Below are 121,896 nucleotides of genomic sequence, written 5' to 3' on the forward strand. Positions count from 1 at the left end.
CAAAGTAAGAATGATTGGGAAAAGGGTAAAACTCTAATACTAAGAAGGGGAAAAGCATAAAATGTAAATACATATGAAGCAAAGGCATGAAGATTGAAAGAGGTGTCATGTTTTGCATAGTACCATACACTTTAGACCATTAATTTTCTAATTGTTAATGGTGTTTGGATCTTTTTCATATATCTTGGCCAGAAATTGAAAAAATAACTGAGGTAATCATTTAAATCACTACAGCTTTAGCAGTATGTATATTCTGTTGTAGAAATAGAAAGTACTGTGTTCTTTCTAGTGTCTATAGGCAGACATTTATCTGATTCAAATCATAATGAAATGCATTAATAATTCATATATTTTTTCATTAGTGCCAGTGGTCATTCTGCATCAGCAAAGCTGAGATGAGACAGAGTGTTGAAGCACAAATAGGCACTGACTGTGTTTTATCAGCTATGTGGTTATATCAAATAATTTATACCCCCAAGCATCAACATTTATCCTACTCCTTAAGTACTGAAGTAATTTTTCAAATAAAAAATGCATATGCCACACCATGTTTCAGTGTATATATTATTTTCAGAACAGTGAAAACTAGAAAATCATTACCAGCTCTGTTCACTGAGTGTTCTTTTAATCTCACAAATTCAGCCTGCTGCTTGTAAAACTATCTCACCAAACACTGTAACTCTATCCTAAACAAAGGACTTCCGCCTTTTAGAACTGCATTGTAATTAGCTGCTTCAGCATGCAGGTCCCATAAATGATATTTTATTCATCACAACATAGATACGTACTTTCAGCTTATTGGACATGCTTATTTTTCATTTACTGGATCTGTGGAGTAAAGCATGTCTAAATTGGATCACTTTGGTACAGGAAACTCAGGAAACTACTAACTTTTGGGAACAACAGTGAGGAGAAGCTGAATGTTCTGAGGTAGTTTTAAATTCTACAGATGCTGCAGATGCTGTAATCCTGAGATTCTGAAAATGGAAACTCTTTTTACAACAGAAAGAGCAGCAGTCAGTAAAGAGCTGCCTGGCCCAAGACAAACAGCCAGTAAAGACACTCATTATTTATTCTCCGCCCAGTTTCCAAAAGGAACAAATAATACACGTTCCAGGAGGAGCTGAAGAATTAACAACAGCTGCATGCCACAGCTGATAAAATAATAACAATTACCAGAGTGTCTATATGTGGAGTTTGCACCCTTCTTTATGTTTGCAACTTGACTTATGGCAAGTTCCTGGTTCAAGGAAAGCCAAGTTCCGGTTTTCTGAAGAAATGCTCTTCTTAAAACTCTATGACTATATGATTCTACTGAGAACTCCCTAAGAAAAGCAGCCTCTTCCTGTAACTTAAATAAAGACAGTCCTCACAAATGCTAATATGTCATGTTTGTATGCAGCAGAGCAGGTCAATGAATTTTGACCGTGACTGTAGGTATTTTGTTATGACTATCACACTGAAATGAAGTGACTGTTCAAGCATCTGGGTTGAATGCAGGGCTACAAACAGAATTTTAAAACATGAAAGGAAAAAAAAAAGCCCAAACAGTGTTGTTTAGCTTCTGTTCAATAGTATAATGCATTGACCACTTAAATATATCTCACTTTAATGCCTAAGTATATTTATTTTCCTTCAAAGAACATTCAAAGATTCAGTTCTCCCATTCTGTAGCAGTAGCATAGAAGAGTTCACCCACACATGAGCCTGTTGTGCTAAGCAATGAAGAACCTCTCCTTCAATTATATTCTTCAACTCTAGGATTTTTAAACTCAATGTTAAAGTCAATGGCATTCATGCAGGAGTAACATTTTCATTATAATTGTGAATTTGTTAACCTTATGGCAACTATCACCACTGTGTAAAAAATTACTTTGTACATTCCAAGTAATGGAGCAAAAATCTTATCTTTTAAGAACAAACTAACTTACCCAAATTGGGGTGAATGCTATATTTTTGTTAGATCTAGCTAATGCAGTTTAGCTGTTGTGGCCAAGACTGACAGCTGAGAAATTCCACAGAAGATTCAAGATGAATACAGCAAGAGAAGAAAACTGGAAATCTAAGTCCATGTAAGAAGCTGTGGTAGAAATCTCCATAACAAAAATATAGCATATTTTCAAACTTCTGACATTTTATACAAAAAGAGGATTTGGCATTTGGGGTAGCAAATTTTTGGCAACAACAGATTTTCTTGACAAGCCATACACTGATTCTATCATTTTGTTTCACCACTTTCAAAAAAATCAAAACCGTTTGTGTCCATTTCAAATCATTCTTCAGTAGAACTTGGCTTAATATAGCATAATAAAGAATTCAAATCCTGAGTGTTTGCATGCAATATAATTAAATATCCATCAAAAAGGGCCAGAGTAAAATAAAATTTACTGTTCCACAATTATGGCTCTGTTGAAGTCCCACTCAGGTGGAACACGGTTGTTTTTAATCATCTGAAAATCTAATGGCAAACACAGAGATTTAATATGATTAAGAAATGCATTCAAAGTTATTTGCATAGAAAGTAAGTTTTCATAGTAACTCAGAAAGTTATTTCAGATTAGTTTTCATCAATCGCAATAATGATGGGTTCACAGGCACAATAATCAGAAGGCATTAGATATAATAAACAATGTAAGCCTTGTGGTCAGGGTTTCTCCCTTCCAAACTAACTAGGATCTCTCTTTCCTATCAGAGCTCCCTCAGGAGTTAACTTGCTGACTTTCTCAGTTATTTAGCCTCAGCAGGAATGGAAGGATTTACACCACCACATTCCGACAATTTTGGTGGTGAGGACACTCTCAGGTTTATGTGTAAACCTTCTTGAGCTGCAGCAGAAAATAGGAGTATTGGGTATGCAAGGATTTTATTTTCAGTGTCATTTCACAGAAGTACAGGGTATTGTCAGCTGACATATTGAAAACCTAAATCACAGAACATCACATATACGGTTTTTAGTATGTCTTTTGGCCTATTTTTAATTTGCCTAAGACCCAAGTACTCAAAAATGACATGGCAGAACAAAAGACTCTCCAAAACACAGAGAAATAAGGGGATTTGTAATTTAATAAAAGAGCAAATAAAATTAGGTTAAAGGAAGTAACCTAGGTTACAGAAAAGTCTGCCCTAGAATTCAGGGCATCCAAGTTCCTGTTAGTCCCTCCCTCTGTCACCTCCCAGTCCCCTTCCTCTCAAATCCCAGTTCCTTACTTTTCTGTTTGCTTTACCCCACTCCTTCATCCCCCCTAATTAACTATATATGCTTTAGCTTCCTGCTTCAACTCCAATGCATGTTCCTGTTATGGTTCTCCAACTTCAAAGACTATCCTGCAGGGCCTAGGGATAAAATGTTGGGAGACAGCTTTGTCCCTCAACTACATCCATGGAATCTCCTCTTCCTCTTTCCCTTCCTGCTATTACAAAACTGAGCATATGAAGAAGCAATGGAAATTCTGATGCAGTTTCAACCACGTGGGGCAGGGAGGATTAGCTTTCATTTTCTGCATTAATCATCTTTTCTTCTGCAGGAGGTTTGACAAACACTTTCTCTGCAGCATACACCTGCCTAAAGACCAGTCTGTTCATTAGAAGCATGTCAGATATGCTCTGCCATGTGCAGCCCTGACCAGGTGCTGCCCAGGAGAAAAGGAAGGAGGAAAGCTTTCAATTCAAACAACGTCATGCAACAGCTGCAATCTGAGATCTCTCAAGATCTGTCCACACTGTCACCAGCATAGGCCTAAACTAGGGAGGGTTCTTTGCAAATTCCTGCCATGTTTCCTTTCTCATCCTTCCTTGAACTTAAGAAATATTTACTACAACTTGGCCTTTAATTGCCAAAACCCTGGGAAGTCAGAATGATTTCTCTCTAGACACCAATGCTATTTACATTCACCACCTTATCATATGAGGAGATTTGTATGTTAATGAAAAGCTACAGCTTCCTCTAGTCCACAGCATTTGATATCTAACACTTAACCAATGTCTGGGCATCAGACATAGCATTTGTTTGCACAGAGAAGCCATTTATAATATTCCATTTCCAACGAAAACACACCATTTTTCATCCAGCAGTTGGTGAAGATGATCAACATCAGAAATACTGTTCTCCTTTTCCAAGTGAATGGTGTAGTATCACATACCCTTCAGAGCCCCTCTGTGGTTACTCATGAAAAAGCATTCCCATAGCTTTCAAAAGGCCTGGGCTTTTAACCATCAGCCTCCTGCAACATACATGAGGTGTGCAAAATTAAGCAAGGAAGGTCAAACCAGGAAATTTTCTCCATCTGTCTCCTCAGCATCAGCAGTTTTATGAAAATAGAAAGAAGAATATCCTTATTTTGTGTTCAGAAGACAAAAAGCAACAAAGCCAAATGGTGCTGTATTAAAGCAAAATATGTTTCAGATAAGGAGAAAAGGCTGTTTGATCAAATGTATCCTTTTCTTTTGAATACAGGTATTATACATTTTCCTTTTAATGTTTCTCAGCATCTGCTAGTCATCTGTGAACAGAATTTCTGCTGAAACAGTTCTCTGGTGCATTCACAGTTGGTGGAGGAGGTTTGAGGACTAGTTGGGGTTTTCTTTTTGTTTTGTTTTTGTTGGGGTTTTGTTTTTTTGGTTTTTTTTGTTTGGTTTTTTGTTGTTTTTTTTTTTTTACTTTTCCTACATTTCCAGGAGTCACTCTGAGTTAAAACTTAATATCTGGGGAAATAAGCAAAATGGAGTTATAAACTTATCCACTTAGTTAAAGTTATTTTACAAAGGGGCAGTGGCTTGAGAGGAACATTTTAAAAACTGAGTCTTGTGAACTAAAGTGAAGCCAGTCTTGAGAAGTTTCCCTCAAACTAAGAAGAGAAATATGAATTGCTATTCCAAGCTAAACTAAGAGAAGTCCTAGGTATCACCTGTCAGATATGGCAGATTACAAGTGTCAGAGAGACATTAGTGTTTTTTCTGTATCTTTCTAGACAATGGCCCAGAGTCAGGGTATGTAAGGAGTACACATTCCAAGAGCAAAGCAGAATGTGTCAACTGGCACTGAATCAGTATCTTGTTCTGGTATCCCCATCCTTGTGAAGCAGCAACATAGTCCCAACATGCCTAGAAAATATTTTAAGGCATTCATTCATGAACTAGGCATTAAAAGACAGATGAGCTGGGTCTGAGGTACCAGCTGTCTCTTCCTGTTGGCTCTATTTTTCAGACCTCTGACTGAGATTAGAGGACCTGAACATTTTTTTTATTGTGAAGGTGGCAATGAAAAGGACCTCCTCGTTTACAGCAAAGGCATAAATTTATTTCCTGTTTCATAGGAAAAAATTATTTCACCTATTAATTAAATTATAATGAGGATCACATCATTAATGTTTTATTAAACTCCTTTATTAAGACAAGGCCAATGGATACTTGAAAGGAAAACTTTCTATGTAGATGGTTTTCTGATTCAAACTTTCATAAATAACTCATGGACCCCACACAGAATTAATTGCCTCGGTGTGTTAAAGATATGGCCAAGATCAATGAATCAAGCACGGGGAGGAGGAAAGGATTTGTAACTCATCAAGGGGACGTATAGCTTCATGAAGAAAGCACCAGAAGCAGCCTGTTCTCGTCCTCTGCCAGCAGATGGCAACATTACTTCTTATTAGGGAGAGGGATCAAGGGAAAAGATCTGTGTCATCAACAAAAGCTGTGGTCACTGTGCAGATATTTTTGCTCTTTTATTTTCGCATAAAAATAGAATGCTTTGCCTAAGGTGCCATGTTTCTTTTCCAGTGGACAGCGGCGGATAAAAGTAACTCTCTGACCACACCAGGAGGCTGAGAGAGACAGAAAATATTGAAACTCACTGAAATAGCACACTACAGATCTGGAAGCTTATGCCTGGGAAAAAGGCATAGACAGAAGGTACAGAAAGAGATTTGCATCTAATTCAGACCCCATATAAACTGATAGATACTAAATAATTATTAATAATGCTTTTGCATAAAGAAACTACTTTGATTACTTTTTTCCTTTAAATTTCCCTGAACAGATGGACTCAGGCCCTGAATCACAATACTTGTAAACAATTCTCCTATTTCTGCAAATAGATGGCAAGTGATGCAAAAATTAATGAATAATCCTATTAGACATAACTACAACCCCTGATAGTACATAATGCTATGAAGCTGTGTCAAGGGAAATTCAGATTGGATGGACATTAGGTTCTTCACCCAGAGGGTATTGGGGAAATAGAACAGATTCCCCTTAATGACAGAGTAAGAAATATACTATTATCCTTGTAACCAGTGGTTGGGAAAAACAAATTATCTGTGAGTTAGCATCCATTGGAAAAAAAAATTAAGGCCCCTTTTCTTTTCTGCTCATATCTCCCCAGATTTTGCATCCAGATTTTAAAATCCAGTCTCTCAACTGCTTTACTTATTTCCAGCAACTCCCACATCTATAGACCATCAGCTGACATTTTTTCCTTAGATCCTTAGAGTTTCAGTGCTTTATCCTATATCTCAGTAATGACAACATAACTTTACCAAGCCAAACACTGGGAATAACTGATCTTGCTAGGGATGTAACCACACAATATTGCTGCAATACCCAGGAGCTGTTCCACAGCTTTGCTTAAATACCAAACATACATTTCTGCTTCCACTTCCAAACAGAACCCAGTGGAGATTAACACCCCTTTTTACTACCTTATGTTTAATTTTTCTCTATCACAGAGTGATGAGAGAAGTTACTGCAACCGAGCCTGCAAAAATACCCAAAGCCATCCTGAAATGACTGATTACCAACACTGTTCTTAATTTTTTCAAATGCTTGGTGAGGAGGCACTAAGGTCTCAGCCTTAAAAATTCTCTGAAAGACAGAATAAAAGCAAACTAGTAAGGCCACAAAAAGGATGTGGGAGAACTATGATTTTATGTTACACTCTTCAGAAAAGCATTTTATAATAATGCTTGTATCAGATCAAATTAGAACTGATACAAACTAACAGAGAGCACTGTTTTTCAGCACTGAAATAATTTTCCAACTGTACAATTCAGAAAAGTCACATTCATGCATTGCAGCTGAAGTACTGTGCTTCCACAGCTGGATGCGCACAGCTGCAATGAAGCTTTTTGTTTACTGTGTCTCAACATTGGGTGGGGCCAATAAATTAGGCTAATACCAGAGAAAATCATACTTCTTTTTAGATTAGCATCTTAATTATATATGTGTGCATATATATATACATATACATACATATTCCTGCAGAGGTGTTCAACAAAACCCATTTACATACTTTTATCCATATATCTGGAGTTTGTCCAATAGTACTACATCCACTGCTTTCACTTTGGCATAGCAGGTAATGATCAGGAATTATTCTTGCACTCTAAAGTTATTATTTACCCACCGCTGAAGCACAGTTAGACCTGGTGTGAAGTGTAGAAGATATTTAAGTAACAATACAAAACAGTTCTGGCAATAACATGAAAATGTACAGTCATATGCAGAAAATTAGCCTGACTGAAGAAGATAATGCCCCGGAAGATGGAACCCTATTAGGCTTTTTTGTTTTCTTCACTACACTGGGACACGAATTTACTACTTAGAGAAAAAACGTGTTATTTGTGATGTTTAAAGATCAACACAGGCCAAAGGCTTGAGCAATCAGCTTCATCTGTCTCCGCATACCAGAAGGGGTGAGACCTGCGGCTCCTCAGACTCCCGGCTGCAGAGACCCTCCCAGACTCCCAGCCTGAGCTCTCCTGCTGCCAACCCTGATTTCTCTCGGCAAACGGAGAGGACCCGCTGTGCAGGTGGGGACGGGAGCAGGGGCTTCCAGTTCTGCTAGATAGGAACTCGAAATCCCTCAGCGGCAGCGCTGAGTGCAGCGATCTCCAGGCGTAGCCCATACCCACGGTGATTCACCGGGACGGGCTGCGCTCAGCTCCCTGACTCACTGCGGCACCGGCTCTGCTGCAGCAGCCGCTTCCAACTCCCTCTGCGACAGGGACCGCTCCACACGCAGCTCTTCAGTCACGACTTCTCCATTGTGCTCTCTCACTTGTCCCCCCCACGCCATTGGCAAAGTACAGATGCTAGATGGCAGGATAAATTGAATTGGTGAAGATGTGGTAGCTGAATGATGGAAAGGGCAGATAAAACACAGTAATTTATACAGTATTGTAATTTATACAGTAAATCCTACAATTTATCTGTTATTTTATGCATATTTTATCCTTTATATTGCATTGCCTAGGAACATGATTTTCAAAGATCAGCTGATGTTGGCAAATGCCCTGATGCTAAAATTATAATCTTACTTCTAAACTGTAAAATTTAGAAGAAGGAAGTTGTCCTTCTCAGCTTGGTACCCAGTCTCCAAGAACACAGGTCAAGCAGCAGTGTCACCTAATGCACTTCAGGACTCAGTGCTGGCAGCTACCTAGTTTGCTTTGTACATTTCTGTCTCAATAGATATGAAGAAAGTGAGCACATGGAGCAAATGAAGATGGATAAACAGGTTGACTGGAAGAAGACAAATAGCAAAAGCATCACCACAGGCAGAAGTCACACAGCAGAGGACTGGCTATGTCAGCCATCTGGGGATGAAGCTGAGTCAGAAGAAGAGGAGCTTGAAAAGATTATCATAAGTGACTCTGACCGAATACCTCTATTTTTCTGAAGAAAAGGGAAATTCCTTTGCTAGGAACCATTTCTAAAGACAGTTTAGTACAGAGCTCTCTCTCTAGCAGTTATGCCAACAAACTTTGCAATCATGGATGACTCACTTCTCCATTTTCTGCTGCAGCAAAACTAACACCATTTACTGTCCCAGCCTTGTGAGAATTTGCAAGCAGCAGACGACCTTTATACTGTGTTCCAAAGATGAAACTATTTGAATAAACATCAAGCAGTAGTATTCTGTCAAAATTCACTGGAAATATATGGTGGGGCTGAAAAAATAAAGACATTGCACAGGAAATGGAAAATAGTACAAAGGACCTTTCCCTGGTAGGAATTCATTGACCAAAGAAAGGGGCAAAGGACACGAAGCCTGCAAACAGTAATACCAGTCCCTCTTCATTATCATGTTTTCTGCCTTTATTCATGGGCAAACCCAAAGAACACAGACCCAAACTTGTTCCCACAGGAGGGTGACAGTTGCCAGTCTCATGCCCTTTGTGACCTCTAATTAGATCCTCTGTCAGCCAACTGTGCTGTCCAAATTCCAGAATACAGGGAGGAAAAAGAAATGCAATAGACCAGTCTGTGACCTCTGAAAGTTTGCTATTTACTTTCCTGCAGTAATGTGCTCTTCTACATGAGCTGCTGGTTTCCCATTGGCTTTTGACTGCATATATTCTAACACACTACAAAGTGGGCACTCCAAACAAGACACTGAGAACCACTTCATTGTAAAGCATGCACCATGATCCAGGTCACTCACAATAACCCAACCTGAGGGCACTGTAACTTATTAACCAACTTTCTCTCCTGGCATTGTTCGCAGTCCTTACAGCCACAGACAGAACTGCTGGGAGCCTGTTGCAATCCCCAGCAACCAGCCTATCTCAGGAAGTTACTCATGGGTAAAAGGAAAGCTGATTTATGCAGAGTTCCTTGAAATTACTAATAACAGAAAGCGTTCAAATATGGCCTGTTACTGGTCCAAAATTAAGCTTTGCAGACACTTTCCCATATAATGATTTATCCTTCATATTCAGTGTCATGAGATACCTCATTGGTGTTCACTAAGAATTCATAATCTAATTTGTTTTCTTCTAACTTCAGTATTTATGTCAATCTAGTGCATCTTTGCCTTAGAACTATGGAAGTATAATGATGACTAGAAGACTTTAAATTTCTCCTTCTACCTGACATAGCAGGCAGAAATAGAGAATAACTGTTTCCCTGGAGAGGCAAATAAATCTCAGGGGAAAAAAAATAAATAGGAGCTATCAAACCTTAAAAGTTAAAAATCCCAGTTGTGAAAATCTTGTGATGCTACCATAGTGGGTAAAGGTGAGACTGACTTTGCTCCAAAACAGGAAAGAACTGCTACTCCCAGAGGGAAGCAAGCACAGTGTTTGCTCTCTGGAATCATGACAGCAACACAATGACAATTCCAAAAGGGCAGGAACTCTACTTCCAGCCAATGAAGTTATATTAATACCCATGGGAAAATTAAAAGCAATGTGAGCAACAAAACTGACTCAGAGAGTCACTGTAGAAGGCAGACACACAGCTGATCTTGAATGAAGATGGAACGAAAATAACACAAAGGCGATTTTCTACCACACTACCATGTGGTGCTTTCCCTCGTATGTAACAGGAGGAAGTCAGAGATACCAGGACTGTTTAAATGACACAGAACTAGATAATATATTACACACAACTAGCTGGAATCAGTTTTCCATTTCTTTTTGTCAGCCAGTAAAATCTGCCATGACACAGAACTCCACTGCTTTGATTACATGAGCCACTTCTTAAAATGTTACTGCACATTTCTGTTTTCTGAGGTTTGGATTTGGGGGAAAAAATGCACATAGAAGTAAACACTGCCTCCATTTAGATCAGTCATTGTAGGAAAAAAAATGTGTATAAACATATCTTTCAAGTGATTGGCTTCAGGATTTTAGCATTGAGATCTGTAAGCATTTAGCACTTCTGGTTTTGCAAAGATCTGTAATGAACACAGCATTACAGCCATGAACCTCTCTTGAATCCTGCTAATGAACCTCCCGAGCTTGGTGCTATGCTAAGTCCACTAGGACAGACAATATAATCCTTTTTAAACTGCACCCAAGTATGTGTGAAATTGTAATAATGCTGGTGACAGTGTAACACAGCTGATTCCAGAATTACTCCTGCGTTTAAACAACAGCACAACATAAAATTACTGAGCTGGAGTTTTTTTGCAGGGCCTAACAAAGATATATTTCAACCTCCCAGATGAATGCCCTATCCCAGAAACTAGAGGGCCATGATCCTTCTCATTTGCTTTATTTCCCCTCCACGAATCTTGCAGCACTGTGTCACAGCATCAATAAGACTGTAAAAAGGAGCATTTCTGCACAGACTAGGAGGCAGTTTAATGGTGATCAGTGCACCCTGGTGAACCATAAGAGACATGGGTTTTTACTCCCACAGACTGGGGAGGGAACAGAACTGTCTGATTAGCTTATTAGAGAAGACAGGAGTTCCTTGGATTTGTTTTCAGCCACAAATCATTTGGTAGGCAGAAAATATTCAAGAAGCATACTGAGAATTTATCTAATGCCAACATATGTACAGTCTGGCAATTGCGAATGACAAATGTTCCCATCAGTAAAAAAAAAAAACAGAGTTATTCTATGCCCCAGAACAGATTGCCTGGCATGGCTTGACACTATGAATAGTCATTCTTCTCATCTGTTGGGGTAGTTAAAGTGACTGAAGAAAATTATCTTTTCTGTCTGTTCCTGCACTCTTTTCATTTTTTCTAAATTTCCATCACATAGAAAATAAGATAAGATGTGGATTACTGACCCTATTAAGCAACAAACAGGAATAGCAGCATATTGTTACTTCTATTATTTGGAGTGAAAATCTTGTTCAACTGAGCTGGTTAGCATCAAAATGGTCTCCAGTCAACAGGCAATAGCAAATTCTTAGCTGACAGAAATCTACAGTCCACATTTTCCAGATGCTGTATGCTACCTTTTCAAAACATGCTAAAAATGCAGCATATCTTGCTTGATTCAAACTAAACATCCCCCATTTATTCCATGCACATGCAACAGACTGAGAAAAGTGTTCACACCCATCTGTGATCTGTCTTCTAGGTGCAGTAAGACTGCTCATTAACCTGAGTTTGGGAGTTCCTTGCTGTGAATGCCTTCCCCTGCATACCCAGTTCTGATAAATGAGCAGGTTATTTGTTGATATGTTGTACTGCTCAGGAGGGGAGAGCCCATTCCTTTTTTCCACAAAACTGTGCCACATAGAGTGTGCTCACTCCAACACCACACACAGAAAGAGTTTGTCCATAAGACTTTATCACTGTGAAAACAAATCCAGTTTTTTATTCTCCTTTTTATTTTTTTTTTTCTGTACATTAAATCAGACTTTGTGGGCTAGATGGCCTGGCTGGTGAGGGAAAATTAAAGAATCATATAGTGTTGGATTCCAAGATTACTGACTGCTTACTATCTGTTAAAGCAACAGAAATAAACACATGAGGAAGAGGTGAAAACCCTGTTTCAATATCAGCTCCACATACCTAGTGCTGTTCTAAAGCTCTTGAAATGTCAAAGAGAAATTACTTGCCCATGAGACTACTAGCATAGTTAAAACAAAAACCCCAAGCAGTATTTCTAGCTGACATGCTTCATGCATTCATGTAAAAAACCCCTTAATATATGAACAGGCAGGTCCTCAATAAATATACCACTATAATTTTTATGATAAAAATATATAAAGATATTTATTTTCAATCAGATGTTGGTAGTGAAATAGGCAACCCACTCCTGTGTATCTTTTGAACATTACTAGATACTGAAATACACAATTTATACTTATATTTTGAAGCATTTTCTTATTATTTATTGGCATTCTAGCCTCAGCATCTCGCATTTGTGGTGGCATATAATTTTGGATTGTTATTTACTGGGTTTTTCTACATGGTTGGAAGATTTTTCATTACTTTTTAAAGTTACTTGTCTCATTAATGACAGCATTTTAAAAATGTTTGCTAAACATTTCAAAAATAAAAATATCCAAGATGTGAACAGAGGAAAGAGTTTCTGAAGTAATGTCATTCTCTTACCAATACCTTTAGCAAATTTGGATCCTTTGTTTCTTATACTTGCTACTTCCTCATTCATGATAACCATTGTCTCATCTTTGCTGTAACCTTAGTTCTCCTTCTATAGCAGTGGGAAACCACACTGGATTATATTCATTTGGGAAGGTATTGGGTTTGTAAGAGAAAATTATGTGCATCAACATCTGGATTTTGTCCTGGTGGGTCCCTCCTCTGGTGCACTCCAACCATGTGACCTATCCCCCCATGCCTTCATGACCCCAGTGAGGTGACAGCTCTGTAACTACTCTAAGATTTTTAACTTGTGCTTGTTCCCCACACTGCATTTGTCAGTGTCCAGGCCTTCCAGAGCAACACCCAGGAATGCTGATTCCTCAGAAAAGGCAAGAACCTAAGGGATCAGAGTCATATTCAGAGCCTTCCTTCAGTGACAGAACCAAGCTGAACACCATCTCCATCCCCAAAGACTTCACCACTGCCCCACTGCCCTTCAGCCATGCCTGATACTCCTCAGATCACCCTTGCCCTGGCAGTACTGTGGGTGGGTCTCAGAAATTGCCATTTGATGGCTTCCTCATCCTTTCAGAGTCTTCACAGCTCTCGGACGTCCTCCCACAGCTCACTTAGAGGTACAGCTCACCAGTGATTTCACAGCTCTGGACAGCCCAGAAGACCAAGTGCCCCAGGCCAGGCACTCCAGGCTGCCTCAGACTTCAGAAGCTGCATCCTCCTTTGGCAATTGTATCTGGGTCCAAAAGTCCAGTAGGAAAGAGAGAGTGACTGCAAAACCAGGTCTTGATTCATTGCTTTTAAGCTTCCTTTTAAAAACACCACATAAAGAAACATGAGGATATTAAGAAGGCTTTCAGTAAAATCATAAAGATCACACTAAATATAAAAAAGATGCTACAAAAAAAGAAGATAAATAGAGCGTTTCACTGAAATTGTGTATTTGCTTTTCTTAAAAACAATTAAGGCAAAAAGAAAAAAGTATTTATTTGCTTACCCTTACAGCTATTTATTTTCTTTTCCACATGATTAACAATGGACACTTTTACATTAAATGAGGCAAACTAAATTATTTCATGTTGAGAAGTCTACAAATAACTTTCTTGCTCATGTATAAGCAGACATTCAGAAAAATCCAAGCACCTATCACTAGACACACCTGCTCCTGCCAATAGCACACACAAAACCTCTTGCTTACTACTTATCGGGACTGTACCAGTCACATTCGTGCAGTTCTTACATCAACAAATATAAATATCAATATGAATAGATGTATTTTTACAAATAGATAAATGTGGCACCTGTGTAAGTCCAGGGAAGGATTCCTATAGAGCAGTAGATTTTGCTTATGTATGTCAGGTCCAATTTTTTCCTGTTCTATGTAAAGCCAAAAGGGAAAACCTGTGAAGGTGTTTTTCTAAATAATTAATTTGTGTGCAGATCAAAGAAGAATTTTTCGGCTTTCAAAGTCAGAAATGCCCAAATCACTTTGCACAATTGCATATAAAATATGGGCAGTGCTGTTACTGTGCTGTCAAATCTGACAGCCATTCTGTACTCAGCAATATATCAAACACCATCCAAACGCAACCATACAAATGTCACCTCTTGCCAGTGGAACTTTATAAATGAGGCAATATTAATCAATTAAGAGACAGTGGAGTGCATGCAGAAGCAGCCAAGTCTCCCTGAGGATTACAATAGGCAGTTCTGGGTGGGCAATCAAGTTGAAACTGCAGAACTGCCAAGGCACACGGATTCTCTGTATGATATAGCGGATTTCCGGTCACACGCTGAGGGAAGCCCAGAGGCTTTTGCCCACGGACAGGCAAGAGTCAATTTTGCTGTTACACCACTTATCTATTATATGCTATTATACCATTTAGCAAATCTTTTTACTTCTCCTCAAATAGATTTCTGTGATTAGGTATTAGGGAGGTCATCCACACATTTCCACTTTGAATTTCTGAAGGTAGCATTTTCATATGAAATTTGATGACATGGAGTGACGTCCCCCTCATAGGCTGCTTGGGAAGGGAGAGTCCTGTCCAAGCCTCTCAAGCAGAAATGGAGACCCCCAGCCACACAACCTAAAGAGAATCTGAAGAGTCACTTGTACCATTTTAATTACCTATTATCTAGTAGCAAATAGACCAGAAGAATAAAAATATATCTTGCCCTTTTATGTTTCATGTACTTGCTATGCCTAATGTAAGGATTTTCTTTCTAAATTATCTCCATGTTCATCATATCATACTTCCTATACCTGCATTTTAAGAAGATTCCTTTCACAGAAAGGAAGCAAATGCATAGTATTACATTCTCCTCAGAGGAGAAGCTTTTCAGAGAGGGCAGTGTGCACCAAATCAGTTTCTTTCCACCCTTGCCTTCAAATACTGTAGGAGTTTATAAATTGTGTACTGCTCTAATAATGCCAACTTTTTGTTATAAATCAGCCCCAAAGAAACACAATAAACATTCCTAAATGTTGTTGTTCAGAATGGCTGCCATCCTCCTTATCTTCAAAGGGGCCAAAGCTCAACATAGTCAGCACTTCCTCAAAGTTGTTGCCACAGAGGAAGATGTAGCAATTACCCTCCAGGAGCACAGAGCTGTTCTCAGGAGAAATGGCTGAAGTTCTCTGGTACCTACTCGGCCTGCACAAAGGCCTACACAGCTGAGACTGCAAAGCCGAATGGAGTAGGTGACAGAAGCAGAGCACTCAGAGAAGATGTCCTCTTGGTCAAGTTTGTCCTTGCCATTGATAAAGCAGCCAGTCACTCAGACTGACAGATTCTGAAGGTGAATAAAACAACCATAAGCCCACATCTAATTTTCTGTTGCACAGGCTGGTACAAAAGGATGTGTCAGTTTGTGCTGGTGAATGGTTTTTAAGGGTACCCTAAGAGACACAGGTCCTGCTATAAACCCTTGTCAGCCCAACAATCAGTAAAGGCAGATCCAGTTCCAATGCTATCTCTATCTCTCACAGTATCCTCATCTTTGGATTGGCACAAATAATTTTCTTCCTGCCTGGCAGAAGAGTGTTTACCACACCCTGTTCAGGAAGTATAAAGGATCAGTACCAGTGGAAATAGGCGTTATTGGATGTGGGGAATAGTAGAGATTGAATGACAGCTCCCTACCCTAAAGCAGAAGTCACCTTGCTCTGCAACTCAGGAAAAGGCAGAGAAACCAGATCTTGCAAATTAGTGATTGCATTTTAGGCCTTGCAGGAATAGCTCACCTTAAAACAGAAACAGCCTCTGCATCCCAGTCATGGAATCCACATAGGGTCTGTAGGAAACCTTTAGGTCTGAACATTATACAGAATGCTGTTTACCATTTCAGAGTGCCTTCAAAGATTCTCTGCACGAGACATCTCTCCTCACCGCCCCCCTGTGATTCCAGTCTTTCTGCCTGGAGACTGCACAGCAGGCAGTAGCAGAGAGCATAGTCCAGAACTAAGGGAGGCCCTGGCACAGGAAAGCAATGAGGAGAAGAGACATCTGGGGGAGGATTGCTGGGATCATGCCAGAAGTCGTGTCTTCAGACAGCAGGAAGGAAAGATCACTAGAATACAAAGCAATTAGCTTTGGTTCTTTGAATAACTAATGCTTACTAAGTAAGAGTAATGATTCTATTTAAGGAACTGCTTTTGTTATACTTACTGGGGAATATGGAGATAATTGACAGGAGGCATGCAAACAATTCCGAGCAACTCCAAATAATTCCAGACATTTTTTTTAATTTTGGAGATGCTGGTATTTTAAGCAATACTTAACAAATCAAAATAGTCTGATAAGCCACAGAAAGAGATTTTTAAGATTTTCCAGTATTAAACTGACAGCAAGATTACTATGCAAGTAATTGGTTCAAATTAGATAGACATGGTGAGATCCTGGTATTTCCTCTAAGGGAAGGTCACAGGAAACTAGAGGCTGGTCAGCCTCTATACCTGAGAAAGTGATGAAGCACCCAATCCTGGAATACATTTTAAGGTACATGAAGAACAAGGAAGTTCAATCAGGAGTAGCCAGCACTGATTTACTAGTGGGTAAATCTTCAGTAACAGATCCAACTCAAGTCTGTTTTGCCTGTGACAGCAACTGGTAATTGAACTCTCCCCATCCTTATCTCAACCCATGAGCCTTTAGCTATATTTTCTCTACCCTGTCCAGTTGAGGACAGGAGTGATAGAGCACCTGACATCTAGCCAAGGTCAACCTTGGCTGTTGACAACAAGTTCTTATTTCAGATAGGCAACACTTTTTCTCTGAAAAACTCTCCAATAATTTTAGCATTTGCCACAAAGAAATACTGCCAAAAGATGTCATGCAACCATTTTCCCTACATATGCTTTTCTTCAGACAATACAATTTTGTCCTTCAAACAAAATATATAGAAATATCCTTTAGATATATAGGTACAAGATGAGATAAACTTGTCTGTTAGACCAAAAGTACAAAAAAAGCCCATATGGAACTTGCAGGGCTATCACAATCTGGTATCAACATTATCACAGACTGTAAATACTAAATAGTGACTCACGGACTGCTACCAATATGTAAACACATTCTATCTGTTGATTGCGTAGTTAAAGTCCTGGAAAATCAGCTAAGAGTAAACATTTTAATTTTTACTGGATTTCATGACATTAAAATTATTGTTCTGGAGATTATTGCCCTACTCAGAATCCTGTTTTCCAGAGATACCAAAGTCCCTGTTGACTCTCTTAGATTTGAAACAGTAATACTTATAGTTAAGAAAAATAAAAAAACCAAACAAGTATGTTTCCCCCCCCCCTTTTTTTTTTACTTTGTTAAAAAAAATCTCAGTTTAATTTCCTGCTTATGGCCTAGAACTCATGAACTGATCCTCTTAGCATGCTATATTTAAATTGCATCAAAAAGATTATGGTTTGGATACCTCAATGGATTTTAAAGCAGAGCATATATACTACATCCAAAAAGTTGAAGAACATGAAGATCAAAATTTCAATAATCAAAATAGACCAAATCAAAAAGTTCAGTTTAATACACTACATGTACATAAATGTCCTTTGTGTTTTATTAGTACTAAGACAGAAAATAGACCCAGGTTTAGAGACAAACTCCATTAGGTCTACACATGCCAGCATCATTGATAGACATCTATATTTTAGTATTAAAAAACCCCTGGCATTGCTCAATACCTGCCATTCCAACCTTGCTGCAGACACACGCTGGGTGTACCCGGTCCCAGCAGACATTCTTTGAACCACTTTCACCCTGAGAGTGATGGGTTCAGGGGGCTCTGACAGACTGAGCACAGGCATTGCGGATGGCAGGAGACCACTGACCTCAAAGAGATGTCTGGGGGATACACTGCCTGGCAAATCACATCAGCACACCTCCCTACTCATTTTTTTCAAAGTGCAAGACTCAGTGCGCAGTCTGTCGAATTGCCTGCAATTTAATCTGTATTTGACAGTATTTTGCCTCAAAAAAGAGTAGCTGAGTAGTAAAGGAGCTGCCTCCTTTTCACGAGCTGCCTCTTGCGTGGGGGCACTTCCATGCAAGCCGCTGGAAATCCGCAGGGAAGGGAAGGTTTTGGAAGTAGGTGGGAAGAGGGTTTTAGCTGAGCTCCATGGAGAGTGAGGGAGCTGTAGGATAATGAGGTCAGAGTCCTGAGAACCCACAGGGACCTGTGCTCAGGCTGGCTCAGACCACGGGGGCTTGCTGAGGGACAGATGCGCCCGAGTTAAAAGGCTGTGCTGTGAGAACATTGTGGCTTTGTGTTTACAGTCTTCTCCTATGCTTTCCCTTCTGTTTCTAAATCAAAACCATTCTGCTTCTTATCTTTAAAATGGTAATTTTTCTAGTCTGATTTTCAGGAAAATTCACTTTTATTGAGAAGGTCGCTTTAAGTCGTTCACGCAGCCGGGCCCCGCTTGCCCCAGCGCAGTGTTGAAGGCTGAGGTGCAGCTGCTTTTGGTTAAATCCTGAGGCCGGGAGGTGAGAGGCCTCCAATTGCCGAGCATACCCCGCTGCTGAGGAGCACATTCAGTGCAGGGAGCTCGGTGAGCAGCTGCAGTGAGGGCTGAGCTCTGTGTGCGGAGAGCCCCGGGCAAGGGCCCGAGAAGTGCCGAGTCTTTGCACAACAAAGGGCCCGGGACGTGTGGCCCAGGTGGGGACACTCAGAGACACAGCAGGTGCTGATGACGCTGCTGGAAGACCCCAGACTGTCGGAGTGCACAGACTGTCAGGGTAAAATTTCGGGAAAATCTTTTGGCGGGCACCAGCGGGCACCAGCTCCTGCTGGTAGTCGTGTTGCTGTGCCACGACTGAAGATGAAATTCTTACAAGATGAAATTCTTGTAAGGATCCCGACATCTGGGACTTTGCTGAGGGAAACGCAGGGATGAGCCGGTAAGGAAACCCTGTGTGGATGTACAGAGTGTGGGGTGCGCAGGGGGCTCCTGCTGTGAGGGGGCCCGGGTCCCAGCTCGGGCGGTGGCCGTGTGTCACCGCCGCAGCGGCTCCGGCGCGGTTGGACAGGAAAGCTGCGTCAACCATCCCAAGTCACACACCATTGCTGTAGGATGGGGAATGTTACAGCTGATGCTTGCAATGACACTAAATTCATAAGTCGCTACCAGGCTACCTTGACTATGCTACCAGGAAGCTAAGATGCTTTTTTTTTTTCTGCAAAAAGGAGCCTATGAATTATCTAGAATAGACTGAGTATGATGTTTGGATAACTTTCCAGAGAAAGGCTGAAAAATTATGTGAGTCACTGCACCTTGAGACCTGGTTCTGTGGTTTATCATTTGCTGTATTTTTGCAGTAGTTCTGAGTTGCTGGACACAATTTCTGGCTAACAGTTCTGTTTTATGTGGTAGCTAGGTCTGCTGCATTTCACACAGCTGAAGTGATCAGCTATTCTCTTTCAGGAGAGCCTGCCCTAAAGGCATTTCCTTCTCAATTAATGGGTTAAAATAGTATGAGCTCGCCAGATGGTTTCTTAATCAGGCATCCCCTTCATGCCTACATAAACCCATATTGCTGTTGGAGCTTTGAGAGTCATTCTCAAGACTTGAGTCTGTCTGAATATACCGGAACAGCACAGTCATAATAGATTTTCATGGGTAATGAATGATCAATGTTCATTATAATGTTCAATAGCATGGAAGGTTCCAAAAGGAAGAGTTAACTAGTCATTGGAGAGAGCGATGTTATTTAGCAGTGTATTTCACTCCATACCAACCACAAACAAGCTGCTACAGCTGTAATTACAGCTGGGTTTGGTATGGGGAGTTGAAGTGGGGTTGTATTTTGGTTTTATTTTTTTTACTCCACTGAGGAATTGTTCAGTGTATGCATATGCATATTTCTTTGAGTTAGAGACAATGCTATTGAGTATCAGGTTTTACTGCATCAGGCCCATCTAGGCAGGGATGTCACACATGAAAATATTGCAGATAGGACCACCAAAAGTCCTGGTTTGTCACATTAGAAAGAATAGAATGACATCACAGGATCTTACTATTTTTGGCTTCTTCTTCCTATTTATGGATGGGTATTCACAGAACTTCAGTGTCACAGAGGTAGGGGGAAAAAATCAGCTTTTTTTCAAAATCTGTTAAAAATTAAGGAATCAAAAAAAAGTATACAAGCCTAATGTTTGGATTTTGACTCTAGGGCACTGGGAGTTGAGTTTACGTGATCTGCCCTCAGATGAATGTCAAATAGCTCAAATCTTCTTAAAATTGCTCAAAAGTTTTTTTGTTAGATGATCCTAAAGTAAGATTATCAAGAAAGCATGGTGTCATATGTAAAATTACAGATGCTTCATATCTGCCTTCTTAATAGAGCTCCTTGTAATTTCCACAAATTCTTACGCTGTTGCTCTGTTTTTGTATTGCTACATTTGATACAGTGTGAACAGTACCATTTGTGTGGGGGATCAGACAAAAGTTCCTTGAATCAGAGAGATTTACACTCAGTAACAATCTTTAGCCATGAGTCTCGCAGTATCTTACTGGTCTTTATGTGGATTATCACTGCTGTCAGATCCAGAAAGAGTTACCTTGATGATCTTCTGTGTCTCCCAGGTCTGCAGAAGACAGCTGGGGAAACCATTATGTTTATTTTTAAATATATTTTCTTTTAAAATGGTAATATGGACATTAATAATATGGACATTTTAGATGCTGATATTAGCAGTACCTGCTTTGGTAATGATGAGAGTTTCTTATCCTTCCTTCCTTGCTAGTAGTCATGAATGGACATTTCCATTTGCAGAACCAATAGCATGATTTCTCTAAATCCAGATGTTTCAAAATGGGCCAAATACTTGAAAAGGCAATGTGAAAAGGACAGATGTTGCATCTTCAGTAAAAATAAGCAATCAAAAACCTAGAGTCAACTTCCACTTGTGTACTCTTATATTTGAGTCCACTAAAGAGCATTTGTTGTAAATATTTCATAACCTCAAATGCTCAAGGATATCCTGATGTGGTGAATCATGCTTATGTCATTGTTGAGAAATCTGTTGAGTTTGGTGCTTGCTGATGAGAATTTTAACCATGATCATTTAACTGCTTTCTGCTGATCCTTTAGGATTTAATTTAGCAAGTAGGCACTGTTAAAGTGAACACTTTAATCTTGAACAACACACAATATTGTGTTCACATCTAGTTAAAAAAAATATTGAGAATTATAGCCTTAGCGATACAATTCAGTGTAGCAGTATAGACAGTGTCTGAAGCATTTTGTGGCTTTTATTTGTGACTCTGGAAAAACCTTTCATGCAGTGACAGGTTTGTAACATTGTGTGCCTTCAGCAGTACAGTGGATCCCCTACTGGACTTATTGTTAGGATACCAATTGTGGAAGAATGATCATGTAAGTCAGTAGTGTCCTCAACCCAGATTGTCAGGAGAATGGTCACAATTGACATCACAATTTGATCCAAGACAAAGTTCTTTCCAAGATCCATTGTCAGGGTTTATCCCCACCTGCTAACAAGGTGCTACAAAGCTGCTCACTCACTTCCCCCTGCCTCTGCTCTGCCGTGGAAGGGGTAGGAGTCAGGGAAAGGAAAAAACCATGCAAACTCATGGGTTGAGATAACAGTAGTTTAATATATAAAAATATATATATAACACTTCAAATGATAAAAATAAATGCTGATGTTACATTACATTAATAACTAATAATAAAACTTGGGAAAAACCCAACCAAACAAGTGATGCGGAATATAATTGCTCGCTATCCAATGCCCACCCTGTCCTCAAACAGCGACTGTACCCATCCATATAACTCACTTCAGTTTGTATGCTGACTATGATGTTCTGTGGTGTGGAACATCCCCTTGGCCACTTCAGGTCAGGTGTCCCAGCCATGTTCCCTCCAGTTTCTTGTGCACCTCCTCACTGGCAGAGTGTGAGAAATTGAAAAGTCCTCGACCAAGGGTAAGCACTCCTTAGCAACATCCAAAACACCGGTTTGTTTCCAACATTGTTCTCATACTAACTCCAAAACACAGCACTGTACCAGCTACTAAGGAGGCAACTAGCTCCATCCCAGCCAAAACCAGGACAGCCATGATGCAGGTTGCCTTAGCTGAGTTTCTTGGTGCATCATGGAGTTGCCACGTGACACTGTAGAAAACAGTAGAAGGCCTCCATCTCCCAACAGCAGCCCCCCACTGCTCTCAGTTGTGAGGAGAAAGGTCGTTCAGGTTTAGCCATTATAAAAAAATGCTGGAAAACACCATTTTCTCTCTCTCACCTGCATTTATCATCCTTGCAAACAGAACAAAATAGAAGAAGAGACAATTAGCACTGATGAAACCAGCAGAAATATTTTCACAGTTATTAAGGTACTTCTGCTGAGTATAACACTTTGTAGCTTGCAGCCCTCTGCAGAAAACCTGCCTCTGTCAGTCTAGGCTGTAATAAATGGGTATTCTCAGACAGCAATTAGCGGCTACAAACAGTTCTTTCTGTTGTCTCCCATTGGATATAAGGCTGCTAAATACCTTTCCAACCAACAGCATGGTCTTTTGATTGCTTGACTGCAATAGAGGGTAATAAACTGAATACAAAATTTTCATTATTTGGGAAATGATAGCCAGTGGAAAATGCTGTACAGCACTTTCTCATTGGTCCATTACAAGTATATCACATATCCTTTGTTACCTGTGCTGCCTGCCCATACATACAGTTTCAAATCCAGAACCAGCCTTTCAGCAGACTCTCTTGTCTGAATTCACTGTTTAAAAAGCTCTGGCAAAAGGCTGTAATCCTCAGCAATGCTCCTCTACCAAATTGGCAGCCTTTTCGATAAGCTGACATTATACCTCAATGAGCTTACCTGAGAGCAAGTGAGGACTGCTCTAATGCTCAGTGCTTGTCACGCACCGTGTGCCAGCAGTGACCTCGGCTTTCCTAGTACATTTAATGGTGTTTATTAAACATCAGCTCTTTAAACAAGAGCCCCGCTGCTGCATCTTTCTCACCTTGGGGAAGAATGAGTGTTTGAACCAATATCTGGCAGACGTGTTGTCTTTTTTTGTAGCACATTACTGGAAGAAAGCACCATCATAAATTGATGCAGTAGCAGTTCGTAGGAATTCAATGTGGTGTTTGAAACTCAATTCTCAAAATAAAGATGTGTGGGAAGCCCACTTTTTTATAACAATCTTAGCAGAAGTCAATGAGAATTCTCTAAGAATAAAACTTCCTTGCAGCTGTATTTGCAGTTCTTCCAGGAGAAGAAGGGACAACACTAAGAAGGTTTTCCCATTCTTTTCTGACTGTATGAAACATCTCACATTGTGATGTCTGCTTCATACTGAAAAATACAGAGGCTGCCAAACCCCAGAGCAACCAGAAACATAGGCTTATCAGTGAGGGCAAAGAATACATGACATTTCCTGCACATTTATATAGGCACCACTCCACCACATGGTGATGGGTTGTAGTAATTGGTGAGAGCATATGTAAACATTGTAAGCTCTAACTTTTCAGGTGAGATCAATGAAACACAATTAAATGAAATTCTTTCTGGAAATGTGTGGAGCATAGATAAATATGATAAAAGAACTAATGTTCCACTTTATTTATTTATTTATTCATTTTCTTTGTAGCCTTTACATTCAGGTACTTCTCAGATATGAATATTCCACTGCTTTTGAGGCTTAGAAAATATTACCCTAAAAGCACATGAGAGTTTTATCATTCATGAGCCGGCATTCATGGATGTATTAGTTTATTTCATTGCAAACATATAAACAGAGGAGTATCTCAGCTCGCCAGATTCCCCACAGGCAATTTCGAGTTCTTGTATTCTTAACAAGCAAGTATTCTGCTGATACTTGGTTGAGAAATTGAGGAAACTACTCAATATAGAGCTCAGCAGCCACAGGCCTTGGAACTGCTGTAAGGCTAACTCAAATGGAATTACTGACATCATCCCACAATTACATCAGTGAAACAAAACCTGCCCCTGCCATTTTTTCCCATGCTTTGGCCCACGCTAAGTACTTTGATTAGTCAAAATTTTCAGTTCTGTTTACAGTTGTCAGCCTGACAGCCACCCAGATCTCTGGACTCACAAAATAACTAATCAAAAGAACAGGATTTATAGGTATATGCATGTAAAATGTATATGCACACCACATATATATATATTTATACACATAGTAAATATTAACAGGTGGGAACACTGGAGTTGTTACAGCATTTAAGTAATTAACTTATTTGAATAAGATCTTAGATGAATTTAACAATGTATATTTTGATTTTCTTAGTAATCAATACATTGCACCTTAGAAAACACAGCTGACAAATATCTTGCTTATATTGGATTGTAGATAGGTAACATATGTGCATGTTTTGTGATTTAGCCTCTCTGCTTGTTCTTAAATGGAACAATGAGAAACTAGAGAGTTCAAGGCAGTAATGGAGTGGAACATTTACCTGAAATGAAAGAGAGTCTAAATAAAAAAAAAAAAAAAAAAAAACAGCTGGAGAACAACTCACAGAGAGTATCTACTACTAATTGAAGTATTACTTTGAAGAAAAACACAAGGGAGTAGCCCTGCTCACAAGTTTAAGGATAAAGTTAAGTCTGGATCCAACTGAAGCTCTGTGAAATAGTCCTTTATATTTGTCCTGTACATTTGTGTATGAGACAACTACAAGGGAAGAAAATCCAAATTTGAGATAATAAAGATATAGCTGCATGGCACAGTGCAGCAATTCAGTGCTACATTGGGCTGGGTTTAAAAACTGGGCAGTGCATTTGTCAGACTGAAACTGCCACGTAAAGGCAATTTAATGTTTAGTTTTCATTTTCCAACTGATTCCTCATAGTTTATTATGTTTAATCTTCCTTAGGAACATCATAGTATTGAAAGTGCACATTAAATTAATTACACAGAACTTTCAAATAGTGGGGGATTTTATCATGAGCAAAACCTGTTCTTTCTGTACCAGTGTGACTGATAATAATATGGAGATTTGATTAGATTTACTCATGCACAGAAGCAAAGAGCTTTCAGGACAGAATTTGTAGCATTTATTTAGGTGAAAAATGAGGGCAAAAAATTTCAAATCTTCATGAGAAAATAAGAGTGCTGACATCTTTATTCTACATTATGATAAACATTAGCTGGCTGCCAGCAGCTAGCATGCGGTGAGGTCTTAATATATTAAATAGTCAGCTGACAGAGAGAGACATGACACAAACACAGCTGTCTGCCCTAGAGACCAAGAAGATGTAAAGAAAAGTTGCAGCTGCAATTCTGTAATGTTTGAATAATTGAATGTAAAGACATGCAAAAGTAATGCAAGTTGTTAATTTTTGTTCTTGTATGATTACTACCAGTGCGTTCTTGTTACGATTCTCCCTACTGACTGCTCTCTGCCCATGGGGAAAATAGTCATACTGTCCTTTGTTTCTGGAAGTGTGCATGGAAACCGCCTCCATCAATCCCTCCACACTTTCCACCCTTACCTTTGGTTCATTCTTCCAATAACTTTATTTCTTTAGAAATAAAAAGAGGTTTTCAAATTTGAGAATAAGATATAAGTCATGATTTTCAAATCTCTTCTACCACAATTTAGACATCTGTGAGATTCAGAACTTCAGAAAAGTGGCTGCAGTGGCTGTTTATGTTTGTTGATTTTTTTCATTATTTTAAATCCAAGTCAACCAAAATGCATAAAAGAAAAAGCATCAGAATATATCAAGTAAAGGGTAAACACACATTTATGCTAGACTTTATTATCTTAGCAGATATGTTATATTAGCATCAGTTGGAAACTTATCTGTTCTAAAATGCACACACATTAAAGAACAAGTTAAACATGGATTGCCACTGACGCCCTGTTCCCAGCTCTTAATATTTGTGTAAATACAGGTTCTGTTTTTCTTCCTTACCAGCAGAGGTGAAAGCTTGTACTTAATGAATTCCTGGTTCACACAATGTATTTGCTTTTCATGCTGTATCTGGTAACAAAATCTATCTGATTATTAAATTAACAGAGCTGTGATGTAAAAAGAAGCAAATAGTTTTATTTTTTTCCAAGTCTGATTTGAACATTATTTGCAACTACAAGTTTAGCTCAGTTGTGTGGCAATTATGAGTACAGCAATTAAGAAAACTTAGGATGTTTTAAATAACTTACTGAACTGAGTTGTAATAAGCTAAAAACATTTGAGCCACAGCTGCTTTCATAAGTAATGCTTTCCATTCTTTTTCTGGTTAGTATAGAGTCAAAGTGCATGCTGCCCAGAAGAAGAGCTGATGTATAATTCAGGAAACTCCCTGAATTTCCCTTAGAAAAGGAATACTGCTTAGTTGGTAAAGCCAAAAGGCCAAAAAAAAGAAAAAAACCCCTGACCCATGCTTTCACCAATTTTTGTCAATCGTATAAATGTTCTCCATGTTAATGTAACTCAGAAGAAAAATATAGGTTAGGAATTATAAAAGTAAAATCAAATTGGTTTCAACATTTTCTATTTGGGGAAATAAAAAGGAGCACTCCATGTCTGGATTTAGTTCAGCACAAAGTCTGATCTGTCTCTAGACTTTTTTTGAAGTCATCATTAATCTTTTTTCTCTCTATTAGAAGCAAATGAAAATGAGAGAATCAGTCTTCCTCTGCAGATTCCTTAATCACTAGGAGATAAGTTCAGCCTTAAGAGAATCTGCACAGAATTTTGTTCATGATCATGGTGTTTGAGAGAAATTTTAGTTAAAATTTCAAAGGGAGACAGGCATGAATAGAGGTGACAGTCCTTCTGTGGTTTCTTTCCACAATCCTGTTATTCTGTTCTCTCCTGTCAGCACTGTAGCTAAAATGAATTCAGTATTCTTACAGAACAAAGTGTGCAGCCCAGACCACTCCAGAGATCAGAATGCAAACCAGTTTGACTCTAGCATGAGCAACACAGGATTCAGAAGCAGGAGAAGAGTGTGGGAGCTGAGAGCAAGCAGAGTTTTTCTTCCCAGTGTTCCTCTGCAGGAAGGGGAATACAGTATCATAGTAGCAGGCCTTGCTTTGTTTTGTGTGGTTTATTTTTTTCCCTCAAAATGGTTTTACCTCAGAAACACTTGAAATATTTTGTCCCTGTCCTCAGGGCAGCAGATACGCTTCAGGGAACTGTGGGAGTGGCAGCTTTGTCAGCATCTGGTGTTGGCAGGACATAAAGAGTGAACTGCACTAACCCAGGTCCCCACAGCTTCAGTATCTGAGATATTTATCACAGGGAGTGCCAGAGGCATGAAGCCAACACAAGAAGGTCTCAGGCCTTTGTCCCCAACAAATTATAATTAAAAGTTAAGTACTAATCAATGTTTTAGAGGCATGATTTTAAATTATTTTCTAAATTTTTTTCCTAACAGATATATGGGAAAAACTTGACTCTACAGTCATTTAAGTTCAAAAGTACTTTTGGAACAGTATAAGAGTGCTACTTTTGGAACAGTGAAAGAGTGGCTTTAGTGATTTCTTAGTTTGTCTTCAGTTTCATCTATACACACTGTTTAAGCCAGAAATTAAATACTCCCTAGCACCTATGGTCACCATGTGTCTGCATATTGCAACCAAGCATAATTTACAATGTGACATGTAATTTTACACTTAAATATCTGTAGGCAGCTATACGAGGACAGCATTCCAACTGAATGGCAGCCCTGAAAATCTATTCAGTAGCAATTTTTTTCTGGTTATGTGTGAGGTATCTCATCTACTTCAAAGGTATGAAGAAAAGAAGTTTTCCTGATTGTGGTGACCAAAAAGAAAAGCAGATATTTTGGATTTCTACTAAAACCATAAGGTGGATTATTTAGTGTCTGGTAGCAGAATCATGCTGGGCTTCTTTTAGGTACTGTTTGGGGAAGGAGTTTAAGTGTATAACATGCATGAAGAAAAGCAGCTGGAAAGGCACCCAGCATTAAATACTAGGAAAAGCTGGGACATAGGCTGAGGATGAGCGATAAGCTGGTCATGATTTTTTTGTGAATACTTCTCAGCCGAAAATTTTTTATTTACCACAGTTGGAACATTCTCAGAATATGTATCTGGTTTACTGCCAGTTTCTTTGGAAAACATCTTGGCAACAGAGACAACCAGCTGGCCGTGTGGTGCCTGCCAGCTACTCACACAACTAGACAGGAGCCCCTGGTGGGCGCCATAAGCTTAGCCCAGGGAAGCTGCTCTCAATGTGATCCTCTGCTCTCTGGCTTCATTACCTGAAAGACAAGGGTGAGAAACAGGAAGAAAAAAGGGGAGCTTGTTTTCTTCTGTTTAGCACATTAATGCCAATTATGTTGTGCTTTTGGTTTATTTTTAAAAAGTGGAATGGTAAAGGAATTACCTTGTGTAAGGTAAGCAGCACTAACAGAAAATAAGTAGTGTTATCTTGAGACAATCTATACCAAAAAAACCTTCTGGATTGTCAGACTTTCCTGCTGAAATTTTACAGCTCATCACATTGTAGTTAGAAACCGAGATTGCCCGGGAAGTCATAGTGAATGTCTCAGTCATAAAGGATAAAATATAACCCAGTTGATTTCAAGAGCCTTATTTTTTGTAATTCTGATACAGCATTTATGAGACAATAAATGTTATATTCATTATATATAAACGATTCAATCATTAATATTTAAAAACAATTACTTGAAGGCTGGGTCTTCCAAAATAGTTTGGAAGTTAAAGTACAGATGATTTTAGTAGTGTCGTATTAAAACAATCTTAAAATTATTCAGTTTTAATTATTCAGTTTTAAATTCAAAATTTGAATGAGACAGGAAATAAAATTTCAGAGCTTAAAGACAAAACCCACCAGCTCAGCTGTTGTGTCAGATTGCTATATCTGTAAAGCCTGTACCTTTTCATTCCACTAAGAGCAATGGAATCTTACAGGCAAAAGCTTCCAAAGCTGGAAATTACTTATACACCCACAGGGACTAGGGGTAATAAATGCTATATTTTAGTCTGACTCTTTATAAAGATATGTAGCTATTTATCCAAGAAATATGAAGGTTACTAAAATAATATACAATGAATATATTACAGGAAGTGGAATGTTTTCTTAGCAATCTGCATAAAAGCATCAAAATATTCTGTAATTGATATACCTAAAAATTCCCAGAGTAATTAAACTGTAGACAAGATAGTCTATTACTTAGTTAAAGTGTTATGACTTTCTCAATTTGCATAATATCTGGCTTACATAAATTCCTTTGACATTTCAAAAATCTTCCAGAAGTGTACATGATGCTGGAAACTAAACTATAGTTCAATTCTGAGAAACTGTTACTGGATGCTAAATATGGCCACACCAATCTCTGCTCTCCTGTACAACAGCAGTTTCTGACAAATGATCTTGTTCTAAACCAATTATAATTATTAAGTGGAAAAAAACCCACATTAATTTGAGGCATCATTATTGCACTACAGCTGGGCATGCAGTTCTTCAGAAAGCTCTTCCACGTAAAATAATTATCTATGTACTGTGAACTCAGTTGCTTCTCATAGTCCTCAAGCAAATGCCTTTTTCTTGGTCTGGAGTCCATCTAGATGGATGCTTTTGATTAACTGTGTTCACATCATCATTGTATGTCTCCATAAAATAATAACTTGCTGAATCATAAGTATTTAGACTGAGTGACTGAAATTCCATCCAGGAAAGCTGAAGTTACTATCTTTAAAATGACTTCTCAGACAGAATGAGTTCACCTAAGAATGTTGCTACAAATACAGGGAACTGAAAACAACAATATTTTGAGTAAATATTAGTAATAACTTTTGTCAGTATGTGCATTTCTTGAGAATTTTGTGTTTCATATAGTAAAGATATAAAAGGTTGAAGTAAATATAAAGGCTACAGAGAAAAGCTTGAAGCTGTGGTAATGGAAGTGGAAAATTAACTGTTACCGGTGATCTTAATTCCATTATGTCTTTGTCTGCCACCTTTGATAGTAAAAGTGATGCTCTCAAGTGCCCAGCTCTTTAAATGAGGAAGTAATGAAATGGTCATTGATGTTAGCTGTTTTAATTTAGTACTACTTTACAGATTATGAACATATATTACAAAAAAAGAATCCTATTTGACAACAGTGATGATTTTTTTTTTTTGTCTCTTCCATCAGAGAAAGGTAAATTTCTGTCTGACACTATGAGTTATCAAGTTTGAGTTGCTAGGGAGCACTGCAGTCCCTTCATAAAGAAGGTGCTTCTTAGAAGTAGAAAAAATGAAATTCTGATTTGGATTTCATTAATAAGAACTTAGAGGTGATTTTCCAGAAATAATGTAATAGGTATAGTTGTGAAATCTTAATTACATATTTATCATGGTATCAGTCTGGTTAGAGGCGGTTTTGAGGACTTACTATTTTTTCACTTTGATCATGATTTTCAGAAGTGGCAAGTGATTTTGTTCATTTACTTTAGGGCTTTTATAAGGCAGATGCAGAAAATTTTCAGCAGAAATTTAAATTTAGGGTTGCAGTTCTATTATCAACAGCCATATACTTCACTCACCTTCTGTTCCTGGGGAGAGGATAGGGGAGTAGTGAGGGGGAAAAAAACAAATGTGAAAACTAAAAAGGCAGACCTTCATGTCAATTAAAATTGAATGTTCTCATTTTAATTGCAACCATGTTGAGTTGTGGCTGAAATTATGTCTTTCCTGGACTTCTTCCCACCACTCAGAAGAGGTAACTCTGAGAATTTCACTTCCCTTCGCTCTCCTGGCCTGACCTTCCCCCACCTTCCCTTCTCTGACCCTTAAAGCACTGCCCTTGGATGCTGGAAGCACAGAGAAGCACCAGGGCACACAGTGTTGGCAGCTGTGGGCATGGCTTTTGATCTGGTTGTTGTGATATTGGTGGGCATGACAGAGCAGGCACCTCTTGTGCAGGCAGATTGCCAAGGAAAAGGTCCGGTCTATTCCCACTTTCTTCAGAGGCTCACTTCAATATTGCATAGGTGAAAACAGGAAAGGCTGAAGAAATTCATATGGAGAGATAACCCATGAATTTTATATTTTATAGGGAATGCTTTCTTATATTGAGGCTATGTTTTCCACAAGTAATTATTTTGCTAATCAAAAATGACGGGATCAAGCAAGTCCTTGTTTTACTGTCAAATCAGTAAAACAGTGATGGCAGTGATGTTTTGAACATATCCAGTGCATTCAGCCTTTCACCGCTAATGTGCAGTGATTCAAGTGTAACAGAAGTAGAATTGATCTGTGGTGTTGGTGGGAAGGTGGAGATCATCTTGTGAAAGTTTCCAAAGAACCACAGTGCAATAGTCTGCCCCGTTTTGGAACAGAGCTTGCCCTCTGCCCTTGGCAGTGCTAAGGTGGTGGGCAAGGGCTTACTTAGCTCCCTTGCTTAGTCAGGAAATCAGCTGTGCCATGGACAGACCTCTTTACCCAGGCAAAATTTATTAGTTTGCTTAAAAAGTCACACACGGGAGAGATGAACACAATCACCCAGGAGAGTGAATGGAAGTTAATGAACAAAGAGTTAATACAAAAATCTGAGATCTGTATCTCCGTTCATTCATGTCTCACCATCTTTTATTCACACAGTCTTTTCAGCAGTTCCAAAACTCCTGCACTTCATTCTTCCACTTTGTGTGCTGGTCCAATATTATTCCTTTCCTTATCAGCTAGTGATCATAATTTGTGTATTATTTGTCTTATTGCTTTTGGGTATAGTACCAAATATGTTCAGTGAAGGCAGGTAAAAGTGTTTGAGCTGTTACAAATAGAAGCTATTATAAAAACCTTGTAAGAATGATAATGAACTGGAGGAGGTTTGCATTTTCTTTTTTCTTCTTTTTCTAAGTGGCTTTTAGGTGTGTTGAACTTGATAAAGAGGAGATCCTGTTTGGCGGGTGCTCTGCTGTAGCAATTTCTGCAAGCTGTGGGAATGAGGGAGGGCATTGCAATTCTATATATAAAGCATCCAAGCTTGAAGAGGGCAGCCTAGAAAGTGGCAGCATTAGTACTGCCTGCTTGGAACAGAGGGGAGCACTGAGAACACTGCCCAGGCAGGGCGCGCATCATGCTCCCAACACTGGTACTGCTCATCTTCTGCAGTTTCCTGCACTCTGCTGGTAAGTCCGGGGTGCCTGGGCTCCTCTTGGTACGTGGCTTGAAAGAAAATTGTAGTATGACATCACATGAGGTTCAGGTTTTGTTCTCCATTCCCACAAACTGCAGAATTCAGTTGACATATTTTCTTCTCTTTTGCTTCTCCTTAAAACACAACAGATTATTTAATAAATACACGGCTGAAATAAAATAATTCATTCTTCACTATTTCAGAAAGCTGGTCACTGATTTGTTGGATTCTTCTCTAAAACTCATTCCCTAGTTACAGGGAATATTTTTAATGGACTTTTGTTGTATTTCCAATTTGCCAAGTGCCTTCATCTTCCAGATATTCATGATCTAGTGTCCTTGCGATTGTCATTGCAGATTTATATTGTATATTTTCTGTGTAGAGTGATAATCAAAATAATTTTTCTTTGTTATGTGAACTGCAAAAAGCATTAAGTATGAGCTATGTGATGGCATTTCTTTTTTGAAGAATTACATGATAGAAACAATCCTATGCTGCAGAACATGCAAATGGTTCTAGTCTAAAAATTTTACATGACTCTTGATGTATTCCTCCATATATTATTCAGTACAATCCTTCAGTCTTTCTAAGAAGTCTTTCTTATTTTTGATCCAACCCACCTTTATACCAGATGAATGTGTAATTTCTGAAAGAAGATTTCACAGGTAAGTTCATTGGCTCTGTAGCTACTTGGCCACCTTACTCTTTATTCCTCCTGCCCTGTTACCAGTGGATTTTTTGAGAATAAGTCTTTTTTCCCATGATTTGGCATGGCTTAAGTTTATTTTTTTTTTTAAATCTCTTCTGTATATTCTCTTTAATTACCAGTTATTACAGTTAGAATTTCAAGAAAATATTTCAAGCTGCTAAAAAGCATACTTCACTTGCTTTAGGTGAAACAAAGCTAAATTTATTTCTTCTGTGTTGTGTTTACAACATTTAATGATTCATGTAGTTCAAATTGCATGGGGACATTTATTGCTCTTAAATCACTGACTTAAACTGTAGCATGAAAACAATTAAAATATGAGCAACTCAACCCTTTAGTAGACTCTCAGAGCCAATTTCTAACCTCAGCTGTATTGTTAGAAATCAGGTATAAATCCATTCACTGTATCAGCTCCATTGTAACCAATATTAAGTCAAGTACCTGAACATGGGTCCTAACCCCGAGTTTTGCTGCCTGCAAGAGCAAAATCTTCATCTACATGACTTCCTGTTTTAGATAATAGATGTATTGATATAAATACTTGCAATCAAATAGAAAATTGCTGTAGACACTTACACAGACACAAGCTTTATATGTAAATTTTGCAATCCCAAATCAGAATTTTTTATACAAAAGATTCAATTGAATTTAAAGATAAAAACCCTAGAATCAGGATCTAGAAAATTCTTACAGAGTAGTTTTCTCCTTTGGGATGTGTCAGTATTTCAGGTCCTTGGAATGCCTCACAAGATTTGAGACTGTGAAAATAAGCAGATTTCATTCTGTCAAGGAAAGATTTGAAGTTAGGCAATTTTTGGATGTTGATTTGTATGTTCTTAAATAGGAAAAGATGCAGGATGCTCATTGTTTTGAACTCTAGATCCAAGTGTTGTATCCTCAGAATGAGTCTGACCAAAGCCAGGACTTAATTCTCGTCTTCATGGATCTGCATCCAAATTCTATTCCTTGAGTCTGTCTCTAGGTAGAAATATAAATATTGATTGTAAGGACATATATTTGATTATTTGATGTGAAATCTGATGGAAAGTGTTAACAAGAAAACCAGTAAACATGCTTGAGTTAAAAAAAAATCTGCAGAAGCTTGAAACCTGATGAAAACTGTTAGTTCTAGTCTTTTCTTAATAAGAGGTGCTGATTCATTGATTAAATTGAGGCTTCACCCCTTTAGCTATTTCAATAATCAAAACTGCATGGATCCTTTTTAGAGGTTTGTGTACAGTCATAGTTTTTCTTATGAAGTATGTAACTAGGAAGTCACCTTGATTTATGCTCTTCACATATTTATGTTTGCAAGAGAAAAAGGGAGGTAAAAATTGTATACAGAAGAGAAATCATCATGAACATGTGCAACTGATAACTCAAATTACAGCTACAGCTTTACCAGTACCCTCAGTGTTAAGTTTAATTTTAGGCTTCTATCATTTGTTCTAAAGCTCTTATCCTTTCCAGAACATCTGACATTTCAACATTTCTGTTTGTCTCCAATTACAAGACAAAAATGGAACTCTTTACAAAACAGAGATTTGAAATTATTTCTGCAAGTTGGAAGTACAAAGATTTCATTTAAGTGTTTTTTCTTTTTTTTATCTGATGTGAAATACTTTGAAGCCAGTACAACATAAAATTGTATTTTCCCATAGGGATGTTTCATAGTAACCAGAGATTAGGAACAAAATTACTTATTTCTTCATAGTACGTCATGTTCCCTGGTTTGTACTGCTGCTGTGAACAAGGCAGGCTGACCACACAGAAACTGCACTTCAACAGATATCATTCTCAAGGAAGTTGGCCAGCTGGAGAAGAGTGGGAATTGAGAGTAAAACCTTCCTTTATCCAAGAGAAGTGAAACTCTGGGTTAAGTTCTACTGAGATAATTCAAAATAAGTATTTCTGTTGAGATAATTCAAAATGAGTACTTAATGTAATTTCTCAAAGGAAAACAGAATACTTGCAGTAATAGTAAAATGTCAGAAAGGAAGATTTTAGTGCTTAAGAAATCTCATTTAACACTAGGACAGCCTTTTAAATGAAAAAATCTTAAATTATTGCAAAATACAACTTCTGCATATCCATAGTACTTGCTACATCTCTACAGTCTGCCATTTTGTGTTCTTCTGTTTGATTGTGATGCCAGGAAGATTTAACTATTCAGAGTTAGGTGTGAAAAAAGAATGTACATGCTGAGAATAATAACTGTATTGTGATTAGTATAATAGTTTGATCTGACAGGATACTGATTGGCAGATAGTCAGCAAATGGTTCTGTATGTGTTTTATTAGGTAGTCTTTGGGCAAAAAGTTAAAGTGGATTTCCATAGTTATTTTCAATCTAACCCTTGTGCACCTCCATATAATCCAGGATTATTATTATGCTCAAATTTAATCTAAATACCAAAGCTGAAAAGCGTGTTAAATTTTGTTTGCCATGCTTAGGTGCTTGAGTATGAAACGATACCAAAAAAGCTTTGTAAACTGATTTGTCTGTTCTAATCTAAAATATTTGTCCATTAGACATTTTACTTTACATCAAGCTCTCTAGATAGATCTGACTTGAAGTAATGTTTTAGGCATTCAGTTCCTGCAAATCTAATATCCTTTAGAAGTTACACACTTCTAAATCCCATTCATGAGTATTTGAAGTTTAGGATTAAACTGTAATGATTGGAAAACTGTAAAGCCAATAATAATAGATTATTGAACAGATGCAGATATCAAAATCCAGGCATTCAAAAGAGGCAGCAGCAACTCTGGGCATGAAGGGTGTTAGCTTGAAAGCCACAAACTGACCGTTCCTTTTTGTGGTGTACTTACTGTGATGCACGGTTCACTAGGAACTTGGAAGGAGCATGCTGGATTTTGGAAATGCCTATTGAGTTGCAGGCCAACCGTGGAGGTTTTCTAAAACACTGGCAAGATCTCAAACAACTATTGGCCAGTGCTGACCAGTTCTAGAAAGCAAGGCAGCATGAGTAGGATTAGAATGATTTTGTGATGAGTGTGTCAGACAGTTTGGGAGTGGCTGAGATAAATGGCATTTTAAGCTATTAGAACAATTAACATGGGAGCACTTCTGTCACTAAATTTATATCCTTGATTTATTTCCCTTGTGCCTAAATATTCATTGTATGCAATTCTACCAGTATAGTATTTTAGCTCTTAAAAACTTAGTTTAGTTTCTCCAGATAACATCTTCATTCAGCAAGTACTGTTTTATGTAAGAATTGAGGTATAGAATGTTGGGAATGTTGGAGATGTCTGGATCTGAGATCCAAAGCAAAAGGATGTGCTGAAACACCCAGTTCCAAAATTCCCTCTTGTGCTTTAACCTAGCCTTACATAAAAGGCAGAGCCTCACCTGTTTTCCTCCAGCCCTTGAGGTAGCACATGGCAAATACTACCTCACCTTCAGCAGCACAGCAAGGAATTGGCTGAGAGTCTGCTACAGCTGGTGAGCTCCCTGGAGGCTTCCACTCACTGCAGTATCCAAGGAAGCAACAGCACCCTGCAGAGCTCTAGTGTATATATAGATATTTATGTGGATTTGGCCTGGTTTATTTGATGAAAGAAACCTTCTGCCACAACACTTTCTATGTTGCAAAAGATCCTAATCAGGTAATAAAGAATTGCCTGGGTTCTAGAATATACTTGCTCCTGCTATCTAAGAAATACCAGACATAAGAAAATTTAAATTTGAGTAGCACATTTCTGAAGCAACTCAGGTTTTTATTCCAGCCTCTTGTTTAGGTTTTTACCACCCTCAGTGAAGTGAGCTCTGAGAGCTCACTTCAGCAGTGCTGGAGGAAAATGCTGGGTGAAGGAGCTGTTGGGTCTGTGTGAGAACGTGGAGTAGTTGTGCTCATGCAGCAGGTCTGTGGTTGACATGGGAAAGGAACCACACTGCACTCAGCATTTTTTCAACATTCCTTTGCTTCTCCTGACCAAACCAGGCTTTGTGAAGAGATACGTGGAAGGGAGCAGGAGACAGTTTGCATCATTCTGCCTTAACATGAACAGCAAAGGCAACAACTACGCCCGGGGATTTCCTGCTCTTCAGCTCCAGATCCCACACCTCTTGTAAAGAGCACATGGGACAATACTTTCCCCATATTTTCACACTTTTGGCTATTCCTTCCACTACTTCTACCCAGATGGTGAAACAAGAACCTAAGAAAAGATTTATCCCACTTATTTTAACAGGAACATGGGATTTTAGTATGAAGTGTAGGAGCTCTCATATTGCGTAGAATTATGGGCAAATTTTGGAAACATTTGTCCGGTACAAAAGAATTTTCTATTACTTAATTATGTAATAGGAATTATGTGATTTTCCATGATAATTGTCATTCATATTTGTGTGACAGAGTACAATTCATATGTGCTGACCCTGCTTAGACTTGCAGCATGCTTAAAAATAAATAAATGTACAAATATTCAACTTCCTTTGCTCAGAGGATAACTTCATTGTGTTGTCCTTTTCTTTTCACAGCTTTTGAAGGAAATTATTGGTCCCCCATTCTTCTCCAAAAACAGAAAGAATCTCTGCAAATAAGTAAGTGTCTGACCTGCTTTTTAATGTTTGCATTCAAGTGTGAGTGACAACTCTATTCAGTACCAAGTCCATATTGCTGAAGGCACTGTACAAACCACATAATAAAAATAAGTCTTTGCCTCAAGGAGCATATGTTTTGAAGCATTAAATTTTAGAAATTCCGAAAGAAGACTTTGCATGTAAAAAGATTGTAAAATGCGTTGTCTCACTGTGGTAAGTTTAAACTAAATGGAAAGTGCTTTAGTGTGCCATGCTGAGGTTTTGATGCCTAAGGATAGAAACTGTGAGCAGTTTAACAGCCTTTTACATTTAGAAATGTGCCATTGGGGTAATTTGTGTGATATGTTTGATTTTCATTCCTACGTATTACTGCCTAATACTATCTAAAAATATAGGATATGGATTCTTTTGATATTGCAAAATCCAGGAAACTAAATAAAGAACATTCTCTGTATCGATTAGGTCTGTGAAAATGATTTTAAAGTTTTCAGGTTAAAACAAACTTATATGCAAATGGACAATCAGAGTGTGGAATACTTCTTCCTCACCTTTATAGCCAGCAGCCAGAGTGGGGTCAGAGCAGGACAGATCTCTGCTTCAATGTTCAACTGTGCCAGCTGCTGCCATACTTCTGGTAGTTTACCAGCAGTTTTCCCTTAACTCCAAAGAATGGCTTGTGTGCATCTGTCCAAATATGTATGCAAAATTAACTCCAGCCACCTACTTACTGTAAATTTGTGCTAGTTCTTCTGAATCTGAAAATACAAATAGTGAGGTACTACTATCTTGCCTGTGTAAAACAATGTGCAATGCCAATACAAAACAAAAAAAAAAAAGCATATTATAACTTTAAAATACTTAAAATAGTAGATATCAGAAGTATGGTTGGAAAGGCAGGTATCCTCAAAACATTAACCCATAATTAAAATGTAATGGTAAATTTTGACTGTAGTTATTGTGGAATTTTCTGCTACAAAGAAATTTTGGTTCTGTTCAAAATGATGGACAAGGACTTGGAAGCAAAAGCACAAGGGAGGGGTAAGCAGAAAAATATCAATAGCCTCACATAATTTCCTGAACTGAAAATAATTGGAGACAGAGAGAATATCTGTGGAAGTATAAATGCCTGATCTGATGGCGGTCTTCCCTTGGGCAGGCTGTTAATGGTCACTGCTGGAAATGAAATACAGAGCTACATTAACTCTTAGGCAGAACCAACACACTTTTTCACATGTCCTTTTTTGAAGATATGTGAGGCACTACTTCTAAATTTGAAGTTAGTTCAATAGTCATTTGGTTTTCCATGTACATGGCAAGAAGGAATGAATGTCGTCATGTTAACATGATATATTTTATGGGACATGATGTTCCTCTGCTATGGGATACAGAAGGCTACAGCCCTTCTGAAAACACAAAATTTTCACAAGATCCTTTCTAAAATAAGTAAGGATATAAGTCCTAATATTCTGATTTTTTTTCTATCATCGTCTATTTACAGACAATCTTCCTAGTAATTAATATTTTTAAGGTTTTACACTAAAATATCATGTTTTGCCTCTGCATACCATTAGAAATAATCTCTGTACTTCAGAGATTATTGTATTCCAGTTGCTGAATGAAATTCTTTTTCTGGTTTAGGGAAAATGTGGAGGTGTGGAACAAAAATAATTATATAAAATGAAAATTTATTATAATAAGCATTTATTTAGGCAGAAGAAACTGAGAGTGGCTTGAATTAGGAGAATTCTCATTCAGTATAAGCATAGAGAAGCTACATGCAGTTGATCCTTAAAGTAGAAATAGTTGAAAGACTTTTAGTCTGACAAAAATTCTCAAATATTCAGGAACTCACCTCTGTCTGCTGTGTCTTCTTACAGCAAGAGAAACAGTAGAGCATGGGTATAGACTAATTAAAAGAAAATCCCTAGATTTTATTTTGTAAAAGCTGAACTCAAAAGACAAACATATAACCTGGATTTAAACTTGCTTGAGTTATTGACATTACCATTTATTATTTTTCTTTGATAAGATTTAAATAAAAACAAATACAGTGACCGTGCTCCTGTATTTATTGAAAGGGGCACCTCTTGCACTGTGACCATTGTGCAGCTCTGGGTAATCATTCCTTGGCACACTCTGGGGTTTGGTGGTCAGTATCACTCAGGCACAGTATAATAAAATAGCTGGACATGGGCATGAAGGATCAATGATAACAATCAGCCAATTCCTATTTTCCAGTCAGACCTTCAGGACAGAACAGAAGTGTGGAAGAGGAGTACTTTTTGCCAACAGGTAACTGCTCATTGGGAAACAGTATTTTCTGCATGACCTGGATAAAACCAGTAGCATTCTGCAGTTATTTGATCTCTCCTCTACAGTTAAAAGAGATATTTTGGCTTTAAGGCAATAAATATAAATTGCATGCAGACTTTGATAAACTTATCTGATACTCTAAGATATATGCTAAGATACCTGAGCTTCATATGATACCATAAGCAGAAATAATTAAAAAATGAAAGTAGCAATCTAAAGTCTGGAAATGCAAAACTGAGGACATGATTTTAGGTACTTCAATAAAACTGTCTGCTTCAGAGGGAGTGTTCAAATGCTGAAAGTACGTGCAGAACTATCTAACAGCAGGTGATGGAGTTGTATCTCTTTTTTTTTGACTCATTTCCACATCTGAACATCTGTCTATTCAGATGAACATTCCAGAGTACTTCTTAAAAACTAAAACTGATTTAAAAAATCCATATATTTAAAAAATGGCTGGAACTTGTCACACAAAAACACAGTAGAGAGGAGAGAATGTGGAATTACAAGCTAGTATTTATATTTGAAATGCTAATCAGAATGAGCAAATATGCTAAATCCATCTTTCTTTCTCTTTTGTAGTTTTGAGCAAGGATTCCTGTTCTACCTGGGGAGGAGGGCATTTTTCAACCTTTGATAAATACCAGTATGACTTCACTGGGACTTGCAACTACATCTTTGCAACTGTATGTGATGAGACCAGTCCAGACTTCAACATTCAGTTCCGTCGTGGGCTGGACAAAAAAATTGCAAGGATCATTATTGAGCTTGGACCTTCTGTTGTCATTGTTGAGAAAGGCAGCATTTCTGTCAGGAGTGTTGGGTAAGATTCTGCCATGACTGGGGCATGAAATGTTTAGAGAAGGCAGGGAGTTATATAACAGGTGCAGGGAGTTATATAGCAAGTGCACTGATGACTGCTTTGTGTCAAAAATTACTAAAGTTAACACACCTAACTGGATTCTACTCCCATTGCTTCCCATCAAGCACTCATACTCTACAACATTCTCTTTGTGGTTTCTCTGATCTTGTCAGTTTTCAGTCATAATTCTTATATTAAAATGCCATAGGCTCTCCTCAGGATAATCAGCATTAGTTTCAGCACACCAGCCTCATGGTTCTTGAAACATATAACTGTGCTCTAATAAAGCCAAACCAAGTGAAGATGCCAAGTCCTGTGCAAACAGTGTCAGTAGTAGAATCACTTCAACCCATTTTTTGGTGATCCTACTATGAAATTGCTCATGTGGATTTTCAATCAACAGAAAATTTCATGCGTTTTGAAATGTCACAGTTAAAAAGGAAAAAATTCGTTTTCATGTTGCTGCAAGTACTCAGACTGGGTGTGTATCATATCCAAAATAAATAACTAATACCTGCATAACCTTGCTATGAGGTTGGTTTCTCTTCTCACCTTATTTCAGTGTCATTCAGTTGCCTTACACCAGCAATGGAATCCAAATAGCCCCTTATGGACGCAACATCCGCCTGGTAGCCAAGATGATGGAGATGGAATTGGTGGTCATGTGGAACAATGATGACTACCTCATGGTTAGTAAAATACAGAGAAGAAAAGTCTCACTAATTTACTGGAATGGCAAGAACTCTCTGAACTTCATGGGTGCTTTTGCATGTATTTACTATTTTGATATTTATTCTTTTCCTGCTTTATCCATTTCTCTTGAAATAATCAACTTTGCATATTACTTTCCCTTGCAGCATTGGCAGTTAGCTAAAGCACCAGTGCTGAGATTTGTGGATACTTTCACACATTTTAATCTTTCCTCAGGGTGTTCCAGCAGCTGAAATCTTTTTCTTAAGAGTTGTTGAAAGTTGCGTAGAACTTAAAACTGTATGCCATAGTTAAGTCTTTTTTATTGGGCTTCCCTGAGACATCTTTTGGTTTCAAATATTGAGTTCTTCTACCAGTTTCTTTTCCCTTTCCTTTTTCAGAATCTTCTCAGGTTTTCCCTTCAAAATCCCCAATACATTTCCTCAGTGTGACCTTGATATTATTGCCACAAAATACACTGAATTCTAAATTGATTATGTTTGCTAAAACAAGAAGAGGTAGTAAATTGTCTGGGAGATTTATCAGCATTATTTGCACATATATAAGGGGAAATGGTAGTGTTGGGTTAATCTGACTATATGGTTTTATGTCTCTGATCTAAGATTTTCATAATAATTCACTATTTGTAGCCAGTAGTAATACTACCATTTTAGTCTCCAGAACAACAGAGAACTGAATAACCTTCTGAAAATAGATTTTCTTCCTGTAACCTTATGTTTCTTAAGAGAAGAAACCTGAAATTTGTGCTCTGTCAACAAAGATATTAGCAAGGCTTCAACATTATTTTCTTTTTTTCCTAGATCCTTAGAATGTTATTCCCCCTCAATTCCCTGTGTCTTCAAATCTTATTATTTTTATCAAATACTAATTTTAAAAAATCACTATTTGCCTATTGGGAAAAGACTCCACTGCTTACAAAATTCTTCCTCCAAAAAGCCAGTGAAATTAATGAGTAGAATCACTTTTAATTGAGGGCTTGGACTGAATTTGTTTGAGAAAGTTATTGCTGTATAGATAATTTTACTTAGGGTGATCCTTTAAAATATGGTGTTGTATTTTATTTTAGGTTTTGGCTGAAAAAAAATACATGGGGAAAACATGTGGAATGTGTGGGAACTATGATGGTTATGAATTGAATGAATTTGTCCGTGAAGGTAAGAGACAAGGACATTTCAGCAAGGAGGAGAACGAGTTAAAGTGAGTCAAGGTGAAAACTGAATACTGTGATAGCATTGCTGTGTTTCAGAATTGAGTAAAGCAGTCCCATGGGGCACCAACATACCTCATATGATTATGCTACACACTGTTATCTGCTATAAGCATAATATAATGGGTTCCTCACACAAGTGATAAGGACTCTTATCTTTTAGAAACAGGTTGTAGGGATCACACTTTCCTGACTTCCACAAGAGGCAGTTGTTATCATTGGGAAAATTAACTAGTAGGGCATTTAAAATTCAAAGAGTAAACTCTGAGTTTTGCTACATCACAGCAACAAGTAAACAAATCAATGCAGTCTTTTTCCTGATAAATTATAACTCTTTAATTTCCAGGTAAATTGTTGGATACATATAAATTTGCTGCATTACAAAAAATGGATGATCCATCAGAGATTTGCCTGTCCGAGGAGATACCAATTTCTGCTGTTCCTCACAAAAAATATGTAAGAAAGATCTTGGCTCTTCTCTGAAGCATGATTCTTAGCAGGGGGCAAGATAGATAGAAATCAACTACAGGGAGGCAGTGGTTTCATAAAAATTACTTTGATGAAAAAAAACTGGTACAGTCAACATCTGTATAGCATGATAAGAGAAAGAAAATGAGTTCTTTGCATTAAAAACACATTTGAATAAAAGGCCACAGGCAATTTTGAGGCTAGATTTAAATCACTCATAAAAATCAACCAGCATTTAGCTCAGAACTTTCTGGAATTCCAGGCAGGTCATCACAGGAAATTCATGGAAACCAGTAAAGCTTTAAGAACTTTTTATCTAACACCTGGAGAACTGACACTATAAGCTGTACAGATTTGAAAATATTCACAATGCCTACAACATATTGCCAGATAACAGCGCTGATAACAGGGACAACCACCATCAACTGCTATCACTTACAGTTCTAAGTGAAAAGAAAATCTGTGTGCCTGAGAACCTTTGAGACCTTACACTGCAGCAGGCCCCATGGCAGGCAACACAAACATGCAGGCAACAGAAATGCATCAAGTGTGTGCTCAAAGAGGAATGAATTTTGTGATCTTCATATCTGGGATGTTTTTCATGAAACTTATTCTCTCATGTTTGCCATGAGACAACACATTTCCTGTGTGTAGGGGGGGCTGATGGCACAGAAAGGGACTTAATTTTCAACGCTATGAGAAGTGGAATTATTTCAATATATCAAGTTCTTTCTGTTGTACAGTGAATTTATATTTCTTTCTATCTGTGAATTTCTCATGCATTTTAAGTCAAATATCCATTATATAACTCCAGGGGGAAAAGCAAACAAATGAACAAGAAAATCATAACTAGCAGTGTTATTCCACTGGCATTTTCATATGAAGGAAACACCACCAGGAACAATATTCTTTCTCTTTTTATTCAGGCTGTGATCTGCTCTCAGCTACTTAATTTGGTGTCACCAACCTGCAGTGTGCCCAAGGATAGGTTTGTCATTCGTTGCCAGCTTGATATGCAGGACTGCAGTGAGCCAGGACAAAACCATTGCACTTGCTCTACACTGTCAGAGTATTCCAGGCAGTGTGCTATGTCCCACCAAATGGTGTTCAACTGGAGAACTGAAAACTTCTGCTGTAAGTTCAAATGGTTTATTCATGAGAGACTGTGCTTAACTTTTCTGTGTCTTAAATAGAGGGATAATGATAATAACTGGAATATTTTAAAAAGTCTCTACTCCATTTAATCAAACAAAATATTTTCTACAGAGAACAGTGTTCTTGGATAAAGCTGTAAGGAGAGTAGGGGAACCTCAAAAAAGAAGGAAGCTCAAAACATAGCTCCTATGTCTAGATCAGTGACAATAAAACAGATAAACATACACCAAGTGAAAACTGTTTAACTTCTCAAACTTCCTACAGTAGGCTGCTTGTTCAAAGAACAGTTTTCTTATTACTGTACTTGGAAAATTAGCCAGTGAAGTGAAATCACTTTTAAATAGCCCCTGAAGTCTTTGAACCTTTTTGCTAATAATTGCCATAGCTCCTTTTTTTCAAAGATGATTTTCAGTAGTCCTTTTTCAGATGTTCAACCTTCTTATTTACAGTGACCGATTGGAAGCAAAACCTTGAAGTACTGCAGAAAATCTGATTTTTGATACTTCATTAGGCTGCAGTATCACCTGTTTGCAATTCTCCAAGCTTCTGAAAAAATGCTTCCAGTTTTTTGGGCAAGAAAAATTAAAGAAAGCCAGAGGGAATATATGATGATATATGAACAAAGAATACTTAATGATGAAATGAACATTGAGACAGGATAAAAGAATGTTAGTGTCAGAAATCAGAAGGTCTTTTCCTTGCTAGGTAGCAGGTAAAATATTCTGTGTTTACACTTTAAAAATCTTAACACTCCAACTGTTTGTTGCAGCTGTGGGAAAATGTTCTGCGAACCAAATCTATGAGGAATGTGGTTCTCCGTGTATTAAAACCTGTTCCAACCCAGAGTACAGCTGTTCCAGTCACTGTACCTATGGCTGCTTTTGTCCGGAAGGTATCATTTCATCATATTCTTAATGGATCACACAAGTATTTTTTGCACATATCCAGTCAAGTGGAATGGACTGCTTAATAATGAACTAGCTGTGCATTTCAGGGCATTGTGCTGCTAGAACTGCTCTTTCTCAGGTAACATAATGTAACTGGAGTCTTGAGTAATTGTGGTCCTTCAAGATGGTTGGTCACTCTTCACATGAACAGAGCTATGAATATATTTTCCTTACAAGACCGTAGTTTGTGATGGGATAAAGGTATGCCATCTGCTTAAAGTTCTTTACTTAAATATACATTGATCAGGCACCAGGAAGAGGTAGCATGCCTCAGAGGATTTCTGCAGTCTTATGGGAATTTTGTAAATTCCCTTTAAAATAGTTCAAGATTAACTCATTACAGAAATAGTGATGATTACTCTCATTTGCATTTCAAAATGGGACAATTGACTATGCTTTCATATGACAAAGTAGTCAAAAGCTGTTTTCACTTGTGAATATTCAGTTTCATTTTAATTAGGAGAAAATTTCCTGCGTGTTACATCTCAGACTATGGACACTGGCTGTGCAAGAATAGTATTCTCAGGCTAATTTCAGAAAGCACTCAAGCCGTAGGAACTGTAGTGCTAAGTGAGGATGGGGAAAAATGTTTTGTTTATCTTCTTTGGCAGGAACTGTTCTTGATGATATCTCGAAGAATCGGACATGTGTTCACATTAGCCAGTGTCCATGTACACTGAATGGGCAAACATATGCTCCTGGTGAGACAATGAAAGCAGCTTGTAGGACCTGGTGAGTAGCAACAGAAACTTCCATGAGAGAATGAAAAGTACCTTTACCAGACAATTGAAAAATTTTGGCTAATCTTTCAAAGGGCTGCGCCATTCACGGTTTGGAAAAGTTTACTGACAATCCATACAATAGCTCAGCAATTTTGAATTAAAATGAGCAACTTCAACTGATATATGTAGATAAAGAAAATCAAAGCATAGAAAACATAAGGAGAAAAGTGATAAAAACAATGTATTTCATTGCTAGGAAGTAGCTTAGTTTTTAGAGCATGAAGAAAAGAATAACCTTGCACAGAATTTCTTGTTTTCTGCAGTAAATGTGTGATGGGTCAGTGGAATTGCAAAGACTTGCCCTGCCCTGGAAGGTGTTCACTGGAAGGAGGCTCCTTTGTTACAACGTTTGATTCGAGACCGTATCGATTCCATGGGGTTTGCACTTACATTCTTATGAAGGTAATTTCAACAGAATATCAAATGGATATATTTTAGACAGTCTCTGGTTTTCTATTGGAACACAAACTGAGGACTTCATAAGATACACATTTATTCTACAAATCATTGTTTTACTGGCATAGGCTTCTCTTTTTACTTCTCTTTTCCATTTCCCTCCAGAGTTCCAGCCTGCCACACAATGGAACCCTAATGGCTGTTTATGAAAAGACTGGTTATTCTCATTCTGAGACCTCACTTAGTGCTATAATTTACCAATCTGCAAAGGTAGGTATTCCCTCCACAGGTTCCATCCAGGATTTTATCACTAAATTAGCAAAATAAATGCTCAGAATCATTGCTGGTAGCTTGAACTTAAAAATTATGGAGGATAAATACTGAAGATATGTTTCTGTTCATGTATAGACAGTAAAGATCTCAGTTGCTACATCAACTCAGGAAGGTATTTTCAAAGTGAAAGCTTTGTTAGCAGTATGTTATAGTGTGAGAAAATGCTTGAATTATTTTTTGTCTTTTATGTAGATCATCAGCAGTACAGTTGCTTAACTTATAACATATAAATACCAGCTGTAAAGATAGTTACTTCTGGTTCCATGTCCTCTTCTTACAGGACAAAATTGTGATTTCTCAGAATGATCTCCTTACTGATGATGATGAACTTAAGCGGCTGCCTTACAGATCAGGTAAAAAAATAGGGGGAATATAAGATATCCAAATTAAATTAAATTCCTTTTTTATACAACCCAGCATCTTTCACAATCTTTCAGTTGCTAATACCAGGGGTTTTAGAGGAAGGTTAAAGTCTCTCCTGCTGCATCTGTTCATCTGTGGAGAGTTGTGTGTGGGAGAAGAGTTGTAGACAGAGTGCTAGAACATTTATATATGTGTTAAAATCATTACCTTGCAGTATCACCAACATCTCTATTTTTAAACGTGCTTGTTCCTTCAGGAGACATCACCGTTTTCAGACAGTCCTCCATGTACGTTCAGATGCATACAAACTTTGGGCTGGAACTTGCAGTTCAAACTTCACCTGTGTTCCAGGCCTATGTGAAAGTTGGATCACAATTCAAAGGCAGAACACTAGGTAAGTAAACAAGTCCCCTTGCAAAGGAGAAAATGTAGGGAGTATAATTTTGATAACTTAGTATTGATCTTTTAGGAAATCAATTTTCTTCTCCAGATTCAAAGAAAAAAAATGCTTTGGAAACTGAATTGATTTTTCACTAATAACTTAAAAATGAATCAAAGAAACTAGAGGTGTCACATTTTTCATACATAACACAATGCTGTTCTGTATTTTATATGTGCCTTTTTCAATAGTGCTATACTACACAATGAAGAAGCAACAAATAAGTCTGTGTGGTCTTTGCATCTTGGAGCGCAAAGTTCTTTGAATGTAGTGCATGACCACTGTAAACACAATGAGCCTAAGAATCAAAAAGCTTCTGAGCTGGTAATCACCAGATGGAGATGTTTATTGCACAGCAACATTAGCCACACAAGTGTATTTTGCATTCTGATTGTGGGAAATTAAAGAGGCTTTGGCTTTTACAAAAGCCTAAATGCATATTCTTTGTCATTATGCATTTAATATTCATAAGAAAACATGCAACTTCAAAAGTGTTGCACGGCCTTTATCTTTTGCATTACTTAAAACCACTTTTTTCTAAAAACAAGACAGAAACTTCTCTATGATTTTGTCATTGATTAAAAGCTGGCACTCTTAACTTGAGGAGGCCGAGGCTCAGTGACTGAATGTGTACATGATCAAGATTCTCTAGCTACTTGACCTGAGTAGTCACTGACACTCTATGTAGAGCTTTTGAATCAATTGTCTCACTGTTATAGAAGGAAACAGAGGCCTCTGTGCACACATTCTTTAATTTCCGCTGTCCCTTGCGTTTCTGATATTGTCAGGTTTGTGTGGCAATTACAATGGAGACACTACAGATGACTTCATGACTAGCATGGATATCACTGAAGGGACAGCCTCCCTGTTTGTAGATTCCTGGAGGGCAGGAAATTGCCATCCTGCCTTAGAGAGAGAGACTGACCCTTGCGCTTTGAGCCAGCTGAACAGTAAGTACATGATGCTGTGGTAACTGATCTCCCCAGCTGGCTTTGTCTGACATTTCCATAAGCCCAGACCAGGGAAATGAGAGAGCTGGACAGAAACAGACTGAGGATTGAACCTCACAAATTCTTTCACCAACAAGCCATTTCTGCTTTCTAGAATACATATTGAGTGAAAGCTCATCAGATCCCATTCTAGAGATCTAGGATTGAGATGATGAATGAGAGTGGTTTGAGTTGTCTAGTGAAACTGCAATGTCCACAAGTGTCTTGGGCTTGCTCAGCAGTACTGAGACTGAAATCCAGGTTTTGTCTTCCCAAATCTGTATTGCTATTGGTCTAAAAAAAAAAGAAAGGTGAAAAAGAAAAAAAAAAGCTCTATTGAGCTGTTTGCACAAGAATAGAGTCTGAAAGCTAACAAGCTAGGAATTGTCCTATTGTTCAGTGCATCATTACCAAAAGTTCACTAAAACAACAAATTTTTTGAAAATTTCCTTTTCCATTTTCCCTCCAACTTTCCCTTTTTAATGTTTATTGTTTACTTTCATTAGAAATATCTGCTGAGACTCATTGCTCCATTCTGACCAAGAAGAGTACAGTGTTTGAGAAATGCCATGCTGTGGTGAACCCTATTCCTTTCTACAAGGTATGAAGTTATTATGATGGATGTTGTACAGAGGGAGTCCAAATATAAACCAGATTGGACTCATATACAGTGTCCCACGCATTGAATCAGCAATGCAGAGAAGCTTAGGAACAGGTGTGTTTTGAAAATTATGTCTCCACCGCACTGAAAGTCAGTTTGGTCACAGGCACCAGTCCCATCCCTGTGAATCAGAAAATATTTTTGCTCGTGCTGCAGTTGTCCATGACAACAACTTTAACTGTGCAAAGTGTTGATTTTACCATGTGCATAATTGAGTTTAGTATACTTGCCAATCTACACAAAACATTTTGAATATTAAAAATGAGAAGCAGCAAATAAAGGTGTTTTTTAGGGTACTAAGTATAGCTTGTTTACATCAGCAATGCAATTACTCAGATATTTTCCATCAGTTTTAGTTATGCAGTAATATGTATCTTCTGTGACTTAGTTCTGTAGTTCAGCATAGAATCATATTGGTTGGGAAAGATTTTTGAGATCATTGAGTTCAACCATAAATACAATCCCAAGTCCACCACTACACCACATCCCTAAATGTCCCATCCACATCTTTCAAATACCTTCACGGTTTAGCACTTCCAAATGTCTGGTCCCCAGTAACAAGTTACTCTCTGTGTGTTGGGTTTCAGAGATGTGTCTACCAAGCCTGTAATTATGAAGAGACCTTTCCTTATATTTGTTCTGCTCTGGGATCATATGCACGAGCATGCAGCTCCATGGGTTTAATCCTTGAGAACTGGAGGAGCAGTATGGACAATTGCAGTGAGTACCTGTACCAACTCTTAGTGCTCTGCCATCAGATGAGTAATGAGGAAATAGTGATCAAAAAGAAGAGCTGCAGTTGGGTAACAAATATCCAACTCTTGGATACCCTTCTAGTGTCTGTCTCAACAGGGTTATTATTTCAAGACTATATGACAAAGATTATTCATATGCTTTAAGGAGCATGTGGATGCTTCCAAGACTTGATAATTAAGGTACAGAATAGCCAGAAAAATAAAGCTGTCCTGTAAAATGAGAAAGAACTAGGGAAAACTGACTACAGATTTTATTTTATTATTTTGCAACTCTGACATAGGCATGGGTTTCACTGTTACTCAAAAATACATTGATATTTCTGCTAAGCTTCCCTTTACATTGTTAAATTCCAAGATTCACAAAAAGGCTGTAAGGTATTTTACCTGCACAAAACTTCTGCACAGCTGCATAGTTTGCTATTGTTAAGTCTTGGTCTGCAATAAGTTTTGCTAGAGCTCCACATCCACAGGAAGAGAAGCAACAGGAAGCATTAAGCATTGAAACTGTTGACACAAAATAAGCAGCACATAATAAGCAAAAGGACATTATCTTTCACAAGGAAGACAATCAGTAAGTGAAATTTAACATACACTCTTGTCTTTCTTTATAGCCATTACTTGCACTGGCAATCAAACATTCAGCTACAACACTCAGGCATGTGACAGGACATGCTTATCACTCTCCAACCGAGCCCTGGAATGCCATCCAACTGATATTCCTATTGAAGGCTGCCAGTGTCCTAAAGGAACGTACCTGAACCACAAGAATGAGTGTGTTCGTAAATCTCATTGTCCTTGCTACTTAGAGGACAGAAAGTACATCCTGCCTGACCAGTCAACAATGACTGGTGGGATCACCTGGTAAGTGTGTCAAGTTTAAAGGTGAACAAACTGAAAATGAAGGTGAGGGGTCTTCATGTCTTTGTCAAGGGTCAACTGCAGTAAGCAGACAAGCACCACACAGCTACTTACTCATTCCAGCAAAATGTGGAGGAGAATCAGAAGGACAACAGCAAGAAACCTTCTGGGTAGAGATATAGACAGTTTACTCAATTTCTTTATTAATAATAAGCAAAAAGCTTATTTAATAAGCAAAGCACCGTTAACAATGAAAGCTAAGTAAGGAATTGATTCAGAACTTCCTGTCACCAGGCAGCCATTCAGACATTTCCAGGAAAATATGAATTTGCCATGCATAATGGTTTGTTGGGAAGATGAGTGCTGTAACTCAGAACATCCCTCCTTCTTCCTTCTTTACCTGTGCTTTTATTGCTGAGCTTGATGTGGTATAGTATGGAATCTTTCTTTGGTCAGTGGGTTCAGCTGTCCTGGCTGTGTTCCCTCCCCGCTTCCACTCTGAATGAAAATACTTTGCTTCTCAACCTCTTCCCTGGCAGGGCAGCTGGAGGAACAAGAATGCTGGGACACTGTTCAGCACCAGCTAAAACAACATTGTGTTATCAACAATGTTTTGGTCACAAATCCAAAACACAGCACCACTGAGCTGCTAAAAAGAAAATCAACTCCATTCCAGCACAAACCAATACAGTCTCCTTTATTTTTAATAGCATAAATTTATTTTTCAAGACATCTCTTTTTCCCTTTTCTAAACTACAGATATTCTAACTGAACAGCAAACATTTTACTTACCTTCAGCTTGGAAATGTTACAGAGAAAAATAAAAAATAATAGGTGGGATCTGATTATTATAGAATAGCACTTAGCTATATACAAACTTCTGGGATGACTTGATAGGCCTTCCTCATAGTGACAATTGCCTACTAGTGATAATAGGCATTCGCTTTCCAAACTGATGTTACTGTATCATACAAAAAGTGAAGAGACAAGTTGACTCATATTCCATTTCAAAAGATGGGAAGGAGGTAGTAATGTGAATGAAACATTTTTAATAAAACAATTTTGCAAAAAAATCATAATTTCTTTCTTAGAAGAGATTTTCATTCTTTTTTTTTTCTTCCTAGCTACTGTGTTAATGGGAGGCTAAGTTGCACAGGGAAACCTCAAAATCCTGCAGGTATGAGTCTAATATTGTTTACTTAGAAACATTTTCTGTTCTTCATGTTTTAAAATTACTACTTTGCTGTTCTCTTCTGTGTTAATTTCTCCTCGATGTTAATTTTCTTCCTTTTTCCTAGAAAACTGCAAAGCTCCTAAGAAATACATATCATGTTCTGACAATTTAGAAAACAAGTATGGAGCTGCATGTGCCCCAACCTGTCAGATGCTGGCTACTGGAATTGAATGTGTGAGTTTCAGAGCTCTGGGATATTTATCCTTTTGAGAGAGGTAGAATGTTCTAGTTGTTACTTAGAACTAGACTACATTGCTTGTAGTGAAGTTAAAGGAATTATTTTTTCTTGCATAATGCAGTTAAATATCAGGCTGTGGACACAAAAATTGCACATATATTTAAGAACTGAATAAAGAAATTCATTGCATTGATTAATGAATGAAATTCTATTAGAATAAAAATCCATTGAGGAATCTCAACTACATCGCTATAATCTCTGGCTCCATAAGCTGTGACTCCATGTCAATGGAAATATGGGGTTTATGCTTCCTGTTCTATTTTTTCTCAACTCTCAGCTGCTGTTGGTTACAGAATTCAGGAGACCTCAGCTAGGTGATCTGACAGCCAGATCTGGGCTGTCCTGATAGGGTTTTCTTATATTAAGGAAACAGACTAATTGGAAGAATAAGCTTCCTTGATATGCAGAATATTTTGTTTTTTACTTTTTCTGAAAGACTGGTAGTGATGGAAGATATATTTTTCAGAGTCTTTAGGTATGTTTAGTATCTCAGACCACAAGTATGTGTTACAGCTTCAGTGAAACTAGTTCAACTGACAGTATATTAATACAAGGAACAGCACAGAATTAAAATCAAGCCCAAACAGAATTTAGCACAGGTTCACTCTTGACATCATTCACATCCAGGATAAAATGCATCTCACATTATATTCTTTTTGCTTTGCAATCTGTTGGCCTTTCCCAGATACCCACAAAGTGTGAATCAGGCTGTGTCTGTGCTGATGGCCTCTATGAAAATCTCGATGGCAGGTGTGTGCCAGCTGAGGAGTGTCCATGTGAATATGGTGGCCTTGCTTATGGAAGAGGTGAACAAATCCACACAGAATGTGAGATCTGGTAAGAATTCACAGGGTTTTCCATTGCAGATCCTCTGTTTCACTGAAGTGTACAGTCACATAAAATAAGTGTTTAACTGACTGGAGAGTAGGAAATGGCAACAACTGAAAGGGAGAAATACCATGACACAGTACAGGGATTAACAAGAGAGAGAAGCTTAACATTTGAAAATATATGTATAGATAAGAGTCATTGTACCAGCTTCAGGGATAATTTCTGCCTGATGTATGTTCAGGAATAAAGGCATCAGTAGGGCCTGTGACTTTAAATGATATAAAGTCAAGTCTTATTAACAATCCACTTAAGTAAATTATGAGGGCAAAATTTTTCTTCTTTTCTGTACGTAAAAGCAATTTCCCCAAAAAAGATTCCCATCTCTTTAGCAGCATTCTCAAAGTACTTTATTCCCTTTCCAGTTACTAATTTATTATTTTAAAAAAACCCACAAACAAAAAACTCCCCAAACTACACAGAGCAGTGACTTCTGATCTCGTTAAGAGCAAAAATAAATGGGTTTCATATACTATTTCTTTCATGAAAAAAGTACAAAAATACAAAAAGTACAAAAGTACAAAAAGGTTTTTTCTTTATTATTAATTCATTTTCTTGGAAGTCCATAAATTTTAATTCTGTTTCTTATATTAACTGTAACTTGGCCTTAGTGTACATAAGTCAATTAATTGAATATGTTATCGAAAAAAGTGGATCTATATAAAAACAAGCAGGTGAAGATGGCATTTCTTTGAAATCTGAGTGTGGTTTCTGTTCTCACTCCCAGCACTTGCACAAAAGGCAAATGGAAATGTGTTCAGAAAACAAGGTGTTCCTCCACCTGTAATCTGTATGGAGAAGGCCACATCACCACCTTTGATGGACAGCGTTTTGTGTTTGATGGCAACTGTGAATACATATTAGCTATGGTAACCTGCTTCTTTCTGGTTATTGCAGTACCATCAAGAAATAGCTGGATTTAAGAGACTAATAAAAATGTGCTAGGATGCATCAATAAACGATACAGCACCTTGAATCTTTATAACCACTATATGTTTATTTCAATGCTGAGAATGAAAATATTTTACTTCTAAAAACCATAATTTTTATGCAATTATAACCAATTTTAGATTTCAAAAAAATATGTTTAAATAGTCATTGTATTCTGTACCAGATAGATATGTCTTAGGAATGTTATATCAGTTTGACCAGCAAAGCAGAGGTCATCACCTCCTAAAACAGAATTACTTATGACATTTTAAGCATCCTGTATTTTCTTATACTTTTATGTTTTAAGTTGGAAGACTTCAGGCACAGTCTATTGAGCCTTTGTGCTTCTTGTGGTTTGTTTTGGGTTTTTTTTTTTAGGATGGCTGCAGTGTTAACAGACCCATTTCCTCTTTCAAAATTGTTACTGAGAATGTCATCTGTGGGAAATCAGGAGTTACATGCTCCAGGTCCATCAGCATTTACCTTGGGGTAAGCTCTTTTTTCTGTCATTATCCAGCTGAATAGATTTTAAGACCATGTTTTCTTCATTTTTTGGAAGCTTCAACTGTATCTTAAGAGAAAGGTCTTGTAAGTGAAATTATGTGCTAAACATAGAGCCTTAGTTTTAGTAGGAAGTGCCATAGCTGTTTGTTTGGGTTTTTTTTAATTCTTATGTTGTGTTTCATTCTCCAAGAATCTTGTCTATGTAGAAGCCAGGAAATTTTGAAGTTTACTCTGCAGTGAATTGCTCAATCAAAAAATAATGTTTTCCTGCTGCAGTATCACCGCAGCTGAACTTCAGCAAGGGAAATACTGAAACTTGATAAGTTGTAACTTTCAGATAAATTTTCTTCCAGAATCTGACAATCATACTGAGAGATGAAACCTTCGCTATTTCTGGGGAAAATCCTGGTATAAGATATAAAGTGAAAAAGAATGCCCTTCACCTGATGTTTGATATCATTATCCCAGGAAAATACAACATGACCCTTATTTGGAATAAGCACATGAACTTCTTCATCAAGATCTCCAGAGAAACGCAGGTATTGCAGAATAATTTCCTTTAAGTGTCCCTCCATTCAAATTGAGCATTTGATCATGGTTGCCTTGAATTTCTGTGATGGCAAACATTTTCCAGAAATGCTGCCAGCAATTTCATTTTTATCATTATCTCCAGAAGAGCAGAAAACTTCACAAGAGGCTAAATTTAAGAGATTTCTATACTGCATTCAGGAAATTTTTGAGCTAAGTGTTTGTAATTTATGTAACTGCACATTTGAATGTGGTGACAGTTTGCAGTTTAGAGGAGAAACCCATGCACAAGTATGTTATGAGAGAGTATTTGTAGATGACATTCACTCCTAAAGCACAGGAAACAGTCAGTGACCAAAAGGAAAGGTGAGAATTGTAACTTGCTGAATTGATATTGGTGCTTTCATTGAATCTAGGAAACAATCTGTGGTTTGTGTGGTAACTATAATGGCAACATGAAGGACGACTTTGAAACTCGAAGCAAGTATGTGGCATCAAACGAGCTGGAATTTGTCAACTCTTGGAAAGAGAATCCTCTCTGTGGGGATGTGTACTTTGTAGTGGACCCCTGTAGCAAGAACCCTTATCGTAAAGCATGGGCAGAAAAGACATGTTCCATCATCAACAGCCATGTTTTTTCTGCCTGTCACAATAAGGTAAGAATTTATTTGCTCTTTTTTTTTTATTTATAGGCATAATCCATATTCTTCCAAATGCTCACGCTCCAACAGGTGATTTTTTGTTTGGCAAAATATTTCAATAAAATATATATAAAAATGTTTATGGCTCACATTTATGTTAATTTCTTTTTTTTCTTAATTTGCACTTCACCTGCCCTTTTGTGAACACAAATTCTAAGTATGCTATTAACTGATTAGTTGAAACTACAAGAGGGAAAAAAGAATGAAGACTTAAGAATCAGGAATTAATCAGTCTGTTGGTGATGCCTGATATTGATCAATGCAATTTCAGGTGGTGAAAACCAGTGAGAAATGTGGATAATGCTGCAGTGGCTACACATATACATAGAGTAATGAAAAATGAAAATGAATCCCTTCCTTTTGCCATGCAGGTGAATCGGATGCCCTACTACGAGGCCTGTGTCCGAGACTCCTGTGGGTGTGACATTGGAGGGGACTGTCAGTGCATGTGTGACGCCATCGCAGTTTATGCCATGGCATGCTTGGAAAAAGGCATCTGCATTGACTGGAGGACCCCAGAGTTCTGTCGTGAGTTTTCTTAAGCTCTCCTTAAAGAGGTTTAAGAGATTTTTACTGTCAATATATTCATTTGGCAACATAGGAAACTTATAATAACTACCTCAAAGTTTGCATTTTGTCTGTGGGCAAAGAGTTAACCTCAGTCACCTGGGTTTTGAAATTTGTACTTTACCAAAATATTTTAACTCTTTTTACCAAGGAATAATGAGAGCGAAAATAATATGCTCACAGAAAGCAGATTGTTTCTTCTGCAATCAGTGTATAGTGCACTGTGAGTTTGCCAGAAAAGAAAGCATGAAATTGTAAAAAAAATGTTTCATTTGAGCTATGATGAAATAAATTTCTGTGTGGATGTCAATAGAATGTAGACAGCTGTGTTGGCTGGAACACTGTAAAACAGGAAAATGACATCAAGGTGTTCCAAAACAGCAAATACAAAGGAAAAAGAGGATGAACATGCTATAAATCAGTGTTAGAGTTGTCATCTTTGATGTATTTCTTTCCACATTTAAAAAAATTTGTATGAAAAGTTGTGGAAGTGTCAGCATACTGTACTTGCAAAAGAGAAACTGACTTCCATGAATTAAAATATATATTTACATCAGAAGCTAATCACTGCCATGAAGGTTTTTTCTATTCCAACTGTTAATTAATTTTGTCTTCCTTCTAGTACTTTGGAAGTATCATGCCATTAATTTGAAAAAGAAAAATCTTCTCTCTTGCTTGTCCTTTCTTTAGCTGTCTATTGTGAGTATTACAATTCTCATAAAAGAAAAGGAATTGATGATGCTTTTTCCCATGGCTACAACGATGACAAATGCACCTGGCACTACAGGCCTTGTAACTGTCCAAATCAAAACTACAAATATGTCAATATTGAAGGTAATAACCTCTACTACTGTAAACCAGGATACAGTTACATAATTGTTTTCAGTGCTGTTTTTTTTTTTAATCAGTCATGCCACAGTTAAATAATGATAATCTAATTGATGTTATTTTTTGAAGAAGTTTTGCTGATATTTCCCTTACTAGTAGTGTTTTAAATACATAATCAATTCAGTAGATGTACTATATCCAGCTTTATATCAAGCTCAGCCTGTCTGGAAGAGAAATTCTGACTTGCACCAAATCAAAAAGAATGTACTGTACTTAAGGAAGAAAACATGGGGAGAGAAATTAATATTTTTATTAAACAAGTGGATATAGCTGGAGAAACTAAACAAATTCCTACATAGACAAAACCTCCTTCTGCTCGTTCTGAGGATAACATTGGAAATACTTAGCTGAATAGATGATGTTGAACTTGATACTATTCTTTAATAACAGAAATATTCAATTATAAATAGTGTAAATTAAATGCCTTTCTCTGAGAAATGTAAAACAAACTTCTCTTCCTCTTTCTTCAGGCTGTTACAACTGCTCTCATGATGAATACTTTGACCATGAAGAAGAAAGGTGCATGCCATGTGGTAAGCAGCATTTCTTTCTCCACAGTAACTTGAAAACCATACTACAACTTTTGCACAGACTCAGAGAAGATATTTTTATAGTATCTCTCCATAAATGAGTGTTCATCTAAACACAACTTCCTCTCAAAATAAACCCACTACTATACTGCTTGTAAAACATAGTACTGGTGTTCTAATCTGTGTGAGGCAGATGCCCAGCAGAGCTGTGAGTCTCAGAGGTATTCAACACATTTCACAAGAAAAAATGGGAAACGTGGCAGAAAAGCAGATTTAGTTATTGGACTCAATAAATATCTTTCTAGATTTTTTTTAATTAACTTGAGGTTTATTACCATATGCCTTATTTCCATGAAAACCTATATTAATAAATAAGGTTTTGGATAGACTCTAGCTGGACAGTTTGGATTTTCATGCAGATGTAAAAAAACCTTAAGAAGAAAATTCTCATTATAAAATTCTGCCTTGGGTAACCAGGATCTCAGCCAGTGATCTCCCTTACGTACAAAACCATGTTTCACCATCCCTGAAAACTGAGGTGCCCTTAGCCATAAAAGTCATAAGAAAGATAAGAAAAACTTACTAGTGTTCATTATAATAATGAGATGTATTGATTTCTTTGTAATTAAGTCCTTTGATGTGAATTTGACCACTGAAATATGTAAGATTAAATACTTTCAGGAATAGCTCAGTAATTAGCACAGTTCTTGGAATCCAATCCAGTGAGATTTACCTTATCTGTGATATTTTATTATGTTTTTATTCACAAATATAACCTGTTTTGCCTTTATGTAACAGGACAAGTAAACGTTACCACCACACCCAAACCATCTTCATCTTCACCAGGTTAGTTTACAGAGTTGACCAACTGTGTAACTTACACACTGATATTATGTCCTGATAAGTGTTTATGAAATCAATAATGTCCTTTTCTGTGTGATATAGTGGCATTATCAGTTTCATATGCATAAGGTGAAATTATGAAAAATACCCTGGTACCATAATATCCTGGGCTTCATCAAAAGCTGCATAGCCAGCAGGGCAAGAGAGGGCACTGTGCCCCTCTGCTCTGATGAGAGCCCACCTGGAATGCTGTGTCCAGCTCTGCAATCTTTAATTCAAGAAAGACAGAGGAAGGCCACAAAAATGACCAGAGGGCTGGAACACCTCTCCTGTGAGCAAAGGCTGAGATGTGGGGTTGTTCAGCATGGGGAGGAGAAAGATCTATGGAGAGCTCTTTGTGGCTTTTCAGTACTAGAATGGGGCTTATAAGAAAGATGGAGACAGACTTTTTTAAGTAGGGCCTATTCTGGTGGGACAAGGGGTAATGGTTTTAAATCAGAAGAGAGTCAATTCAGACTAGATATAAGGAAGAAATTGTTTGTGATGAGGCTGGTAAAACACTGGAAGATGTTGCCTGGAGAAATTGTTGAATCCCCTTACCTGGAAGCATTCAATTAAGGCTGGAGAGGCATTTGAGCAACATGATCTAGTTGAACACATCTCTGCTCGTTGCAGAGGGAGTGGCTTAGATTGTCCTTAATGGTCTAAGCAACCCCAAGTCATTCTATGATTCTATGATAAAAAGGATGTCACATAAGTTTATACCAAATCTTACCAGGGACTGGCCATATAACACTTCAACAATTGAAGAAAGGCTTGATGGAAATGTGTGACTGACTATACCAAATCCCTATAGCCTGATACAGGAAAAGAATCTACATATCTTGATCTTAAATTTGTTAGAAATTCCACTAATTTCTCTCAAGACAGATGATATTGGAAAACTTTATACTGTGGGTTGTGTGAAAAATAAAATCACGGATACTATTTGATATAGGATTGGAATATTGTTCCATCTCTGCTGATATGAACAAATGTTTAGGCCAAATTCACTTTAAAGTGAAGAAAAGGGTATAAAGCATCTCCAGGAATACCTATTTAATGTATTTACTGCACATAATAGCAAAGGAAGCAATGGATAACAGCTCTTCAAGGTTTAATCTGAAAGGTAATGGGTTTTAATAGTAGCTACTGCTAATAGCTATAAAAATCATTTGTTTTACTTTAGAAAAATTCCATTAATATAGATATGTTATCAGTCGATTATTGAGGACTATTTCTCATCTTTTAATTTTGATTTTTTTTCTCTTAGTAACAACAGTGCAGCCTAAAGTAACAAGAAGCTCTACCACAAGCACACTTCTAACAGTACCTACTACTTCTTCTCCAACAACTGTATCACCTCAGACTACAAATCCAACAATAACTGCAAAAATTACAGTTCCAAGAACTTCACCCTCACAGCCTCTTGTCACAATAAAGTCAACTACTGGTAGGTTTTTAGTGTTAAAATAAATTATTATAAACTTGTTCTAAACTGTACATCATTGAGATACCGTTCCTCGGAATGCATTTCAAATTCACACATCATACAAGCATTAGACTCCAAATAATGAAGCAGGCAAAGCAGGCTTCCAGAAAGGAGTTTGTAAACCAGAAATTTTCTGGTTGAAAAGTGCACAGATTGAAAGTGCATAAAAAGATATAGGATACAGGCATTAGGTTAAAAATGCAACCAAAAACTGAGTCATCTGAGAAAGACAATTAGAAGTTCTATAAGCAGCGAGCAAGCCCAGCTCCAGTTGGGTTTATTAGCTCAGCTTCAGCCTCTTTTCCACTGGTTCATTTATGGAGTTCAAGGAGCACCCAATCTATTGACTCTGAATAATGTAAGCATGCCCCAAAGCCGAGTCACACAGGTATCAGTGTAGCATCTTTATCTAGGCTTCTAAAGTCCTGTTCTCTGGAGGATGACTCTGCCAGCATAAATTACTTTCTGATTCTGTGGTTTGTTGGTATGTTGGTATGAGGCTAAATGTGGAGCCTCATTTAGCCTCATACCAACATGCACTTCAGCTAATAAACCATCTTGGACCGTGGCTGTCAGGGAAAGCAGAGGTAAAAATAGGTCCCAAAGGAGTCAAAACACACAAAAGCTGACATTTTGATAGATGATTTGTGCACTGAGGCAAGGACAGTCTATAGTATGATGTTATTCAGCTTTTCAATACAAATTGCATAAAGCTGCAAGTGTGGCTGATTTGGAACATAATAAAAGCCAGTGGACAAAGCCCATATGGACTTTAGCCAAGGTGACAACAAAGCTAATGTATTAAACAAATCTAAGACAGAAAAATACAGAAAATGAGAACACAGACAGACATGAGACAACAGAAAACAAATATAAGCTCAGAAATATTTGGTAAGCTTATGAAAACATGAATACAACAGTCATACTAAAAATATTTGAAAAATAAAAAATTATCTCTAAAATACGAATATCTCCTTTATAATTTATCTGGTTTTAATTTTTCTATGAATTGGTTACTCACATTGTATTTTTACCTTTACTCCAAAAGAACATACAACATCAATTTTTACCACACCAAACATGACTACAACCATCACTACCCCTTCCATAACTACCTCAGTGAAAAGAACCATGGCCACTACACCGAAGTCTGTTCCCTCATCGCCCTCTGCCTCATCAACCACTGCTTCAACTGAGACAGAACAAGTAGAGGTCACCTCACCACCCTTCAAGACCACCACCAGAAGGGAAACAGCAACCTCCTCAATACCTACTCAAACCACAACTCAGAGCACAACTTTCAGCCAGCCTAAACTAACAACAACAGGTAAATAGCACTTCCTTACATGTCAGGTGAAGCCATCACTCACAAGGCATATGTCAATGTACTCCTTATTAAAAAAGCCAAGCATTCTTACTAGTGCTCTTAACATTGCTAACAGAAAGGAAAGGACATGGACAAGAATTGTGATTAAAATGGAAATTTATCTTGCCAATGGAGCAAGCATCTGACCTCCAAATATGATGTTAAAGTTAACATTTCTCTTCCAACACTTCCTCCCCATTTAGCCAAATCTCTCTATGCCTCAAAGCAAGTTCTTGAAAACTCACAGACCACAAAATATATATTCCCCCTACCCCTATATTTCATTGTAAGAAATACTCTTCCCAAAAATATTAACCTTTTTGAATGTCTGACACTCAATATACAAACAAGGACGGTCTCCTCTGAGGCTGTTTGACAACATGAATTGCTGCATTAGCAACTTACAGGCTGGGCAATGTGTGGTGGGAAGCCTACTGTAGTGGGAGGGCAGCTGTACACTCTTTCCCAAATCCAGGTTTCTCCCACAAAGTACTGTTGGGGTGCTTTTATCTGGGTCTTCTTGTGCAAGCAATTACAGCTTCCTCTAGGAACCTTACCAGCTCCCAACCATTACTAATATTCATTCTTTCACAGCAGAGAGTGAGGGAACCGAAGCAACCACTCTGCACTACCCAGAAGGTGAGTAAAAGGGACTAGAGAGATGCCCTTGGCCTAAGACTCTGCTTCACTTACCTCAGCTTTTCCAAATGATGGTCTTGCCCTGTTTGGAATACTTTGGAAGGGAAACATGTGCATTTAACAAGGCTCTTATTTCCTCAGGAGCTTCAGAAAAAGGCAGGGAATGTCAAATTGTCAGAGGCACCCTTCAGACCCACCCTCTATGAACTTGTGCTTTTTTCTGTGCAGTTGTCACCCGCTTAAGAACAACATTGATACAGCCTGTGCAGCACCTCATGACACAGACACAGATTACCCCTGCCACATCCACCAGCAGCACCTCTGTCCCAAGAGAGACCAGCCCTGCCACCAGCCCAGAATTTCCACTGACAAGGACATTTCCAAGCTCCAGCTCTTTGCCTGTCACTTCAGCCTCATCTACTTCTTCCTTCTCCTCAACCCAGCTGGAAACATCAAATCCTGGTAAGGCTCCCTCCTGCCCTTCTTGCTGCTCTGCCTGTTTCTTCCAGCTCGCACCCCTCTCTTCTAAGCAGCACATCCCACAAAGGCTTCAGTTTTGGTACTCGTTCTCAATTCCCCCTGCTATTGCCATGGAACACCATCAGGTCCTGGGCCTGACCCACACATGACCCTGACTGTATCCCTCTCCCTGCAACTTCAGGGCTTTGGCTCTGGGGCACAGATCTCTACTGAGGATGCAGGCATCCATGAGTTCCTGCCCTATAGCTACCAGATACAAGCTAAAACACCTCTCTCTTCTTACAGTGCTGCCCTGAGAATGCACAGTGGGGCAGGGGTGAACAAAAGGCAGGGAAACTGGAAACACATCTCAAATTTACAGCTCAGGACAGTTTTGAGTGAGAGGCATAACCCAAGGCATCATCTCCAGCCAAAGGATGCCAAGGCCCTGGCACATTCATGAAAAATGCTATTCAGCAAATATATCCTCGTGGACCAATGCTGACCCTGAGTGCAAGAGTCACCACAGGAGGGTGGGCAAGAAAGTGAAAGAACTTTAGCCTGGAGTTGAGTGTACACTTAGACCCAGATGCCAGATTTGTCTTAGTGATGATCCTCCTTTGGGAAGATGCCACAACATGCTTTGTCTAGAATCCTTCCCAAGACTCAATCATTCTTTTCTCTCATCCCTTTCTTTGTAGCAAGGGAGCCAACCAGAGCTAAGACACCAACTACTAAAGTAGTAACAGGTGAGTGCTCTGGTCATGAAAGAGATAAGAGTCATCCCTGGCCAATGTATCCATATCCCTTCAGAAGCCATGGCCCTCCCATAGATCCCACCCAGAGAAGTCTGCAGCAAGCCAGTTTTAAACTACCAGTAAACAAGTGATACTTCTTCCCAACTCAACTGTTCCAGGAAGAAGGAGATGAGATAAATTACTACAGATCAACCTTCAAAATACTAAACAACAGGCACTTATGAAAGAGAAGCAGGAGAAGATGGAATATATTTAAGATAACAGACACCTTTATTACCTGGAAAAAAAAAAAAGCCAAAATCAACCAGATTTAGTGGGAACTAGGTCTCCCATCCATGCTCATAACTGAGCACAAAAACCTCCAAAAGAAAAAAGTCAACATCACCCAAATTCCAATAAGCCAGCAATATAAAATTGATCTGTGCTTCCCTCCTGGCAGCCATTACCCACAAACTGTCAACTGTGCCACACACTGGGCCACCTGTGACCACACACAAGACCACAGCCGCCACCTCCATCAGCACCACCTCCAAGACCTCTGTCTCCACAGAAGCCAGCTCACCAAGCAGCACAGAAGTGCCTCTGGAATCTCCACATCCCAGCTCTGCACCTGCCCCCAGCAGCCCACTCAGCACCCGGCTGCCATCCACTGCCACCACTTCCACAGCCTCCTCCACAGCAGCTCCCAGCACCAGCCCCAGGCCCACACCCACAACCCTGAGGCCCAAGGCTGCTTCCCCAACAACCAGTGCTGCAAAGGAGTCTCCTGTCACAGAGTCCTCTGCACCCACCACAGCCAAAACCAGCACACTGCCATCACCTGCTTCTTCTCCTTCCTCAACTGTGTCCTCAACAAGGCTCAGCTCCTCACAGCCTGGTAAGTGTCGGTCTTACCCATCCCGGTGCTTCCCTCTGCTCTCCCTTTTCCACTCGCCCTTTCCAGCCACACAGGTTTCTTGCAGACTTGTTTCAGATTTTGCTGCCCATTCCCCCTTCTGATTTGGAACAGTAGTATCATATTACTTGGATATGGCTCTTGGGCAGTTGTCTTTCCCATGGAGCATTCCTGTCTTAAATGATACTGAGTTATGCTCTCCTTGTTATTAAATGGAGACATGCATATCCGGACAGGGTGCTCTCCTAAGAACAGGTCCTGGGATCTTGACTGTTGGAAGCTACTATAACCATTTCCTCCCTTTTTAGGACAGAAGTCAAACAGTGGCTTGTGATGAAGAATCACAAACCCATTTTTCCCATAAATACTCAGTGCAGCATTGGCATTCCATTTTGAATTCTCTCCACAGTCTGAGTCCTCTGACCACTTCCATTTCCTACTCTTGTCTTCATCCTCAAATGACCTGTTTTCTTCCCGGCAGTCTTCACCCATGAACAGTCAACTGTGCCACACACTGGGCCACCTGTGACCACGCACAAGACCACGGCCGCATGTCCATCAGCACCACCTCCAAGACCTCTGTCTCCACAGAAGCCCCTCTGGAAACAGCCTCTCCACATCCCAGCTCTGCACCTGCCCCCAGCAGCCCGCTCAGCACCCGGCTGCAGTCCACTGCCACCACTCCCACAGCTTCCTCCAGCACCAGCCCCAGGCCCACACCCACAACCCTGAGGCCCAAGGCTGCTTCCCCAACAACCAGTGCTGCAAAGGAGTCTCCTGTCACAGAGTCCTCTGCACCCACCACAGCCAAAACCAGCACGCTGCCATCACCTGCTTCTTCTCCTTCCTCAACTGTGTCCTCAACATGGCTCAGCTCCTCACAGCCTGGTAAGGCGCCCTACTCGCCATCCTGGTGCTTCCTGCTGCACTCCCTTTTCCACTCACCCTTTCCAGCCACACAGTTTCCTTGCAGAGTTGTTTCAGGTTTTGCTCTACATCCCCTTCTTTCTGATTTGGAACAGTACTATGGTCTTACTTCGTTCTGGGGCACTGGTTTCTGCCATGTGTCCTGGCCTGCCAGTCTCAGAGGAGTCTCTCCTTAAGCTCTGCCAATTCCTTGAAGGGACAGACAAATGCATATTCACAGAGGGTCCTCTTCCAGGAAGAGGTAGTTGGATCTTGCCTGTTGGAAGGCACTGTATCCATTTCCTCCCTTTTTCTGAAAGCATCTAGACAGCAGCTTGTAGACAGGACCCACAGTAAAAGTGTTCCCTTTTTCCCAAGAATACTCAGGACAGCACAGCACTCCTGTTTTTGTTAACATTAGCAATCTAAGGCTTCTGAATATACAATTTCCTTTTCGTCTTGTCCTCATCCTCAAATGACCACTGCTTTCTTCCTGGCAGCCTTCACCCATAAAGTATTGACCTTGCCACATGCTGTGACACTTGTGACCACAGAGAAGACCACAGCCAGCACCACCACCAGCACCACCTCCAGGACCTCTGTCTCCACAAAAGTGCCTCTGGAAACAGCCTCTCCACATGCCAGCTCTGCACCTGCCCCCAGCAGCCCACTCAGCACCAGGCTGCCATCCACCACCACCACTTCCACAGCCTCCTCCACAGCAGCTCCCAGCACCAGCCCCAGGCCCACACCCACAACCCTGAGGCCCAAGGCTGCTTCCCCAACAACCAGTGCTGCAAAGGAGTCTCCTGTCACAGAGTCCTCTGCACCCACCACAGCCAAAACCAGCACGCTGCCATCACCTGCTTCTTCTCCTTCCTCAACTGTGTCCTCAACATGGCTCAGCTCCTCACAGCCTGGTAAGTGTCGGTCTTACCCATCCCGGTGCTTCCCTCTGCTCTCCCTTTTCCACTCGCCCTTTCCAGCCACACAGTTTCCTTGCAGAGTTGTTTCAGATTTTGCTGCCCATTCCCCCTTCTTTCTGATTTGGAACAGTAGTATCATATTACTTGGATATGGCTCTTGGGCAATTGTCTCTCCCATGGAGCGTTCCTGTCTTAAAAGATACTGAGTTATGCTCTCCTTGTTATTAAATGGAGACGTGCATATCTGGACAGGGTGCTGGATCCCATGTTCTGGGATCTTGACTGTTGGAAGTTACTATAACCATTTCCTCCCTTTTTAGGAGAGAAGTCAAACTGTGGCTTGTGATGAAGACTCACAATCCCAGTTTTCCATTTTTCCCATAAATAATCAGTGCAGCATTGGCATTCCATTTTGAATTCTCTCCAAGTCTGAGTCCTCTGACCACTTCCATTTCCTACTCTCGTCTTCATCCTCAAATGACCACTGCTTTCTTCCTGGCAGCCTTCACCCATGAACAGTCAACTGTGCCACACACTGGGCCACATGTGACCACACACAAGACCACAGCCAGCACCTCCATCAGCACCACCTCCAGGATCTCTGTCTCCACAGAAGTGCCTCTGGAAACAGCCTCTCCACATCCCAGCTCTGCACCTGCCCCCAGCAGCCCGCTCAGCACCAGGCTGCCATCCACCGCCACCACTTCCACAGCCTCCTCCACAGCAGCTCCCAGCACCAGCCCCAGGCCCACACCCACAACCCTGAGGCCCAAGGCTGCTTCCCCAACAACCAGTGCTGCAAAGGAGTCTCCTGTCACAGAGTCCTCTGCACCCACCACAGCCAAAACCAGCACGCTGCCATCACCTGCTTCTTCTCCTTCCTCAACTGTGTCCTCAACATGGCTCAGCTCCCCACAGCCAGGTGAGGCTCCATCCTTCCAATCCTGCTGCTTCCCTCTGCTCTCCCATTTCCCTTCATTTCCAGCCACAAGGCTGCCTGCAGAGTTGTTTTAGTTTTGCTCACCATTCCCCTTCTTTCTGTTTGCGAATGTGGTATGCCTTACTTAGGTAGGCCTCTGGGACACTTGTCTCTCCCATGCAGCCTGAACTGCCAGATTCAGAGGGGACTGTCTTTATGCTCTCCCTATTCCCTGAAGGGACACATGCATATGCAGACAGGGTCCTTTCCCAGGAAAAGGTAGTGGGATGTTGCCTGTTGGAAGGCATTGTATCCATTTCCTCCCTTTTTAAACTGGAAACCAGACAGCTTCAGACAGGACCCAGAGACTCAGTACCCCCTTTTTCACATGTAATACTCAGTGTAACACAGCCCTGCTGTTTTTGTTGATATTCTAAATGTGAGGCCTCTGACCACCTCCATTTCAACTTTCACTGCCCTCATCCTCAAAAGCTCTGTGCTTTACTTCCAGCAGCCTTCACCCATGAACTGTCAACTGTGCCACACACTGGGCCACCTGTGACCACACACAAGACCACAGCCAGCACCTCCATCAGCACCACCTCCAAGACCTCTGTCTCCACAGAAGTGCCTCTGGAAACAGCCTCTCCACATCCCAGCTCTGCACCTGCCCCCAGCAGCCCGCTCAGCACCCGGCTGCCATCCACCACCACCACTCCCACAGCCTGCTCCACAGCAGCTCCCAGCACCAGCCTCAGGCCCACACCCACAACCCTGAGGCCCAAGGCTGCTTCCCCAACAACCAGTGCTGCAAAGAGGTCTCCTGTCACAGAGTCCTCTGCACCCACCACAGCCAAAACCAGCACGCTGCCATCACCTGCTTCTTCTCCTTCCTCAACTGTGTCCTCAACATGGCTCAGCTCCTCACAGCCTGGTAAGCGCCTCTCTACCATCCTGGTGCTTCTCTGCTCTCCCTTTTCCACTCACCTTTCCAGCCACACAGTTTCCTTGCAGAGTTGTTTCTAGATTTTGCTCCCATTCCCCTTCTTTCTGATTTGGAACAGGTACTGCTTACTTGGTATGGCCTCTGGGCACTGGTCTCTCCCATGGCAGCCTGTTCCAGTCTTCAAGGGGACTGTCTTATGCTCTCCTTTCCTTGAAGGAGACGTGCATATCCAGACAGGGTCCTGCTCCCAGATAGGTATGGGATCTTGCCTGTTGGAAGGCACTGTATCCATTTCCTCCCTTTTTAGGAAGAAATCAGACAGGCTTAGACGGACCCAGAGACTCAGCATCCCCTTTTTCCCATGAATACTCAGTGCCAGCACTGCATTCCTTTTGTTCATCTCCAAGTCTGAGGCCTCTGACCACTTCCATTTCCTCTCTCTGCCCTCATCCTCAAATGACCTCTGCTTTCTTCCTGGCAGCCTTCACCCATGAACTGTCAACTGTGCCACACACTGGGCCACCTGTGACCACACACAAGACCACAGCCAGCACCTCCATCAGCACCACCTCCAGGACCTCTGTCTCCACAGAAGTCGCCTCTGGAAACAGCCTCTCCACATCCCAGCTCTGCACCTGCCCCCAGCAGCCCGCTCAGCACCAGGCTGCCATCCACCGCCACCACTTCCACAGCCTCCTCCACAGCAGCTCCCAGCACCAGCCCCAGGCCCACACCCACAACCCTGAGGCCCAAGGCTGCTTCCCCAACAACCAGTGCTGCAAAGAGGTCTCCTGTCACAGAGTCCTCTGCACCCACCACAGCCAAAACCAGCACGCTGCCATCACCTGCTTCTTCTCCTTCCTCAACTGTGTCCTCAACATGGCTCAGCTCCTCACAGCCTGGTAAGGCGCCCTACTAGCCATCCTGGTGCTTCCTGCTGCTCTCCCTTTTCCACTCACCCTTTCCAGCCACACAGTTTCCTTGCAGAGTTGTTTCAGATTTTGCTGCCCATTCCCCCTTCTTTCTGATTTGGAACAGTAGTATCATATTACTTGGATATGGCTCTTGGGCAATTGTCTCTCCCATGGAGTGTTCCTGTCTTAAAAGATACTGAGTTATGCTCTCCTTGTTATTAAATGGAGACGTGCATATCTGGACAGGGTGCTGGATCCCATGTTCTGGGATCTTGACTGTTGGAAGTTACTATAACCATTTCCTCCCTTTTTTGGAGAGAAGTCAAGCCGTGACTTGTGATGAAGACTCACAATCCCAGTTTTCCATTTTTCCCATAAATAATCAGTGCAGCATTGGCATTCCATTTTGAATTCTCTCCACAGTCTGAGTCCTCTGACCACTTCCATTTCCTACTCTTGTCTTCATCCTCAAATGACCTGTTTTCTTCCCGGCAGTCTTCACCCATGAACAGTCAACTGTGCCACACACTGGGCCACATGTGACCACACACAAGACCACAGCCGCCACCTCTATCAGCACCACCTCCAAGACCTCTGTCTCCACAGAAGTGCCTCTGGAAACAGCCTCTCCACATCCCAGCTCTGCACCTGCCCCCAGCAGCCCGCTCAGCACCAGGCTGCCATCCACCGCCACCACTTCCACAGCCTCCTCCACAGCAGCTCCCAGCACCAGCCCCAGGCCCACACCCACAACCCTGAGGCCCAAGGCTGCTTCCCCCACAACCAGTGCTGCAAAGGAGTCTCCTGTCCCAGAGTCCTCTGCACCCACCACAGCCAAAACCAGCACACTGCCATCACCTGCTTCTTCTCCTTCCTCAACTGTGTCCTCAACATGGCTCAGCTCCTCACAGCCAGGTGAGGCTCCATCCTTCCAATCCTGCTGCTTCCCTCTGCTCTCCCATTTCCCTTCTTAGTTTCCAGTTGCAAAGGCTGCTTGCAGAGTTGTTTTTGTTTCTTCTCACCATTCACCTTTCTGTCTGTATTCGAATGCTGGTATGGCCTTACTTAGGTAGGACTGTGGGACATTGATCTCCCCCATGGAGCCTGAATTGCCAGTTTCAGAGGGGACTGTCTTTATGCTCTGCCTGTTTCCTGAAGGGACACATGCATATCCAGACAGGGTCCTTTCCCAGGAAAAGGTAGTGGGATGTTGTCTGTAGGAAGGCATTGTATCCATTTCCTCCCTTTTTAAGACAGAAACCAGACAGCTTCAGACAAGACCCACAGACTCAGTGCCCCTTTTTCCCATGTAATACTCATTGTAGCACAGCCCTGCTGTTTTTGTTGATATTCTAAATGTGAGGCCTCTGACCACCTCCATTTCAACTTTCACTGCCCTCATCCTCAAAAGCTCTGTGCTTTACTTCCAGCAGCCTTTACCCACAAACTGTCAACTGTGACCACGCACAAGACCACGGCCGCCATGTCCATCAGCACCACCTCCAGGACCTCTGTCTCCACAGAAGCGCCTCTGGAAACAGCCTCTCCACATCCCAGCTCTGCACCTGCCCCCAGCAGCCCGCTCAGCACCCGGCTGCAGTCCACTGCCACCACTCCCACAGCTTCCTCCAGCACCAGCCCCAGGCCCACACCCACAACCCTGAGGCCCAAGGCTGCTTCCCCAACAACCAGTGCTGCAAAGGAGTCTCCTGTCACAGAGTCCTCTGCACCCACCACAGCCAAAACCAGCACGCTGCCATCACCTGCTTCTTCTCCTTCCTCAACTGTGTCCTCAACATGGCTCAGCTCCTCACAGCCTGGTAAGGCTCTCTCTTACCTATCCTTTTCCTTCTTGCTCTTTCCAGCTCTCCTTTTTTCTGTCACTTGACCCATTCTCCCTACCTCCTCTGTTTCTTTCAAAAACCACATCCCAGTTCTGCATTTGTGTGGCTGCTTACCTCTCCATTACATTGCAAGTGATCTACTTTGTTTCCCATTGTATTCCTGGGCTTGTGCACTGTCTCTGCATTGGACGGAGCTAATTATTATTCCCAGCAGATTTCCTGGTACTGTGTTTTAGATGTGACTACCAGCTGTTGATGGCACAAAAGTCCTTCAGTGATTGATCAGGAATGCCAGCTCTGCCCCTGGGCCTTCTCTGTTTTTCCTTCTGCCAGCCAGGGAGTGGGCATGGAGTGTTCACGAGTCCATCAGGGACACAGCCAAAGCCAGTGTCCAAGGAGACACTGCATACCACAGAATATCATGCTGAGCTGTACAGTGGGAGAGAAGGGCAGTTGCTTCCTGGTAGCCATTGCTTGGAGACAGCGTTGTGAGTGACTGCCTTTGCAGTTCATAGGTGGATCCTCATTTGGTTTTTAATTTCTTCACTTCTGAAACTGTCTCTCTCTGGATATGCGTGGGTGTTCCTGGTTTGGCTTTTCTGATTCTCTCCTCATGCCTCAGCAAGGGGAGAAAAGAAGTGTCTAGGTAGGCATCCTCAATTTTACTTGTGCCTTCCTCCTGGCAGCCTTCACCCATGAAAAGTCAACTGGGCCGCACATTGCACCACCTGTGATCACGCACCAGACCACAGCCACCACCTCCATCAGCAGCACCTCCAAGACCTCTGTCTCAACAGAAGTGCCTCTGGAAACCTCTCCAAATCCCAGTTCTCCACCTGCCCCCAGCAGCCCACTCAGCACCCGGCTGCCATACACTGTCACATCTCCATTCTCTTCTGCTTTGGCCTCAACCGTCAGCACAACATCTGTGCCTACATCCCTGACTACTTCCACATCTGCTGAGAGCACTACACATCCTTACTTCCAAAACACCACATCGACTCCACATGGCAAAACATCTTCATTAGCTGTCCCTACCAGTATCTCTGCCCAGTCTAGGCCAGTGTTGATTCCAACTGTTTCATCTGCAACCATTACCTTTGCTCCCCATGTTATCACGATGGCTTCTACAGAGTCAGTTGAACAGAGTTCCCTGCAAACAACAACACTGACCACTGCCCGCACGACATCATCTCCTCCTCCCACCTCTGGACTTTCAACATCCCTGTCCTCTGCTGTGCCAGCAACAGTGCCACACGGTAATGTATCTCCATATCATTTCCTCTATCATGGATTTGCTTTGAATGCCTTTTTTTTAATGAGTGTATGAATTTTCTTTATGTATCCTTTGGCTATGATCCTGTTTGTACCCATTGGCTCATCTTTTCTTTTTGTCCTTTATGCAGTTACTTTTCTAAAGCTGTTGTCCGATGTCTTAGATTTCATACAGCTTCCCTGCTATTCAATATTTTAAACTACTTTAAAATATTTTAAAATATTAGGAAGTGTGAATTAGAGTCTGACAGGATGCACTTCAGGAGAGCCACAGAACCTTCATTCTGTCATCTTAAAATGCAGTGTAAGAAACTTTTTATTGGAACAGGCTATCCCCTCATTACCCTGCAGCTTTCCTGTTAGCTCTCACATGCTTTGCACACTTGAGCATATAGATACAGCATCTTAGTCTACTGCCCAACTAGTAGTTGTCTTATTTTACAATTAAAAAAATTCCCAAAGTCATACTACAGCATTAACTGAGCCTCCCCTGCAATAATGTTCAATAACCTATAACCCTTCTCTCAGCAGAGGACCTGACTGTGCTTAAAAGAACATTGTGCAGGACCAGGTGTGAGCAGTGTATGAATTGCCTTCATAGTTTTCAACATCTTTGTCTCCTTAATATAAAATTCAAGCACTATCTTTGAACTCCTTGGAAAACTTGTGTTTTCAGTCAGCTTTCTGCTTCATAAAGTGCTTAGTGTGGTGCTTCAGGGCGGGGGAAAATATAACACTGACACATAGAATCGTTACCTAACATGAAGCATTACACATTCTCCCTAGCAAGGCAAGTTGTGAACTTCTGGCTACCTATAAATATATCCTTAAAATGAGGAAATTAAGCAATTTTCAAATAAGAAAGTCTATGGTAGAATTATTTCTAGTTCACAATGAGCCAACTGGTTGTTCTCTTTCCATCTTTGTGTTCTTAGCATAGGATTAGTTTTTCCATGCTGGACTGAATGTGTACTATATTCTTAACTGGACTTTTTTTCTCATTTGTAATTCCATCAACTTCTGTTTTCTTAAAAAATAAATTTATTCTTTTCTTTTGTTGTCCTCCAGGGTAAGCCTCTCCTGAAACTTTAGCGCCCAGTTTGAAACCTTTTCTTGCAGTGTAACTCACTTGTAACTTGTTAATTATCTCATGCAGTAAGAATGGTTTTCCAAGAAACCAAATATGGAGGCTTTGGGCATCTAACAAAGGTCACTCAAAAAGACCAAGATGAATTATAGCAGAAAGATTTTCTTTTTACATTTGACAGAGCGTTGTAGAGAAGTTGAATATGAAGAAGAAATAACTTACAAAGGCTGTTCCACAAATGTCACTTTGAGCCGTTGTGAAGGATCATGTCCCTCTTCAACAAAGTAAGGATAACTGAGGCTGTACAGTACTTAAGTTGTTTTCCTTATTTGGTCATCTGTAAGTAGGGAAATTTATGAACAGTTGTGCCTTTAAAATTCAGAGAGGAAAAAGTGGTTAGCATCCACCCAGCAATGTACAATGTTGCTGTATAAACTGGTTAATAGCAACAATAAGGTCATTAATTAAGGAGGGATTTACATCTAATCAAGGAAGGTCATCTCACTTCCTTAAGTTTTTATTGTTTTGCTTTTAAAAAAAGCCAGACATCAGTGCTCCAGGTTTGGAGGGCTTTTTTTTTTTGTTTTTGATGGTTGTGGGTTTGGTTTTGTTTGTTTCTTTTTTAAAGACTGAAAAAGTGGTTTAGACTATAAATACCTATTTCAAATAGCTAAGACAGTAAAATTAGAAATTTCATCCTAGGTAACTAATGCCACTTCAGTTGTCTCATAACATGCTCCTAATAGTGTGATTCAAGTATATTTTATAATTACAAAGGTACTATCTCAGCCTGCGCAATTCTTCTCCCCATTAGGAGAATTTGACAGGAAATCAAGGCTTCAATACAAGTAAACAGTGCAGCAGTATTAGAGTTCAGTTATTGTGGGGAAAAAAAAAAGTTACATACCCAACAATCCAAGCCAATACAATGTTCAAGGAAGGGTTCTGCTTTTGCACAACTAATTTACGAACTAGCTTAAATTAATCCTTATGCTAAAAATTGTCCCCTTCAAAGCACATTCAGGCATCCCCCAACATTTTGAAAACTGAGCGACTGACCTTGTATACTGAGTTGATAAAAGGGCTGGGAAACCTGGAGGAAGAATTTTAGAGTTAAGGTTTGTCTCAATTGCTAAGAAAGTTGTGGTTAAAACCCAGTTTTAACTGAAACCAAGAAAACTTTTCTCCACTTCAAAAGAGGGTTTTCCAAAAAATATTTTTTTCCTTAACTCTCTTTTTCCCATACCTGAGTTCTGGCCTGTTATCGATACAGTTTTGCACTGACAAAGAGAAAGGCAGAAACAAGGCCAGCAGGAGGTTGAACATGGTCAGGAATCAACAGCCTGAGAACTGCAATAATATAAGGACAGACTCAAATCCTTACCTGCCTATTCAAGCTCTCACTTCACCTACCTGTGTTATGAATTCAGCAATTATGTGCAAGACTTCTTGTGCACAGTGTGCAATTCTACCTTGTTAGCTGACCTCACACCCAGAACTGGCATCATACAGCCACCACCTCAGATTCCAGCTCTAACTGTGCAGAGGGAGAAAGGGGTTTTCCTTCCTCTGTCAACTGCAAAAGGAACACACACAATTCAGCATCTGTGTGAAAGAGACCTTTTATAAACTCTAAGAAGACCAGTGCACAGGTTTAACAAATTTAATCCCTACGCACTTTACAAATATTCAGAAAAAGAGACAAGGGGAATCAAATTCTATTCATTTTCCAGTGAGGTCTGAGGCCTAACAGATTATGAGATCATAGAATCACAGACTATCCTGAGCTGGAAAGGACCCACAGAGATCATCGAGTCCATCCTGTTCTAAAATGGAAGGCAGCAGCTGAGTACACCAGAGTTTCTGCCTTATGAGAATTTAAAATGGAATCATTTCCCACATTATTTGTAGTCCTGCAGTTGACAGAACCATTCAACTGAGGGATGTGCTCTTTCTTCTATACCTCTCACCACAGGAAAGAAAGAAGTTCATACACTTAAAAGGCTGTGAGCCTAAAATGCTGTGAACAAATGCCAACTGACTCTCCCTCCCTCCCTTCCACACAGGCTGGATGTTGAGAAGATGACGGTCACCACAGCATGTGGCTGCTGTAGGCCACTTGAACTTCTTAAGAAGCAACTCCAACTGCCATGCCAAGACCCAGATAACCCTGGAAGAAGGCTCACCACAGAAATAATTGTATTTAGTGGCTGTGTGTGTAACTCTGACAGTTGTACACACTAGCCAGACCTGATGGCTGCAGATACCATATTTTGGAATTAAACCCTGATCACAAGTTAATCCTTCCACAGCTCATTGCTGGCTTCTCTTGTACCAATTACACAGGACAGCCTTGCTGTCAGGCTGCCTGAGCAGCTGCCTGGACTACCAGTGGAGTTACCAGATAAATTATTCCTGATCAGAAGTACGGTGGGGTGCAGAGGAGGAAAGAACAGGCACAGAAATGAAGAACAGGCTCAGGGTGGGAATCAGGAGGGAAGACAAGAAACTGTTTGGCCTTGCTCAGGGTGATTTATTCAACCAGAATCTAAAACCTGCCCCATGCACTGGGCAGTAACAGAAATTCAATGTTCAAATAAAGCAGAAGGAACTGAATATGCTAACTTCTTTCTCCTTCTTTGGCCAAATATTTTCACTGAAAAATAGTCTATTAAGTTCACTACAGTCAACTTGAACCTCTGGAAGAGCCCACTACTTGAGCGGGAGAAGGGAAGTGACCTGTTCCCTGCCTTTAAGGTGGACACAGCATCCAGATGACAGGGTTGGAAAGCAAGGTGCTACACGACCCAAAGGTGAATGATGAGGTTTCCACAAGCACCCTTAGTGTGGTGGGACATTTCTAGAAACATAAATAACAAGACACATGGAGCAGCTTTGGGATAAAGCAGGAAGCTGAGGGCATTTCTCTGCAAGAAATCAAAGCCCACAGACATCTAACAGGATACAAGTGGTTCACTCACAAGCGATTTCTACTTGCTGCCACTCCAGGCCTTTACTGTGTTTTCAAGTCATTTAAGAAAAAGCTGTATGATTGCAGAAAAGCTCAGAGTACCCTTTTTTCCCCTTTTCCCTTTACCTGAAGCATACATTTAAAGCTTAAATGAGGTTATTTAGCAGTTTCGATTACTCTTCTTCTAAAGTGCCATCAACACTGCATCCAATACAGGTGTGTGCTGCTTAGCCTCAACCCTACCCCACTATTAGAGCAGTTTACTGCAGCAAGCACTGCTCATGTACTTACTGCTGGTAAACACTCTAGAGAGGAAGATTTTACAGCCGGGGCCTTTTAAAAATAGAGTATTTATAGCTTGTAATCAAACAAGAACAAAATCAAATTCACTCACTGGGGGAGCAGCAATCGATAGACCAGGTAAGACTCCACTGAACAAATCCACCAGTACTTCTCATAAAGAATCACAGCAACTGTGTTCCACAACAACCATTCCTTGAGAATATTTTTTACACCTTCATGCACCCAGACAAAAAAAGGACAGTTCCATCACTGTTCTAATCATTTATTTAATCTTAATATGTTCTTCTGATGAATATAGTCTAATATATAGTCTTCTATATGAAAATTCTCCACTTAATTTGACAGAACTTTGTTTTATACAAATAAGACAATCACCATAAATGTTACATACTGGAGTGTAGGTCAAGAATGAACATATGCTACCTGTTTTGCTATTCAGTTATTTTCACATGTCAATGCCTGAAAATACTGCACTTAAAAACAATAACACTGTTTACTGCAGAAATTACTTTGTCTGCTTGACAGGATACATCACTGGTAAGTTAACCATCATTCACAAAAAAGAATAAAATCAAGTATTTGTCTTTAATTTGTTCACTTTTCTGCTCATGGCTTCATTGAGCTGACATTTAATACAAAGAGTGAACAGTCATAAGCTTAACACAGTCACCACTGAAAAGACACTTTCCCTTACCCCCCCTCCTTCCCACATTTTAATGCACATTTTAGCACAGCTTGAACCAAAGCAAAGTGAAATAAAGTAGTGCAGTGTCTCAGGGTGTCCTTTAATGAGGGCACAGAACATTTTTCAGGGGGACAGATATACAACAGGATTTGGAAATACAAAAGAGAACCTCGTCCTCTGTCTTTGCTAAGACTCCCTTTAGTTCAGCACATCAGATTTTAACAGAGCAGCCAAGAGCATGGTTAACATAACAGGACTAATAATGAGACACAGAACATCGTGAAGCCAAAACAAAAGGTATTCCACCAGTGCTTGCCAACTGCCCAACCTGACCACAGGAACCACTCACCAAGATTTTCAATGACAATTTTTACGATTAAAGAGTCTTAAGTAAGAAGAATTTGAAAGGCCTTAAAGGAGCCAATTGTTCAAGAGAACTTTGCAGAAAGACCAGGCCTTTAGCCTAGTTTTCAGCCTTAATATCCATAGCAGCCATTTCTGGAAAAACAAAACACATCCCCCAAAATCCACACATCACAGCCAAACCTTTGTTCCTCATTTTTCACTTTTACTCAAGTACGATCAGGACCCTTCAGCCAAACCAACTGATCATCTCCCAGTTCCATCATTTAAACTCAAAGCTTTGAAGACAAAAAGCAAGGCACACTCAATCACAGAGAATCCTGTCCCCTGCTGAGCATGGGCAGCATGACAGCAGCTCCATTTAAATGTTTTTTCACTGTTACCACCATGACTCAACACCTTCATTTCCTGGGCACGTTTGTCTGTATGTGTTGTGACACAGCAGTCCCAGGCTTTCCTTCAGTGACCACGAGGAAATCTTGGCCTGAGGTTCCCTTCTTCTGTCAGCAGAAGCTGATTTTGTTCACCGTGATCTGTAGCTCTTGCTGACCCCAGCCCAGGGTTTCTAACTGGGCCACCTCACCTGCTTTGGTTCAGCAGCTTCTGTTGCACCTCAAGGCTTGAGGAGCGTGAGCCAAAGTTTCTGTCCACTGACTTCTGCAGAGAGGCTGCAAAGAGTTTGATGTGAAACAAGGTACAAAGACTGGCTATAAAAACCTCCAGAAAAGCTGAACACTTTTGGGTTTTCTACTTTCAGTTTCAACAGAAGTTTTCTATACCATATTGGACATTTTTGCCACTGACAGAAAGGAAACTGCTTAGGTTGAGTCTGAACATTAATGTACACTGGGGAGAAGATATTGATTAAAATTACATTTTCACCTAAGAGTGCATGCCTTACAGCACTTCAAGGGCCCATTCTTCCCACTTCTTTTATACAATACTACTTTCTGCAGTTAATTGTATCACATCATTAGGACTATTACTTATCGAGTCTGATGGCAAACAGAAAAAACACAGAATATTTAACTTCACTGAGAAATAATGAACAAGTATATACTCATTCACCCCCTACCAGAGAAGCTCACCTCATTAATGGAGATAAGCAGGAGGATTTAGAACAGCTTCTGTGTTCAATCCAAAGATCAGAAAACATTAGGATGTAAAATATTACAAGATTATTCCTTTAAGACTCTGGTCCTGTGGCATTTTTCAAATACAACGACTGGCGACTCAACATAAAAGTTCACTTTAATCAGATTCAAACACATCTTCAAATCTGCCCTTCCATCCAGTAGACAACTTGTGGCAATGTTCAACTTCACAAAGTTTTGACTCTACATTAGCATGGGAATTAACCTTCCTGAGCAGCAGTACATTGTATTCTTTCAGCTCATAGTAAAGGAAGTATCTCTTAAAGGTACTGAAGCAGAAGGTTTTTGAGCTATTTTCAGCTGAAATCCTTGATTGCCACAATGAAAACCATTTTCCTTCAACAAGTTTAAAAGCCTGACCTCTGCAAAAAAAGGAGCAAAAGACAGCCCTCCCACCCTTTATGTAACACACTAAAAGCCATTTTTAATGGAAAAAGTCACTTCCCTGTACTGTACATTTTATAGTCTTAATTTCAAACAAGGGTCAAGTCCTATTAAGGCAGGGAGCTGGTATTGGTTAACATTGCAGTACTCAGACAGTGATGTACAAGACATTTATTTGCAGTATGATGACAGTGATATAAGTGGAAAAACCAAAACTGACATGGTTAATATTAAAACTGTTCTGACAGCAATTCACATAATCTCTGAGATACAGCTTCTTTACTTGTTCGTAGTGTGAGCCTATACATCTGAAAAAGAACATAAAATACTATTTAAACAGTTTGACATTAAAGGAATGCACAGTCAACAGTGAAAACTAATAGTTACCTCTTACTTGCTTTGTAAGCTTTGTTAGGAAAAAGATCTGAAAATACTCAAGAGGCAGCAAGCCACTGAGCATCACAGCTCTTTCAAACCACTGGCTGAACCAACCCTATCTTCAAATCCTTGTTGAGAGTTACTGTTACTCAAGCATTTTTGAGCTTTACAGAAAGGTGTTGTCCAGAATATCTCTTAAAGAGGACCAAATGCTGTGGAAAAGTCTAAAGACCCTGTACAACCACTTCTTCAGGGAACAGAAAACACAACCACCCAAACCCTATTTTTAATCCTCAGTTAATTTTGGTAACACCTCTGTCAAAAGAGCTTTAAAAATACTGTTAACATTGTACTCGCTTGCTTATGCTTTCCTCTTTTAGCCATTACTCTTTTAATCATTTAAAGTAGCAAAAGGAAGCATGCTTAATCTGATCCAAAGTGCACAAGACAGTCTGGAACATTATAATGATTTCTTCCAAGAGGAAAAGAGAATTGCTCTGAAGAAGCAGCTAACCCAGTGGACCAGGACTAGCTGCTACAATTTAATTTCTTTTTGGAGTCTGCAGTCATAAGCAACTACTGCAATAGTGATTTTTAACTATCTTAAAGGAGTTTCAGATACACAAGTATTTAGTTCAAATGAGAACTTGTATCTAAGCTGGAGATAGTTACACAGATACCTGTGCCTGGAGGTTGGGTTCAAGGCGCAGCAAGCATCCGATCTGAGTGGTTTTTGTGTGTATGATACCAGCACCAACAAAGTTAGCAGGATTGGGATCTACCTCCTCAAGCAGGGCTGATCCAAATCCAATTATCTGTGAAAGAAACCAAGAAGATTTAGATGTGGGAAGAGGAGGACACAAATACCAAGTATACCCAAACAGTCACCATCAAACAGCAAAACAAGGAGGAAACTAATTTTGAAGTCTTCAAGAGTACTTCATTACTACAAATTTTTGAAGGCTGACCCTGATAAATAAGCTATTCTGTAAACAAGGCTCTTTTCAAAAGCAACTGAGAAGCAAGTTAAGATTTAACATCAGTCTCCCCCAGTTTTGATACAGCCATTCCTGTACACATACACTGTTCCTGTTACACATTCCTATCACACAGTCACTTCTGTTTTGCCTAACGCAGCCAAAAAGTCACTTCCTTTTCTAACCAGTATCTCAAGTATAAATTAAGGTTTGAACTATCTTCCAGTTCAGCTTTAAGCAGTGAATCTGTGCTTTCTTAAACAGTTTCAAGTCTCCAGCTCCTACTGAAGACTGCAGCTAATTCAAATCACAGCTAGAAGCTGTCCATTCAACTCAGCACTGCCATGACCTATCACATAGCATGGACTCACACTTTCACTGGATGGTCCAACTGCCATATAAACAAAAATGCAGAAGGTTTGCTTACACCACGTGCTAATTTGGGCTGGGATAGAGTTAATTTTCTTCTTGGCAGATGGTATGGGGCTGTGTTTTAGATTTCTGCTCCAAAGAGTTGATAACACAGGGATGTTTTAGTTATCACTGAGCAGGAGTTACACAGAGTCAAGGTCTTTTCTGCTCCTCACCCCATGAGTGAGGAAGCTGGGATGCACAAGGCACTGGACAGGACACAGCCAAGACAGCTGAACATGGGATATCCCATACTGTAAGATGTCCTGGCACAGCACATAAGGCTGGGAAAAGAAAGGATGATGTTCACAGCAGTGCTGTTTTGCCTTCCAAGTAACTGTTAAACCCGATGGAGACCTGCTGCCCTGGGGATGGCCAAACACCTCCCTGCAAATGGGAAGCACTGAATTAATTCTTTGCTTTGCTTGTCTGCATGGCTTTTCCTGTACCTATGAACTCTCTTTACCTCAACCCACATGTTTTCTCACTTTTACCCTTATTCTCTGTACCATTCCAATGGGGGAGAGTCAGCAAATGACTGTGTGGTGCTTAGGTGCCAGCTGAGGTAAAAACATGACCTGCCACTACCCTGTCCACTATGAATTAAAAATATCCTACCACCACCCACCTTTGCTTTTGTGATCTCTGCATCCATCGGGTGCTTTGCTTTAAAGATATTCTGTACTTCCTGTTTGGGACTGCAAGGCAAGGCAAGACAAATACATTATGAACAGCATTTTCAATAGCAATTAATTCTACTGAGAGAGCTCATGGCTTACAGGATTGAGTATGGGCTGAGGCACTGCACCAGCTACATTCACAAAATACCTTTCTCCTCCCTTGCCCACCACAACAGGCCCAAGTATAGAGTCTTACTTGCTCAGCTGCTTCCAACGCTGAAAAAAGTCTTGAGAGGACATCTCTGTTGGCTGGAAAAATTTATTCAGAGTGATAGGTAATTTTACTGAAAGATTTTGAAATGTTCCGCCGTACCTGCAGATGGAAGAGAAAAACCACAGTGCATGTGGCAGCCTCAGCAGTAATCAACCAAGCAACTGAGGAACTGTTTATGATCAAAATCCATCAACTGCACATGACATTTATAATATACAGTTTCAATCCACTGTTTATTACATTGATTTTCTCTCCTTAGATGGCAATAGATGAACTGGCAGAATTGCTTATAAGGTTCTCTCAGTTTTAGCATAGGTTTATCCTTCTAGATAGCACCCTAAGGGGTGAAAATACATCCCTGTGAAAACATACCAATGAAAACCAGTTTAGACTAGAAAAACAGCATGTAGCCCAGAACTCAGGATTTTATAAAGCTGAGCTGAAGTTGAGTGGACAGAACAAGATTCTATTTCTGGTTGCATACACTTCCAGGCCAAGTTATTTGCAGAAATGGTCTTGGTTTCCAGAAGGGAGAAGTTACTGCGTACATTCCTGTCAAGATTTCTTAAGCAAACAGGAAGACTGCTGTTTTATATAGATAGCAATAGACAGCAGAGACAGAAGTCATGGAGACATTTTATCAGTAGCTGCTTCTCTACTGTTTGGTTTGGCTGGAGTTTTAAACCATATTGTTCCAAGTGGATTCTCCCTAGCACCTTAAAGCTTAACTAGATCAAATTTTCAAGTTGTCTACCCAAGAGAGCTTTTTGTGTCCATATTTTGCATTTCAGTCACAGAGCCATGCCAAATTTAACATCTTTCATCTAATTAATTCACTAACATTTGAATCCTTTGTTTTACCTGAACTGAATGTTCAGGATTGGAGCTTCCATGAAGTCTGACACACATTCGATGTTCACAACCTGCTGAACCTGTGCACCTCCATCCACTGTGGGGTCAACAGGTTTTGTCTGAAGATTCAGGCGTAGAAAAGTAGTTAAGGAAACAGATCAATGAACTGATAACATTAAAATTACAAATCTTCCAAGAAACTCTATAAGAAATTAACATCATGTTTTCACTCATTCTCTGTGATCTACTGAACATTTAAAGTTCAGTTTTTTGGTTTTTTTTTTTTTTTTTGTTTGTTGGGGTTTTTCATATTGACACATATACAAGGAATAATTCTTAAAATTCTCAGTTAATTGGATATTCTTAAAGAAAGATGCCCTTAAAAAGGTGTGAAGGCACAGAGACTTCACAATAAAAGCCACAGGACTATTTTGAACATGACAGAGATGTCTTGAGTCAAACAAGCCAGATTACTTAATCTCCCAGAAATCCTAAATTTGCAATACCAAGCATTAGGGACCAGCCATGAATTAAGTACCATCATCTTGGCACACATGTATTCCATCTCCATGTCACATTTTAGGTTATCTGCTAATGCAGTACTCAAAGGACACATTTCTACCTCTGCAACTTCATGTCAGTGGCGAAAGCTACAGTTCCAGTACGGATTTATTCAGCTTAATTTCTTGTTATATCAAAAGTAAAATTTGTGTTTATAACCAGGGCTTTAAGGAAAGAATCTTTCATCCCTGCTCAAGACTTGATCTTCCTATGAGAACTTCAGAGAGCTATCAGCAAGTTTCTCATTTCTTCATGTTCAAGGACACCATGCCTTGATCCAAGAGATTTATTATATTGTGCAGCAATAAACCACAAAAATCTAATAAGAATAGAGAACTGCTGCTACATTTAAGGATATTTGACTGAAGGTCATCTGAGCAGATTACTGTTGGAGTAAAATTCAAGAACTGTGTTGATGTCTTATTACCATAGAATATGAACATACGACCTGGAAAGAGAAGAACGAGACATCAGAATTTTTAGGTCATGTAATTGCATTGAACTACTTGTGCTTCAATTCCCTAACACATTGTCCTTCTGCCTTTCTTTAAAACCACTTTTAAGAACAAAATACAGTTTACATGGTTTATCTCACCAAGACATTCACAGTTCAAAATGCAGCAATTTAACCAAGCCATTTGCTCTCTCCTACAGTAGCTGTCACACAGGCAGTTAAATCATCAGTGCAGTCTTTCAATTGCTGGAGAATTTTGTTAAGATGCTACTATGCCACCAAGAGTTTCCCAGAAAGGGAGAAGCAAGAAATTCTATTGCTAGCCTGTGTTCAAATTCCATCTCCTTCCTAGAGGGTTCCAGTATCTTGTACATTCAATCTGATCTGAAATGTATTGTGTTTCATATCATAACAATAAGCTATACTGCAAGATATAAATTTTGAGAAGAATGTTCCTTTATAAACCTGGCTGCACCAGCCATACAAACAGGTAGCATGACCTGGAATGCTGGAGCTTAACATCCCTATTTCATATCAGCTACCGAAACAAAAAAAAAAAAATTCAAGGAAGCAAAAGCCCACACAAAAGCCAGGGATGCACAACAGTGGGAGCTGTAAAACAGCTTAGATTTATAATGCTATTTCCCTCTTCAGTAGCTGCAAAGTGTGTCCTGTCTGGAATATCATGCTGGCATTGTGATTGATAATGCAGCCAGCCAGCCACGGCACTACAGATCTTACCCAGGTTCTGTCGAAATTCGGATTTCAAGCCAATTTGTAGCAACTGATTTTCAAATAAGACTCCATTATTTTTACACACAAACCTAGGGAAAGAGAGGGAAAACATGTTTTAAATTGAGCCACATTAAACAATATTTAGAACCACAAAATTCAGGGTTTACACAGAGGATGAAGATTGATGCATTCTAGGTTAACCGCAATCTGTGAGAGAGGCCTTTGCAGAAAACTGCAGTTAGAAAAGACAATTTTACATCCAAAACCACCACTTGTAGGACACTAAAAGAACTGACATTTTCATTTGATAGGCTGTCTGAGAAACTATGAAGGAAACCACAATATGCTATATGCACACACACTGTCTAATAAAGGACCAGGCAACAGGATTTTTCTTTTTAGTCTTGAGAACTTCTGAAACGCATTAGGTTTGTGTAGAATTGAAAAGTTTGAAGCTTTGACTGTTTAAACCTGAAAGAAAAAAACCTTCCTTGTTTATCACTTCTTTATCACTAAGCCAACTAGAGATGTACTTTTTCCATTTTAAGAGAGGAAACCCATTCTCCACTGATCTCAGTCCTTTCTATCACCCTTCACTTAGAAGTAAAAGAGGTGGTCAGCAAACATCTGCCTTTTGCATCCAAGGTACTTAAAACACACTCCCAAATATCAGTACTTTTGACAAGTACTCTATTTTTTATTTATTTCCAAATAGTTGTAAAAACTTAACATACAACTGGCATTGCCTCATTTTAGAGCAGTGTGTGACAGCACTGACTTGTAAAGGAGACTCTAACCTGTGTATTCATGAGCCTGTCACAAAATCCACAGCATCCACAGGGGTGTTCTAGTTACAAGTTTGACAGTACATGTTTCTCTAGTTTTGCTGGTATTAAGTTAATGAACAATATAGTTTTGCTTTATAACTATATTCTGGAAATTGCCCAGCCTTGCAAGGTTTTAGTATTGCTTACTTGTGAAAAAGCTCATCAGCATCATGCACAGTATCAGCTGGTTCCTCAGAAACTACCTCAGATGAAGCCAGGTCAGGGCTAGTTCAGGCAGCACAAAGGAAGAAAGGCAGTAGCGACAGAGACAGCAGGAGTTAGTAAAGACAGCTTAGAGCTTAGTTACTTCTTTTACCTCCTTCCTCAAAAATGGCACTGCTGAGCTTAATGCACAAGAAATTGATTAGCTGCCCTAGCTCAGTACCCTAGAAAGGTTTTAGGCATTAGGCAATGTTTTCCCCCACTTCTCTCCCCCATCCCACCCCGACTGTTAGAGAACAGCTGAAGGTGTTCAGTAAATGTAAACCTCTTACAGAACCAAGTCCTTTTAGGTGTTTAACTGTGACAGCAAAAGTGTTTAAGTTCAAAATCAAAAAGGTAGCTGCATATTAACTACTACAAAGGTGTGCTTAAAAGCAGAGGCCTCATCAACCTTAGACACCCTTCTAATTACAGGTGCACAATCAGTACCTAAAAACACACAAGTATTAAGCATAGGCAAGAGTACACAGGCACACAGAGAATGACTTACCCAAGCAACAGATTAGAAACAAAAGTGACAACAGCATTAAGAAAAGGCAGGAAACTGTAAAAAGCAACTTCTCCCTATGATCAGAGAAGCATTTAATAATCTACAGACAGATCAAGGACTGGGCATTGCTATACTTTCTTCTGCAGGGAGAGAAAACTCTTTTTATGTAACATTTGCTTATGAAACTACTAGCAGTGGTTCCTCTTTGTACCCTCTTAAAAAAAAAAAAAAAAGAACAAGCTTGTGTAACTTCCTAAAGCCCTGTTTTTTATTTGTATGATCAAGTATCACTTATGACCTTCCAGCAGAAACAAAGGATCAAGTATTAATCACTGCAAACCTACAACAATGCATTGCCTGATATAAAATTTTGATGAAAGTGCCAATGATCCAGGCAGATCAGTCCCCCTAATTATGTCTTTTATATTAAGATGCATTGAAAATTTGTTGTGCCAACATTCAAAATTTGGTCCTTGACAACAGTAACACTTTCTTGTCCAGTAAGACAACTGATTTTTGAGACATTCTGTGATTTTAGGCCATTCATTCCCAAAAATTTAGCCAAATAATATTTGAGAGTACCCACAGGGACTTTTAATAATAATGGGGTAAAGAACACATTATACCTACGCTACACTTGCTAATGTAATTGTAGTATCAAATCCCCTTTAAAAAAAAAAGAAAACCACTTGTTCTTTAACCCCCTTTTCACACCTCTTTGTCAGACAGTAGCAGAACAACTGAAGTTTAGCATTAAAATCTGGGAAGCAGTATCTCTGGATACAATCCATCTCACTGTTTCAGTAGCAGCTTGCCATAAGTGAAGAGACAAGAATACTTTATGAAAAGAAAATAAGAATAGATGTATTCATTTCAGGACAGATAACCCCCACTTCAAGATGTATGGAGAGGCACAAGCAGCTTAATTTAACAAAGAAGCAACACCAGCATGAAAACCAGACACTACTGTGTGGCAAATATCCTCAGGTCAAGTACTACAGACTCAGTTTTCCCATTAGAAGAGATATTCAACAAAGACAGCACATTCAGCAGAGTGCCCAAGAACACCTCTCTTGCTGCAAAACTACCACCCAGGAATGCACTTAAAATGCTGGAACAAAAACAAAAGTTATGTGTGTTTTTCCTTCAATCCTGTTTCAACAGACAAATTCTCCTTCAAATTCCTTTCACAGGGTGACTTCATTACCTCGCAAAGTTGTCATCAGAACCAGGAGCAAGAGGTGCAACTGCAGAAGCTGCGTCTGAAAATACATCCACGAGCAGGCTACCACTAGAGGAAGGTGGGGGAGCTGAATTGGTGACAGGGGCAGCACCCAGACCCAGCAGATCCTCCGATGGAGAAGGAGTAGACTAAGGAAGACAAGACACTTCGGTGTTACACTGCAACAAAACTACAACAAAGCTGTCTCGTTTGCATAGACAACTAAGCTAGGCAAAGTGCCTCTCCCCACCCCAAATCAAGGTTTGAATGGATGTAAAAGAGTTCACAGATGCAGCAGTTGCCATGCTCAATTTCAACTTAAGGTCATTTACAGGTGTGGTTTCCTTTTTCTCACTTGAAGAGAGTTATGTCCATCTAACCGTTAAATAAAAGCAAAACCAAAATTCAACTGTCTAAAATCTGATTCTGCAGAAGAAAAATGACAACGATGACAGTTCTTTCCCCCCTTCTCTTTTCCCATTATTTTCAAGGAAAAGTAAGTACTGTAGGGAATAAAATTCCCATGTTGCTTTTCTTTCATGAAGAATCCATCAAGAGAGCAAGTGGCTTTCAGACAAAGCTAAATCACAGCATCTTTAAAATTGACTATCAGTTTAATCCTGGGTTTCTGAAGCCTAGCAAACCTTAGAAAGAATGCAAACCCAACCAGCAAAAATAGCAGAGCCTGTAGCCAGTTCAAGCTGCAAACACTAGAGGAAGAGACAAGATGTTTAAAGTGTTTTTTCCTCAAAGAGAACAAATCAAGCAGCCAGGACACAGAATCATGCAACAGAGGCTGCATATATCTGCCCAAGCCACATGCAAGTACAAAGCATAGATTGTTAATCAAAATGGCCATTATTGGACATTAGCAGCTTCCACTATGCCAGATAGTCTGAGGATGAGTCACGAGATGCATTTGGATGAATCTGAAATCTTGTTTTTGTAAGCCAACTCCAAGTTATCATATACTCCATACAGTGTAATGAAAAATTCCTGGGCAAAAGACTTTAAGAAGCCAATCATTAGGACCAACTAAAAACAAAGTTTGGACCTCAAATTTCTACCATTTTTGGAATCCAAACCAGATAAAGCCACTAGTGAAGGTAACACTGTGCAGTTTGTTACATGGCATTGTGCCTTATGAGCTGCAAAGCTCATAAGGCACAATGCAATATTAACTGCCAGTCACCTCAATTTGGCATTCAAAGAAAATTCTGCAACTTTTCTGCTGGAAAGAGATTTCTGTCCAGTCAAAACTGTTGCACTTGGAGTAGCTACTCTTATACACTGCAGTGACTAAGTAGTAAATTATTATGCTTTAACAAACTGAGCAGGGAGCATGCTACAGTATTTCCTTCTCTAGGTAATCTACAGCATCTTAAATCTAATTACAAGTTATTCTAGGCATTAAAACCAGAAAGAAATATTACACTGTGGGAAAAATTGATCCTACCAGCTTTAACTGACAATAAAATGAGAAGTTCCAGCTCAGAAGAAAAAAATCATGTAGACTTGTCAAGCATAATTGAACTCAAATAGTACTGTCAAATAAAAAGTAACAACTTTATATTGATTTAAGGACATGCTGGTGAAGGTAAGTGTTGTCCACTTCTATTAAAAACAATAGCCCAAACCAAGATGCAGAACAACATGTTAGACAAAGCAGAAAAAACAGCTGATACTCTGAAATTCAAGTTAACTCCTTTTAAATATGTTAATTTTATAATCCCACCCTCAATGCAATTTCATCAACAAGGAAATTCACATCTCTAAAGTAACAGCAACATTTTTCAAATAACAATGTAAAAGAGATTTTTTTAGGCTGCAGACAGTTCATCCCCACTTACATAAGACTTCCAAAGGAAAACTGAATCAAACCATACAAGGAGGGGAAAGCAGCTGTACATCCCCTGCTTTAGAACAAACACCCTCAGCCTTAAGTTTCAGATGGGAGGTTTTAAATCCCCAAAAAGCCACTTTAGGAAACCAGTCTTTTCTCACTTGCACACCATCTAAATTAGTGAAATAACAGCTTTTAAACTCACAACAACACTGGCATTGACAGAGGCAGGTTCAGCACTTCCATTCATATCAGAGCTCCTCTCCTTTTTGATCTCTTCTAGGTCAGTAACTGTGCCTGGGCCTTTCTTCTTCTTCAGTTTAGCCAAAATGGAAGATTCCCTCTCTGGGAAGGGAGGCATTTCTTCCAACACTGTAGCCTTACCATAGAATAAAAAAGTATTAGTTAAACTTCAGAGAAAAAGCCAAACAAGCTTCTGAGTCTTTGAAGAGACACACCCTTACAGATTGCATAAAGCAAAAGCAGTAGTTACTCGCACAGAAAATTATTATGCAGTTTACTGTAGAGAGGGACTGATCGTTTTTTTGAAAGAAAAAATGCTTTAAAACTTTCTGAAGTCCTTCCAAAGCACGTGGTTAAGATAACAGGAGTGTATCACTTCTCTGAAACAGTGACATCACATTTTTAAAAAAGAATAATTTAAATAATTAGATCATAGCAGACCTAACGGTCCTTAAGTCAGGCAGACCTTGACTTAAACCACAGAGAATACTCAAGTTTCTACCCAGACCTAAGCATTTATTAGATGTCAAAACCTAATGTGCAATGCCCTGCTCAGACCTGAGAACACCAGGTTAAATCACTGAACTTCAAGAGACAAAAATTACACTTTTCCTGCCCACTATCAAATAAGTCCTCAAAAGAAAGCCCCAGCCTTTTGGTATCTAAATCCTCTAGGACCCTCTATTGTGCCAACTTTCCCTGGCTTCTCTGCTCCAGATTAACATGTCTTAATAATCATATGTCCCACTGCAGCAATAACAACTTGGAATTTAGCTCTAAATTAAAGATGACTACGACAGAATTAAGAAGACTAAAAGAACCAGCATCCATATTGTAATCCTGAGATTTCTGAGCAATCAGGTAAGATTTAGTTGAGTTTAACTTGCTGACAGAGTACTGCATAATAAAGAAAATAAACCTTTATACCTACCAATATATCAGTACTAGCAATAGTACTGAGCCTCAAATACTCAACAGCTCTCTGCTGCAGCTCAACATCAGCATTCTTTAGCTGACTGTCACTGCGCAGCACATCTTGAATTGTAGTTTTGATTTCTGGAAACAGGTTCACAAACTTGATGTAGGTAGACAGAAGCAGAGCTCGGGTAGGAACACTACACAGATGAAACTTGGAATGTAGCAAGTTGAACTGGATGAGGGGACTTAAAAGAAGCAAGAAAAAATTTGTTCAGTTTTTGTAGATATGATAATCCTTATTATTGCATTTATTAGAATGAGATGAATGATTTGTTAATTAGCCTTTAGGAATGCTAGGAATTAAATTCTTTACAAAAATCATTACTACTTCAGTTCAGTATTTTAGAAGGTGTTTTACCTTGATCTTGGATCACCTGCTATCAGATTTCCAAATTCTCCCAAGATGTAGCCACCTACTTTTACAAGATTCTCATGGCATGCTGGAGCTTGAAGGGCCTGTAACACATTAATAATCATTGATATGCAATGTACAAAAAGAACCATCTTTTCTGTCACTTCCATTCCCAGGTTTCTCCTTTACTTTCCTCCAAGAGCAGACTGTGGATCTAGGCACTACAGAGTACTTATGAGAAAAACATCAATGGTGGTATGATTTCACAGAAGACTCTAATGTGAGTATCACTTGATTAAGAGCATTCTTAGACCCATCTAGCAGTACTGTGGATTTTTGATAAGAGACAGAGCTCCTTAAGTTTCCCCTGTTATGTCACGAGCTGCTTGCTTAATTCTTAGCTCATTTTGAAAGGGAATTGAAAACAGTTCCTCTCACCTCAAAAACAGTCTTTGCTGCATATCCTTGCACATCATCCCTGTTGATGACAATCTGAATAACTCGGTACCACACTTCTTCACTGACATAGTCACCAGCAATGCGAATCAGATTCAGGATTGTATCCACATACCAGGTGTAATCCACTGCATACTTCTCAGCTAGAATTGCCACCTTCAGAACCTGAGCACACAAAAGAGAACACAGAAAGCTGACTAGCTCTTACTATGAGCTGTATACACCTGGTGAAGCCCCACACTGGCCCAGAAGCCACAGTTTCACAGATGCATGAGCTTGTTCACTTGTTCCCACAGCCAAGGTGAAAGGTGAACTCTGAAATGCTGTGCCAGAATACAGCAGGCACATACTGCTTTCCCCATAATGCATTCAAATATGTTGTGTCTTTGTGACTTTTGAATTGTGCACCTAAGTGATCAAGAGGAATTTATAGAACGTTTTTTTTGTTTGCTATAAAAACACCATCTAAATTACCACTGAGACAGGATCAAATAGGAAATTGGAAACCCCTCAAAAAAAGGCAAAAGCAAACTCAAGATAGCAGAGGCAAATAGAGTCACCAAAGCACAGCTGACTTTTTCAGGTCATACTCATATTTCTGCATCCTGAAGCAAACAATCAGCTTCAGGGGAGACCCCTCACAATTTATTATCAGCTGCATTTACTACTCTTAAAAGAACAGGTCAGTATAAGGGAATATAATGAAATTCTCACTATCTGCCAAGTCAGGGGACATTGCCAACAGCAACCAGACAGCACAGCAGGTAAATGAACAAACAGTGTATTCCACATTCACTTCTCAAACCAAGCGACTTCAGCACCTAACTAAGCTAAATAACTACTGTAAGTACAAGTTTTGTTTACCATCCTAAAAAAGGTGAAGTTGAGTATTTAAACTTTTTTTTTTTTTTCTGGTAGGAAGGGGATAAATATCAGGCCTCTTACAAGGCCCAATATTTTATGATTACAAGGTATTGGTTTTGGGAACCCTTAGACTGAACATTCTAAGAACATACAAAGTTCTACCTACAAATAAGAATTCACCACTAATTTTTGAAGCTACTGGACTAGAGTATGACCTAACCCTCAGATGGAGAGAATGTGTTGGTGGGCCACATATAAAATTCACTTCACTTTCTATATACGCTGTCCTGAGACCAAGATCAGCTTTTAAAATCCTTAAGTTTCCAAGGTTACCTCCTGCCCCCTGGATTAGCTGAACCTAAATTCTTTGCTATTAGACTACTAAGTTAGGATTTTTTTGTTTGTTGGTTTTAGTAGTTTTCTCTAGTTTTTTTTTTTTGTTTTAAGCCATCATGAAAAGCAATCTCTATCATAGACTATGCAGCAATCTAATCAATAAATGATACTTATGGTACCAAATCCAGCTACAAAACAAATATTTAAGAAAAACACCAATAGCTTACAATTTCTTCTCTAATGGAATAATCAGCAGTCTCCAAGTAATTGAGCATTTCAGCCACAATCTGCTGGGCATTGCTTCGGTCACACATTGCATACAGGAGATCTACAGCTCTTTGTCGTACACTCACATCTCTCTCAGTCTGCAAAAAGACACAGAGTCAAAAGTCAAGATGAGTTTATCTTTGTTTGGAAAGTACATGCAACTTAAGAGATGACACTTGGTATAATACACAGTGAAATTTTAAAAAAATGAATTTGCATAATTTTTCAGATGCAGAATGAACTCAGATATACCCTTTATATAAGCTGTGAGATTCTTACACCATTTCTCAGTTTCAGTCCCCTAGGAAGAGCTCAGTGGAGACTCAAAGTTTCCTGTTTTTATATACAACCATAAAAATTTAAATAATCAGGTTTTGTTTCTGTAGCATACTTATTCAAATCTGTGCAGGTGCTGAAAGAATGAAGGAGTTTGTACAAAACACTTCAGTGTTACACAGAGTAGGGTGGGTGAATTTGTGGCCCACTATGCACTAACTGGTACCAGTAGCCATAAATGCACCAATAACTGGCTTAAATTATTACCAGACCAATGAGCATTTAGCTACCTGCAGGTTTAGTGTCAGGTATGCCTTGTAACAACTGAAGTCCAGGTAGAACAAATACATATTTTGAACTTAGACAAATGTATTAATATGCTACAGCACAAACTTGGAAGAAAACAAAGCATTTAAACATCCAAGTATGCAGGTAAATTTAGATGCAAATCAGTCTTGCTCTTTTGACTTCTGCTTTGTCATAAAAACATGGCCTGGGATTGTGTCTTTCTCGTTTCTGGTCTATACAATTCTGTAGTGCAAGCTGATCTGCTCTACCACTCCCCATAAGCTATTACAGCAAAGGAACAGTGTCCAATACCAGCAAGACAGTAATAAAACTGTTTTCTAAGCATTCTCAATTTTGAAATTCCACATTTTTAAACAATTATTCATCTTCAGCCTACACCTGAGCAGATACCAGTGTTACAGGGGACACAGCTCCAGGTATCACATTTACCAGCAAGGTGCAAAAATTAACAAAAGCTGACCATTGTAATTGTCAGCACAGCAAGATTTTGCTGCATTGAGGTAAAAAACTAAGGTAGACTTCAAAGAATAACTCATTGATTCCTAAGTATTATTAACAGGACAGGGAGCTTGGGGCAGTGGGGGAGAAGGCACTGAGGCAGGGGAGAAGACAACACTCAAAACCAGACCACACACTTCAATATTTACCTTCAATGCATTGATAACTGTTTCTATGTGTGTTTTCACAGCCTCATGTGAGAATTCAGAGCTGGCAAGCGTGCACATGCTTTCCAGTGCTAGGTAACGCAAATTAGTTTCTCGGTGCTGCAAGAACTGACCTAGCTGGTTACAGGCACGGACTAGTAGGTTTGGCTCACTGCACAGAACAGGAGAGAAAGTGAAAGGGTTAAAAGCAACAGGTTTGAGAACACAATTCAGAATACTATTTCTGCAGTGGAGATTTCTTAAAATGCTTCAAAGTGTCTGCTAGAATGCTTTGCTAGTGAAATGCAAATTTAAATACTGTGAGCAAATAATCTCTGTTGGATTAGAGCAGTGGGGTCAATACAAAACATCAAATAAAGAAGCAGCAAAACCCAAAGCTACACAGCTCATTAACACTGTTCAGTTACATTGCTGTGGCTGTGTTCCAATCTAGCAAGCAACTTTGTGTTCTTTTCCCCTTCCCTCCCTCCCCCATTAAAATCTGATTAACAGTTCAAGACAAAACCCCATCTTTTCACTTTAAAAGCCCCTCTGATAACAGAAGCGTTGTCCCAGCTCACCTGTCATGATGTATAATTAAGCTTATTGCCTCAAACAGGACAGCATTCTTTGCATTTGAGTGTTGCACTTTCTTGGACTTTGGTGGCTCCTGTGCTTTGTTGAGGATGGTTTCCAGGCATTCTGTCAGACGGCCACGTACCGCAGGGTCTTCTGGAGAAGAATGAGCCGTTGGACAACTTCGTTTTGCTCCAAACCCTCATCCCTACCTTAGGTTTTCCCCTGGCTAAATCTAAATTAACTAAATTATTCTGAGACTTTAAAAACATTTACACTCCCCAAGATACACGTGGGAAAAGAATTCTAAGTCACAGTTCTATTTGGTTGAGAACAAAAGGCAAACAATCTGTACTACAACACACTTGGAGGCTTTAATATAGTTGATAGTATTAATGAACGTTTTAAATGGCAGCTGCCAATGATTTGTACAATGCACACTGGTTAGGCATTTTGTTAAAATTAAACACAACATAACTCAAAAGGCCAAGTAGCTTAGAGCTACTAGAAACACTCAGGAGTACAAACTTCAGTATCTTTGCCTTTAGACAATGTGCTGACACTCCAAGCTTCGGTAACACTGCAGTGCAGTAGCTCTTTGGAGCCAGTGTACTGCATAAGAGAGATGACCAGTGCTGTGATGTGTGCATTACCTGGAGGTGGATAGCACTGTAACAGCCTCAGAAGTTTCACAGATAGCCAGGGAGCAGGAACAAAGTAGTATGTGTAGTCCTGAAGGTCTGTTGATGCAGATGTTACAATCTGTAAAACAAAACGCCAGCACGTCAAACTGCTGAAGTTAATTGATTCACAAGTATGAAAAGGACCCAAAAAACACAGTAGATCACCTCTGACAGAACCTTTTAAAACTGTGTCACTAGCAAAGTCTAGTTCAGTAGATTAATTAGGTGCAAGCTGCAATACTGTGAGCACACCACAGTAAATGCCAGCAATGGAAATCCAGTTTTGTAGATACAGTAGCCTAGAAAGTCTCTTCTGAAAGCCTACCTCCTTTTTTAAAGAATGAACACAACCATCTTATAACATCAGAAAGTCAAACTTTGGTTAAACATTCTCTGTTCTAGCAATTCACAGATTCAGCCAACAGTCTGGTGGCTGCTGACAGGTGAGCCTGCAATTCAAGTACAAGATGACAGACTGACCTAAAGCAGAAGGATAAACTAACACCTTCAGTAACAAACATAAAGCAAAGCAAAAAAGAGATAGCATTCACAGAAGAGGTTTATATGCACAATGAAATGTGATAAGGATTAGATTAGATTGCCCCTCTTCATAGATTTATTTTCCCCCTTTTAGTCTAGGGTAACCATGAGTTTGGCAGTAGCTTTGCTCAAAATAATTCTACCTAATTATTACTGCTCCATTACAGAACAGCCTTTCACTTCCCTCAGCACTCCCTTGCTTTTAAGTATTAGAAAAAAAATCTTCATATCTGAAAAGAAAGTAAATAAGTAATTTGAGTATAAGACTGCATAAAACTGGGTGTAAAACACATTGTGAAATAGTAGCCTCCCTAGTCTTGCACACATTCCAAAAGGAGGGGGAAAACAAAATCAAACAGAACAGTGACATCAGTTTTCCAGCACAGAAATGTTAACTTACAGACATCTCTCCCCACTCCTTCCTGCCCCGCTTAACTCCCTACTTTATTTGCAGAATATCAGACGCTTATGATTATTAAGTTAGCAGCAGCTCAAAAGAAGGAATAGGAAGGCAATTAGGCTTGTAAGAAGTTTAGATAAAGGTAAAGCTACAGTGTGTATTTTTGAGGGGTTTGTGTGAAGTCTGTAGAATCAGTCTTTGATCCAACTATTCTTTGGTATTACAGCAGCAAAGCGAGGATTACTGCTTGGAGCACAGCAGGGATTAAACCAAAAAAGTCTGGGCAAGCCAATACAGCTTTCTGTCCTGGTAAGCAACAAGCATTTAAAGAGGTTACCTGAAGCACCCACATGAAGTGACACTGAATCATCTTCACATTTCATGGTACAGTAAACTAATCTGACCCTAGAAAGCTGAACAGGAAGCTAACCTGATCTAGAAAGCTGAGTAAATTAATCAACAGTGAAGTATTATCAGGGTCATCATTGGACTCACTCTGCTTAATCTAGACACTGCCAATGAGACTGAAGTCTTAAACTCTTCTGGGTTCTTCTGTGCCAAAGTGGTGATCAGACTTGTAGCTGCAGTAACCACACCCTAGGAAAAAAAAAAAAACAAAAGACAAAAAAACCCTTGGTCAATTTTGGATCAGTTTAGGACGCTGCCCATTAACACCTTTCAATTCAACTGTTTTTTAATATACAAAAAAATGTTTATCCCCATTACAAAGCCCTACATTAAAACAACTCTTATTTGGCTAGCAGCTAGACTAATTACACACCTGCAGAATCCAACAGAATTTTCAACAACATGATACTGCCATGCTTGTAGAGCATTTTATGCTATTTTTTTGTATTAGCTTTGTCTCATGTTTGGATAGTACATCTAAAATAAGAGAGCTGTATTAAAATTACGCCTGGAAACAAATTGTCTTATTATACAAGAGAAGCATGAGCAGAAGAAATTCAATGCAGCAGATCATCCAGGAAAGAATTCTTACAACCCAGCATGAGGAGAGGGCTTTGTGTAACACAAGCACTGGATATTACTACTGGAGACTAAAGCACTCATTACTGTTGAAGCACAGGTATTAATAGCCTTATTTTCATAAAGTTACTGGACTGGGGGAAAACAAACAGGGTCTCCTTTCTAAAGCATGAGGGTTTTTAAGCATCAAAGAAGAAATGACATGGACACCACAGGACAAGGAAGTCTAAACAATGACAAATCAAGTCTTGAATCTTTAGTGCAGATCTATTCTTAAAAGGCCTAGGGCAAATAGTATTACACCTATGCAATGTGACTTTAGTGTAACAAGGGCGTAAGATTAATTAATTTACACCAGAGGAAAAGAAGAACTTTTACATACTATTCTCATATCTACAGTGAAAAGGTAAACAAAGCTTTATTAAAAATTAATAAATACACCAAATTAAAAAGGGCAGCTCTTTCCGTTTTTTTCCCCAAGCCTGAAGACAACAGCAAGCCACTTGCTTGAAAGACTCAAGAAGAAATAAATTTTGTGTTTAATAGCAGAAGTCACATCATTCTCTTTACACACTAGGCTCAAGAAGCATAATGAGGCTGATTTACCAAGTGCTGGTCATTAAGGAGATGCACCACTCGAGATGTCCAGTCTCCCATGGGAACAAGGTCAGGAGAAGTTCTGTATAAACGCAGCAAGCACAAAGCAGCACTTTGCTTCACACTATCCATAGTGTCTCTGCAAGACATACATACTGATTTAAAATACAGTGGTTAAGGCAAAGCAATACCTGCAGGACAGCTTTATGCCAGATTTCACACTGACTCAGCATCCCTGGCCAGGCTGCATCTTTTCAACACAAGGTCACTGAAGTCTTCTTATGAAGTATTTGCTCTTAATTTTTCCAGTAAGTTTACTTAGTCAAGTTTTCAACTATTATAGAGGCTACAAGACATATGTAATGATTCTTTACAAACTGGAGTGACATTTCACATCTTTTATGAGAACTGAAAGTTCATCTCATCTGATCCCAAGAACAAGCTTCTTCCAGGCTGACTGAAATCAGACAGTTCAGATATACTACCTTATGAATGTGACCAAAGCTGGATCTATTGATAGGTCCTGCATGTCAGATAGAAGTCATGAACTACTCAACAGCTTCAGCACCTACAGCTAGAATGTAACATGGCTGTCAACAAGTACACAACCCACAAACCTATTCACCTTGCCATCCCTGCTGCTGACACAGAAATGGACTATTTTAAAAGTGGCAAGCAACTATTCTAGTTCAGTGAACTCCTTTTCACCAAGTTGTTGATTAAGCATTTTGCGTGATGCACAGACAACAGCTATAAAATGTACAGAGCACTACCAGTAAGAGTTTTAAGAGGCAGCTTATAAAGTGCAATCTTGGTTAAATGTTCAGAAACCTCTGTATCCCGAGCAGAAGTTCAGCCCAGCTATTCTTCATAAATTTATCAGTTTTCCATGAGATCAAGTTGTACCTCAGTTAAAAACCAGAAACTTATTCCTCCCCTGTCTAATTTATATTTAAGCCAAAAGAGCTACACTGAATTGGCAAATGTAACTGACAATGCTCATTCTGCCCAGGTCACATAGACAGGACAGGCACACAAACATGTTTCATATATATTATTTTAGAAATGCAGAAGGTATGAGACCCTGAAGAGTGATCTCAGAAAATATAAACACAGCTCCAAGTTTAAACACTGACCTGCAAGTGCTGTGCTCTGTTTGCAGTTAATGACCCCAAGTGAAATTTATGGAATTTTTTAAGGCTGTCTTATTAAAACCCCATGACTCATCACTGCACTACTGTCTCCACTATGCTACATGGAGAACAGCACCTGGCAATGGCAGTGGCCTGACATTTAAAATACAGTTCTTACACCACGTCACTTTTTATATTAATGTAAGACAGTTACTTGTTATAAAAAGATCCATATTCTAAAACATTTCATATCCCTACAGTTTAAATACACTGTTTGCACTTGGACATTTTAAGTTTCAAAATAAATCAGCCCTACAATCACAGGTCCAACTTTACATTGACTTAACTATAGTTTCAGACATTTGCCAGGTCTGTTTAAAAACTTTCAGCTATACCAAAATAAGAAAGTTGGTGGTGACTATTTGACATTTACATGAATTGCTCTTTACATAGTTAGTAGAGGAAGAAGGAAAACTCACAAATCAATATTATCATGTTCCTTATATAGTCAGTACATTTACATAAGAACTTCCGTTTATAACAAAATTTGTAGCATAAACATCTATTTAGGTTCATTTATTTATTTTTTCATCAGGAGAGGTAAGGAAAGTAGAACATATGCATTTCAGGGGTATTCAATACCACAGATTCATCAAAAAAAAAAATCAGATCACAACAAGGCTGTAAAAGCCTATTCAAGACACAAAAACTCTTAATCTTCACTCTATAGTCTTACACTCCTTACAAGCAACTCCACACGCAGGCAAGTGAAAGCACCTGCAAGTATTGGAACTGTCATTATGACTGCAAGCCTAGGGCTGTAGAGCCCAAGCACAGATTAAGGTGCTGCAATGGAACCAAGTTGCTGAAAAGTTTATTGGTGTTCTATTTGAAAGAGGCCTGTCACACCTACCCAGCCACAAGAATTTTGGGAATTTCTCCAGCAAATGCTTCGGCCATCTCCCGGCTGCCCACATTGGCAATGCAGTGCAGAGCAAGGCCCATGAAGGTGGGGTTCCGGCTGGCCAGGTCGTTCTTGATGGCATTGTTTATCAGGCGAATGAGCTCGCTGTTGGAGTTCACCAGCACGGAGATGAACAGATAGCCCTGTGAGTCACAACATGGAAAATCTAATTGAGCTGACTTCATTTATTGTGGCATTAACAGGAAATATGATTTCTTTGACACATACACTTCTCTCCAATACCATATGGGCAGAAATGGCCATTTAGAGCAAAGGCTAGAAAGATTAAGTGAATTAAACAAAACTAGTAAGTTCAAGTGTTACCCTAATTATCTGGTTTTAAGTGTTTTTTCTGTCTATTCTGGCATATACTCAAAAAATTGTTTTAGATGAATGGGGACCAATCAAGATTTTGGCTTATTATTCAAATACTAATAAGTTACATGCACCTGATAAAGACAGCTTTGCCTAGAGAGATGGAAAGCGACATTCAGAAAATTAAAAGGTTACTTACCTTTTAATGCAAGACTCAAGGCAGTTTCTTAACAAGAGTAATAATTTTAAGCAGAATGCACATTTTTTGCAACTAGTTCAAGACTCCCTGTGCACACAAGTCTTTAGATTTTAGAATCATTCCTAGAGCCAAAATAAGGCTTTAAGCCAGGGCAGGGGGAATGAAGCAAAATTCTTTACAGACTCTACAGCTGAGGCAGGATATTAGACAGACCAGTTTATCTTTTTTAGAGCTTTGGTTACTCACAATTTGTTTCTCTGTATATCTATTGGAACTGAGCAGGTTCACAGCCTCCATGTGACCAAAGTCAATGTCATGGCCCAGCAGAAAAATGAAGAGCAGTTTGCAGACATACTTTTTCTTACTGTAACCATCTAGAGCTTTGTCACCTGAAAAGCAATTAAACAAACAACAATTAGGTCTATGATGAGCTTTTACCTTGGTTACTTAGTGATAATTCCATCTACCATTATCTATGTCCTAAAGGATGGTCAGGAAATAATGCTGTCATCTAGTCCTTGAAGTATCCTGCAGTGTCCTTAGAGTATGTTCTTAGTAAGAGACAGCGACATCCATGTTCGCTTCATTTTGATTATCCTGTTTCAGTTAAGAACATTTCTGTCTTCCATGCACATTCTCCTCTTAAACCAATAATCAAACCTTTATCTCAGTAAAGGTGTTAACATACTTTTCCAAGTGCACCACTCTAGAGAACTCAGTAGCAACAAAAAAAAAAAAAAAAACCCAGCAAGTTGTTTTACAAAGATCAGGTGACAATGGTCTGTTCCAAGGACTCAAAGAAACACATGTAATGAGATTACCATGAGAATTTAAAATTTTTGTAAAATGAAAGTATTCACAAGTGTTCTAGTTTCAGAAGAAAAATACACTCTAAATAGGTTTGGCCATATGTTCAGTACTGCTGATTTTAGAAGCCTGAACAAGCAATATGGAGCAGTGCAGCTTCCAATTCATCAGGACACCTTTGCTTTTCCTGAAGGCAAGAGCTACATATCAACATAACACTTTCTGTGTTACATTCCCTCCCTACCTCAAATCAGGAAATAAAGGGGTATCCAGTAAATCAGACAACACTGACTGCTGGGTAGCAAAATTCTGATATATACTGCTGCCTAAAAGACTATCTAAGCTCCTTCACCTCAGCATTCTGGGCCTGGAATAACTGATCTGCCACATCAAGTGTGTATTCCTTAGTGACAGGCAAGCTCAGCAGAACAGCACTGCATACACTACAGCTTCAATAAGATATCCCTTACTCATTGCTCTTGCCAATAAAAGCTCTAAGCTGCCTTTTTCTTTTATATTTAGCTGTCTATTACATAAATCTGAAGTTAAAAAAGAATCTTAATAGTACAGAAGTTTCTCCTTCCTTCTCATGAACTGATACAGAGGCATATTAAATTTACCAGGCTAAATGAATCTACAGCTCCCCTGGATTTCACACTACATTCACAGACTGGATAAAAACCAAGGAAACCTTATGACTACTAAACTTACAGTTAGTGAAGGAATGAAGACTATCATCTGTGTGAGAAGACATGGAACAGTGAACCAACAGAAAGCATACTGGCCCACTGAAGTACACAATACTAAAAGGTTATGTTTACAGGCTGCAAATATGCATTTTGGGGGTTGCTTTCTATTTTGACTGTAAAAAATTCTTCTATTTAATCTTATTTCAAGTTACATCAATTTAAGCAAACCACTGCTATTTTAATGCAGACAATGATACCCTTCTAATTTGGGTTTTTAGGCACACGTTGATTTTAACTGGCACAGACACTGCTGGCAACAGTTGCCAACAAAAAACTTCACCTTAAAGCTATTTTCATGTTGCGCAAAGAGGAGTCGTCTTAAGGTCCATAGTAGAGAAGACAATATATGTCACATTTTACTTCAACACAGGAGGCAACGCTGAAGATACCCATGGCAGTGAAATTCTGCTGTACTGGGTCCTGTGAACATCCTCTGACAACAGCCAGCTCTGCAGAAAGCTGTCTAAAGACATGTTTTCCTCAAGCCACTTTTACAGTTTGCTGCCATAAGGTTCTTTTCCTGCTGAGTCAGCAAACAAATGTAGGGAATTTTGTTCTCCTAGACATCGGAATTACCAGAAGAACCAGAGTAAAACATCCAGTGAGAATATATTTTTTCCCCTTCTTTGGAAGCAATATGGCCAGAGGAAAGAGAAGATACTCAACCATGTCTGCTTATCTGCTGTGACCTCCAAACTATGATGTAAGCAACAATGGAATATTCTGCATAAATACTTCCTGTTATACTATTTTCCCAATGAAATGGCACTCAAGAGCATAAGCTTCTTCCTATCCCACCATGGCAGGGAGATGCAGATGAAAGATATCTTTCCTTAGGAGAGGCAAGGAAAAAAACCCAGAAACAAAACACAGGAAAGGCAGTGACAGCTTTAGTTTTCTAGTATTTTTTCAGCTGCTTAGTAAGAATTTCTACAAACTCTTAAGATTTGATTTTAATTGGTCATCTACGTAAGATCCAGAAGGAAAAGAAATAATCAGTGAATAAAGCAGTGGGTCTTTACATTACCTAGCAACAAAAACCACTCTAACTCCTGACAAGCCAGCTATTCTAGGGGACCGATGAAAGGCACAGGTGATGCTCATTACCATTAGCAGATACTATTGGGACTCACAGGAGGGGGCACTAAATAAGCTGAAGCCATTTTAGTCAGCCTAACTCAAGTGGCCAAGCTCTACATAACTGGGAACTTACTATGGTATTGGATAGCATTAATAGCATGAGTTGCTTCTCTGAGACTCAGATACACCAAAAGACATCAGAAAGTAGCTTTCACATGAACTTCACCACAAGTGAAGACACCCCAACCAATCTCCAAGACCGAACTCCCAGCAGGCCAAGAGGCTGTACTGCAGCTGCCTGCAGTAGTGTTGTACAATCCATCAGCAATATACAACAGTTAGAAGCATTAAATCTAATCTTTTCTTTTCTCAAATGACTGGTGTTGACTTTGTGATACCAGAAAGGAAGGGGGAGTACAGAATGCTGCAACCCAATTGCTTAACGAAGAACATAAGGGATGAAAAGATGTATACTTTGAAGCCCATCAACTTTCAAAATAAACTATATGTCAGAGTTTAGCAATTCCTTTTTTAGATTTAGGACACAGCTATTTAAAACTTTATATCCTTCCAGGATCCCAGTATTTAAAGAGCTAAGATTAGCAAGGTTCTTGGATCTCAGGGTATTTGAAGAATTTTTGATAGAAGCTATGCCATGGAATCAAGCACAAAACATATCACCATCCTACTAACAAGCAGCTTCCTTCTCCACCATGTGGTATCAAAGAAAAAGATTGTAAAATCAGTACCTGAAACACCTTTCCCGAAGACAGAAAAAATGCTACACTGACTTCTTTCAAAAGCTCCTGTTCCTTGTATAAGTGAAGAAGTGAAGGCAATGTGAGAGTTCTTAGGCAAGTTTATAAATTAGGCCAAGTTAGAGTTCCTACAGCTCTTCTTCAAAGTCTTATTAGTTCCCAGCAATAACAGAATATCAGGGGGTTTAAAATTTTTTATTATTAAATTATATGAGCAATTTGAAAAAGAGCACTTCAGTCAAAGGTCTCACATTAGTTGTCTAACACCAGCTATCTTTTGAAGAAGTCTGTGACTCTGATTCTTATTGAAATTTTAACTATTCTACTCTCTTCCATGTCACATTTATGGAGTTCTGAAGGTTCTATTTTAAACATTACTAACAAGTCTCATTGCTTAAGTATGTGCCAAAATAGTACAGCTTCCCCCAGTCCCAAGCAAACATCCGAACAAGAGCAGGAGGAAATGTCACATGTTCTGTTATCTTTATTGCAATACACAATCATTTCTTTTAACTCAGCTCATTTTCAAATGCTTTCGGGAACATTTGCAAGTGCTGCAAATCAAGTCAGCAGAAACAGGAAGGATTCACAATACATGTCAGCAGGTTTTGAGCACAGTGGGCATTTCAAAGGCTACTTGCTTTTCCTGAAAATTTTATTAGTTACTTGGCTAAGAAATAAATTATTAACAGCTGATTAAAAATGAGTACTATTAAGAAATAATTACTATTTCCAAATTTCTGTGTATCATCTCCCTAGCATTTGAACACAGAAGTTTTGGTTTTCCTCACTCATACATAACTACCACACAGCCCTCAGAAAAGAAATAAGGCAAGAAAGTCTTTTAAGACCTTTTGGTTCTCAGGCAGCAGTTTCCAGCTCTAGACTGGAACCTAAGTTAAAGAACAGCACCTGCTTTTCAATCTAACTCAGTGTACTTAAAAGCCAGCGTGCTGCACTGTTATTGAGCCTGCTACCAGCAAGAGGGGTCAGGAAAACAGTTTAGTCCTTGAGATGTTCACTGGGGGTAGATAAGGAAGCCTGACAAGTCTAATCTCACTAGCTTTCACATGGCCTTAAAATCTTAGCTTTTAAAACCACAATAATGGCTTTTGCAAAACAGAATGCACAACACTGTTTCTTTGCTTCCTTCCTACACTGACCTCCGTTCATGAAGTTGGCAGCAATCCAGGGATACTGTATCAGAAGGCCACTACTGGCTTAGAGGCTGAGAGAAATTAATTTGAGTTTTATGAATGTAGCGACGCTTTGAGACAAGATCTGTATTTCTGTAGGGGTGACAGTCCAAGCCCTCTACATCAAATGCTTAATAATTGTGCCAAACAACCCATACAAATCCATAAACTAATATTTATTACCATACTATTAGCACCAGAAAAAAGATCAGCCCTACAACTCAAACTTGTCATATTTGAAGCCTGATTTTACCTCCAAAAATTCTGTTTGTCACTGAAGACACTTTATGATCTTACAGTGTGATTGCCTTCACACGTGATTGAAGACAGTGTGACTATGCAGGCCCATCTTAAATATAAAGCCTATGCTTTCACAGCCTGCCAGGAAAGCAATTTACTGAGTTCACAGTTACACAGCTTCAGTTTAAAACAGGTATTTAGAGCCTTAACTTCCTCCAAAGGATTACCATGTATTTTGGGAAAATAGAGATAATTTGCTCAAATATGGCAACCATTTGGGCACTTCTGCACAAGCTGAAAAGAAGATACACAAGCATGTCTGAAATCTAGCAGCCACTCTTGTAACACAAACCCTACTAAGCAATCAGAACAAAAGTAAATTCTAATGCCAGAGCAGGAAAAAAAGAACAAGTCTGAATCAGGCAGAGAACAGTTCCTCTGACCACAGAAAAAGCTTACAGATTTGTGGGCAGCTTCATTGATACACAAATTCTGGTTTGAGAGAGCAAAGTGACACAACAATTTAATAAACTGGATATTTTTTCACCCCCAAAGCAGTTACTGCTCTGACGCTGAGACTTCCAGTTTGATTCAAGCATGGGAGCAAAATCAGCTTACAGTCTGAATGTGTAAAACAAAAGGAATAGCATCTCAGCACAGTTTACTCCTACAGCTTCTCCTTTATCACACTGCTGTATTTTCTCTTTAGTACATTCTTATCTCAGTTAATGCAGAAGCATTTAAAGTAACTGTCAAGGACACAGTGACCTCAGCAATGGAGCTTCCTCATGCTTAGACAAGAGTGCAAAAAGATGGATCAGAACCCAAAGCCATAGCACAAATTCCATCAGTTGAAGGAAAGTATTGCTTTGTGCAGAGATGTGAAACCTTATCCCAACCTGTTAAATACAAGGGTACTTTCAACATCCAGTTACACAAACATAAGGCAGGCATCAGGCTTGACAGCTACTTGCATGCTAAAACAAAGGAAGAAATATTGAGGCTCTGTCTGCAACAGTGTAAGAATACACCTTGCAAGTTACACAGGGCATCCAGGTAATGCAACAGCAGCGTGTGCTGAAGGCCCAGAGGTAGACCAGACTCCTACACCAGTGTCATGCAAGAACTGCTCTGTCAAAAGGTCTTGTTTGTCGGACCTTTCCCTGATTACAGCCATGCAGCCAGTCCAAAAGCTACATCTTTGGCCAGGAATTCACCAGTTATTTAACAAGGGACTTCATCTTAAGCTCATAATCACACATTTGTCTTAATCCAAACCATTTAAAAACATTTTAGGGTCAGAGCTGCATGACAAGAGACTAGGCTAAACTGAGTAATCTCCACTTAAACCAAGAATAAAATGCATATGAAGGTCTCTTAATTTTTATATAAATGTTCTGCAAGGAAGAACCACACAGCATGAAGTCCATGTGGGACTCCTGCAGCAGAAAGATAATAACACAGCTATCAGCTCCTCACACTCTCAAGGCCTCAAGCAGTTACACAAGTTGTCTAAAAACAACTTTTTCCAAATTGTGACATATATGTTTTTGCTCAGGCTTCATCAAGTTATTGTCTTCAGGTAATTAAAATTTTCCACTCAAAATCCATACAGATTTAGTAATAAACCATAAAGAAGATCAGCTACAAGAAGGTTTAGCCATCTTTCACTCAAGCTACTGAATGAGCATATACTGACCTTTATTCAAAACTATTTAAATAGTGCTTAAAGGATGCTACACAAGGTATGCAGGCTAAAGTTATGACACTACTTTGCTGAAAGCATCTCTATTCTCTGATCACTGCCTGATTTATGGTTCTACACAGCCAGAGATTCCAATGATAATCTTCCCCCTGATTCACAGTAAGCAGAGAAGAATTAACTGTTCATGTACTTTTACCTATTTTTCTAAGGAAAAAATGTAAACAAAGAAGCATGTGACGGCTTTTAATTTTGAATAATTCCTTGAGTGTCTTGCACTGTGGTTAACTCTTCCCTTCTATGCTGTTGATGACACTCAGGTTTTTAAGAGACATGCTACTTAAAATGTAGCCACAGATCATACAAAGTCCAGGAAAGTTATTTGTTAATGCATTGAGTATTCCAAACAGATATGCTACTCTAAGCCAGTATAGCAAATTCATTTGTGGTAAATTAATTACTACAAATCCAGCAGATTCTGAAGGCACATACACGATCTCCACATTGCAATACCTTATCTAACTACACACACTGCCCAGTAACTAAACAAAAAACTTGGATCAGCCATTACTGTTATAATTCAATTTCAAAATGTCCCACCTACCCCTCAGAATCTTTAAACTTTGAAACTACATACACAACTTGAATACAGCTAACAGCATGAGTTTTACTTTGTGTTGTTTAAAAGTTAATTGCTGCCTCTTGAAACTAGTTGCTGCATATCCTTTGTTTCATATGAATAATTTGTACTGCTGTTCCTTGTGATCAAGATGCATAGCTTCAGCAACTACACATTTTAATTTAATTCTGCTAGAAGACATCCTAACCCATTACTTCCATTAAGGGCTCAGGGCTGAAGAGGGAGGAAGGAAGAAAAGTTTAAACAGATGCTGTTTTACTGGAAATAATCACATCCACCCATCTTACTTCAAACTATTCGCAGCCTCGCAGCTTTCTGGAAACAAACAAGCTGAGCAGTCACGTGGTTAGGAGGGTAAGTATTAGAAACGGTTTGCGACCAGTAGCCCAATTCATTGACAGAGGAAGGAGTTTGCTTCTGTTATGGCCGAGAATAACAGGACTGTCAGAAGGTTCTATAGTTAAGAGAACATTTTCAACAGTAAGTCGAACAGACTGCTCCAGCATTTTGCTGGAGTCAGCAGTTGACAAAAGATGTCCAAGCATGTAAAAGCAAAACCCCACAAAAGAGAGTCATATGGAAATATATATAGTACAGTATGATCAAGTCACTTACCTTTAAATTTTGACCGAATGTTTGCTAGTTCTTTATTTATCCTCTTTATCTCTGCCTCTTTACTTTTGCCTGAAATGAAAAGAACATGTATCAGGACACAATGCTGTGGACATCCCTCTGCCACCCAAAGCATCTTTTCACCCAAACAGAAACATACATTTGTGAACATACAAACCACAGGAAGAGTTATAACTCTCCATTTCCATCACTAGAACTAAAGGCAAACAGAGGTAACTTAAGCACCACTTTGTACAGGAATTTGAGAAGCTCTAAGGACCTCCCTGTTTCAAGAAGCTTTGCAGACTTTAGACAGTGTCACTTGCATATAACCTGAGATGCCACAGCTACTGACTTTCAGAAATGTTCCAGTTTTTCTGTTCCTGAAACTGCCCAGAGAAAGTGAATTTTGCTTTCTATGTGATTACTAAGTTGACAGTGCTCTGAAGAAGTGAGTGTCCTAAGTACAATCTTATAAACAAGCAGCTCAGGTTATTCCTCATTTTAAGGACAAGCCAGTTTATTATTTCTCTGTTGAATGGTCATCCAGTTCAACAGCTTTAAAAACATTTTTAACAGACTGAAGAGAAAACACAGCAAACTCACAAGGAGTCCAAAGGCTCAAGACCTCACACAGTTAGGATACAAGTTCAGACTTTCAATGTACCTCATGAAAGTCATTTGAAAACCAGGAATATTTAAAATTCACACTTTATTAGATGATTTGGCAATCTTATGCTTCTAAGCACCATCAGTATTTCATTTCACCTTTTGATTCCAAGAATAGGTATTGGGATTTCTAGTACCAATTCAAGTTACATAGAGAAACAGCTGCAGTTAAAATTCTGATAATGCAAACTTATTCAAGTAATATTTGCATTGTCCAAACCAAAACAGCTTACTACTCTTTAGCATTTTAGTTTTTGGTGACTGAGATTGTACAGACATCTGGATCCATTGTCTCCTACATGAGTATAGGCACAGAAGGGAAAAACAGCCAGCTCGGGCATTGTGATCAGGTGCCTGCCATTCGAGGGAAGCAAGTGAAGTACACTTCCACAATGCAGATCTGGCCATTTATTTCTGTAATTAATTCAGACCTGTACCTATTCAAAATTTCAACAAGTCTAAAATTTTTGTCCATTTTCCAAAAGTTTCAAGCAGTTTCAAGTGTTCCAAACATCAACTAGCAGCAGAAAATGACAGCTTCCTTCCCTCTTCATCACATATATTTGCTACAAGGTTATGAGTAAAAGTTTCCTAGTCCTGATTGAAAGTGGCCCAACCTTATGAGTCGTGGGGATCACATGCCCTGCGTTCGCACCACACACTTCTCCACACCGCGGGGATCACAGCTATAGCTATGAATATGCAAGTAGGAGATGTGACAAGGCTTGAAGAGCAGATCATGACCAGCATTCCAAAGCACCTCCAATCTCACCCCTTTCTTCAACAGAAACATCTCAAGTATTTAAATATCCCACTACATTTGCATATTGAAAAGCCTGTGTCATCCTAGGATCGTTAATGCTCCCTTTACTATTCCTTTGGGGAATTTACAGCAGGCCCTATAAAGGTGACTAAGTAACTCAAGGAAACAAGTGCCTTAGGATAGTTAAAGAGGAAAAGGAATCCCTTGTCAAGTACAAATGAATCTAGATTTTGTAACTTCTTGACTTAAACTCAAAAACATAAACTGAAGTTAGGCACTTCTGAAACCAACTCTTGCATAAGATGCAGAAACTGGATTTGTATTAATCTGCCTCTAACAATGGCCACAAGAGAACAGACACAGAGCAGCCACAGCACAGTGTACAAACAGAAATGTTAGACCCACTATAGAAGCAACTACTTCAGTTTGCCTTTTAACAAAATAGCTACAGACCCCACATACTCACTTCAAATGCAATTTTTCAATTCTACAACAGTGTTTTGTAAGCTGCTCAAAAGACTTAAGTGCAGAGTGCCTTGGTAGGCACTCCACAGGACAAAAAACAACCCACAACTTCAGAGCCAAATAATTTACAATACCCATTCTGAAACAAATTGTAGTTGCTATCTGCATGCACCTTGATTTCCAGATAAAGCAGAAGATAATGTCCACAGTTTTAATTTGACCTAGAAATTCCAATTAACTTCTAGAATGACAAAGCTAGAGAACACAGTATAGTTCCCCCCATTTATAAAAATGCATCTACTGGAATCACAGTCTAACAAGTTTTCACTAATATATTATGCAACACATGAGTTTTGTTCCAATTTAATTTGTCAATCTAAAGAAAGCTGGTTTTAAAGAAGTAACACTATTTATTGTGTAAATGAGCAGCAAGTCGTACAGTCTAAGACCTGAAGTGTCTTCCTTTATAGATTTTAGATTTATCTTAATTGGATTATTTGTCCTGAGCACACAGCAGATACTCAAATGTTTGCTTCTAGGGCACTTGTCAGCATTAGGAGTTCATTACTACACTGAAGCAAGTCGTTTGCTCTGGGGTCCCACCCTCTGAGAAGAGGGGCCACAGTAACATACCCTAAAAGGGTGCAAATGTTTATGTAAATAAACAACGATCCAATTTTGTTAGGTATTTCTCTTTAAAGACTTGAAAACACTTCCCTTATTTTCAGCCATACATCTGCCTCTGATGAAAAATTTAATCTCCTAAAGCTATTAGTTTATTTTCCCTTTTACCATGGGAAGAGCACATCTCATTAAGACATAACCACAGAGTCTAGAGATTTGTACTTCATTTACATTAAGAGGACAGAGAATATAGAGCTCAGTCTGGGATACTGCTAGCCTGAGTAGGATATTTAGTTTTTAAATTTAGAAACTAGGTCTTTACTCTGCATCTTTAACCTATGTTTGTAAGGGAAGTGAATTGCAATATTTACTTTGAATTATTAGCAATTGTTTCTCTAACCTCAGCAAGTGTGGTAATAATCACAATTAAAAAATGTTAAAAATAGGGTGAGGAAAGGGAAACAGAAATACATATCAGCTAGCTTTTCTGAACCCATGATGAAATCAAGTCCATCTTTTTACTTTTTTAAAACCACCAAAACCTCCAGGCAAACCTTTCAAGCAGCATTATTTACCTGCTACACTCACAGATTATCAGTTACTGGTAGAAATTGGGTTCTTTGTGTCCTAAGCAAGCAACAGAGCATTAAGCAAAGTCTGACTAAAATACTTCAGGAATTTGTGAAGTCAGCACCTTTCACAGAAATAGTCTGCAGGCTCAGCAACACAAACATGGAAATCCCACCCCCATGCACACGGCTGTAGCAGCGAAATGACAGGAACACCCAGAGTCACATCTGAAGGTTTATCATCTCAAATGTTAAATCTTGCTTAGCACATAAACAAAAGTATTTTTCAAATAATTCCTTCAGGCTGTTCTAGTTTGAAGGCAGTATATGATCTCATCCAGACTATGACCTAACATAAACAGCATAGCAATTAGCAGGGGATAAAAAGTCTAACTCATATATTGGAGTTCACATTAAACAATTAAGTTTCCACCTTATTACTAATTACAGTCTATGCAAGCCTGAAATTGTAGTTTTAGAGAACAGCACCAGCACACCAAGTGTTAAATGTCACTGCAGGCAGTCACACAATGGTGAGGACAAATGACAAGTTAAAACCAGGCTGAAGTATCTAAACCCCAGATTTCCTCAACTCCAGCAGTTTATATTGTATGGTAACCTTACTCAAACATGATTAACTGCTTATATGAGAGGATGACAAAGCAATACAAAACCTCACAGTGGAAGGCAACTTCCATTATAAAGGACAAAAGAAAACAGAAGTATCATAAAACAAGGACCAATTTCTAGCTAGATCTTCTGTCCCACTAAGTGTGGAAGGACACTGTTAAAATGTGTTCGATTAACTGAAGTTTTCATCATATTACTCTGACTTGCCAACATTCACTGAATAATTTCTATATGCATATTTTATTTTTACCATCACTAGAAACACTCAAGTAGTCTTTAGGACAGTAAAAAGAAAGGTGATGACAGCTGAAGGAATGCTATGCTGAAGGAATAAAGGCTAACATTTCAGAGCTAACAAAGGCAACTGATCTGCCACACTTTTAGGCTCTTACCCAGCCCCCAGTCTCATGAAATTATCAGAGCTGTATACCAACAAAATGTTCTGTAACCACACATCCAGCTTGGAGAGGCTTTAATAAAGGTCATGTCATGTATACAGACTGCTGGGTAGGACACTGGTTAAGCCAGAGCACAAGAAGATTATGTTCCATATGAGTTCAAGCCATATCCTTCTCACTTTCACTTACATAGACTTACCATTTTAACAGACTATCATTAAATATCTGCAATAAGTTATTCAAAGAAGTGACTGCAAGTCAGTAAGCTTTGGTTGCTGTTTTGCAGTAGAGACATGTAGTGTTTGTAGCCTTACAGCCCTCCTGTACGAGTGCTGCTTGTCATCTCCAAGATAGGTACTGAGCACACAGGTACCAGCCATAACACAGTCCAAGGTGCTTTTGGGTGATTACTTCATATTTGACAGTTTGTCAGACTTCAGACTCCATCATGCTGCCTACTGCCTTCATTAGAGAAGGTAAATTTAGTCTGTAGAGCAGTATTATCTTTAATTATCATCTTGTTTAACAAAGACAGAGTAGGGAACATCGTAAGTCATGCAGCTCATCAAAGAACCAACTACTATTCTTGTATTTCCCAGAAATCTGGGATACAGTCAGCACTCCAGTACTGCACAAATACACCTCCATTCCTCTGCATTACAACCTAAAGAATGAGAAAACAGAGGTTACAGGAAAGGGGTTTGTTGAGTCCATTCATTTGAAAACACCTGACATATCTTAATAGTAACCTCACAGCAGGGTTGCAAGGTTAAGTAAGTGCTTCAAGGTTAGAATTAGTGGGTTGCTTTGGCTCACTCAGACAGTGACCTGCTCCATCAGGATTAACTTGTTGCTATACTAACTGCAGATTGTTAAAGGCAAGTTTGAGGCATACAACCCCCCTGTGCTAACTGGAACTGCTACTAGTTCTTAACTTTCATACAAACCACCTGATATATTTCTGACCAAGCCTACATATTTATTTCCCAAAGGAAGAGAGAAGCATTTTTTCTATCAGCAGCTACACAAATACTGAGCAGAGTAGATTTCCAAAGGCAAGGCCTTGAGACACGGGCATACTGTCAACATTTAAAGCAACAAATAAATAAATCACTTCACAAAAGTTTAGATGTTCCCAGTATTCATCTGGCTCCAATCTGCTTAGGACCAGCAGTCAGTGTAATTGAGCCCAGCCAATAAGTCGTTATGCATTTACATACAGGTGAGAACTCATACACTCATAGCCTTAGTTGCCCTGTGGCCATCTGACAATTTATGATTACAAATGCACAACTACTGGCATGAACTATAAAGCAGAGGATAGGCGCTCTGTTTGCACAAGGAAAAAGCCTGCCACAATTCTGTCATGCTTCTTGAAGGCCAGTAGTAGTGCAGGTGACTTTTTGTGGCTCTATCATAGGTCTAATATAATATGAACTATATTCACATTTAATTATCAAACAGACCTTGGAGAGAGAGGACAAGTCTACTTTTCTGTTTAGGAGAGAGAATACAAATACTACCAAGGTTAAGAGCAGGAACTTCTCTGAATTCCGTAATGGCTAGGAAAACTTACTTAGGAAGAACACAGTTCTCACACAAAAGATAAATTCTCAATTTCAAAGGTGATGTTAGACATCTTCCCTGAGAGCTGTCATTGTTTTCCAAACATAAGAATGTTTCTGGTTATGTTTTCCTTAGCCTCTTCATTAGGAGCATCCAAGCTGACTGGCCACTTCAGAGGGAGAGACAGCACAGACAAACTGCTACCCAGCTTCCCTTGAGCAAAACAATGATAGTTTGAGAGTCAGTTGGATTCAAGGCTATGCTTCTTAAGAGACAGCTACAGACAGTTCCTAAATCCTGCTCTCATCCTGCACACACATTTCTGCTACTACCTTGTATTGCTGCAGGTCAGTTTGGGAGCTGAACAACCAAAAGCAAGATGGCAATGTCTAGGCTAAGGCTAGGGCTAAGGCTAAATCATGTCAGGTTTGCCTCAAGTGATAATGTGCCAGCAGAAGACACGACCAGGTACAGAACAAGTTCACCCATTCACTGCCTAAACAGACTTCAGTTGGCATAAAGCAATCAAATGACCCACTTGCCTTTTCTATTGCTAAAACAGCCAGCAAGCATGATGCAAAGACTACACTGCATTCTTGAATCCCCCTGTCAGGGAACTGAGAAAGAAACTGGTTGAAAGACAGGGAAAAATCAAAACAAATAATAGTGTCTACACTGTAAAAATGGTAGAGATAGAGGAAAATATGCATGTAAAGGTAATCAGTGCCTCCATTTCTGCCTCTGTGAAAGAGTTTTTTTACTTGCTCATATCAGTAAATTAAACCATTACTACTACCTGCCAGCAGGACAGATACTCATGTTACAGCTCTACAGGATAGATTAGCCATTTGCTATGCAGATCATGATCTTCATGAAGTAAACCACCAAATCCATCCTCCAGCTCTCCCTAATCTCTCAGCTGGCTCTTTAGCACAGCAGGGAAGAGGGCAAAAGAAAGGCAAACAGGTTGCATAGCAATACATTAGAATGGTCTGCTTTCCCATCCTCACATTGCCAGTCTGTCTACATAAATTCCTTCATTTGGTTAAACTATCTAGGTTACTACAATAGAGGTGAAAGCTTCAGCTCCACCTGAGTTTGAAGGAGCTTGTTGGTGCAATTGTCTACAAACTCTCTGCATAACTAATCCAGAGAGACTACAATAAAATACTGAACACCTTTACAAAACAAAAACAAGTTAGTTAGTATGGCTTCACTTTTGTTCACAAATCAACCTGTTCAAGTCTGCAGACAAGAAGCTTTTTGTTTACTGATGTGCTAACATCCTGTTATGAACAAAAACAGGAGTGCATGCTGTCCGTCCTTCCAAAAGATCTGTTTGATCAGAAGAAAAGAAATGCCTGTCATGTTGAAGATCGCAAATGGCACAAAGGCAGTTTAGGAGTGTTGTGTCTTGGGACATCCTGCTGTGATTAGATATCTGAAGACAGAGACCAGTGACCTACTGATATTTTAGAACTTTATGCAGAGTACATTTTTTAATATTCTGCACAGTAAGTGAACTACTATCCACAGAACTGACTTCTTCCTCCACTACCTCACTAGAGATTTGCCCCTGTAACAACACTTCTCAGGAAACAGAAGGGAGTCACAGGCTTTACTGTAATCCACTAATCCATTAACTCCTTGTCCTTATAAGAGAAGAGAAATAAGAACACAAAAGCAGCTTTCCAATCCAGATGTAATAAACTGCAACAATTTAATACAAGTTTAATGATTTCAGATGCTTACCATGGCTATTTTTTCCTAACTAAGCACCACAAGTTAACAGAAAATTTGAGAAGTAACCGGGTAACAGCATCTAGCTTAAGACCAGATCTTTCCCTAGAATTAACTGAAAGCATACTGGAAGTTCATATCCATGTGACTTACAGAACATCTATCTGGCAGTTTAGGCGGCAAAACTACATTGACTCCCCTCAAAAGAGAAGCTTTAAGAGAAGAAGATACGCAAACAGCAAGTGCAGGGTTAGGCTTGTACCAGCAAGCAGCTCTTCCTCCTTCCTTGACTAAGCAGCATCCAAGCAGTCACTTCCTTGACCAGTCTTTTCAGACTGTAGAGCTACACTCCCTTTAACAGGATAAGGCAGTATCTGCACTGATTTACTGCAAGTCACTGTGCACTCTCTCCTACCTTAGTTCGTGTTCAAATACAACAACTATTTGAGGCCTATCCTAGCTTAGCTATCACTTCTAAACCACTGTTTCAGGGACCTTAAAATACTTTTGAACTCATTAATTAATGCAGATATGTAATAGTCTCTGCAATAGTCCTTAATTTCCTCTTATCAGTCCTTGTGGGCAGTCTTTATCCAAAGGATTTCAAATTAAGCAGTCCAAGGTATCTAATAGAGAGGTTGGATGTCACATGAAAGATTCTAGCTCTTTACCAGCTCTCCTCCATTACTCTCCTCTAAATCAAACATGCACAAATTAAACAAGCATTAAAAAAAAAAAAAAAAAAACACACCTAAGAAAAAAATTCCAGCACCTCTGAGCTCTTTGAAATGACCAGGAGCAAGCCAAGACAGAGAAGCCATGGGAAGAACAGTTTTGTTTTAGAGATCCTCCTCAGACTAATCTCATGCTAATTGTGTTTTCCTTAAATCACTCTCCTGCAAATAGTAGCAAGTGATGCAAGACTTAGTGCTTATTATAGCAGGTTTTTAGAGCCTGTTTTTTCAGGCCAGAAACCGACCATATTAGATGTGCTGCCACAGCCATGAAGAAGCAACAGGAGAGCAAACCAAGATGTTTTGCCTTCAATTTCTTCAAAAAGGTAAGTAATCTAAGAATAGCTGCAAAAAGTCTCGGAATGTCTAGAGAGTATTTAAAGCCCTGCTTTAACACTACATGCAATGCAAACAAGAACTCACACCTCAGAGGAGCAATGCAGTAGCTTTAGCCTACACAGTGACAGCTTATTACTGACATATAATAATTACTTACAGGTAACTAAATCCAGCTGTATGTGCTCAACTCGCTCTATGTGAAGTTTGTTTCACTGAGTGGCTGTTCTCACAGAGAAAAATAACTCTATACATACCCATGTAGTCATTTAATCCATGTACTTGCCCCTTCTACCAACACCTGCAATGCACTTCCATAACCTATGGAATAACCTACCCTCCATTCAAACAGGTGACCATCATATGATGAATTTAATGAACCATCTTTTTTCAATCCCCACTTGCTCATCTGTAACCTGATGCACCAGTCCCAATGCAGTGAAGCAAAGACACATTTTGGGTTCAGGTTCAGGACACTATCCCTTGTCCAGTACAATGAAAATTTAATGTATTAAGTTCTATGAGAAGAGATAGACCTTTGTCTATTATATTTGTTGCACTTTATCTAAGGAAAAAAATTGGCCTGGGGAAAAAGAAACAGTAACTTGGAAGAAAACATAGAAAGAAACATTTGGAGAACAAACTCAGGAATCCTTCCTCCATCTCTCCAACTTCTGGGGCAAAACTGAAAAGTTAAGACAGTTACCTAGCAAGGGAAATTAAGAACCATCTTGTCCTCCAAGCCTGTGACAAAAGCAGCTTTTGCCTCTGTGTAGACACATCTCATCAACCTAAGAGGCACTGGCTTCCCAATTTTAATGTGGAGCAGGGGGTTACCAGTAATACACTTAATACTGTAATAGAAAGAATTTCTACATTACAGGCTGCAAATGAAAGGAGAAAAGCAAGCTTTCCTGGTTTTCAGGGTAGACAGCATAGAGCACTGTTGCTGCAGCAGAATAGGTTGAGTGACAAATAACTTAAAAGCATTTCATTGTGAGATAAGCATAAAGCTGTACTCAAAAAAAATGAAAACAGACTCCTGATGATCTGTCTGTCAGCTAAGACAGCTGGAGAGTTTATAAAGCACCATCTTGCATAAGCCAATTGCTTCAGCAGCTCTGCAGTACATACACAAGAAAAGACTTAACGTACTATTTAAGAATAAATATTTCTTGCAGGAGTCCATATGCTTGTAACACATGCAGACCTTGTTAGGTTTTAGTTCATGTGGCACATAATCAATGCAGCGACAAGGACTCCTCCTGACCTGAACTGCTAAGTTTGGATAGCACTTCACCAAACCACAGGGTTCAGAACTCTCACCTCCACTCCACCACAGTCTTTTGTACAGCACAGCCACATCTAACCATTTTCTCAGTCACACCAACCAAACACTCATTAACTGGGCTATCCTAATCAAGTACAGCAGTTTGGCTTTCAACGTGTAGTTTTCTTGTCTCTTCTCTGTTGTCTATGAAAGATAAGCTAAAAACCTACTTACTGTAGTAATTAATATATGTTACAAAACAATCCAAATGAACAAGTCTCTAGAAAAGTTCATGCATCTGCTGGCAAATTGACAGACATCTAAAAGGGTTATTTTCTAAAAAATATTTTTATCTGCCATCTGCACAAGGACCTCCGTATGCAAAATGCAGAGCCTACAATAAGAAACTGCCCTGAAACAAAATTCTGGAGAGCTATAAGGAACTGCAGGATAATTTATTTTCTTGTATTATCATACTTTGAAAATTCACTTGATCTTTGTATGAATAAAGAACATTTCATTTTGAAAGAAGACACTCAATATGACAGCTTCAGAGAGACTAGAGCAAAGACAAAGTGCTAAGAAGCCTCTCTTAGCCTTGAAATATTTTACAATTGCTGCTGCAAGTAGTATTCCAACTGTTTTTAATGAAAAACATCACAGACTTTTGAGAAATCAGAGTACTTTAAAATAGTCTGCTTTAAAAAGTACATCTGACATAGAAGTATTTAAGACAAAAATCAAGAAGTTTAATAGATAAACCACGTGCCAAAAATATGTCTAAATAACAGAGAAGTGATAACCAAGCTTTTTAGTATTAAAGACAGGCTGGTAGTGTGAGCTGCTTGCGCTCCATCAGCTACAGTTGTAAACACTGAAAACTGCTATCAAGTAAGACTTATGTGAAGCCTGTAACAGACTGGTATAAAGATAGGCAAGACAGGCATCACTCCCAAATCAGTAATATATCCAACCTGTAAGAGAATCCTACATTATTTAGTGCTGCAGACATTGTAGATACAATGTCCAAAAAATAAATCTTGATGTAAGGAGATGAAGCATTTCCAAAGGTAAACAGTCAAAATTTACATAAGTACCCCCCAGAAGTTTAGGTTACTTGAATTATTTGAAATCACACGCTGTGCATCCATCCGAGCACAGTCAGCACACAACTACATTTTCATTTTTCAGCAAGATCTAGAATGTAGAATCCTTACCTGTGCATACACCCCCCTGCCCACTTACACCATGTTTCACCATTACTCATAATCTGGAAAGGCTATTGGCAAACTAAAAGTGCCAAGCCCTTGTGGCAGTATTTAAAATAGATACAGGAGTCCAGCAAAGCCAAAATTTGGATTGAAATTAAGAATACCAGCAGAACTTTCCATGTCACTGCAGCTATCAGATATTTAGTCCAATTTTAAGGCTAGAAATAGCGGTCAAGAGCTGCACATGGTCTAGCTTCCCTCCCTTCTCAGAAAAGGAAGACTTGCTTTCTTTGCTTAGTCAAAAGATGCTGCTCACCTTAACAGCTGCTACTTTTTGTTCTTGACCACATCTAGCTCCTCACTGAAGAGGCAAAGAGGGAGCTTTAGCCAATAGCAGTACCTGCAAAGCCCAGAGTCTCCAGTACTTCAGTGAATACTCCAGGAAGCACTTTTGTGAATACTCTGTGGACACTAGCCCAGGGTTAGCTGGCAGCACTCAGAGCTCCACTGGAGGAAATGCTCAAATGTCATTCACAGCTATTTGGAAGCTTCATACATCACCTACTAGTGGGAATACGAGCTCTTCTGCAGTTGTTTAGAAGATGCTGCTACGTTTTTCTTTATGAAGACAAGAAAGATACACAAGTAATTAAAGCTCCCAAACATCTGTCTGGACAGAGACAAACCATTTGAGATAGACCACTTTTTGTTTGAAGAGTCAAAGTGTTAACAGTCTATTTGTATCACCCGTAGGTCACTTCTTTGTGTCTCCTGCAGATAACTAGAGCATGAGAGGTTTGATGTCTCATCTGGACCAAGGTAGCTTCAGCTCTGTTCCCACATTGCCTCGTGGGGAAATAAGTACCTAATTTGTTATATCCTACCACATTAAATTTTGTTTTTTCACACCCCTGAACACATGCTACAAACCTAAGAGCCCAAATGTTTCTCTTGTATTTACTTCCAGCGAATTCCACTGAAAACAAGCATTGACAAATTTAACCAACTTCAAGACATGAAACATCAAGTCATACTGTTTCTAGCTAAATCCACGAAAACAATGATTAAAAAAATCATTTTGAATTATATTGGGTAGATACAACAGCTTAAAAAGTCTTTACTGCAATAACACCAAGTGGACCTATATTACACACACAGCTTGCACAGAACACCAGGACACTGGAAAATGCTCAATAAATAGCAAGGCCAACTAGACAAAGCACAAGAGCATTTGTGTAACCTGGAAATGTTACACTACACATTTTATAAGCCATCTTCTACACACACCAGAGTGAAGTCTAAAGCAACCTAAGGACCTGCAACTCTGTTTTTCTTTTTCAAAACCACCTCATTCAAACAGCTTCTGCTCTAAGGAAGATTATCAACCTTGAATTTGTTCACGTGTCTCAATGTCCAAATCACCTGATTATAAAGACACTGCATTTAAATGCTCTCATTTTACCAGTATAATTTCTTTGACAGGTTTTTTTTATTAGAAGTCATCTATATGAAGTCTTTCAAGCCAGTGTGATTAAATAATCCCAACGCAAGCCCAGTCAGAACAACATAATTTGCACTAAAAAATTCTCCAAACCTGTATCTTTGGAGAGAAAACCTTACTGCCATTCCTCCATTGCTTTTAAAATAGCCTCAAGTGATCTACAGAGACACACAGGTGGACAAAATAGAACTGTTTCATCACACCAACCACAGCGACCTTAGCCCTTCCCCAGGCAATTCCTGCCACATCATACACTTAGATCTCTAACTCTGATTAATATTAAACTATTGTAGGCAATTCTCGGACAAAAAAGAAGACTGAGCACTGAGGTGTGCCCCCACACATACCCCTTCCCCCCACACCAAGCAGCAGCAGATTTGTACTCCTCCTCTTCCACTGCACACTCACAGACACGCTCCCCCACATCTCTCGGGGCAGGAGGGGGGCACTTACTCGCATCTCCTTCCATCCCATTTTTAATAACACCGATCCCAAGCGCTGATTTCCATCAAAGCAGAATCTTAAAGCCAATTTAAGCCAAGCCTAGGCATACGCACTGAGGGCCCTGCTCTCAGGCGCCTACAGAGGCCTGTTTTCCATCAGTGACGTGATGAACCGAGAGCCGCTCAGGGATCTGGAGGCAGCCCAGGACGCCTCTCCCTGCCCCGCCGCACACCCACCCGAGCCCGGCACCGCTCCGGCGCATCGCGAACAACGGCGGCACCGACCCCCTGCACCTCCTCGGCCAGGGCGGCTACCGCGACACTCAAGGACGGACGAGAGGGGTGACAGGAGCGGTGAGGGGCGAGGAAAACACCCCAACCCACCCACCCAAAACGCACAAACCCATGGGCAAATGCTTTATGCTGCCCCCCCCACCCCCTCCCTGCCGCGCCGCCCTCCCGAGCGCGTCGCCATTTCATGAGACAGGAGCGCTCCGAGCTGCCCGCTGCAGGGATCAGGGGCAAGAGGGAAGCACTGAGAAGGGGATCGAGGGATGAAACCCGGGCCCCACGGGGCACCAGCCCATGGCGACGGCCGGCGCGGCCCAGCCCAGGCCCCGGCCCCAGCCCCGGCGCCACTCACAGTTGCGGATATCAGAGATGAAGACCGCCAGGCCTCGCATGCCATCGCCCTTCGACACCGCAGGCATCGTGGCGCACGATCACGGCCGCCCTGGGACGCGACACGCCGAACCCCCGCAGCCGCCGCCCGCTCTCCCCGCGGGCTGCTTCAGGCCGCTCCGCCGCCGCCGCCGCCTCCGCAGCGCGCAGGCGCCGCCGGGGCTCCCGCGCCCCCGCAGCTGCCGAGCGGGCGCTGCTCGGGCGCCACCTGGCGGGCGGAGGCGGGAGCGCCGCGGGTGCGCCGGGCCCTCTGCGCCTCACAGTGCCGCAGCCGCGGCGGGCGCGGTCCCCGCCCGTCCCCTGGGATGTGCCCCGAGATGTGCCCCCGCTCCCGGGCATCCCCCGTGCGACCCAAAAGCTGGAGGCTTGGCCCCGGGAATCGGCCGTGCCG

The 121,896-nt window shown here is 39.6% G+C and overlaps 2 protein-coding genes across 4 annotated transcripts; one reads left to right on the forward strand and one right to left on the reverse strand.

The window, feature by feature from the left end:
- The first annotated feature begins 32,383 nt into the window (after nucleotides 1–32,383).
- MUC6 (mucin 6, oligomeric mucus/gel-forming) lies at nucleotides 32,384–75,520 on the forward strand. Its single transcript, XM_050974917.1, has 42 exons — nucleotides 32,384–32,435; nucleotides 37,659–37,721; nucleotides 40,617–40,857; nucleotides 41,459–41,585; nucleotides 42,674–42,761; nucleotides 43,161–43,270; nucleotides 44,209–44,416; nucleotides 45,207–45,329; nucleotides 45,996–46,116; nucleotides 46,430–46,568; nucleotides 46,728–46,832; nucleotides 47,176–47,248; nucleotides 47,515–47,652; nucleotides 48,486–48,647; nucleotides 49,193–49,287; nucleotides 49,935–50,067; nucleotides 50,714–50,963; nucleotides 52,085–52,137; nucleotides 52,259–52,368; nucleotides 53,118–53,269; nucleotides 54,048–54,189; nucleotides 54,629–54,739; nucleotides 55,108–55,293; nucleotides 55,699–55,938; nucleotides 56,355–56,511; nucleotides 57,241–57,384; nucleotides 57,909–57,971; nucleotides 58,767–58,814; nucleotides 60,124–60,303; nucleotides 62,306–62,347; nucleotides 62,576–62,809; nucleotides 63,508–63,555; nucleotides 64,004–64,312; nucleotides 65,267–65,347; nucleotides 65,866–66,285; nucleotides 66,794–67,213; nucleotides 67,722–68,144; nucleotides 68,638–68,750; nucleotides 69,661–69,985; nucleotides 71,601–72,173; nucleotides 73,458–73,560; nucleotides 75,343–75,520. Exons 1-42 carry the CDS (start codon nucleotides 32,384–32,386, stop codon nucleotides 75,518–75,520), a joined length of 7,083 nt encoding a protein of 2,360 aa, XP_050830874.1.
- A 1,276-nt stretch (nucleotides 75,521–76,796) lies between these two features.
- Nucleotides 76,797–121,653, reverse strand: AP2A2 (adaptor related protein complex 2 subunit alpha 2). Of its 3 annotated transcripts, none has more exons than XM_009102177.4 (22): nucleotides 121,468–121,653; nucleotides 107,909–107,977; nucleotides 100,368–100,510; nucleotides 99,557–99,750; nucleotides 97,520–97,649; nucleotides 96,422–96,523; nucleotides 94,957–95,065; nucleotides 94,309–94,456; nucleotides 93,731–93,899; nucleotides 92,459–92,596; nucleotides 91,014–91,196; nucleotides 90,582–90,679; nucleotides 90,177–90,408; nucleotides 89,208–89,381; nucleotides 87,145–87,308; nucleotides 84,405–84,487; nucleotides 83,568–83,657; nucleotides 82,658–82,781; nucleotides 81,779–81,895; nucleotides 81,531–81,600; nucleotides 80,195–80,329; nucleotides 76,797–79,444 (listed from the first exon to the last, which is right to left on the reverse strand). In XM_009102177.4, the coding sequence occupies exons 1-22, from the start codon at nucleotides 121,532–121,534 to the stop codon at nucleotides 79,367–79,369; spliced, it is 2,817 nt and encodes a 938-aa protein (XP_009100425.1). In that variant the 5' UTR covers nucleotides 121,535–121,653; the 3' UTR covers nucleotides 76,797–79,366. The 3 variants fall into 3 exon arrangements, with proteins under 3 accessions (XP_009100425.1, XP_009100424.1, XP_050831698.1); XM_009102176.4 differs by having other exon boundaries at nucleotides 94,309–94,459; XM_050975741.1 differs by lacking the exon at nucleotides 121,468–121,653 and adding an exon at nucleotides 120,835–120,865 and having other exon boundaries at nucleotides 94,309–94,459.
- Between the last annotated feature and the right edge of the window lie 243 nt (nucleotides 121,654–121,896).

Source organism: Serinus canaria, chromosome 5 (genome assembly GCF_022539315.1).
Source record: "Serinus canaria isolate serCan28SL12 chromosome 5, serCan2020, whole genome shotgun sequence".
In the NCBI taxonomy this organism is placed as follows: Eukaryota; Metazoa; Chordata; class Aves; order Passeriformes; family Fringillidae; genus Serinus; species Serinus canaria.

Coding starts and splice junctions, on each gene's coding strand:
- AP2A2 (XM_009102176.4), bottom strand. CDS start 121,534: ATGCCTGCGGTGTCGAAGGGCGATGGCATGCGAGGCCTGGCGGTCTTC. Junction 107,978..121,467: donor CATCTCTGATATCCGCAACT/GTGAGTGGCGCC, acceptor TTTTCATTTCAG/GCAAAAGTAAAGAGGCAGAG. Junction 79,445..80,194: donor AACCCAACCTCCAGGCACAG/GTATCTGTGTAA, acceptor GTTCTTTTTCAG/ATGTATAGGCTCACACTACG.
- MUC6 (XM_050974917.1), top strand. CDS start 32,384: ATGCTCCCAACACTGGTACTGCTCATCTTCTGCAGTTTCCTGCACTCT. Junction 42,762..43,160: donor GAATGAATTTGTCCGTGAAG/GTAAGAGACAAG, acceptor TTTAATTTCCAG/GTAAATTGTTGGATACATAT. Junction 65,348..65,865: donor GCTCAGCTCCTCACAGCCTG/GTAAGGCGCCCT, acceptor TCTTCCTGGCAG/CCTTCACCCATAAAGTATTG.